At 42.8% G+C, this 144179-nt stretch overlaps 1 non-coding gene across 1 annotated transcript; it reads right to left on the bottom strand.

The window, feature by feature from the left end:
• Positions 1 to 142233: 142233 nt before the first annotated feature.
• Positions 142234 to 142371, bottom strand: LOC119948420. The gene has a single exon (XR_005456816.1). It is a non-coding gene; the product is annotated as a small nucleolar RNA SNORA7 (small nucleolar RNA).
• Positions 142372 to 144179: the final 1808 nt, after the last annotated feature.

Raw genomic sequence — 144179 nt, 5'->3', positions numbered from 1 at the left:
GAGGGAGTTCCAGGCAGAATGGAGGGAGTGAGCAAGAGTTTGGCAGAAAGAGAAATGAGATGAAGATACAGTGAGTAAGTTGGCTGGAGAGGGATAAAACGTGAGCTGAGCTGTGATGAGGGAGAAGTGAGGCTAAGTATGGGGGATTAGAGTTGACTGAGTGCCTTAAAGCCAAGGTTAGGAAGTTTTGGTTCGCTGTGGAGATGGATGGATGACTATTGGAGACTTCTGAGGAGTGGGGAGGCACGTGCAAATGGTGTTTTAGAAATATGATCTGGGCAGGAGAGTGAAGCATGGACTGGAAAGGGGAGAGGCTGGAGGCCCTAAGTGGCCCAGTTGGGGTATGACAAGTTCCTGGATCAACATGGTAGCTGTTTGGATGAAGAGGAAGGGGCAGAAACTGGAGACGTTGTGAAGAAAGAGCTGGCAGAATTTGGTGACAGGCCAATCCTTGTCCTAATCCTTTCACCAGAATGAGAACAGGAAGTAGAGACATGAGCCATGGTGAAATGGTAAAACTTCTCTGGTTTTTCTTTTCATGCCTGACATTCATTGTTCACATTCATCGTCGCGAACTCCCTGGGTTCCAATTTACATTTTACCACTGTCTTGGTTTGAGTTAGAGTTGGTAGTTAAGGAGCATAATTTAAAGTAGTCATAATTGGAGCATTCTGTCTCCATTTAATTATGTCTTTTTGTCTTGTACTTTTGATAATTAGTACTTTTGGTGATATGTTTATTGTTTACTTGGAGATTAAACTTTATTCATTAGATCTTTTCCTGCAATAGATGACACCGCCGAGTCAAAACTAAGATGGATATAGTAAGTGTAGAGGAAATAAAGGAATAAACCAACAGAAGCCCAGTACATTATCTGTGGCTCATCAGGGGACTTCACTAGTATGTATATTCGTTCCTGCACTCTGAAGTTTGTTGTTAATGTCAATTAAAATATCATCATCATCACTATCCTTTCAGCTTCCTCTCGCTTCTCAACTCCAGTCTTTGTATAGTCTCACCCCTCAACAATTCTGAAATTCCTCTATCTGACCACCACCTTCTCTTTTGCCTTCTCCCCCACACACCTACTCCCCACAGATCTGTACCGCTACTCCACAGAGACCCCTCCAATTTTCTAAAGTCATTGTACCCCATTTGCTCTCCAAACCCAAGCTACCTGCTCTTGACGCACAAATTGATGCCCTCAATACCACCCCCTCCTTTGAACTCAACTCCCTTTCTCCCCTGCCCCTCAACTGATCTCATGCCACAAACCCACAACCATGCATCACCTCCACCTCCACTTGAGCTGCGGAGTGCTGCCTGTGGAAATCCAGACACCTGGCTGACCTCATGAATCTCAAATTCATGTTCACTTGTTTTAACTCTCACTCAATCACGGGTACTTATTGAACACTTATTATGTGCATAGACTGTACTAAGCACTTGGGAGAGTACAGTGAGACAGAGTTGGTAAATGTATTCCCTACTCACAATGTGCTTACAGCCCAGAGGACTGCCCTCTCCTCTGCCCGACAACATGATTATTTAGGACAATCAGTGTGGGCTGATGGAAAGAGAATAGGCCTCGAAGTCAGAGGACCTGCATTCTGATCCCAGCTCTGCCACTCATCTGCTGTGTGATCTTGGGCAAGCCACTTAACTTTTCTGTGCCTTGGTTCCCTCATCTGCACAATGGGGATTCAGTACCTGTTCTCTCCTTACTTAGACTGTGAGCCCCATGTGGGACCTAATTATCTTGTATCTACCCCAACACAGTGCTGGACTCAAAGTAAGGACTTAACAAATATTTCAATTATGAATATTATTATTATTATTTTTATCCTTATTAGCTCCCATGCCCATTTCCTGCACCAGCTGTTGCAGACATTAAACTCCATCCACAAACCTCCTGCCTTTGTCCACATCTCTTTCCCATAATGACCTGGCCATGCACTTTGCTGTTAAAATTGAAACCAACAAGCATGATCTCCCTAAAATCTCCCCCCTTCATTAATTCAATCATATTTACTGAGTGCTTACTGTTCAAAGCATTGTACTAAGTGCTTGGTAGAGTGCAACATAACAACAGACAGACACATTCCCTGCCCACAAAGCCCTCACAGTCTAGCTCACACTCCTTTCTAGTATGTCCCTCCTCCTGCTCCCTCTTCAACTTGCCCATCTTTCCCACATTCTCTCAAAATCTATTCCTCCTCTTGGTACCTCTGACCCCATCCCTTCACACCTTAACAAAACTCTTGCCCCCTCCCTTCTTCCCTCCTTGACTGCTATCTTCAACCATTTGTTTTCCAGTGGCTCATTCCCTCTGCTTTCAAACATATTCATGCATCCCTTATTCTAAAAGAACCCTCCCTTTACAACATGGCTCCCTCCAATTATTGCCCCATCTCTATCCTTCCATTCCTCTCCAAACTTATTAAGCAAGTTGTATACACCTGCTGCCTCCACTTTCTCTCCTCCAATTCTGTCCTCAACCACCTCCAATATAGCTTCCACCCCCTTCACTCCACAGGTAATGACTTCCTTCTTTCCAAATCCAGTGACCTCTCTTCATTCTTCAAATGTCGTTGAGTCGTTTCCATGGACACCCCTCTTCAGACTATCCCATCTTCTGTCTTAAAGCCATTCTGGCATGTGTGCCAGACTGTGAGCCCACTGTTGGGTAGGGACTGTCTCTATATGTTACCAATTTGTACTTCCCAAGCGCTTAGTACAGTGCTCTGCACATAGTAAGCGCTCAATAAATACGATTGATGATGATGTGTATCCATAGAGTTTTCTTGGTAAAGATATGGAAGTGGTTTACCATTGCCTTCTTCCAGGCAGTAAAACACTTGAGTCTCTGCCATTGTCCTTGATCAACATTTTGATAACTTGATCATCTGCCTTTGACCCTTTCTCATGCTACTGCTGCCCAGCACAGGCAAATCAACATTGTCCGACACTTCAGCCTAGACCTTTCCATTCATTCATTCAATCGTAATTATTGAGCACTTACTGTGTGCAGAGCACTGTACTAAGCACTTGGGAAAGTACAGTACAGCAATAGAGACAAACTCTGCCCACAACAAGCTCAGAGTCTAGAGGGGGGAGAGAGACATCAATACAAGTAAACAGACATCAATATAAATTAATAAAATTGCATGTATATGCATAAGTGCTGTGGGGTGGGGAGAGGGGGGAAGAGCAAAGGGAGCAAGTCAGGGTGATGCGGAAGGGAGTGGGAGATGAGGAAAAATGGGGCTTAGTCTGGGAAGATGTCCTGGAGGAGAAGTGCCTTCAGCAGGGCTTTGAAGGAGGAGAGGGCGACTGCCTGGTGGATTTGAGTTGGGAGCGCGTTCCAGGCCAGAGGCAGGACATGGGCCAGTGGTTGGCGGCAAGAGAGATGAGATTGAGGCACAGTGAGAAGGTTAGCACCAGAGGAGCAAAATGTGCAGGCTGGGTTCTAGAAGGGGAGAAGGGAGGTGAGGTAGGAGGGGGCAAGGTGATGGACAGCTTTAAAGCCAATAGTGAGGAGTTTTAGTATGATACAGAGGTGGATAAGCAACCATTGGAGGGATTTGAGGAGTGGAATGACATGCCCCGAGCTTTTCTGTAGAAAGATAATCCCGAGTGAAGCAGAGTGAAGTATTGACTGGAGTGGGGAGAAGCAGGAGGTTGACGGCACTACCATCCTTCCCGTCTCACAAGCCCGCAACCTTGGTGTCATCCTCGACTCCGCTTTCTCATTCACCCCTCACATCCAAGCCATCACCAAAACCTGCCAGTCTCAGCTCCGCATCATTGCCAAGATCCGCCCTTTCCTCTCCATCCAAACCGCTACCCTGCTCGTTCAAGCTCTCATCCTATCCCGTCTGGACTACTGCATCAGCCTCCTCTCTGATCTCCCATCCTCGTGTCTCTCCCCACTTCAATCCATACTTCATGCCGCTGCCTGGATTGTCTGTCCAGAAACGCTCTGGGCATGTTACTCCCCTCCTCAAAATCTCCAGTGGCTACCAATCAATCTGCGCATCAGGCAGGAACTCCTCACCCTGGGCTTCAAGGCTCTCCATCACATCACCCCCTCCTACCTCACCTCCCTTCTCTCCTTCTACAGCCCAGCCTGCACCCTCCACTCCTCTGCCACTAATCTCCTCACCGTGCCTCGTTCTCGCCTGTCCCGCCGTCGAACACCAGCCCACATCATCCCCCTGGCCTGGAATGCCCTCCCTTCCCACATCTGCCAAGCTAGCTCTCTTCCTCCCTTCAAGGCCCTGCTGAGAGCTCACTTCCTCCAGGAGGCCTTCCCAGACTGATCCCCCTCCTTCCTCTCCCCCTCCTTCCCTCTCCATCGCCCCATCTTACCTCCTTCCCTTCTCCACAGCACCTGTATATATGTATATATGTTTGTACATATTTATTACTCTATTGATTTTACTTGTACATATCTATTCTATTTATTTTATTTTGTTAATATGTTTGGTTTTGTTCTCTGTCTCCCCCTTCTAGACTGTGAGCCCACTGTTGGGTAGGGACTGTCTCTATATGTTGCCAACTTGTACTTCCCAAGTGCTTAGTACAGTGCTCTGCACACAGTAAGTGCTCAATAAATACGATTGATTGATTGGGAGATCATAAAGGGCCATTATGCTTAGCTCTATATGGCCTATCTCTAAGCTTCATCAGTGTACGCAAACTCTCCTTCCATGATAAGGCATCAATTCAATGACCTCTACTTCATCCTAATCCTCCTTGATCTCTCAGGTTCTTTTGATGATAATAATAATAATTATAGTAATAATATTGATAATGGCATTTGTTAATAACAAAAATAATAATGATGGGGTATTTTTTAAGCATTTACTCTGTCAGACACTGTTCCAAGTGCTGGTGTAGATACAAGATAATAGGGTTGGACACAGTCCCTGTCCCACATGGGGCTCACAGTCCTAATTCCCATTTTACAGAAGAGGAAACTGTGGTACAGAGAAGTGAAGTGACTTGCTCAAGGTCACACAGCGGTGGAGCCGGGATTAGAACCCATGACTTTCTGACTCCCAGGATGATGCTCTATGCACTAAGCCATGCTGCTTCTCTATTCAATCTGTCACCAAATTATTTTGGTTCTATCTTCGCAACATTGATAAGATCTATCCGTTCCTCTCCACTCCAACCAAACTCATATTATGATGATCCAAGCTCTTATGCTATCCTGCCTTAACTGCTGCATCTACCTCCTCATTGACCTCCCTGCCTCCTGCCTCGTCCTACTCTGATCCATACTTCACTCTGCTGCCTGCATTATTTTTCTAAGAAAAGGGTCCACTTCTCCGCATTCATCAAGAACCTTCAGTGATTGCCCATCCACCATCACATCAAACAGAATCCCCTTACTGTTGGTTTAAATTATTCCTTCCACTAGCCCCCTCCTGCCTTACCTTGGTGATATACTACATCCCAGCCCACACACTTTGCTCCTCTAGCACCTGCTTGCTTATTATGTTATGCTTTCATCTATAATAATAATAATGATGGTATTTGTCAAGCACTTACTAGGTGCCAAGCATTGTTCTAAGTCCTAGATGCAAGGTAATCAGGTATGTATACAAGGGCTGTGGGACTGAGGGAGGAGTGGGATGAAAAGAGCAAATCGGGGTTACACAGAAGGGAATGGGGATAAAAGGAAATGAGGGCTGTCATGTAAGCCCTCTTGGATGAGATGTTCCTGCAATAAGCTTCAAAGGTGGAGAAAGTAATTGTCTGTTGGATATGAAGATGGAGGGTATTCCAGGTCAAGGTAGGATGTGGGCAAGAGATTGAGGTACATTGAATAGGTTGGCATTAGAGGAGTGAAGTATGTGGTCTGGGCTGTAATAAGAGAGCAGCGAGGTGAGGTATGAGGGAGTAAGTTCATGGAGTGCCTTAAAGCCGTTGATAAATAATTTCTGTTCAATACGGAGGTGGATGGCCAACTACTGGAGGTACTTGAGGAGAGGGGAAACATGGACTTAACATTTTTGTAGAAAAATGGTACAGGTAGCAGAGTGACGTATGGACTGGAGCGGGGAGAGACAGGAGGCAGGGAGGTTAGCAAGGAGGCTGACACAGTAATCAAGGAGAGATAGGATAACTGCTTGGATTAACATGGCAAAAGTTTGAATGCAGAGGAAAGGGCATATGTTATCAATGTTGTGAAGGTTGAATCAACAGGATTTAATGATAGATTGAATAGGTGGGTTGAGTGAGAAAGAGGAGTCAAGGATAATGCCAAGGTTACAGGCTTGAGAGGCAGGAAGGATGGTTGTGCTGTCTACAGTGACGGGAAAATCAGGGGGAGGACAGGGTTTGGGTGGGAACATAAGGTGTTCTGTTTTAGGCATGTTACGATTGAAGTATTGGTGGGACATCCAAGTAGAGATGTCTTGAAGGCAACAGGAAATGTGAGACTGCAGAGAGGGAAAGAGAGAAGGGCTGGAGATGGAGATTTGGGAATCACCTGCACAGAGGCAGTATTTGAAGCAATGGGAGTGAATGAGTTCTCCAAGGGAGTGGGTGTAGATAGAGAATAGAAGGGGACTCAGAAAAGCACTTATGTACATATCTGTAATTCTATTTATCCCTTTGATGTTTCCCCCTCACAGCTCCAAAGCACTTATGTACATAACTGTAATTTTATTTATTTGTACTGATATCTGTCTCCCCCACTCTAGATTGTGAATGCATTGTGGGCAGGGAATGTCACTGTTTATTGTTGCACTGCAGTTTCCCAAGTGCTTAGTACAGTGCTCTGCACACAGTAAGCACTCAATAAATATGATTGAATGAATGAATGAATGAACTGAGCCTTAAGGGAATCCCTCAGTTAGAGGATGGGAGGCAGAGGAGGAGCCTGTGAAAGAGACTGAGAATTCACCCTCTCTTCAGGCCCAAAGCACTTACGCTTGAATCTGTATTTTATTTATTTTTATTAATTATCTATCTCCCCCTTTGGACCGTAAGCTCGTTGTGGCCAGGGAACATGCCTACCAACTCTGTTGTACTCTCCCAACTGCTTAGTACGGTGCTCTGCACACTGTAAACACTCAACAAATATCATTGATTGGTTCCCTTCTCGACTACTGTATCAACCTCCTCTCTGACCTCCCTGTCTTTTCCACATTCCTGTCCATACGTCCATAATTCACTCTGCTGCACTGATCATTTTTCTAAAAAAAAGTTCAGTCCATGTCTTCCCACTCCTCAAGAACCTCCAGTGGCTGCCTGTCCACCTCCTCATCAAACAGCAACTCCCTATCAGTGGCGTTAAAGCATTCAATCAGCTCACCCCCTCCTACCTAACCGAACTGATTTCCTACTTCAACCTGCACACTTTGCTCCTCTAATGGCAACCTACTTTCTGTACCTCAGTCCCATCTGTACCACTCCTGACCCTGCCTCTTTTTGGGATTTGTTAAGCACTTTCTATATGCGAAGCCCTGTATTAAGAGGTGGGGTCAATACAAGCTAACCGGGTTGGACACAGTCAATTTCCCACATGGGGCTCACAGTCTTAACCCCCATTTAAAGATGAGGTAACTGAGGCCCAGAGAAGTTAAATGTCTTGCTCAAGGTCACATAGCGGACAAGTGGAGGATTCAAGATTAGAACCCAGGCCCTTCTGACTCCCCAGCCTGTGCTCTATCCACTAGGCGAAACTGCTTCTCAAGTCCACCCTCTGCCCTGGAATTTCCTCACCCTTCTTATATGACAGACCACCACACTCCCCACCTCTAAAGCCTTTTTTAAAAGTACATCGCCTCCAAGAGGCCTCTTCCGACTAAGCTGTCACCTCCCTTACTCCCTCTTTCTTCTGCTTCACTCTTGCTCTTGGAACAGTGCTCAGTGCTTGGCACATAGTAAGGGCTTAACAAATACCATCATCATTATCCGTATCATTTAAACACTTGATAGTCGTGCCACCCTCCCCCCACCCCCAGAATTTATGTGTATATTCATAACTGATTTTAATATCTGTCTCCCCCAGTAGACTGTAAGCGCTACGTGGTCAGGGAACATGCCTACCAACTCTATTGTATTGTAATAATATTAATAATAATGATATTTGTTAAGCATTTGCTATGTACCAGGCACTGTACTAAGCATTGGGGTGGATGCAAGCAAATTTATTCATTCAATCATATTTATTGAGCACTTACTGTGTGCAGAGCAATGTACTAAGCACTTGACATAGTCCCTGTCCCACATGAAGCTTGTACTCTCCTAGTGCTTAATGCAGTGTTCTGCACCCAGTAAGCACTCAGTAATGGCGTAGTTCATAGAGCACGTGCCTGGGAGTCAGAAGGTCATGGGTTCTAATTCCGGCTCTGCCACTTATCTGCTATGTGACCTTGGGTAAGTCGCTTCACTTCTCTGTGCCTCATTTTCCTCATCAGTAAAATGGGGATTGAGACTGTGAGCCCCGCATGGAACAGGGTCTGTGCCTAACTCAATTTGCTTGTACCCACCCCAGCAGTTAGTACAGTGCCTGGCACATAGTAGGTGCTTAACAAATACCATCATTATTATTATCATTACCACTGATTGATTGATTAATTGATCGATTATCATCATGTAATTATTTTTAAGAGGCCACAAATGTCTGACCCTAATCTAGTTGTGGTACAAGGAAACAGCGTATCCAGCCCCTGACTGGTTATGATCCTCAAAAGAGCATAAGTTACCCCATTATTGGGCCAGACCAATACTCTTTGCAGCTCAGCATTTGTCTCTTCCATTGGCAACATGAAGCTGCCCTCTTGAACATCCATCCTCTAGGTTAGGGATGACCCCTTTAATATCGGAACTTTTTCCTCTTCAGCCCTGTCTCTCTAGTAATCCATTATGGACCTCTCATCCATACATGTATTCCTACCCCTCTTGAGCCTGATGATTAGTTTCAGCCTGCACATCTGTCTGTGGGAATAAATTCCATATGTTTTTAACTTGCTGTGTGAAGATGTGTTGTATGTTTAGTAAACAGACAAACATGCAGAAGGACATGCAGTCAAACAAAATTGTACAGCAGTCTGACCCCTGCAATGAACCCAAAAACATATGTTGCTCTTACTAGGCAGTTTCTGTCATCTAGTACTTTAAATAGCTGTTCTGAAGCTAAATGAAGCAAAATCCTTTAAGTTCTTTAAGTGATTTGGAAGAAATATAAATTCAAGGACTCCACAAAGGGCTATGTATAGGCATTTGAGGAAGGCAAGCAGCTTACCTAAGTCCCCCATTTGGCTCTTGGAGTATCCCCTCAACGTTCCCTCTTGAGGATAAGTGAAGAGATGTTTTATCTCACAGTCACCCCTCAAATCAAATAACCACCATACCCTCAGAGACAAATCCAGGTTTGTCTTATCTCTGTGAGTTTGTAAGCTTATCGAGGACAGGGATTGTGACTCCCAAAGTTGAATGATTGGAAAGTTGGGCTGCTTTTGCAACCAATTCAAGGGATAAGACAGGCAAGTGACTGCCATTTGCCTGCCATTTAGCAAGCAAAGCTAAATGGAGGTCCTGATCCTTGGGTCCCAAGGGATTTCTGACTACTGCTAAATCATGGTAAACAGCAACTTCTCTCCAGAAGTTGTCACATGATGTGCAAGGGATTCATTCAATTCATTCAATTGTATTTATTGAGCACTTACTGTGTGCAGAGAACTGTACTAAGCATTTAGTAAGGATTGAGCATAGCCCACAAATCAATCTCAAAAAGGGAACCCTAAAGAGGAATGGAATGGATGCTTCATCTCATGAGGGGGTACTGTTTTGCATATTTTTAATATGTTGTAAAATGATCTGATTCTCTTTAGACACTATCAGCTTGATATTTATTCCCCAGAGCCTGGTTTGTTATGAATGTAAATCAGCAAACATGTAACATTCTAGTGATATCTGGAGGTGGAGTGAGACAAAGTGGAAAGGCACTTGATGTCAGGCATTCGGGGAGAATGATGGATCATGGAGAAGCTGGTCAGCAAAAGAATGATAATTGTTTTCTGAGGGATGAGGTTATGAGAATCAGTCAACTGATCAATCAATTGTATTTATTGAGTGCTTAATGTGTGCAGGGCACTGTACTAAGCTCTTGAGAGAGTACACTATAACAGAGTTGATAAACACATATTCTACCCACAAGGAGCTTACAGTCTAGAGAGGGAGAAGGCATTAATAGAAATAAATAAATAACAGCTATGTATGTAAGTGCTGTGGGGCTGAGAGAGGGGGATGATGCAAGGGCGATGCAGAAGGAAGTGGGAGAAGAGGAAATGAGGGCTTAGTCATGGAAAGCCTCTTGGAGGAGATGTGCTTTTACTAAGGCTTTGAAGGTGGTGAGAGGGATCATCTGTCAGATATGAAGAGGGAGGAAGTTTCAGGCCAGATGCAGGATGTGGGCGAGGGGTCATGGCAAGAGAGATGTGAATGAGGTACAGTGAGTAGGTTGGCATTAGAGGAGTGAAGTGTGTGGGATGGGTTGTAGTAGGAAATCAGTGGGGTAAGGTGGGAGGGGCAGTGTGATTGAGTGCTTTAAAGGCAATAAGAAATTTCTGTTTGACGTGGAGGTGGATAAGCAACCACTGAACGTTCTTGAGGAGTAATGAAACATGGACTGAAAAAATGATCTGGGCAGCAGAGTGAAGTAAACTGAAGTGGGTAGAGACAAGAAGCAGGAAATTCAGTGAGGAAATGATGCAGTAATCCAGGTGGGATAATAACAATAATAATAATAATAATAATAATAATAATGATGATGGTATTTGTTAAGCACTTACCAAGCACTATTCTAAGCACTGGGGTAGATTCAAGGTAATCAGGTTTTCCCACATGGGGCTAACAGACTTAATCCCCATTTTATAGATGAGGTAACTGTGGCACAGAGAAGTCACACAGCTGATAAGTGGCAGAGATGGGATTAGAACCCATGACCCCTGACTCCCAAACCCGTGCTCTTTCCACTAAGCCACGCACAAGTGCTTGGATTAATGTGGTAGCAGTTTGTCTGGAGAGGAAAGGGAGGATTTTAGCGATGTTGGGAGGGTTGAACAGATAGGATTTGGTGACAGATGGAATATGTGGAACGAATGACAGGGAGGTTGGAAGTGATGTCTACAGTGATGGAAAAGTCAGGGGGAGGACAGGGTTTGGATGGGAGGATGAGGAGTTCTATTTTGGACATTTTAAGTTTGAAGTGTCAATGGAACATCCAAGTAGAGATAACCTGAAGGCAGAAGGAAATATGACATTGCAGAGAATGAGATAGTTCAGGGCTGGCCATGTGAATTTGGGAATCATCTGCAAAGAAATGGTATTTTAAGCTATAGAAACAAAGGCATTCTCCAAGGGAGTGAGTGTTGATGAAGAACTCAGACACTGGGAAAAGATGGACTTAAAATGGAGATTTATCATGTCAGACAACAATTGGTAGTCAGGTTTGGGAGGAAAGAAAATGAGGAGAGAAATTAAAAATTGATAAGAATGTCTCATACATGCATAGCACCTATCTAGTAGATGCTTTAATCAATTATTTAATTAATTATTAATATGGTTAATAATTAACTTGATGTGTGCCTATAGCTTTTACATATTCATCAGAATATTTGTGACTGGGAAGACTCCAGTTCAGATAAAATGGCTTTGTTAGAGCCAGTTTAAGAAGTCATCAGCAGATGGTTCAAGCTGGCATGCAACAGTCACAAAGGGTGGGACATATTGGGGGCAAAGAAGCTGAGTGGACTGGGAGGCAAAAAGGTAGAACCACAGACAGAGGCAGTGCTTGACAACTGTCATTGTATAGCCAAAAAAATCCCCATATTACAAGCACGTGGGGAAAGAACTACTGTTAACACTTTGGTCTTTTCAGTTACAAATGTTCACATGAAGAGCGGCACTGTCAGATTTGTATACGATCAAAACTATCCAAGAAGGAACAACCTACTTGTAGCCCTGTGATATTACCTGGGATTCTCAGCACTAAATCTTAGTAAAAAATAACCCCGCAGTCACTTTAGGAGCTCCCCAGTCAGGCTCCACTGGGTCCCAAAGTCCACCAGTTCTGACATTCTTCTAACAAAGGTTTGGGGATGTTTTGCTCAGTGGTTCCCCAGGTCTGTGCACCCCTATCACTGCCACCTACCTTTTACTGAAGCTCAGCATCTTTCTGAAGGCAAAGGGGTCATTGGAAAGTAGCGCACCCCCCATCCTGGGCTGGATGCAGCAAGCTCGAGAGCAAAGAGCAGTCACATGCACCTGCAGTTCCCCTGGTCCAGGCTTCTCCCCGTCAACTGGAGCTTCTCCCACAACCCATACCACAGGGAGTCAATCATTCAATCCTATTCATTGAGTGCTTACTGTGTGCAGAGCACTGTACTAAGCACTTAGGATAGTACAGTTTAACAGAGTTGGTAGACATGTTCCCTGCCAGATACTTAGAGCTGAGAGTTCAACAATATTTAATAGGTTCTTAGGTAACAAATGAAAACAAACCCAAATCCAACTGCCTTTCCCTGGATCTACTACTCTCCCCGGCTCCGACAGGGACCCTCTGTCTGTCCCTTTAGTCATCCTGGAGCTCATGTTATTCTCCCACTCAGGGGCAGGAGCCTTGTTTTTCCAGGGTCCTGGCCCCTGGACTCTGAGCCTCCAGGGATCCTCTTCAATCCCTCCCTGTGCACTGTGTCCACAACATGAGCTCTCCCCATGTCCTGCTCTCCCAGTCAGACAATTTACTAACTTTTCACTTCCAAGATGTCCATGGGTGTGCTTCTTCTACTCCCTGCCCCCGACTTCCTTCCCAGTCCTTGTCTCTGATTGCTTCGGCTTAGATTTCAGGAAACAGGAACACAGAATAACTCTCCTGCTTTCCTCCTCCCTCTCCCAAGTATGCGATCAGTGGAACTAACTGATCATCATAAACCTATACTGAAAAAAAATAGCCTCCATATGGATATGAGATTGAGGCCTACCATAGAAGCTACATCTGACTTCTAAGGTATTTCCATCACCACAACCTCCTTAATCTTAAATAACAGGGTAGAATCACAAACACTGAGTTCCAGGAATACAACAATCCACCAGATGGATGCTTCACTCCCTTGTTAGGTGAGACATGTAAGGAAATGGATACCTGTTTAACTATTCTAAAGTGAGCTGAGATTAAGTAAAATAATTTACAGGGGTTGTGAATTTCTGAAATTCAGAGCACCAAAGACTTGAGAGTCCACTAGGAAAGGAATTTAGTTGTACCGATCTTGTTTTTTCTGTATTTCACTGGCAAGATGCGACTTCAGTTTTAGGGGCCCATATGTACAGGTTGGTGGGGAATAGCTTCTGCAGGCCATGTAGAGGGGCAATCCATGTGGGTACAGACCTGAGGTCTGGACTAAATGAGGAAAAGAAATACATTTCTGGTACCTTGAAGTCATCTAACCTTCTTCTTTTCCCCCATCCTCACTACTCTCATTCAGCAGAAGCTTCAGTTAAGTTTCCAAGAATTGAGCTGGTTTGCTTGAAAACCTCCACCACCCTTTACCCTCAAATTTGCCTTGGTTTCACTTGAAATGCAATGTCTTTTTCTTAAAACCACTAGCATAGGAATTCCACTACTGCTTGCGGTTCTCCATCATTTCCATCCCCCTCATCATGCCCAGAATACAGGCAGACAATGCTCTCTTCTTCTGCAGTAGTGTATAACGTTCCTAGCCAACAAGGCACTATAGAATAGGGTGTCTAAAAATGTCTAGGAGTGGAAGATAAATTGACCAATAGGGGAGATGAATTGAATTTGGATGGAAGGCACAATTTTGAAAAAGTTGCTCTGGTGCCTGTTTTGAAAGGTGTAGGATGGTGTCAAGATCATATTGAGAAAGGGTAATAGGATGAAAACTAGTGAGAGAGGAGACCCAGGGAAGAATGTTGTAAGAAAAAAAAAAGAGGCAATACTTTTGCAAGCAATAGGAAAGGTGACAGTGGGTGATGCTGCTGAGAGATAGGGGGCAAATTGCTTAGAGAAAACTGGGGGAGAGCTGAGTTTGAAACTAGAAACTTTTATTGCCTCAGTGAAATTCTCCAATATATTTTGAATAGTAAAAGAAATGAAATTAAAATTCCTACTGAATGAACAAATAATATGAAAAGTTTACTATTTTATACATTAAAAATTGTTGTGTGACTGCCTTCATACATCACTATTATATTTGTGTATTATATTAGTTTTTAGTTATTGTAAGCAATTTAGAGAAGCAGCGTGGCTTAGTGGACAGACCATGGGCTTGGGAGTCAGAGGTCATAGGTTCTAATCCCGCCTCCGCCACTTGTCTGTTGTGTGAACTTGGGCAAGTCACTTAACTTTTCTGTGCCTCAGTTAGCTCATCTGTAAAATGGGAATTGAGCCTATGATCCCCACGTGAGACAACCTCATTGCCTTGTATCTACCCCAGTGCTTAGAACAGTGCTTTGCACATAGTAAGTGCTTAACAAATGCTATTTTTTTAGAGAAGGAGCGTGGCTCAGTGGAAAGAGCTCAGGCTTGGGAGTCAGAGGTCATGGGTTCTAATTATGGCTCCACCACTTATCAGCTGTGTGACTTTGGGCAAGTCACTTAACTTCTCTGTGCCTCAGTTACCTCATCCGGAAAATGGGGATTGAGACTGTGAGCCCCATGTGGGACAACCTGATTGCCTTGTATCTCCCCCAGTGCTTAGAACAGTGCTTGGCACATAGTAAGCACTGAACAAATACCAAAATTATTATTATTATCTACTTTTCATAATTATTTATCCCACATTATTTTTACTCAGTATGAAATCAAATACAATTTCCCTAATTTTGGTGACCCTTTATAAAGTGATCAGGCTATGAAATAATAAAAAAAACAGGATTTAAAATAGACACCCATCTTTTGACAGAATTTGCATAAAAATTCTTAATACTCCTCCTTCTCCAGCGATCCTACCTAACCAGACATTAATAATAATGGCATTTATTAGGTGCTTACTATATGCAAAGCACTGTTCTAAGCGCTGGGGAGGTTACAAGGTGATCAGGTTGTCCCTTGTGGGGCTCACAGTCTTAATCCCCATTTTACAGATGAGGGAACTGAGGCACAGAGAAGTTAAGTGACTTGCCCAAAGTCACACAGCTGACAATTGGCAGAGCTGGGATTTGAACCCATGACCTCTGACTCCAAAGCCCGTGCTCTTTCCTACTGAGCCACACTGCTTCTCATGGATGCCCACAGGAGGAGACTAAAAGTACTTTATTAAAACTCAACTTTTTTTCTTACATTCAATCATTCTTAAAAGTTTCCAAGCTGTACTGTATTCATTATCTTAACCTGTTTTCTTCTCCCACTGCCCCATAGTGTGGGGGTTTTTTGGTATTTGTTAAGCACTTACTATGAGCCACGCACTGTACTAAGTGCTGAGGTAGATACGAGATAATTGGATTTTACACAGTTCTTGTCCAGCATAGGCCTAACAATCCTAATCCCCATTTTCCAGATGGGGTAACTAAGAAGTGAAGTGACCTGCCCAAGGTCACACTGCAGACAGGTGGTGGAACCTGGATTAGAACCCAGGTTTTTCTCATTCCCAGGTCTGTGCTCTATCTATTAGGCCATAATGCTTCCGTAGACCATCCTGCTTCTCTGTTTAACAGCATGGAGCTCAAAAGAGGGTGAGAGAGAGGTAAATGGGGCATCATGTATGTTTGGATGAAGCAGGTGTAGTCTTGAAAAATTCCCTTGGAAAAATCTGGTTTCAAGATGAATCCACATGAAGGAAAACACAACCTTGAAATCAATCAAATATTTACCAGAGACTGTTCAAAGCAGACAAAACTAATGTTTCTGCATTTGCGTGTATCACTAATCCTACCCATTTCACTCAAGTAACCTGTTAATCTGAATTATTCCTCATTTGCGCTCTCTCGCTCGCTCTCTCTCTCTCTCTCTTCCCCTCCTCCTTTGTCACAGCAGCCCCACAACTACCCAGAGCAAAGTGTGGCAAGAGGAGGAAAAAGAAAGGAGAGCAGAGGAGGTCCAAAAGAATGTGAAAATTTTGCCTTTGCATTAGTAGAAGGGCTGATTGAAAATGTGTGTATGCACTCATACACACACACACACACACACATACACACACACACGTGTATATATACTTCTCTAGCATCTTGATCAGATAGATCTCACTGGCTCTTTGCTCATTTGTGTCACAAAGTATTAATTTCCAATCTCAGTTCTTTGGGCAGGGAGGCGGTGTTTGAAAATGAGGTTGCAAATGGGTAACAATGGATTCTTTACTTATTTTTCATACGAATGACAATTTGAAGAAAAATTCCCAGATCCCGTGTTTCTGAAAAGTTCATTGCTTCCTTCCCAGTGCAGTGAAGAAGAGATCACCTATGGCAGGTTTCTGGAGGTTTATATAGATCTGCTGAAATTAATTGTCTGTAAAACACAAATGTGCTCCTTTAGGTGGTGAGAACAGCATCTTTGTATGTGGCTTCTGAATAATAATGATAATAATGATGACATTTGTTAAGCGCTTACTATGTGCAAAGCACTGTTCTAAGCACTGAATGGTGTGGTGTGGTGAAGTGAAGGGGTGGGTGATACAGAGTGGTGAACTAGTGTGCACATCCTACTTACTTGCTGGGAACAGAAGCAGCTTTCACATTAATTCCTGCCCTGAGACAATCTGTTTACTTCTGTTCTATCCTTTTGATTTGTAATGGCATTTGTTAAGTGTTTACTATGTGCCAGGTATTGTACTAAGCACTGGGGTCGCTACAAGTTAATCAGGTTGGACACAGTCCCTGTCCCACATAGAGCTCACAGTCTTAATCCCCATTTTATAAGATGAGCTAACTGAGGAAGAGAGAAGTTAAGTGACTTGTCCAAGGTCACATAGCAGACAAGTGGCAGAGCTGGGATTAGAACTCAGGTCCTCTGACTCTCAGGCCTGTGCTCTTTTCTTTAGGACTCGCTGCTTCTCAGCTTTCTCTTGGCTTAAACAGAAATGTCATTCATCTGTTCTTGCATTAAATCAACAGAAGGTAAGCATTCATTGAAGATTGTGTTTTTTCAGCTTCCCAGAGCACCAGCCTGCCTCGTAGGGAAACTAGACTTGGAGGAAGGTGTAAAAATCTGATATGCAGTCTGTCAGTCAACCGGATAGGTGCATTTACACCATGGGTCCCTGGATAGAGTCTGATGTGTCAGGACCAATGTTACTCGACTCCACAAACACCTCCTTTGTCTACATGAGGCAATCCCCACAGCTATTGTCAACCAATCAGGGGGTTTTTGTCTGGAAAACTCTCCTCATTAGGGGAGAAACAAATATTTTGAAACAAAAGTAGAAACAAAGGGTGAAACCCATTCCCATGGGTCACCCACAAGTGAATGCACCCATTTACTCCCTGCCAAAATGTTTGAGTGCTGTCATGGAGACCCAGCCAATCTGGAAATCCATTTCCCCTCATGGAGATCTTAACAATCAAGGTAGATTGACTATTTTCTTACATATAAAGGCCAGCCACAGACAAGAGTTTGCAGACACTGGACTTTGCTGTGTGTGACAGGGGTTTTTGAAAAGGATTTTTTCTTTTGGTTAAAAATGCATTTCTAGAAAATTTGCACAGGACAAGCCTAAATTTAGGCACCAATTTAAAGCCAGCTGGGATTTCCCTACTCAAAAAAATCCCCGGTACTTTCGGAGCCAGGCACCATTCCTTCTGCATCCTAGTCTGGTACTCTGCCATCAGTATTTTGGCTTAATTGACTGACTACATTTTGGACTTTTCCCACTGCCCAGCTTGAGTGCCATATGGAATAGACACTGTGTCTGGTCTAATCACAGAATTTTTGCCCCATTGCTTAGTCCAGTGCGTGACACCTAGGAAGCGCTTAACAGATACAACAGTTATTATTACTATCATCCACTCTGGCTGGCCTCTAAACAGTTTTCTCCATCCATCTAGATTGGCAGCAGAGGTGACGGGGATAGAAGCAAATGGTGAGCTCTTGTTAGCACCTGGTAACATGTAGCTGCAAAACCTCTGAGCATCACCTCTAGCTAAAAGACTGTTTAGTGAGGGAGGAAGCCATGCAGTGTAATCAGGAAGGCCTGAAACCAAACCAAACTACCTTTTGGTGGTTTGGGAGGGAGCACTCTGTGAATTATGCAGTCCTGATGACTTCTATTCTCTAGGATGCCTAGAGAAAGATCCTGCCTTTGAGCATGTACATGGGACACATTCCTGCCTCCAGAGCCTCATTCCACGACAATCCTATACCTTCCAGGAAAGTCCTGACCAAGGCACCAAAGCAGATTCAGTTGCCAGGGCATATAATTCAGGGTGGAATTCTATGTACTGAGATTGTTATCCTACATCCTCATCTATCTGAGGATAGATATGTGCTATGAATCTTCTTGAGCCCATTGTTGGGTAGGGACCATCTCTATATGTTGCCAGCTTGTACTTCCCAAGCGCTTAGTACAGTGCTCTTCACACAGTAAGCGCTCAATAAATACGATTGTATGAATGAATGAATGAATGAATTTTTCTAGTTAGAGGGTCTAGAATTGAAAAATCCAGGACTTGAAAGGCATTTCTTTTTGATGGGATTTGGGTTTACAGGTAGGGTATGGACTTAGAGTATGTAATGCACAAGGAGCAGACACTAAGTGTGGAGGCAGGAGAATCCATTAGCAGAACAAAACATCCAATGCAGTTTGCTGTATTCCACCAGAGAAGAAGGTTGGGTTTTTTTTAACCATAATGCATAGCTTTATGGCAGTGATGGAGGCATCATAAAAAGGTTTTGCCTTATACAAAAGTGTAATAAATCACCATTTGCAGCAGATATTTAAAGGTGAAAGTGATAGAGATCATTTTTCCACTTTTTATTACCATTTTAGAGCCCAGTCCTCTAATTTTAGTAAGTCAAATCCAATGATGACTTGTATTTTCTATATTTCACATGAAGAGTGCTTTCCAGGCATTACCTAATTGAGTCCCTCAAAGTAGAGAGGGATTTTAGAATGTTGTCATTTAAGGATGGGGTAGTAGAGGTGAAGAGATAATAAATAAGTTGACCACATGTCCCAGGTTAGGTTAGGATGGTTTGCTGCTCTGTGCAATTTTAGAACAATATAAACATGCCAGAAATTTTCTAAATAGGTCAGCCTTCCCTACCCCATCCCCAGATTCTCACCCAAATTTTAAATGCTTGGGCTTCCATGTCTAGACTAGAGCATATGCAGTAATAATAATAATACTGATTATACTAATGGCATTTGTTAAGTACTTACCATGTGTGAAGCACTCTTCTAATCACTGGGGGGATACAAGGTGATCAGATTGTCCCACGTGGGGCTCACAGTCTTCATCCTTGTTTTACAGATGAAGTAACTGAGGCTCAGAGAAGTTAAGTGACTTGCCTAAAGTCACACAGCTGACCTTCTAGACTGTGAACCCGTTTTTGGGTAGGGACCATCTCTATATGTTGCCAACTTGTACTTCCCAAGCGCTTAGTACAGTGCTCTGCACACAGTAAGTGCTCAATAAATATGATTGAATGAATGAATGAATGAAGTGGTGGAGCCGGGATTAGAGCCCATGACCTCTGACTCCCAAGCCTGGGCTCTTTCCACGGTGCCAAGCTGCTTCTCTACATGGCTAGCAGTACATGGCTAGTTCAGATTCCACTGAATTAATTAATTAATTGTGGTATTTCTTAAGCACTTATTATGTGCCAGGCACTGTCCGAAGTACTGGGGTGGATACAAGCAAATAGGGTTGGACACAGTCCCTGTTCCACGTGGAGATCACAGTCTCAATCCCCATTTTATAGACGAGGTAACCGAGGCACAGAGAAATGAAGTAACTTGCCCAAGGTCACACGGCAGATAAGTGGTGGAACTGAGATTAGAACATTTATTCAGGCATCACAGAATTCTAGGGAATTTAAATCCCATTCCCTCCCTCCATCTCTCTTGTTTCTCACCTTCCTGTACTCCTGGTTTGTAGCACTGTACTAAGTGCTGGGGTAAATATAAGCTAATTAGATTGGACACAGTCCCTGTCTTTATCCCCAGTTTACAGATGAGGTAACTGAGGCCCAGAGAAGTCAAGTGGCTTGCCCAAGGTCACCCAGCAGACAAGTAGTGGAGCCGGAATTAGAACCCAGAACCTCTTGACTCCCAGGCCAGTGTTCTAGTCTCTAGGCCACACTGTTTTTTTCATTGTATTCTTTCAAGCACTTAATACAGTGCTCTGCACCCAATAAATGATTGGGTGCAGATTGATTGATTCTGCACCTAATTGATTGATTGATTCTCCCGATGCCCCAAATTTAAACAAAAACAATAGCTCCCAGATTTCGTGAGCAACATCATAGAGTGTTAGAACAAAAACTAGAAGCTAGGACTCCTCATTCCTGGTTCAGTGTTCAGTCTATCTACTTGGATTTCCAGGTAATCTTTTCTGGGAAAATTCATTTCCTTTCAGCAAAGTTCTCCACCATTAATCCCATTTTAGAATCTTATATATCTGGTCTTTAAACCAGTGGCTCCTCAGTTTGCTCTCTTTGATCCACTCTAGCCAACTGACTAACCATCTAACTATGTAGATATGTTATATATTAGGTATGTATAAGGCATGTGTATGTTCATATGTATAATGGCTCTGCTTTTCCTTTTGAAAGATGATGCTACAGACTGTAGAAGTCTACTCATATGGTAAAATGAACCCAGAGGCATGAGTTTGGTAGGCTTGAATTTGGTGAGGCAGATAGAGTTTAGGACCCCATTTCTAGTCCCTTTTTCCATTCAAGTTGAGCAGCAGGGTTCTTAGGGTTAATTAGGGTTCTTTGAAACTGGGGGTGTTATTGAGTGCTGTTGTCATTAATTCGTTCATTCAATCGTATTTATTGAGCACCTACTGTGTGCAGAGCACTGTACTACATGCTTATAATCATTGTGATGTTTATTAAGTGCTTACTATGTGTCAAGCACCATTCTAAGCACTGGGGTAAACATAAGTTCATCAGGTCAGATGTTCTACATGGGGCTCACAGTATGTATTGGGGGGGGGAAAGGTATTGATTCCCCATTTGGCAGTTGAGGAAACTAAGGCCCAGAGAAGTTAAGTAACTTGTCAAGGTTACACAGCAGTCAGGTGGTGGAGCTGGGATTAGAACCCAGGTCCTCTGACTCCCAGGCTTGTGCTCTTTCCACTAGACCACACTGCTGGTCATCAGCAAACAATCAAATTCCTGAGTCACCTAGTTTCATAGTCCATACTTCACTCTGCTGCCCAGATCATTTTTCTACAAAGATGTTCAGGATGTCAGCTGACTCCTCAGAAAACTCCAGTGGTTGCCCATCCACCTCCACATCAAACAAAAACTCCTCACCACTGGCTTTAAAGCACTCCATCACCTTGCCCACTCCTACCTCACCTTGCTACTGTCCTACTACAACCCAGCCCACACACTTTACTCCTCTAATGCTAACCTTTTCACTGTGGCTCAATCCCACCTATCTCACCAATGACCCCTCACCCACATCCTACCTTTGGCCTGGAATGCCCTCCCTCCTCAAATCTGACTAACAGTTACTCCCTCCCCCCTTCAGAGCTTATTGAAGGCACATCTCCTCCAAGAAGCCTTCCCTGACTAAACGCCCCCTTTCCTTTTCTCCCACTCGTTTCTGCATCGCCCTGACTTGGTCCCTCTGTCTTCCCCCTTCCCAGCCCCACAACACTTATGTGCACACCTGTGATTTATTATTTTATATATTAATGTCTGTCTCCGTCCTTTTAGAGGGCAAGCTCATTGTGAACAGGGAATGTGTCTGTTTACTGTTGTATTGTACCCTCCCAAGCACTTAGTACAGTGCTCTGCACTCAGTAAGCACTCAATAAATATGATTGAATAAATGACTTTTGTTTAAAAGTCGGTGGTTTGGGTACCCTACCATCAGGAGGGTGTACGCTTATTTTATTTTCACAGTAGTGGTGATGGTTTCCCAAAACCATCTACACATTCTCACCCAGTTACCAGTGATTAGCAGCAGGCATTGTAAGTAGGCTGGTTAAGGTTAGGGGTGCAGTCTGTGGTCACATAACCGAATATCTCTGTGCACACTTTTTTAGGAGCAAACACTTCTGTGACATCATGTGTGATTCACGTCGAGTGTGGAAATTACATTTTGAGAGGTCCCTCAAGAAGGAAATTCCACTACCTCTCTTGATTCCCCTTCCAATATTAAACAACTTCCCTGTCTTATCTTTAGCCTAAATCTATCCTGCTGAATAACAGATTTATATAAAGACAGCTTTTGTGGATGAAGTCAAGATAAAGTGCTGCGTTCAATTTGAACTCCCTTATTTGTGTTCAGTGAAGCAATGGCAAGATTCTAGGTAAAATCTAGGCATGTCAATTGAGAAGCTCAGAGTTTGGCAGTGACAGAGCTAACTAGGCATGCCTAGTTAGAGCCATTCTCGATACTCTAAAGCCTGAAAATGTTGTTTAATACATCATAGGCTGGATTCCTACATTGTTCATTGAGAGACAATTAAAGTAGATGAATTGAGAAGTCTGCTAAAGGCCATTGCTTTGAAAGGGTTTGCTCATTTACTTTACACCTCCCCATATGCTCAGAGAGCAGTGATTTTCAGGGTGGATACTAGATTTCTTTAACAAAAATTCTAGATACTTGACTAGGTAACATCCTCTAACCACCACTACTAGATTCTCCAAGGTGATCCAGCTCTGACTCGGGTAAATCAACTAATCCTGGGCATCTTGATTTTGGATTATGATTTGAGAGGGCTAGCCCCAAATACAGAATTAAGAGAAAATATGTTTCTTCAAGCCCCACTAGACAGAATTCCATCCACCTCTGTCCAAGGAACTCAATGCTGAACTGATCCTACCCTGGGGCCCCCAACTGTACTTCCCTGGCAGGAATGGGATTGACATAGAAATCTGGACTATATGCATACTTGAAGGAAGGATCTCTCTCTTCCATATTCTAGGGAATGGGAACTATCATCTATAAGATTTTTGTTGATATTATTAACAATAATGAACAACTATGTATAGGAAAGAGTAAGCCTAGATGTGTGTTAGCTATAACATGTGGTTGGACTATACTTACTTCCCTGTTGGAGCCATGAAAATAATACATGGCATCTAGGTCAGAATCTGTGGTTCTTATCTCTGCTCCCCTCATTAACTCAAGAAACAGAATTGTACTAACCATTTGTTGTGAGAGCAAATGTTGTTCAACATGGTGGTTTCAACTCATTCAAGGAAATGAAAGCCTTCAATCAATCAATCATATTTATTAAGCAGTTACTGTGTGCAGAGCACTGTACTAAGCGCTTGGGAGAGCAGTTTAGGAAAACTATCCCAGAAAAGATCTGAGAAGCAGCATGGTGCGAAAAGCAACATGGCATAGTGGATAGAGCACGGGACTGGGAGTCAGAAAGTCCTCGGTTTGAGTCCCTGCTCTGCCACTTCTCTACTATGTGACCTTGGGCAAGTCACTTCACTTCTCTGTGCCTCAATTACCACATCTGCAACTGTGAGCCCCAAGTGAGACAGGGGTTGTATCCAATCTGATTAGCTTGTATCAACCCAAGCATTTAGCACAGTGCCGGGCACACAGTAAGTGCTTAACAAATACCATTATTATTATTGAAATCGGAAACATCTTTGACATGCATGGGGAGACTTACTTGCTCTCTTCATTTCCCCAATAGCATTGCCTCCGAAAACACTTCTGCTTCTCAGACAGAAGTTGGCAATGGGAGAGCTGCCACCCACCTCTCCCCCTTGTTTATTGGCAAGAGCCAAGTTTTGCTATGAAATATTCATCTTTGGAACATCAGGCTCCTCTATCCTGTCAAGTGGATGACTGTCAGCCCAGCAGGCAGCTGTATATGTAAATTAATCACCCTGGTTTGTCTGCCCAGGTGCTTCTCCCTCTTGTGGAACTAAAATAAATAAATAGCTAAATAAGTCAAATCTAAAGAACGAGATTTGAGTCACCCAGTGAGATTTGCTTATCTGATATTTCTTGATTGATGTCATTTCAGTGAGCAGGGCGGAACCCTAGAAAGAAAATGTAGAGTTGGGACTCCTCTAGCCCACTTTCTTGACTTGTACTTCCACTTCTTCAAAGATAAAGTGCAGATAAAAACATCGCTAGTCATTAAAAGAATGCTGGGAATATGAATTAAACCCTGCAAAGTGGAAAAGAGATGGTAAGTGTGTTATTTGTCAGTGGAGTTTAACCCTGCCAGCTACAAATACAGAAACCTCACTGTTTTCCCCATACAGGAAGATGAAAGCATTCAGTAAAAACATGGGAGATGGCATGCAAGCTGGCTTTATAAGAAAATACTTTCCAAGTCCATTAAATCATTTAGTTTGGAAGGCGAGTACAGCATGCCAATAAAATAGCATATTCTTGATTGATGTGTCAGAAAGTTTTAGGCTCACTTACTAGAATAAGTTAAGCAAAAATTACCCTTCGGAACCTTGATATCATCCGTCCTTATGCTTACTGTCAATCACAAAGTAAATTGCATGTTGTGATGATACACACGTATTATCATATACATAAGTGATACATTTTTGAAAATCCACAGAAGAAGCCATTTAGTCTTTTAATTAATCACAAATTAAAAAAAGAATCAGAGAACCGTAGGGCTGGAAGGAATCCTTAGGCATCATCTAATCCATGTCCCTGCCTTAGAACCAAGATGCACTCAAGCCACCCGACACTTATGAGACTATGTTGACTTTAAATCCTTATTTTGTGTTTTCTTAAATTATATGAGTTAAGCATGTATTATGTGTCAAGCACTGTTCTAAGCACTAGTGTAGGTATGAGTTAATCAGGCCAGGCACAGCCCCTGTCCCACATGGAGCTCACAGTCCAAGTCAGAGGGAGAACAGGGTTTTAATCCCCATTTTACAGATGGGGAAACTGAGGCACAGAGAAGTTACATGAATTGTCCAAGATCGCACAGCAAACAATTGGCAAAACTGGAATCGGAGCCCAGATCCTCTGACTTCCAGGCCCGTGCTCTTTCCACTAGAGGCCATGCTGCTTCTAAACCTTCTACATGAATTGGAAATTTGCCACCTCCCCTGTTTCTTATTCCAGTGGAGTTAGTAGTAGTAAGTACTAGGAGGAGGAAGAGGAAAAGAAGTAAGTAGTAGTAATGGTAATTATTAAGTAATTACTTTTTGCAGGACACTGTACTAAGTGCTGGGAAAAAAATACAGAGGTGAGATTGAGTATGGTCCCTGGCCCTAGGAGCACTCATCATCTAAAAATAAAAAGTGGAAGAGAGGACTGGCGATGAAATAATAAACACTAAAATAACAGAAAAGACAAGGACAGTGATATACACAAGAAGGATAAAGTTCTGTGGGTTGCTTCCCCTGTTTCCTCACCCTCCCAACTGTAGAAGGAGGGATTTGATGGGACTCTCAGTGGAGTACGGGAGAGGGGAGGGAACCTCTTTCAAGCAGCAGGCTCCCGCTGTCCAGTGTAAGGAGATGTCTGTGAGTCACTGTTGTTGCCTTCCTCACTCTCTTCACCCAATCTTCATCCTTTCTGATACTCTCTCAAGCTGCTCTTGGTCTGTCCTCAGAGAAGGTGGTCAGCTACTAGTTACCTTCCTCTGCAAAATAACCACCTCATGACAGGAAACTGAATCCCTTCAAGGCCCTCAGCCTTCCCTTTCCCAAGAGATGCTATCTCAGTTTATGTGGCCTTTTTCTTACATTATAAGTCCAGTCCTTTCATTATCACCTCTGAACCTTCATAAGTTTCTCAGTGTCTCAATGTTGTGGATCCTAGAGCTGAATAGAATAGTCAAGCCCACATGGGGCAAGTGTTGCTTTTTGAGAGAAAATATTATGCTTGAAATAGTGATTCTTCATTTGAGTCTGCATGGGGAAAATTTTAACCCAGATCATTGAACCTTTGTAGAGGAAGTGGTCTGCATACACTGGACTGCTCCTACTTTGTGTGTTTATGGCAACCTACTTCCTGATTTAGCCCTCTTTTTCCCAGCTCCCTCTCCATTCTGTGTCATCTATGCACTTAGATCTGTCACCTCAGGGTATTTGATATTCATAAATTATATATTATACATTATTAATTGATATTAATGTCTTTCTCACTGTTTGTTCATTATTATTAATAATAATTATGTTACTTGTAAAGCAGTTACTATGCACCAAGCACTGTTCTAAGTGCTGGAGTAGATACAAGTTAAGCAGGTTGGACACAGTCCCTGTCCCACGTGGGACTCACACTCTTAATACCCATTTTACAGATATGGTAACTGAGGCCCAGAAAAGTTAAGTGACTTGCCCAAGGTCACAAAACAGACATGTCGCCGGGATTAGAGCCCAGGTTCTTCTGACTTCCTGGCCCTTGCTCTATCCAGTAAGCCACACTGCTTCCTCATTCATTCATTCAATCATATTTATTGAGCACTTACTATGTGCAGAGCACTGTATTAAGCGCTTGGGAAATACAAGTCGGCAACATATAGAGATGGTCCCTACCCAACAACGGGCTCATGGACAGGAGCCATGTTTACCAGTTCTGATGTATTATACTTTCCCAAGTGCTTAGTACAGTGCTCTACACATATTAAACACTCAATAAATACTACTACTGTTGATGGTGATGATGATGATGACATTCTATGGGTCTTGCCCAGAGATCACCCCACAGATGTTACTGTATCCAAACGCTTCTAATTTACAGGTGCCTAATTTATAGATTGCATTGGAGGTACTTTCTTAATGGCCAGGGACCATCTCCAAGCTATTGCACCCATTCTCCCATGGTAGCACATCCTCAGTGGAAAGCGGACTCTGACACCTCTGAAGTCAGTAGGAAGGATGATCCCAGAGTTTGGCAGCTGCCGGAGAATTTGGTGGGACGCCCAGCCTCTGGAAGGCCTTTATGAGACAAGAAACATGTGGGAGATAAACTCTGTTAGTCCAGGCAGAAAGAACTGGCTATTAGAGGATTAGTTTACTTTAGCCTGATTCCTCTGTACCATTGAGAAAAGTGTAGTTTGGGGGCTGTCAGTGTTATTTTTGAATAAACATTGTTCTATCTTGTCCAGAGTTGGTCAGGAGACCCCCCCCCCCCTACTTTTTTGCCAAAAGAGAGCTACTTAAATAGATGAGGCACCTGCCCAGATGCATGATAAAATCCACCTGACATAAAGCAAAAATGAACAATAATCAAAATCGATTGTATTATACTCTATTATTTATTAATGCTATTAACTATTTTATTGTACTTTTTTTAAGCACTTAGTTCAGTGCTCTGGACAGAGTAAGCACTCAATTAATACCATTGATTGTTATAAATTTGCCATGACTAAAAGTTTCACTCTTTTCTTTACAACTTCAGAAGCCAAGGCAAAATTAGCTCATGTGGCAGCTTTCTTGCTTAGACAACTTATTTAAAATCAGATTTCTGAGCAGCAAGCTCTTTATATCACTCATCCAGTTTTTGCATTCATCAATCACCAACAAATGCATATTAAGAGCTTTGGCTTATCTAGCCATGACACTCAGCATTGGTCATCTTAAAGACAGCTATCCTTGTTTTACATCTCATACATAGGCCTTTATTTCTATCTTTTTTGGAAAACAAGTGGGAATTACTCCACTTAAAAATTTTTTTTTTCATCAAGAATGCAACATATTTCCTTTCATGGTTTTAAAAACTGCTAAAGAGTGATCATAGCTAAGGGGCCGGTGTTATTGGATAAGATCAGTTAAATGTGCATACTGTGTATTGTATTGTTTTATGCTGTCGACTCATTTCTGCACCATAGCGACTCCATGGACACATGTCTCCCAGCCAGAACACCCCACCTCCATCTGCAGTCGTTTTGGTAGTGTATCCATAGACTTTTCATGGTAAAAATATGGAAATGGTTTACCATTGCCTCCTTGCATGCAGTAAATTGAATCTCCTCTCTCGACTCTCTCCCATGCTGCTGCTGCCCACACGTGAGTTTTGACTTGTAGCAGATTGCCTTCCACTTGCTAGCCACTGCCCATGCTAGGATTGGAATGGATTTACCTCTGTTTGACTCTCCTTCTTGTAGTTGAGACTGGTAGAGTACTGGAAACTCTCCAGGTGAAACCCTGAGCGGGGGACACTGTGTATACCAAATCTTATGTATACCAGGTTTTATATTCAGGTCTTCAAGTTGAAGACCTAAAAAATCTGCAACATCAACAGACAACAGTCTACAGATGTGTTTGCAGTAATTTCCCCTCACTTTTGATTTTAAGAACAAAATTGACTATATAGTCCAGGTCTTTTTCTTCCAGTAAAATAAATACAAATGATATTTATAAATGTTTGTGTACTAAACCAAGTGTCACCAATAAATCAATCAATGGTATTTATTGGGCATTTCCTGTGGTCCAAGCACTGTAAAGTTCACTAATGGCGCAAGGGTAGTCCTTTGAAAAGCTCTGCTTTAAGGAAGTAGAAATGTATTACCTCTTCTGTTTATTCCTCAATGCAACATTCTTTCCTTAAGGAGTTCCCTAGAGTTTAAGTAAACAAGTCTTCTAGGACTTCACCTATTAAAACTATACTACGTTCCCCAAAGGTGAAGAACAGAATAAATAAGGAATTTATGAGTTCTAATGCTTTTCACTTCAAGGGACAAGCTTGGTGGAGACTAAATTATTCCATGCCGCAGTCTAAGGTACATTATTGCATGGTCCTTCATGTAATATTCTTGTTACTGAACTATATTCAAGGAAAGTCAGACTGGCCATCTGGAATGTTTTCTTGACTGACACTTTGGATATCCACAATACATGGGCAAAGTAACAGTTTCTGAATGAAAAACCACCTAGTGGATTCCGAAAGGTGGACAGTCCTGAAAGTAACTAATATAGACTATAAGCTCCTCGTGGGCAGGGACCATGTCTACCAACTCTGTTGAATTATGCTTTCCCAAGTGCTTAGTATAGTGCTCTACACATATTAAGTGCTCAGTAATTACCCACGATAGATTGATTGGAACAGGTCCCAAGGCAATTGCTTTCTGGGTCACTGCATTATATAACACAGCATCAGCCCTCTGCTGTGTTCAGCTGTGCAAAACACTAGCACTTCAATGAATTCCTTCATATACATTCACAGTCATGAGGTGTCAGAACAAAGGATCAGTTGTCATTCCCAAATGGAGACTCCATCAATTTAGAGAGAATTTAGAGAGAAGCAGCATGGCTCAGTGGAAAGAGCATGGCCTTGGGAGTCAGAGGATGTGGGTTCTAATCCTGATTCCGCCAGTTGTCTGCTGTGTGACTTTGGACAACCCACTTTACTTCTCTGTGCTTCAGTTACCTCATCTGTAAAATGGGGATTGAGACTGTGAGCCTCACATGGGACAACCTGATTACCTTGTTTCTACCCCAGTGCTTAGAACAGTGCTTGGCACATAGTAAGTGCTTAACAAATAGCATTATCATTATCATTATTATTATTATTATTATTATTATTATTAAAGACCTAGCACCAAAAGGAACATGGATTTGCTTGGTTACAGGGTCACAGAAGACCACTGAGATGCAGTGTACTACACTATTTTTACCTCTTGAGTCCCATCTCTCACCTTCTAATAGTAATCCTCCTTCTTTTGGCATTGTCTGGAAGATGTCTTGGATGTGGGAGAATAGCTTTAAGATTTAGAATATTAACACGAATGACACTAGGGATGGCTCTTCTCCCCTTCTGGTCCTGTCTCACCCCTAGCTTTCCAACTTTCCCCACTCTCCCAGAGATAATCCAAGATTTGGTTTGGACACAAGACAATCAATTTTGGCCCTGAAATTTGAAGGGAGAAAATATCACAGCAAGAAAAATAACCAATGACCCAGTAGCCTGCCAGCACAACCCATCCATATCTAACTGTCTCATCTTTCCACAACAATAATAATAATGGCATTTATTAAGCACTTACTTTGTGCAAAGCACTGTTTTAAGCACTGGGGAGGTAACAAGGTGATCAGGTTGTCCCATGGGGGGGCTCACGGTCTTCATCCCCATTTTACAGATGAGGTAACTGTGGCCCAGAGAAGTTAAGTGACTTGTCCGAAGTCACATAGCTGACAATTGGCGGAGCCAGGATTTGAACCCATGACCTCTGACACCAAAGCCCATGCTCTTTCCACTGAGCCACGCTGCTATACAAACTGGAGATCATATCTTTACTCTGTGCCTGACCTTGCGGCTCTGCTTGATATTGTTTGCAAGTTGTCATTCAACCTCCCTCCACCGGCCTACTAAATTTCAGGACTTAATGGAATTTTGACCTTATGGTATTTTGCTCCATTTGAAAATGCGAAGTGCATGTTAGTTTAACATTCCTTTCCAAAGCACTCATTTTTCCAGCCTTTAGTTAGGGGACATTAAAAAGTTGATCCCATGAGACTACAAAACTGTGAAACAGAGAAACGGCATGGCTCAGTGGAAAGAGCATGGGCTTTGGAGTCAGAGGTCATGGGTTCAAATCCCGGCTCTGCCAATTGTCAGCTGTGTGACTTTGGGCAAATCACTTAACTTTTCTGTGCTTCAGTTACCTCATCTGTAAAATGGGGATTAAGACTGTGAGCACCCCCGTGGGACAACCTGATCACCTTGTAACCTCCCCAGCACTTAGAACAGTGCTTTGCACATAGTAAGTGCTTAATAAATGCCATCATCATCATCATCACCATCATCATCTATTTCCTTACCTAATTTTGCATCCTATAATTGTCCACATTTTCATAACAGCACTTTCCTTCTGCAGTCTTTCATTTGAAATATTGTGTGAAATATGATACCTACTGGTCAGCCCTAAATTTACACCTTTCCTCTGCACCTTCACTTTTAGCAGTCTTCCTTCTAGATGGAAGAAAGATGTCGCTTGAAAGTAGCAACACAGAACCACAGCAAAGGACTGAAAAATAAGGCAAGACCTCCAAAATGGAAGAGTCATTGGCTCCCCTCCCTCCCCAAATGTCCCCCCATCTACCCACCCCCACCATCCACCCCCCACATCATGTGCTGCCAAGAATGGATGATGATGTTCAGGCCACTGCTTCTTTGGCGACGGATTGTCGCAGCCCGGCGAGGATTGTGTATAAGGAAAGAAAAGCCTGTCTGAGCAAACATTTACCAGCAGCTAGAAAACTTGATACAACTCTCTTCTTAAAACCCAGTGATTAATGAGCCATGTCACCAGATGAGAAAATGCTTTGATGTCAAAATAGGGGTCATTCCATGTAAATCTGAAGCCTGTCTAGAGATTCTGATCTCTTCAAAAAGCATCAGTGAAATGATTAACTTTGCATCATGAAATATTAGGATAGAGTGTTTACATCTGCTTTTATGCATTCTGCTTTTTCATTTCATTTAATACCTCCTCAGATAATTTATATAAGGGTGTTTAAGGTAAGCCTTGTGCATATTACCACAGTCTTAGTTTATAGCCGTAATAAGATTCTGCCTACTGCATTTACTGTTTTCCTAATGAGCTTTGGTTAGCCCATTCCCTGGCAAACTAGGACGAATTTCCGTAATTAGTATCATAAATATTTATAAAAGACTACAGTAGACACAATTTAGTTTTTGAATTTTGCATAAATGCTACCTTATTCACAGTGTCAAACATTTCCCTTGCAAATGATTTTTTTTCATAATAGTGCATTCAGAATCAATAAGTCTCAAGAGATTTCCTAACACCGATTAAACTAGAAATGACAAAATGCTGTCGAAATAAAATGCAAGCATATTCCTGGTGTCAAAATTTGTCTACATATTTTATAGGTTTCCAGAAAAAGAGAGCCCTATCACAGAAATGTCATAAATTACAGTGTTGCCGTCTACCACTGAACTTTTCTTTTTCTCCAATTCACTTATTCTATTACCTAAAAATACCTAAGGCTTAAAATCCATATTTTTGTTTTAAATTAATCATCTTAAAAATCCATAATCCCCCAAAGCATTTGTGCCATCTATGCCAGGATGGTGGTATTCATATTCTAGGTAAATCATACATTTATGTTTTCAGTTACTGCATTTTCAAGCACCTTTCTGGGTTAGAGCAGCCATAATACTTTGCATCTTTATTCCTTGGAGCTGGAAATAGTTCACCATGCTGAAGTCTCTTCTGTACTCTATTGCACTCTCCCAAATGCTTAGCATCATGCTCTGCACACAGTCAATTTGAAGCAGTATGTCCTAGTGGAAAGTGCATGGACCTGGGATTCAGGAAACCTGAGCTCTCAATACAACTCCACCAATTGTCTACTGTGTGACCTTGGACAAGTCATTTAACCTCTCTGGGACTCAGTTTCCTTATCAGCAAAATGGGGATTAAATACCTGTTCTGCCTGCCCCATATACTGTGAACCCCATATGGGACAACGACCAAGCCTTATCTGATTGAATTCTAACTACCACAGTGTTTAGCACAATTCTTGGTGCATAGAAAGTGCTTAATATTACAATTATTATTGTTATTATTATGATTATGTACTCCACAAATCTAATTGATCCTCACAGCATTTGGGTGCCCGTTTTGCACACGAATAGATTAGGACACTTGGATATTAGGTAATTCCTCTAATAATCTGCAGCAAATCCAAAATTAGAGCCTAAAGTGAGTCTCCCCTGGCCCAGGACTTGAGGTGAGAATATCCCTAGAGGAAATGGAGCATTTTCCCAGTGGCCTGTGAGGTAAGTAGCACTTTTAGCACTTATTCAGGAAGGCAAGACTTGAAGGGGAACAATGCCTCTAGTTGGTCTCTCACTCACAGGACACCATCCATTCTGGTATTCCAGGATTTTGGCTGGCCTGCTGAGTGGAGTTGTCCAACTGCCTGAATGCTCTGCCATTGTTATTAACAGTACTGTATTCATGATGAGTTGCTTAGGCTAAATGGGTGGGAGATGAATGTATGAGTACCTCCTACTTTAGCCACAAGCAAAATACCAGGTGAATTCCCTCATAAAGACTTTTGCCAAGTCAAATATTCCTTCTGCTCTTAGATGGTAAACTATTGGTAATCAGAGATCATGCCCTCTGCCTCGATTTTACTCTCCCAAATGTTCTGCATCACAAAAAGTGCTCAATAGATACTATTATTTATTATTAATTGATTGATTCTGTCTCTATTTCTGTCTCTATGTTCTGCATCTCACTAGGCTATGGTAGCCTAAAGTGTGGCCTTATGCAAATCACTTAACTTCTCTGTGCCTCAGTTTCTTCATCTGTACATTGGGGCTAAATACCTGTTCTCCCTTATACTAGACTGTGAACCCAATGTGGAACAGGGACTGATCTGATTATCTACTCCAGCGCTTAGCACAGTGCTTGGCACATAGGATGCACCTAACAGATAACACAGTTTTCATTATCTGCCCACAGCAATTGCACTTAGGCATTATCTTGGCAAGTGGTGAACAAAGTCCGAAGAAAGTAGAAAGAAGAGATAATGAATTATAATTTTTTCTTGGTCTTGCTGCCAGATTTTCATTGGGACTGCCCTGATCTCTTTCAAGCCTTGGGATCAGTGCCTATTGTCATTTATGATTTATGATAAACAAATGCAACAGTATAAATGAAAGATTATTTAACAGTAAAGGCCTCATGCTTCTAGCTAGGGAGGCTCAGTTTTCAGACTTTCCTCCTTTCAATGGACCTTTTCTTCTTCCTTATCTCTTGTTTGTCTTATTCTCTCTGTTAGATCCTGTGTTCTTCAAAGTCTCATGTGTCATGGTTTCACACCACAGGACATTGGCTACATTCCATGTGGCATTTGGTGAAAGGAGGCGGCCATTAAAAGATCCATAGTAGCCCCAGACATTTGCAAATGACACATGGTAGTCACAGACAGGAGAATTCCTATTTAAAATGGAGAGAGAAAACAAGAGAAGCTACATTCAATTTCCTACAATTCAAACTCCAGCAACAGGGGATCCCGATCTCAATGGGGCAATTAACAAGACTTTAAAGAAAGCCCACACAGCTAATGTAAAACTACCCAGCTAAATTGCTAGTTCCCAAATTGGTCTGAGCATTGCACTGAGCCTGCATACTTTTTCAAGTATCCAGGAATCTTAGGCTCCAGACCTGAAGGGGTTATTGGAATAGGCTTTCTACTCATTCAGCCCCCTTTGATCATAGTTCTGCATCCAAAATGGTCCTGAATATTTGCAACATTAAACCCTTTCAACGCTTCCCCTACTTTTTCTCTTAGCCAAGCCAATCTTTCAGGCCTCCATTGTTTCCAAAGATGAAAATCAGGATCCCAAAGAAGTCCCATCATCCAGGCACACTTCCAGTCCAAATATCTTGTGCTTATCCCATTTCCACCAGTGTCTGTAGAGTAAGAAGGTGATGTCTACCTCACCTGTCTGTTTTCAAAGATGAGGTCTTCCTAGCCCAATCCATCCCATCAAAACATTTAGTTTTGGTGGATAATTTTGCATCTCGATCATTTATGATCCATAGTCATTTGTTTCAAGGCTGTAGTCATTTTCTTAAGAAGCTTAGGTAAATCAAACAATAAGTCAGTTTACTATTTTATGGTGTTTGGTAAGCTCTTGCTATGTGCCAGGCACTGGTAGATACAAGATAATCAGTTTGGACACAAGTCCCTGTCCCCCATGGGTCTCACAGTCTTAATCTCCATTTTACAGATGAGGTAACTGAGGCACACACAAGTGAAGTGACTAGCCCAAGGTCACCTAGCAGACAGGTGGCAGAGCCGGGATTAAAATCCGGGTCCTTCTGCCTCCCAGGCCCAAGCTCCATCCACTAGGCCAAGCTGCTTCTCGGTCAACCTGCTTCTCAATCAGTTTATTCCAGTAACCTGGAAATGTACGGAGAATTGCAATCAATGCTCATGTCAGAATTGAGATACCTGCTATTTGTGGACTGTTTTTATTACCGAATCAAGTATTAGAGGGAATATCTTTTAAAAAAGCAGTCCTGGAAATATGGATCTATCTGACTGGCTTTGATCATAAATCAATCAATCAATCAATCGTATTTATTGAGTGCTTACTGTGTGCAGAGCACTGTACTAAGCGCTTGGGAAGTACAAGTTGGCAACATATAGAGCCGGTCCCTACCCAACAGTGGGCTCACAGATTTAGACATCAGAATACTTCCCTCTTCAATTGCTTCAGTAAGTGAATGACTCTTTTTACTGGTGATATATGTTTAAGGCAATAATAATAATAATACTGGTATTTGTTAAGCGCTTACTATGTGCCAAGCACTGTTCTAAACACTGGGGTCACAAGGTAATCAGGTTGTCCCACATGGGGCTCACAGTCTGAATCCCCATTTTACAAATGAGATAACTGAGGCGCAGAGAAGTTAAGTGACCTGCCCAAAGTCACACAGCGGACAAGTGGCGGAGCTGGGATTAGAACCCATGACCTAATATTGACTTGGAATGGAAGTCATCAAATATTCTGAAGCCTTAGATGTTTCTTAATGATGTGATGTTCAAGCTCAACTGGGTAGGTTTGGTTAGGTAATAATAATAACCACAATAATGATGGCATTTATTAAGTGCTTACTATGTGCAAAACACTGTTCTAAGTGCTGGGGAGGTTACAAGGTGATCAGGTTGTCCCTCGTGGGGCTCACAGTCTTAATCCCCATTTTACAGATGAGGTAACTAAGACCCAGAGAAGTGAAGTGAGTTGCCCAGAGTCATACAGCTGACAATTGGCAGAGCCGGGATTTGAACCCATGACCTCTGACTCCAGAGCCCGGGCTCTTTCCTACTGAGCCACACTGCTTCTCTAGGTAGCAATAGGGTTATTTCTGGCATTTGGGTGATGAGTAAAATGAACATGTTTTCTGGAGTTCAAAGTGGGACAGGAAGTTGAGTTTCTAGGAGGTGGAGTTTCAAGGGGGTAGGATCAATAGCCCAAGCAGGGTGGTGGGGTGGCCTGTAAATGGCATTCAAATATAACTGGACCCTCAGATGAATATGACATCATGTGAGTTATGCTGGTAACTCTGATGTCATAGAGATGACATTTTTGTGAAAGTCGGCCTGATTCTGTCCAAAGCTAGAGCATTTCTCCTGGAACCGCTGATAACCCGTTAATTGCTCCAGAGGCACTGCTATCCTTTCCCAAGTCCCTCTAAATACAGTTGCCCCTTCTAGGCCACGGAAGCACTATGAGGGTGGGAAGGGAAGGAGGGAGACAAGGAAGAGAAGGGAGAGAATGAAGAGTAAAGGGAGAGAGATGGAAAAAAGAGAAAGGAACATTGATCATTTTTGGCATATGTTTTTCACATAACCAGAGGATGTAACCCAGCTAGCAAACATTGACAACACTTTTAGGATGAACTTGCCTTTGTTTTGTTTTATTAAGAACTTGGACCAGATCCTTGTTCCCTCACAGAGATGTGAACATCATCCAAAAACACATGACCCTCTGTGCTCAAGAAAAAACAACAAGCTCAACTCCAAAGTAAGTTTTAACTTTCCTTCTTTACTGGCATCTTGGAGTCGTACAGCACCTCAGCATTGTCCTTGATAAACCCCAAAATGCAGAGATAATAGAGAATCATGTTGCATTGGATTAGCACTTATTTTTTTCCAAGAGTGCTCAAGTCAAATTCTCCAGGCAACCAAAGCTCTAGGAAACTGTACTGAACCAAAAATACAGGAAGGAATATTAATCAAATGTGAAAAGGTTTCGTTGGAAATTGAACAGCCTCAGAACATGTTTTTAAAGATCACTTACCATGCACACTGTTATTTCTTTGTTGTAGCTCATGCCAAGTTTTTAAATAAAACTAATGGGAAATTTCATTATTGAAGTATGCACAGTATATACAAAGTAATCCTCATTGCCCACTGTGGCAAGGCAGAAGGGGATACATATACGTTTTCAAAAACCTAATTGTTCCACTCTGAGCTGAGCCTTCTTTGTGACTATTTGTTTGTGTTATGAGGCCTACAAAGTTGTAATATTATAATTTAAGATGAAAATCATTTCCTGAAATGTCTAGATTTTTATGGATCTTTGAAAATATAGTTTGAAAATGACACATGGCTGACAACATTATTCTTTGCTTCCATTTTACCTTGTTGTTTTACCAGTACTGGAGAGATCTGATTTAACAGATATTTCTATCATGAGCTCCTCAGTAACTCCGTCTCCATTTTCTTGGCAGTAACCAGAGAGCACTCTTGGAACAGAATATTTCTGAAGAGAATCAGTAAGAAGGATCAAAGACACAGCTCTGTCGGTTTTTAGAGGGCCTGGGTTCTGGCAGAGGGGCATAATGTTGACAGTCTCAAAATGGATTTTTCTTTTTGCCCTATCCATGTATTACTAGCTGGCCTAGAAAATTCATGCATAAAGGTGAGAGGGACACAATATGTCCCTCCAACCGTAAAACTAGGACTACTTATATATACTCATTTGTGTCTCTAGATCTTTATGCAGGATGCTTCTAAATGGCATTTTGTGAAAAAAGTTAATATTTTTCAACCAGTGTTTTAATATCAAATACAAAAGAAGGAGATTTCTTTCCAAAGACTTTACTGCAATTTATGCAGTAAATTTATGAGGCTTCACCCCAAACTTTGTGCAAAATATCCTCTAGGACACTAACACGTAATAGTCTGTGAAAACGTTTTTCTTTCAGCTGTGTTTTTCAGGTAGTCCATGACTGCAGACATGGATTTCTCTCCAAAGTTATTCCAAGTCTGTTCCATGAAGTGCAGAGGTGTAATTAAATTATTGATGCCCTTACTGCCTAGTGTACTGTAAGTGTAGGACGCCAGCCTTAAATTAGTTTTTAATAACATCAACACTAGTGATGATTCATGGGAGTTAGAAACAGAAATGAGACCATCATTGCTTTTTATAGACTTAAATTGTGAACTCAAAGAAAGAAAATCCAGTGTGCTTGGAAAAATCTACATTAGCTCCTAGGGGCAGGAACCGTACCTGGGGCAAACATTGCATTGAAGAGCTTCAGTGGGGGAGAGGAATATAATAATAATGATGATGGTAATCATAATGTGAACAATTGTTAAGATAAATTGTTAAGTTTCAGTCTCAAAACAGATTTTTTTCCTGCCCTACCCATGGATCACTAGCTGGTCTAGAAAATCCATGCATAAAGGTGAGAGGGACACATTGTGTCCATCCAACTGTAAAACCAGCGCTGGAGTAGTTACAAGATAATCAGATCGGACGCAGTCTGGTCTGAGTCTGAAAGTCTCCTCAACTGGCCTTCCAGGAGAGCACTGAATACATTCTTCTGTTGTTTTCCATTTAATCCACCTTTCCAATGAGATATCAGACACATCTGAACCATCTCATCATATAACAGCCCAGGGGCTTTACATAAGAGCAAAAAGGTACATCCTGCAGTCCTCACTCATTATTTTCTTTGGACAAATACATTTTCCTTTCAAGTTCCCCTGAGGATGCGTTTTGTTGTGATAGTCTTTCCTGCCTTGAACCTCTGAATGGGTTATTGTTTCTGAGAGCTCTTAAGGAGTTGCTTTGTTTTGGTGCAGTAGCAACAGTAGTATAAGATGAATGGAGTGATTCTCATAATTAATTCCTTTCTTTTGTGTTTTAAAGTACTTTGGGAATTATCAGGATTGAAGGGTTCATCCCAAGTCGATTAACTTGAAAAATAGGGGTTCAAAAATGTCTTTTTGTACTTGGGGTAAATCTTTTTTGGGTCAGGCTATGTTAATTAGACAATTATGTTCAAGAACAACACCTGGAAATGACCTACCCTCTTTCTTTCCCAGTGTTCCACATGAATTGAATTTGTGCTTAACACTAAAACCAGGAAGTAGTGTGGCCTAGTGTAAGAAGCACAGGCCTGGGATTCAGGGGTCGGCCCATCTGTCATCTGTTTGACCTTGGGCAAGTCATTTAACTTCTCTGTGACTCAGCTACCTCATCTGCAAAATGGGGACGAAATACCTGTTCTCCCTCCTACTTAGACTGTGAGTGTGATGAAGCACAGGGACTGTGTACCACCCTATTATCTGTTATCATACACCAGTGCTTAGTACAGTGCTTAGTACATGGTATGTGCTTAATGAATAACTTATAAGAATATAATATAATAATAATAATAATAATATTGTTTTTGAAAGAGATACCATCAACTGTAAAATATGTATTCAAAATATCAGTAATCAATGAATCAATCAATCATATTTATTGAGCACTTACTGTGTGCAGAGCACTGTACTAAGCGCTTGGGAACTACAAGTTGGCAACATATAGAGACAGTCCCTACCCAACAGTGGACTCACAGGCTCACAGTAGTCAGGTTATCTCTGTTGCCCCTGAAATGCCTTCCCAAGACTGGACCAGAAATAGAAATATTTCCTCTCCACATACTGCTAGTGCCCACCTCTCAGCCAGTAGACCAATACCTGACTGGAAACAGAGACTGCCCTGCTCTCTGGTGTACTACTGAATCCGGACATCCACTGGGATCTCAGGCAGGTAGGTGTTGTCTTTACTTGGTGCTGGTTCACGGTGACCACACCTGAGTTAGTGGGGAAAATGAGATTTTATGCCTGCCTAGTAACAGGGACCATGTCTAATTTCCACCTGTGAATTCTCTCTCTTCCAGGTCTCTTGAAGCCCTGAGAAGATGAGTTTTGCTTAATAATAATGATAATAAGGATGGCATTTATTAAGCACTTACTATGTACAAAGCACTTTTCTAAGCTCTGGGGAGGTTAAAAGGTGATCGGGTTGTCCCACAGGGGGCTCACAGTTTTAACCCCCATTTTACAGATGAGGTAACTGAGGCCCAGAGAAGTTGTCACTTGCCCAAAGTCACACAGCTGGCAATTGGCAGAGGTGGAATTTGAACCCATGACCTCTGACTCCAAAGCCCATGCTCTTTCCACTGAGCCACGCTGCTTCCCTAGATAAGCTTAGATATGTAGACATTGTAGAGGATCCTGAGAAGGCTTGTGCGATTGTTTTCCAGCTTTCCGTTTGGGAAGATTCAAGCTTTGTTGTGTCTGGCAGGAGTCAATCCCTTCACAGGACCTGGAAAGACATTTACATGATAATTAATTGATAATAACTATGGTACTTGTTAAACTCATACTATGTGCCAGGCACTGTTCTAAGCACTGGGGTAGATACAAGTTAATAAGGTTGGATACAATCACATGACACATGATGACATGATGAAACTCATTGGATTGGATTTGGGAGCCAGAGTGCTGGTTCTCACCTCTACTCCCTGCTGGCAAAGCATGAGATCTCAGGGGATTGAGCCTCAATAATATCGGCCTTAATAATAATAATAATAATTTTGGTATTTGTTAAGCGTTTACCATGTGCAAAGCACTGTTCTAAGTGCCGGGGAGGATGCAAGGTGATCAGGTTGTCCTATGTGGGGCTCACAATCTTAATCCCCATTTTGCAGATGAGGTAACTGAGGCCCAGAGAAGTTAAATGACTTGCCCAAAGTCACACAGCTGACAAGTGGCAGAGCCGGGATTTGAACCCATGACCTCTGACTCACAAGCCCGTGCTCTTTCCACTGAGCCACGCTCCTTACTGTTGGCCAGCTCAAGCTATTTCAAGCTGTATTTATTCCCTAAATTTACATCTTTCTCTAGTAGGCCCCCAGGATTTACTCTTAGCTCAGCTTCAAAATTCAACTACCAGGAAAGGAGATGGCTGTTTCTTTCCAGAATGATGATTTTATAATTCTGAGAATGAAGAGTGGAAAGCGCACCACTAATTGAGGCAGCTTTAGAATGGTGCTGTGTTTGGAAGGAGAACTGAGGTAACTTGAGGTGGAGAAAGAGGGTGAATGAGAAAGGAAGGCAGTTGTCAAAAGAGGGAGGAAAAGCATAACAAAGCTGTCACATCCGAATGCTGGAAATAACTCAAAGGTGATTTTCCCATTGTTTGAACAGCAGGTCAGAGTGAGCCTAAGCTTTCCTAAAGTAGGCTTTCAAACTCCCTCTCCTCACTGGAGTGAAGTTACAGGTCAGTGTGGATGATTTATGCTGTCACTGCCAATCACAGTCCTGCCCTGGTTTCCCCCTCATCTGACCATGTGCACAATCTGCATCTTCGAAATCTGTTACTTGGTTCTCTTCCGTTTCACTTTACGCCCCACTTGCCATAGCCTGACAACAGATTGATTGACTGTTCGCAGGTGGCGGCTTCTTGCCATTCTCTCCTGTTAGCCACCATCCTCCCTGCTCCTCCAAATGGTCTTAATGAGTTTCCCATACACCAGCTGTATCTCCACCTGTCTCGCTGGCAGTAGGCAGGGCCATGCAAGCTCCTTGTCTTGCTTCTCTCCTCTCATATTTGGTTTGTGATTCCTTTGTTTGGTTTCACAGAAGCCACAGGTGCGGTGGATCCCTGGTGCCAGAGTTTTGATAGTGATGCCATGTGAGAGGGGCTTCCCACGGAGGAGCCGGGCAAACAGTCTCAACATTGGGTTCTGCTTGTGTCCGTCCATCCACCCGGGGTTCCCATTCAGTTCAACTTCCAGGAGGATACTATGCTGAGTTCAATAGACATGCAGAGAACCCAGCAGTCGGTCATATCTTGTATGTTCATTCAAAACAAGTCCTGACAGCCTGGCTAGTTAGAGGCACCAGGTATTTCAACAGTTGATTGTTAGCCTGAGCTTCACAGGCCCCAAACAGCCTTCCCCGGGCCTCTCACGGCTCTCTGCTCTTGATTCTGGCTCGGAGACGAATATTAAGGAAAGAATGAAATGGTTCTGTGTGAATGTAAATGCCCATCGACCAGATCATGCACACGGCTCTCCAAGCGAGCTCCTAAAGTGTTGCCAAGCCTCAGTGCACAAAGGTAGTCCCTATCCTTCCAAAGCTTTTGGCACATGGAATGGAAGTGGGACTCTCTGCTTCCCAAAGTGTATGTTTCTGGAATTCAACTGCAAACTGTCTATAAAACATACCTTATGCAAACTCCTGTATACTTGGCCAGAGTCAGGCCTAAAAGCCACATGGCATTGGCCTTTTTTCCACAGCGGTTCTGTGTGTCCTGCTACTGCCTGGAATGATTTCTGCCAAGAAGCCTTTGGACTCCTTCCAAATTATGGCAAGGACCACATATCCAGCCTCAGTGCCCCTTGGGGAACTAGAGATTTCAGTTGAGGGTTTACAGCTCCTGTTGTGGAGGAAAAAGGCTGTGGCACATACTGTGTTGGACCTTTCTGTCAGTTCAATAGAGCGTGCACAACTTTCATCAGGATTTCCCGAAAACAGGCCACTGTATTCCCTTCCATGACCAACAGCATCTCCTTTAGTAGGGCCAATTAGGAAAAGATGGACATGGTGGTTTTGGCAGTCATCTTCTCCTCCAGCGAGTGTAAGATCACCCACTGGGAGTTGGAGACTGTTGAAAATCTCTGGTTATCTGGGAAGGGGAAGAGCCTGCATTGCAAATGTTCACAAAGATCTATTCAAGTTGACAGGATCATAAAACTGCAAAAGACTCAGAGGAGTTGGTCATCCAGTCCATAACCCTGCGGCCAACCCTTTAACCATCCCTTGAAGTTCCTGGAAAGTCATCTAAACTTCAGAAAAGGGCAGAAACAGTTGCAGCCAGCCCCACAATACTGTGCATAGATGCTAGCAAAGGGAAAAATCCTTGTCATAAAAACATTTTCATTAAATAACTGAAGAAATGAAATGAAACACCTGCAGTTTATAAATCAAAGGAACCACAGGGCATGTAATATTTGCTAATAAATTCTTATAAGCACAGCATTGGAAGTGTACAACAGTGAAGCCTTTTTAGACTGTACTTTAGTGCAGTAATATTTGATATTGGTATACTTCAGCCCAGGTGGTTTTTTTTAAGCTTCCAATTAATAGATTATACAAATACTGTTTAAAATATGTAGGCTAACTCTGACTAGCTTTAAAATCATACATCCGAGCAAACTGCCAAAGCATAAATGGCTGAAGACTGAAAATCAACTAGTCTTTATTTGTTCTCTGTTCTAACTTGGGTTCAAGCTGCACATAATACCCTAACCCCGATCTGACCCTTGACCTTTGTGCCTTTCTGGGGGCAAATGATGCTTTAAAGAGCCACATAGGCCAAATGAACCAGTTCAGCCCTCCATGCCTCCATGAGTAGTGAAATAATGAAATCTGTATCATTTTCCATTTACCTATCATAAATCATTGCTTGTCCTGGGCTAGACTATCCCTGAGAGATGATTTTTGCCCTACATTATGGGTGAATTCTTTGTACTCTGGAGAGTGTTTTACTGCTTCAGCTTCCCTATATGATCCTGAGATGGCATTTTCATAGTCACCCCTTTGCCTCACCATTATTTTTTCCCAATTCAGTCATCCCATCTGAACTGCTGAACTCACCTACTGGCTTGCACACCTTCCCAAAGCAGCATCCAGACTTGATTTTTGCAAAGCCTTGGTTCCAGGAGAAAGCAAGACAACAGTTTTCAGTCCAAAAAGGAAACAGGGGAAAAAGGAGGTCCTTGGCTGGGAATGGGAAAGGCCAAAGTGGAAGGGAATCAAGGCAGTGGCAGCAGGAACACCACAGAAACAGAAGACCACCCTTTTCCAGTCAATATCAATCAATCAATCAATTATATTTATTATCAATTGTACTGAGTAACTGCACGATGTAGTGGATTGAGTACGAGCCTGGAAGTCAGAAAGTCATGGGTTTACTTTATTTGGTTTATATGTTTTGTTTTGTTGTCTGTCTCCCCCTTCTAGACTGTGAGCCTGCTGTTGGGTAGGGGCCGTCTCTAGATGTTGCAAACTTCTACTTCCCAAGCGCTTAGTACAGTGCTCTGCACACAGTAAGTGCTCAATAAATGCGAGTGAATGAATGAATCCCATCCAGTTTCCAGTAAAGTTCTCCCTCCCTCCTTTCTGGCCCAGTGATTTGGATAGCACTGAATGGGGGCTCCATGATTCACTGCTTTTCATAGGAAGCTTCACAGTAAATCTGACACAATTTCATTTTGGCAATGGGGCAGTTTCCACTGCTGCTTGAAGTCAACTGGTAACCAGCAATCTCATCTTTAAAAGATAGCATTTCAGGAAATAGGTGAGCTGAGAGTCAGGTTGGAGTAGGCACAACAAATGTTATATCTGGGAACATGTTACCAATAATTTTTCCCATGTATGTCATTCATTAAGTAGTATTTATTGACCAGCTACTGTGTTCAAGGCACTGTACTAACTACTGGGAGAGAATAGAATGGAGGAGAAGTAGACAGTTCCTGGCCTCCGAGGATTTCACTATCTAAGAATAGAGGGGTGCAGGAGGGTTGGTGAGGGGCACATAGGGAAAGATGAAGCAATAAAAATGGTAAAAACTAACACATGGACAGCAATAAACCCAAGAACAGCAGCGCATTACAGCTAAAGGAGAAGAATGCTAGGTTTCTCAGTGCTCAAGTAGGGCAATTTAGAATCCAACCGGCAACAATCTCAACAGTCACAGCGGCAGCCATATCGCCAACCTCCCAACACTCTGAAAATTTAGATGGTTCCCCAATGCTGCTTCAGTATTTACTCTGTCCGTATGGATCAGGTGCTGAAAAGCACCAGTAGGGAGCTGAGCAGCTTCTTTCCTAGGTAGCAGGACTCAACACTCCAGTGTTAAAGAAGTGGTAGTGGACCTCATGCTGTTGCCCTGGCTTCTAGAGACTGCTCAAGCAGTTCTCAGAGAACTTACATTTCTTTTGTAAGATCCTAGTAAATTACAGCCATTCACATTTTGAATGTGCACATTTTGCAGGACTGAGACTCAATCCTGAAGATGGAATACTGCCAATGAGGATCATATTCAAAATGCAGCCCTGTGGTTGATGCACTGAAAAGAGTACTGTTATGGGAATCAGGAGCCCTGGATTCTAGTCTCAATTCTGCCTACTGGGGCTATGTCATATGCAGTTAAGATTTCTGGCCATAGAACCACCTAAAGTATTTGGCGAACAACATTCCTGAAAAATAGCTGGTTAACCTGGCCAACAAATACTACAGTGACTACCACAGAGCCTTCTTATGGGTCATGATCCCTTGATACAACATTGGCACTATGCTACTGTCCTTTTGCCACGAATGGTTTCTGCATGTAAACACCTTTTTGCTCACTTCATAATTTGCGGCCCCCCGAGCACTCAGATGGGTAAGAGAGAGTGCCAGTGGCACTATGAAGGCCACTATCAGAGGTGTGGTCAAACTGTGGCTCATGATCACATGTGGCTCTTCTCCAGTTGCTGTAGGGCTTGCAGTGAAAGGATGGGTAAGATATGCTTTGTGGTTTGGTTTGTATAGCACAGGAGATTGCATTATGCTGTTGATCTAGTCTTTTCAGCAGTGGGCCTGGGCCAGCGAGGGGTTCAATGCCTGGCTTCTCTCCCAGACCCTGCTCTGGTTTTCAAAGAAGCTGGGAGGCGCATGGAAAGGTAGTGATCAGGAGCCGAGAGATCAGAGGACCGATTAAAAGAGTCCAGTGTGGGTAGGGGCAGCTGTATAAATGCCGGCCATCCCCACCACCCTCCCATCGGTTTCACTGAATCAGAGAAAGTGGGAACTGGGAAGTAGCATTCATTCATTCATTCAATCATATTTACTGAGCACTTACTGTCTGCAGAGCACTGTACTAAGCACTTGGAAAGTACAGTTTGGCAACAGATAGAGACAATCCCTACCCAACATGGGCTCACAGCCTAGAAGGGGGGAGACAGACAGCAAAACAGAACGAGTAGACAGGCAACAGTAGCATCAAAATAGATAAGTAGCAGTGGATGGCACTCCAGGTCCTCAGCAGAAGGAATCCTGGGGGTAGCATCTCCTCCACCACAGCCACCACTGCCGCTTTACCACTGTCTCCTCATTTAAAGCCCCATCTTTGCCCGCCCCTGGCCCCGCTCCGCATCAAACATCAGCGTGGCCTAGTAGCAAGAGCATGGGTTGGGAGTCAGTGGACATGGGTTCTAATCCCAGCTCCTCCACTTGTCTGCTGTGTGACTTTGGGTAAATCACTTAACTTCTCTGAGCCTCAGTAACCTCATCTGTAAAATGGGGATTAAGACTGTGAGCCTCATGTGGGACGACCTGATTACCTTGTATCTACCCCAGCGCTTAGAACAGTGTTTGGCACATAGTAAGAGCTTAAAAAATACCATAATTATTATTATTTAGCCCCAGCCCGAAGAAGACAACACCTCCCCCGTCCCCTCACCTCCAGTCTATAGGCCCCCTACAAAGCCCTGCTCAGCATCCTGAGTCCAAGAGGAGGTCCCAGAGGAGGTGCCAGAGGAGGCAGTGGCTAGACCACTGAGCTGGAGAGGAAGAAGAGGAGGAGAAGAAGAAGGGGGAGAAGAAGGAAGAGAAGGAGGAGGAGGAGAAAAGAACCATCCAGAGAGCAGTGTAAGTGTCTTTCCACCTCTCCCTTACTCTCCACCCCTGCCCCAGCCAAGCCTGTACTCAGAGTTTGTCATGCGTCTGGCCCCCTACCTCTCTTCCAGGAACTCTTTCTCTCCACCAGTTTTGATCTGCAGCTCCACTCCTTATCATGCTTTGTGTTTGCAGCTCTCTACCCCTCTACACTAGCAGGTAATGTTGCACAAACCACTAGCACTAGAATCGATTCTCCTCTGCAGATCATTGGTACTGAAGTCTTAGGACTGAGACTCTTATGACCTTCTTGATGGGTGTTTTCTATCATACAGATTTCATAAACAGCGGAGAGGCAAAAGCTCCTTAAACTTTAAACTGGCAGAACATACTCCCTCGAGTTCATTACTGGGTAACCAGTCTTAATGAAGAATGGGTTGATGGCTTTTTCCTGGCCATGATTGGCTTGCTTTGAAAAATCTTTCTTCTTTCCTTAAGTATCTAAACACCTGTTGGGCATATGTGTCTGATGGGAATGTGATGTACAGCTATTATTTTGGGCACCCTCACGACTTATCACTTAGGGACAGCGTTCATCACTGAACAGTGCCAGTCTGGCTTTTAACATGCTCTTTATGAAGAGGGGTGAGGGATCAGGGGCACCTGTGACTAGAAGTGAAAATAAAAGCCTCCCAAAGAAGAGACAATTCAGTAAGATGCAAAATGTATTTATAGGCTTTTGATGTTGGAAAGGGTGTCATTTCATTTGCAATGTAAGTAGCCGTTGGGTACCTGCAACTTCCTGGACACTCTCCGTCTGCTGAGAGCCCAGCAAGAAGCAATCCCTCAGTCCCGGAAGTGAGGACATTGGGAAACTAACAGAAATAGCATCTGTAGAAGCAGCCTGTTCTGGCTACTGCTGCTACTCTACTTCAGCTCTGTCTCTGATGAAAATTCCTCTGGGTTTGTGGATGTGAAAGGGGTAACTGTGAGGTGAGGCGGGTGTGAAGGAAAGGAGCTGGGGAATGTTTCAGGTGAACTTTTCAGAACATATGGCTAGCGTTTCTAAAAATAAGTTTATATTTCCTGAATTAGCATATCGCAGGGCACACCCAAGAACTCACCCCAGCCCCACAATAGTTATGTAAATATCCTATGCTCTATTTCTCCTATCCCAATCTATTTTAGTGTCTGTCTCCCCCTGTAAGCTCCTTATGGGAAGGAATCCTCTTTGCCAGCTGTTGTATTGTACTTTCCCAAGCACTTCATACACTGCTCTGCTCAGAGTAAGTGCTCAATAAAAATCATTGGTAGATTTATTGTTTGATAGCAGAGGACATAGAAACACTTTTTTTAGATCTCTCAGAACCTTAGTTGAAAGGTTCTAAGACACTCTCAGGATGACTAGGCTGGAGAAAAAGAGATTATAGGGAAGAGAAATGGGGGCTCTCTCCTGGAATTCCCTCTCCCTTCATATCCAACCGACCTTCAATCTTCCCACCTTCAAAGTCTTATTAAAATCACCTTTCCTCCAAGAGGCCTTCCCCAACTAAGCCCTAATTTCACCTACTCCCTCTCCCTTCTGCATCACCCTTGCACTTGGATTTATCCCCTTTATTCACCCCACCCTCAGCCCCACAGCTCTTATGTACATACCCATAATTTATTTTAATGTCTGTCTCCCCATCTAGACTGTAAGTTGGTTGTGGTCTGGGAATGTATCTACCATATCTGTTACATTGTACCTTCCCAAGCACTTAGTACAGAGCTCTGCATACAGCTAGGGCTCAATAAATATGATTGGTAGAATGATTGATTTTGAGGTTTGACGATGACACTACTGCTATCACTCTAAGGGAGTTGTAGCTTAGAAAACACCTGGACAGCAGCTCATTCCAGACCAAGTGCCTTATTTCCCCTCCTTCCCAGGAGGTCTCAACACATGTCTGTGGGTCCAGGAGTTGATCACATGTGCCTACAGATCTGGTCTTTCATTGCTTTGACTATTTACATATTCCTTCTCCCAGGAAGTCATACCATCATCAATCCTCCGTGGTCTTTCATTGGTTGTTGTGTCAGCAATCCACTCTCATAGCGAATCAGTGGTCACCGCCATCGGGACCGCCAACTTGGTTTTGTTGCCAACCTGTGTCTAGGGTCCGGGGCTTGAGCGCTGGGTGGAGGCAAGGAAGCGGGGTTGGACCTCCCCCCCCACCCCCATCACCAGGCTCCAGATTGAAGGGGTTAGGGTATGGCTCCCTGTCACTGTAGTACTGACACTGACTGCTGGGAGACGGAAGGAAAACGAGGCACCCAGCCAGGGTCGGGGCACACATTGCTCAATTCTAGAATGTGTAGGGTGGGGGTTCAGGGGGTGAAGAGGAGCTGGAACCAGGGCTCTGAGGTGGGGGAAAGGGAATGCCAGTCACGGGACAGTGGCAGCCCAAGCTTTCCATGTGGTGGATGTGCCCATTCTCGTCTGCACCCATGTCCTAGACCTGAGGAAGCTCTCCCCGTCCCCTGATCCAAATGCCATTCACCTGCATCCAGAACTTGGAAGAACCAAGCCTTCTCCCTTCCCCTTTCCACCACTGAGGCCACTCACCTTTATCCCCAGAAAGCTGGAACATCTCACCCCTTCCTCCCCTCACTCTCCCCTGTCCACCACGAACATGTGCCCGGCTCGGATCCTGGGCTCCATCTTGCAGTTTGGCCAGCGCAGCTCAGGAGAATAACCACAAAGGCTATCTACATCGGGCAGGGATCCTCCCAGGCAGAAATTATTTGTCTGGGTATCAACTACTTTTTGTGGGATTTCGTGAGTGTGTGTGTGTGTGTGTGTGTGTGTGTGTGTGTGTGTGTAGGTTTGTGAGAAGAGAGATGGACATATGGGAGGGTGGCTAGGGGAGCTGTGTGATTGACAGTTCCTCCCACATAATGTGCTCAGAAAGATTGTGCCTCATTGAGTTATAGCTCATGTTACCTACAGAGACTGATAATGGCTTTAATTTCTCCTTCTTGGTACCACAATCTCCTCTAAGCCCCTGTTCTAAGACTATTGCCCCTTTCTTTGTTGTTTTCATTTGGAGTCAACACCGGTCACACAGCTCCAAGCTACGCTGTTTGTTTTGTTTGCTTTGGTCTCCCTGCCTGAGTTCTTCCTGACTCATCTTTGCTCCCAAGCTCACAGGCAACTGCTGGAAAATATTCTCTAGGGTGGCTCACCACCTGAGGTTGTTGCTGTGTAAAAAGCTGGACAAATGGCTACCCTAACTACAGAACTGAAAACAAAATGGTTAATCGATCAATCAATCATATTTATTGAGTGCTTACTGTGTGCAGAACACTGTAATAAATGCTTGGGGGAGTATGGTACATTAGATTTGGCAGACATGTTTCCTGCTTATGTATTCTTTTACAATCCCGGCCCTCCATCCCTAGGAATGTTTCTAACAGCTTAACTAAGGCCAAATGGTAACTCTTCTAGGATTCTGTAGTGAACTACTACTGAATTGGATGGTTAATATTGTTTTATTTAAAGCCCTACCCATAAAGCATGGTGGAGAAAACTTATATTGTTTTAAACATGCTGGAATGCTTGGCTTTATGTCCTCCCAGATAGAGACACAAACATATAAACTTGTTGACTCTGGTTCTCAGAATTGTAAGATGCAGTTTGAACTTGCTCTTAGGCAATATTCCCTTCTATTCTTCCCCTTTTTTCCCTCTGGCAAAATTCTTAAGAAGTACCATAAGGGCAAAAATGTTCCTAGGCCTGTATCAGATGCTAATAAACTGAGCAGCACTATTGTATTTGTGCTGTACAATTTAGTATGTGGTATTGCTTATAAATGAGTAAAAGTAAATTTTCCCAAAGCAGCCATTGATCTTTCACAACAACACATTAAAAGAAAAATCTTTTCACTCCCAGGTGGGAGCTATTAGGATATTTTGTGGTTTTATTATTTTGACCCCGTTCAGTATATCTCTGGATGTTCTCATGTGGAGGAGGTGAAGTAGAAATTCAAGAATTTTTGGCATTCTTGCATTACTGAAAATTCACATTGGCTTTGCAGGAAATACACAGCTTTGTTGTATATCAAGGTCATGGTAATAGAAACAGCATTCTTTTACAACAGAACCCTTCACTTGAAACTTCTAAAAATACTCAGGATAGTTATTTTTCTGAACACTCTTTTACTGTGTGCACAAACACACCTGTTTTGATTTAAAAATATATGAAGCTTGGTATTTACCATTGCAAGCAACCTAAATTATACTTCACATGACAAAATGCTGAGTAAAGCCCACTCTAAACTCCAGTGGGGTATGCATGGCTCTAATATAATACATACTGATAGCATTGCTTAAGGATATAAGTAAATATAAAGTAATCAGGTTGGACATAGTCCCTGTCCCACGTGAGGCTCACAGTCTTAGTCCCCATTTTACAGAGGAGGTAACTGAGGCACAGAGAAGTTAAGCAACTTGTCCAAGGTCGCACAGCAGACACGTGGCAGAACCAGGATGAGAACCCACGTCCTCTGACTCCAAGGCCTGTGCTCTTTCCTCTAGGCCATGCTGCTTCTCTTTCCCTAAGAAGGCATTCAGTGGTTTTTATGCGTGTCCTGGAATTGTGTTGGAGAATTTAGCAAACAAGAGGAGGAATGTTAGGTGCTTACCCCGCTGGTTTCTAGACACAGCTGTCCCTGGGCAGAAGGGAAATCAAGCACAGTTGTCGTTGTGCCCTTTTGAGCCTAAAGAGCCATAATCTCCTCGGAATAGCAGAGCTACTTGGTTTGGGATTGAATCGAGCCAGAAACTAATGTCTTCAGGGGCTTGGCTTGGGAAGGGGTCAGTTTTAAAGGCAAAACTAGTGCCTTGGTTAGTGATTCTGTTCCTTCAATGGCTCTCCCTCCTTAAAACAACAACCTCTCACTAAGCACCGTGCCTGAAGCCCTACACTCTTCTGGGTACAGCCGTGGCTCCTGTCGACCATCTAGTGTCATTTTAGGCATCACGGAACTCGAGTCTGCCTGCCAATATGAGAGCTGTGTCCATAGAGACAGGCTTTAAGATGTTAAGTGTGTTAAAAATAAAATTAAGTTCATTTCATATTTTCCCCACCTCCCCAACAAAAGTAGCATTTTTATTTATTGCATTTTTATTTGAAGAGACAGTACTACAATTGCTTGAAAGGAGCCACTCAGTGCTTACATCAAGCTAAGAGGTCCACGGCAGTGACAAAGCAATAAGCATGAGGATAGCGGTAATTAATCTTGGGAGCTCTGGGCATTGTGCCCGCCTCACCTACCAGCATCCCTAGCTGGAGGAAATAGGGGTGTTGTGAACAGACTCACCCTTTCTTGTTTGAGGCCCTTCTGGAGCAAACATACCAAAAACCTCCAATGACTGCAATTGTCCTGACACAGCAAAAAAAAACCACTCCTGATCATTGGCTTCGAGGTTCTCCAGCAACTCTCCTCATCTTGCATCTCTGCTCTCTTCATCCACTAGTCTCCTGCTTGAATTCTTCTCTCCTCCACCTGTGCTCACCTCCAAACTATATCCTGTGCTCATCTTGTCCACTTTGAAACCCTTGCTCACACTGTTCCCTGAGCCTGAAACTCCCTCTCAACCCAAATCTCCAAGATTTCAGCCTCTCCACCTTCAAAACCCTCCTACAATCCTAGCTTCTCCAACAGGCTTTTTTTCCCTGACTAATTTCCAACACCTCAAGTTGCATCAGACCAACAACCACCTCTGGCACATGAAGATTTGTTTATATCCATCTTCAGTACCTTGGTATCTGCATATTTAATTGTGCAGTCAGTCATTCTGACTTCACTGGCTGTGATTGTTCTATGCCTTTATACCCCACTAAAGCAAAAGCTCCTTGTGAACAGGGAACATGTTTCATACTTCTGTCACGCTTTCCCAAAAGATTAGTTCAGTGAATTACACTCAGCGGGCACCCAGTAAATATTTCTGAGTTCATTCATTCATTCATTCACTCAATAGTATTTATTGAGCACTTGCTGTGTGCAGAGAACTGTACTAAGTGCTTGGGAAGTACAAGTCGGCAACATACAGAGACGGTAACACTCCAGCCAGCTAGAGACATCCTGGGGACTCATTAGATGACTGAAATGTCTTTGGAGTGTTTTGGATGCTACTGGATCCGTTTCTGGGATGCCTTCAGCATATCTGCCTGCTGGCTTCATGGTTCCACTCATGAAATTGAAACTGGTGATTTTTTTCTTCCAGAAAGAGCCCAATACCAAAGGATGTAGGGATGAGAAACATACTTTTCAAATACAATTGAATTCAGATTATGCTAATAATGGATTTTAGATTACACAGTTTACATTTTTATTGCATTATTTAACCATATCAAATGGATTTCCCAGAAAGCACCCAGTATAACGAAGATTCAAAAAGTATGAAACTATGTACCTGAGAGCTGATTCTTATTTTCATCTTTTATCTGAAAATATAGAAAGTAATCTTGTCACAAACAGTGTCATATCAAACCATCAGAATTCAGCTCTAAACTGACATACTCACTTGAATCCTTTATTTCTGTTCAGTTGTGTTGAATGTTTGACTATGTCAGGGACACTGGGGGTGCCATATGACTGTACAATACTTTACCATACTTTTCTTTCGAGGAAGCCAGATTATTTCAAAGTCATTATCTCATTAATCCTCACATCTTCCTTGCTGGCTGCTTCAACAGGGTCCCCCTCCACCCTCTGCATGGAGGTCAAAGAGCCTTACATTTTCCCTGGCTTTGAAGCTGACAATGCATTGTCAGGCAGAGGATGGCAAGAAGACCTCCTTTAATGCCCTGAAAAGAGGAATCGCTTATGTAGATGTGAGGGTGGAGTGGTTGGTAATGATCAATCTGGACTTTGGCATGATTTTGCTTATCTGTGGTTGCCCACTTTGGTTTTGGTATGGCTTTGCTTATCTGCATTTTAACTTGGAGAATTGACAAAGGAAGTAGAGTGAGGAGCTCAGTTTGAGGATACACCTTTCACAGTTGGAAAAATTGACAAAGATGATGGTTTTTGTCAAATTTTTGTGGTGACTGGAGGGAGCACAGGCACGTTTGGCAGAAAAGTTGCCAAACAAATGATAAACTGAGAAATAGTACAGGGTACAGCACTGGGACCACTATGTTGTTTTCAGCGACCTTAAAAAAGCATTTGATATCATCAGTAGATCTGGGTTCTGGAAATTAGCATATTTAGATGCTTTGCAATAACAATAAAGATGTTAATGAAAGAGTTCATTAAGCTTCCCAGACTACTCCATGACAACCCGTGTGGCCGGTTCAGAGCCGTGGGTGCCCTGCCTGATCCATTCACCATCATCAATGGTGTAAAGCAGGGCTACATGCTTGACCTGATTTTATTCAGTTTTTTCTATGCAACAATGTTAAAGTTGCAGAAGACCTGAATGCAGGTGTAAGAATATGCTGTATAACCTCATAGAAGTGTCACATCCAGCTCCTTTTGAAGTTTCCCCAGCATCATTTATAGGCCACATTCAATATCAAATAGCAAGACAGCATCATGAAGAGTGAAGTTCTACAATGTAGGCAGTCTTATCATTGAAGCGATATGAGGAGAGTAAGAATAATAGGAAAGTGGCATGGCCTAGTGGAAAGAGTATGGGCCTGGGAATCAGAGGACCTGGGTTTGAACCCCAGATCTGCCACTTGTCTGTTGTGTGACCTGGGACAAGTCACTTAACTTCTCCATGCCTCAGTTACCTCATCTGCAAAATGGGGATTCAGACCGTGAGCCCCATGTGGGACATGGACTGTGTCCAACTTGATTAGCTTGTATCAACCCCAGCTCTTAGTGTAGTGCCTGGCATGTAGTAAGTGCTTAACAAATGCCATATATAACAAAGGTTGAAGAGAGTGATCATCTGTCAGTTATGAAGGGGTAAGGAGTTCCAGGCCAGAGACAGTACGAAGCAAGGGTTCAGCTGCAAACTAGTCGAGCTGGAGACAGAGAGAGTAGGTTGGTGTTAGAGTGAAGTAAAACTGTGAGCCCATTGTGGGCAGGGATTTTCTCTGTTGCTGAATTGTACTTCCCAAGTGCTTAGTATGGTGCTCTTCACACAGTAAGCACTCAATAAATATGAACAAATGAATGAATAGGAGAGGTAGAGGTGATTGAATGCTTTAAAGCCAGTGGAAAGGAGTCTCTTGTTTGATGCAGAGGTGGATGGGTAACAACTGGAGGTTCTTGAGGAGTGGGGAAACATGAACTGAATGCTTTTTTAGAAAAATTATCAAGGCAGCAGAACCAAGTGTGGACTAGAGTGGGGAGAGACATGAAGCAGGGGCCAGCAAGGAGTCTGATGCAGTTATCATCAGAGAAGCAGCGTGGCTCAGTGGAAAGAGCACGGGCTTTGGAGTCAGATGTCATGGGCTCAAATCCCGGCTCCACCAATTGTCAGCTGTGTGACTTTGGGCAAGTCACTTAACTTCTCTGTGCCTCAGTTACCTCATCTGTAAAATGGGGATTAAGACTGTGAGCCCTCCGTGGGACAACCTGATCACCTTGTAACCTCCCCCATGCTTAGAACAGTGCTTTGCATGTAGTAAGTGTTTAATACATGCTATTATTATTATTATTATTATTATTATTATTATCATTATTATCAAGGAGGGATAAGAAAAGTGTTTGGATCAATGCGAGAGGATCCCACGGCTCCCTCCAGTTATCGCCCCATTTCTCTCCCACTATTTTTCTCCAGACTCCTTGAGCAAGTTGCCTACACCCACTGTCTCAAATTCCTCTCCTCCAATTCTCTCCTTGACCCCTCCACTCCCCTTCACTCCACAGAAGCCACCCTCTCAAAGCTCACCAATGGTCTCCTTCTTGCCAAATCCAATGGCCTCTACTCCATCCTAATCTTCCTTGACCTCTCAGCTACCTTCAACACTGTCATCCACTCCCTTCTCCTGGAAACCTTATCCAAACTTGGCTTCACTGACTGTCCTCTCCTGGTTCTTCTCATCTCTAGGGCTGTTCATTCTCAGTCTCCTTTGCAGACTCCTCCTCTGCCGCCCATCCGCAAGCTGTGGGTGTCCCTCAAGGTTCAGTTCTGGGTCCTCTTCTATTCTCCATCTACACCTACTCCCTTGGAGAACTCATTTGCTCTCACGGCTTCAACTACCACCTTATGCAGATGATACCCAAATCTACATCTCCAGAATTTATTCACTCCCATTGCTTCAACTACCATCACTATATGGATGTTGCCCAAATCTACATCTCCAGCCCTGATCTCTCTCCCTCTCTGCAGTCTCACATTTTCTCTTGCCTTCAAGATATTCTACTTGGATGTCCTCCCGTCAACTCAGGCTTAACATGTCCAAAAATGAACTTCTTATCTTCCAATCCAAACCCTGTCCTCCCTCTGACTTTCCCATCACTGTAGATGGCACCACCATCCTTCCTGTCTCACAAGACCGTAACATTGGCACTATCCTTGCCTCCTCTCTCTCATTCAACCCACATATTCAATCCATCACTAAATCCTGCTAGTCCCACCTTCACAACATTGCTCAAATCTGCCCTTTCCTCTCCATCCAAACTGCTACTTCATTAATACAATCACTTATCCTATCCCACCTGGATTACTGCATCAGCCTCCTTGCTGACCTCCCAGCCTCCTGCCTCTCCCCACTCCAGTAGGTACTTCACTCTGCTGCCCCGATCATTTTTCTACAAAAACATTTGGGGCATCTCACCCCGCTCCTCAAAAAACACCAATGGTTGCCCATTAACAAATACCACAATTATTATTATTATTGTTATTATCCACCTCCTCGCCAAATAAAAACTCCTCACCATTGGCTTTAAAGCACTTCTCCACCTTGCCCCCTCCTACCTCACTTTGCTACTCTCCTTCTACAATGCAGCTTTCTCCTTTCGCTCTTCTAATGCCGACCTTCTCACTGTGCCCGACTCTCACCTGTCTTGCTGCTGATTCATGGCCCACATCCCCCCTCTGGCCTGGAACACCTTCCCTCCTCAAATCTGACAGACAATTACTCTCCGCCACTTCAAAGCCTTTTTGAAGACACATCTCCTCCAAGAGGCCTTCTCAGACTAGGCCCCTTCCCTTTCCTTTTCTCCCACTCCCTTCTGTGGTGCCGACTTGCTTCCCTTGTTCTTCTCCCTCCCAGCCCCATAGCACTATCTGCATATCTGTAATTCATTTATTTACATTAATGTCTGTCTCCCCCTTCTAGACTGTAAGCTTGTTGTGGCAGGGAACGTATCTGTTTATTGTTGTACTTTCCCAAGTGCTTCGTACAGTGCTCTGCACACAGTAAGCACTCAATAAATAAGAAAAGGAAAGGATGGATTTTAGCAATGTTGTGAAGGTAGAACTGACAGAATTTGGCATCAGGTTGAATATGGGGGTTGAGTGAGAGAGAAGAGCCTAGGATAATGCCAGATTTCTGGGCCTGTGAGACAGGAAGAAAGGTGGTACTGTCTACAGTGATGCAAAAATCAGGGGGAGGGTCTGGTTGGGAAAATGAGGAAAAATCTTTGTTTTTACTATCATGGTTTTTAGTAGCCATGGGTAATTTCAATCAATCAATCAATCAACTAGTGGTATTTATTGAGCACTTATGATGTGCAGATTACTGTACTAAATGCTAGGGAGAGTACAATGTAATGGAATTGGTAGACATGATCTCTGCCCTCAAGGAGCTTACTCTCTACTGGGAGAGACAGGCAGTAAAACCAATCAAAGATGGGGCAAATGTCAGTGTAAGGATCTGTACATAAGTGCAGTGAGAATGGGGTTGGGTAAGCATCCAAGTGCTTGAATGGTACAGACCCCTATGTGCGTAGGCAACACTGAAGAACGAGTCTCTAGGATGGAGAAATTAGAGCTTAATCAGGGAAGGCCTCTGGGAGGAGATGTGATTTTAATAAGGGTTGGAAGATGGGGAGAGTAGAGGTCTGCTGGGGTGATCCAGGCTGAGGTGGACATGGGCCCAGGGCTCAACAGTGAGACAGATGAGATTGAGGTACAGTGAGTAGTTTGGTGCTAGAGAAGAGAAGTGGGTGGGCTGGGTTGTAGTGGGAGAATAGTACGTGTAGGTGCATAGAGAGCCAATAGTAAGAAGTTTCAGTTTAATGTGGAGATGGATGTAAAGAGAAAGCTGCAATGAAGTGGCATTATAAACCAAAAAGTAAACAAGAGTTTTGCTTATTTATATCAGATGATCCTGGAAGGGAAAAGCAGTGTCACTGAATGGCTCCCGCATGGGAAACTGAGTGTAAAAGAGAATATGAAAGTTGACAGCAACTTTGACTGTCTAAGAAGATGGTGTGGGGAGAGGAAACACATTAATGCCGAATTCCTGGAGGCCAAACTGCAAAAGATGTTTGAACTATGTGGGTAAACCAGCTGGGAAACCAGAAGGTGGGAATTTTAATTAATGAAGAAGGACTGGCTGATGTTTCTAACTGTAGGAGCCATGAGCTATATAGATGAGCTATTCGTTTTAATATTAATGTGAATGTAGAAAAACGAGGTTGTTGGGGCAGTAGGTGCAATCAATGGAAAGAGCAACAGGGAAATGGTAGAAAATCCATCTGGAATAAGGGGAAATGCTGTTGGGTTTTTTTAATATGAGAATGCAACATTATTTTTTGTGAACTGGTTTTATAGATTGGCTTATTCACTAACCAAATAAAGAAAAATAAATTTCTTCCTGCCTGGGCCAGACAGTTGATGTTCTCTCTTAACATAAGCCTTTCTGCTAATTCTAGCTTACCTATTGCCAGCCCTAACTGTCCCGGTCCATTTTCTGAGCACCATGACACATTCCTTTTGGACTGGCTACTTCATCTGTAGCCTGCGCAGACTTCTGTCCACTTAACCCCAGACTCTGATTCCTGGACTCTGTCTAGGTTGGCCCTGCTCTTTGCTCTGGTCCCTTGGCCCCTGATGACCAATACTGCTTGTTGATTTGGAAGAATATCTGACCAGTAATATCCTCCTCTACAGATAAGAGTCCTCCTTTGTGGTCTGGGTAGGAGACCCAGTCGAGCTTCCAACAGTAGAGTATGATGATGGTATTTTTCAGTTATCCAGCTTCTTTGATTTTCTGTTTCCTGACTCTACCTCTTCCACTCCATACCATGCTAAAATACATTAGGAGATGAAACAAGTCCATTTTGCTTCTAGGGAGGATTTTTCAAAGGTTTGGAGGGGGAGAAGGTTAAAACAAATTGGCCAAGTAAAGTTTGGGGGTTATATCCATGGATTCAAGTCTCCAAGCTGTCGGTCCTCAAGTACATAAATAATTTGGAGTTGACTAGTGCTGGCTGTATAGAAAGGGGTGGGATTTGCCCTGAAATGGATGCCAGAGTACTCTTTGATTGCTTCACATTTTGCCCAAGTAAAAATAAGGTGTTGCAATTTTTGAAAACAATCCCATTTTCTTCCCATCAAAAAGATTAATTTCAGAAAAATTGCTGAGAGTTTAGACACATTTTTAAATGCCTTCACCAGCCTCAGTAGTAGTGGTAGTAGTAGTAGTAGTAGTAGTAGTAGTAGTAGTAGTAGTAGTAGTAATAGTATTTATTAAGTGCTTACTGTGTGCAGAGCACTACTAAGGGCAGGATGAGAATACGCAAGTGGAAATTAGGCACTGTCCCTGTCCCGCTCAATCTAAGAGGTTAGAGGAATGAACACCTTCCCAAGAGATCCCCAAAGACTTGCTGCCTGCTGGCTTTCATAAAAATGAAGAACCAACTGTATCGGGTAGCGGGTCTGAGACTTTCAATTGTTTGTTTTATGTTCAGTGTTCTGATTTTAGAATTCATAACATCTTTGAGAAATTTCACAGCACAATGGTGTGTCACTGAATGGATGTGAGCCTTTCCTAATGGATTACTTTAAATAATGTGTAGTTTGAGAGTGTAATTTTAAAAAGTAATGGCTCCAAATGGGAAATCAAGGGGTGAGCTTATAATTAAAATAACCCGTGGTGTATAATCCATGCACTGTTCCATTCAGGAGAAGTGCATTGTGTAAACTAACCTAAGGGCTTATGAGATATTTTGCCTGGGTACTTCATTTGCCGAACATGCTTAAAACTTCAAATTCTTCTTTCTCTCTCCATGTTAATCATGTATGCATTGCAATATGTTTTCTAGGTAGTACCTTATGCTGTAGTCATGAAATGTGAAATCTCCAGGGCTTTCCACCCTCTGTCATGATTACTGACTATGAATATTTACATCTTCTTTCATGATTATTGACTATTTATTCATAACCAGTAATCAAGGCAGAGGCTGCAATGGCCTAGAGATTTACCATTTCATCATGACAGCAAAGTTCCCACCCATAGTATTGTTAGTATAATCATTTAGCAGTGCATGAATGATTCACATTCCCTATTTTTTCAGAGACTAAAAGAAAGCCTCAAAAAGAAGAAATGTTTGATTTATCCTTACCAAACACACTGCACTTTCAGGAGCTAGGAAAGAAGCTTTTAAAATTGGATGGTAATCTCAACAAAAAATTCTATCACTGAAATTGATATAAATTTCCATCCTTAATTTTAGACAGTGAAAGTTAAAAAAAAATCAGAACCAACTGGAAAAACTCTATATTGTCAGCCCCTAGGTCATTGGTGAATAACTGGGATAGCAATACTAAGGATGTTGACAACATTTCCTCAAATGACTGCTGCATCTGCTATCCCATTACAGAAGCTTATCAGCACCAAGTTCTGTTTTAAGACTAATACACACTCACAGAAGGATAAAACTCTAAAGATAATGTTCTTTTGATGGATCAATCTGTTATCATTTAACATCCAGAGAAAAAACCAACCTGCTGAATTTTAATGAATTAAGAAAATACTTTAAGATATCTATTAGTCACCCTATGGTGGACATTCGTAATCGACAATATCAGGGCTACCTTGGAAGAGAACACGTTTGAAGTTTAGATTCAAGAGACTAGCAAATGGAATTTTGCAGAAAAGAGTGTACTCATGGGTTTTACAGCTACATATATTCATTCATTCACTCATATTTATTGAGCAATTACTATATGCAGAGCATTGTACTGAGTGCATGGGAGAGTACAATACAACAATAAACAGACACATTCCCTGCCCACATAGAGCTTATGGTCTAGAGCTTACAGAGTTTACAATCTGTCATTGTGGCTAAAATGGTAGACCTCTTGCCCACGTTGTCTCCCTGGCCTGGAACTCCCTCCCCCTTCATATATGACAGATCACCACTTTCCCCAAACTCAAAGCATTCCTGAAAACCACATTTCCTCCAAGTGGCCTTCCCAGACTAAGCCCTCATTTCCCCTACTCTCTTCCCCTTCTGTGTCACCCATGCACTTCGATCTGTACACCTCCAGACTATAAGATCACTGTGGGAATGAAACGCGTCTACCAACTTTGTTGTATTGCACTCTCTCAAGTGCTTCGTAGAGTGCTCTGCATGCAGTGTGATATACTCAATATATACCACTGATGGACTGATTTAAACACTTTATCAACCTCGCCTTCAGCTCCATAGCACTTAAGTACATGTCTGTAATTTATTTTAATGTCTGTCTCCCCCTCTAGACTCTTGTAAGCCTGTGGGCAGGGAACATGTCTACCAACTCTGTTGTATTGTACTCTCTCAAGCGCTTAGTACAGTACTCTGCACATAGTAAGGACTTAATAAATACCATCGATGATGATAATGATAAAAGAGAAAGATTCAAATATTTTCAACCTTTAGTCCATGGGTAGTATGTTTTGAGGTTTATTCTGCTTATACCCTACTAAATAACATCTGTTTACTCTGATTATTCTTAAATCTCTCAGTGCACTCCTAAACTACTCTAATATTTCAATTTCCCCTCTCCCCTAACTCCCTTCCACCATGCATAAGAATAAATAGAAGGGCACCATCCTAATGGTACGTTTAACACAAAAGCAAATATGTCAAATATGAATAAGCTCTTATTAAGACATTTTTCAGATTTCCAACCCATTTTAAGACTCTGAATGATATCATTACTCCATCAAAGCAGCAACACAAGCATCTCCACATCCTGTCTCTGGTATGGCAACCGGATGCTTGGAAAGAAGTAGGAACTGTGTGTTGGTCACCTGCCTTTATATCCGTACTAATGCTTAGGGATGGACCTTAAATATTCCTAATTTTCCTCACTCCACCCCTAAATTCCCCTCTAACAAACCCATCTCTCTTAAACCTAAACTTATCTATGAGTCAGTCCAAGCCTCATGTCAACCTACTTATGTTTTCTCCTATGGTAACAAATGTAATTTTGCTTACCACTCTTTGGGTAAGTGATCAAAATTCCTTCAATTATTGTACTTGGAGATGCTTAGCAACCACAGAGTATGTACAAGGTCTGTAACTTTATTTCTATTCACACTACAGGAAAGGATGAGGCATACCAGAGGATATGTTAAGTTCTATATCTTCCCAAAGAGGGTAAGCCTCAAGGGGGGATACATTTCTTCATCACCAAGTCATCTTTTTTATCATCATCTTGATCATAATCATCTCCATCATCATCACAATGATGGATTCTGAGCATTAGGTTGTGTGAAGTAATATTAGTTTATTGAACACCTATTTTGTGTGGTGTGCCATATTAGGCCCATGGGAAGTAGAGAAAAACCAAGTGACACTTTCCCTCCCCATGAGGAGTTTACACTCTAACAGGTGAGGCAAACATAAATCTAGGTACTATTATTGCACTAAGTCCCCGGGAAAATGCAATGACAATTGGACCCATTTGGTACAAGTGTTTTCTTTTCGGGAACAGTGACTGTTTTTACTGTCAGGTATTGTTTGGGTGTTCTGTGATGCAATTGTCCTCTCCTTGGTGTCATTTCTAATATAACTTTTAGCACACCAAATCCAGGTTAGGTGAAGCAGGCAGTTTTTAGGAATCCCTTTTCTCATTCCTATTCCCATTCATTGCATAGAATAAAGAATAAAAGGGTTGTCTATGTAGACTTTTGCCCTCAAAGCAGGTCTGTTTATTCATTCCAGACCTCCAGAAGCAAACCAAATCTTCAGTTTCATTTATGTGTACTTAAGGCATACCCAGGTCTGACAGGTTTACATACATAATTGAACGACTTGCCCACCTCTGACTCAGTGCAAACATTCATCAGAGACTTTGAGTTCTGTCCTGAATTTCACTCACACATTTTATGAAAAATATATATTTTCAGGAAATCTATTTTCCCACATATTTGCTAACCATGTGATTAAATGTGCAGTTCAGCTGCAATATATTCTTTTAAATGCTATACAGTATCATAAAAATGTTATACACAGCACCATCTGTTGGCTGAGGTATCTTTAACAGATGAAAAATAGTTTATGCAAATTATGCAGAATATAATTAAAAAGTCTTCATGGGGAAAGGGGAAGAGCATAGCTTTAATTTAGAAGAAAATTAAATGGTGACTATAAAGTGCATTTAATCAGATAGCAATAGAGTGTGAAACTACACCGTTTTGATGTTATGAAAGGTTTCTCTTCAGAAACAGATGCAGTGTGAAAAGATCAACTATAGTGGCAAAAGGATATGGGAAATACATTCCTTCCCCAGTTCTTGTTTGGTTCAACTTTCTCCTTCTGTGAATATTAGTGATCTAAATATCTCTAAAAAGCAGGCAAAGAGCATGAATAAACAAATTTTATTAATGAATCTCAGGATTACTAAGAGGCAACATAGCTTGGAATGGTGACCCAATATCCTTGTGTTCACCAAAACTATAGTCTATAGTCATAGGACTTGTTTTGCCAACACCTACTGTATTACTGAGAATTGTTTACACACCCAGTCTCTAAAAGGATGGCTTCTTCTTACACTTGGGAGAACCAAAAAGTCATGCCTATTGGCCATATATTGACTCTGTTCAGTGTGTTCTCTGGCTGCGAAGAAGAGCAATTCTCCAATTCACGATTTTACAAAATGTCATATACCTCTACAAAGTGACTCTGGTAGGTAAGCTTATAAACTTAGTCAAAACAAAAAAATGTCCCCATATTAATGCTAAATGAATAGTGGAATTCATTCATTTTGGTAACAATGGTGAGCCTCAATGTGTTGTAGTTTTGGGTTTGGGGTGTTTTTTTTGACAATTCCGTCAAGTACCAGAAACAACCAATGAAGAAGAAAAATCAAATAAACCCCAACAACAATGGGGGGAATTAGGGATGACCTTTATTTCAGTCATTCATTCATTCAATTGTATTTATTGAGCGCTTACTGTGTGCAGAGCACTGTACTAAGCACTTGGAAAGTACAAGTTGGCAACATATAGAGATGGTCCCTACCCAACAATGGGCTCACATCTAGAAGGGGGAGACAGACAACTAAACAAAACATGTGGACAGGTGTCAAGTCATAAGAATAAATAGAAATAAAGCTCGATGCACATCATTAACAGAATAGATAGTATAGTATTTGACTAATCAAACAGAAAACCAAGCACCTCAGTCCAGAGCATCCTAAAATCCCTAGAGAAAACTGCAACCACAATCCTTACCATCAATTCTGCAAAATTCTTTAGCAGATTACATAGGCAGGTGGCTCCAAAAGGTAGATAATGTCATTATAACTTGGGAAGGCACCAGTTCTTTGTCCTGATCTTTTTTTCTGGTGTTTCAGATTTCTCAGATGATTCACGAGATGGCAGAATGCCAATCACCATGAATGATATTGGAAAATCAGAAGGCTCTGGAACGCTCAATTTCTCCCAGTGTCATAGAACATCTTACACAACATTGAACTAGCATTTTGGAGTACATGGAGCTAGATACAGAGTCAATTTTGCAGCACTAAGTGCAACTGTGCTGAATATACCTCCTTTTGAAGAGTCCGGCCCTTTTCAGAAAGGCAGCTATTAGTGATTAATTTCACAATTGCAATCAGAGACATCAGGCCTTCCAAATCTGTCTAGAGCCCTAAGTCCCCATCAGGTGATGCTATGCCTGCCCTGAAACAAAAGTGCTTTGAAATGATTATCGATGCATATTTCCTGGTTCTGCTCCATCTAGATGTGCAAAGAACTAGTAGAAGTGGCATTACTGAGTGCTTACCATGTGCTGAGTGAGCACTGTACTAAGCACTGGAGAGATTACAAAATACCAACTTCTGACCCTGACCCTGCCCCACAAGGGGCTCACAGTACAAACCCTTAGAAAACATCATTAAATTTTGGACAGCCGCAGACAATTATAGTACTTGAAATACAAGAAATGAGAGCTAAGGGAAGAGATAGGCAGAGAAATTGATGGCTGGAATCTACTGTCTGGAATGACCGATGAGTCACGGTGCTGAGACTTCATTCATTCAACCATATTTATTGAGCACTTGCTGTGTACCGAGCACTGTACTAAGAGCTTCAGACTTCAGGACTGAGGACCCACTCAAGGGGAAATGATTGTAGTGATAGTGATTTGCACAATGCCATTCCTACTCTCTCATCCTTACCAATCATACCACAAAGTGGCAAGAAGTGCAACAAGCCAGTAGGCAAGCAAGTGTGTAATGCATTACAAAATGCATGTGTGGTCTTTGTTTCACATTTCATTCATTCATTCAATCATATTTATGGAGCGCTTACTGTGTGCAGAGCACTGTACTAAGCGCTTGGGCAGTACAAGTCAGCAACACATAGAGACGGTCTCTACCCAACAACGGGCTCACAGTCTAGAAGGGGACGGGCTCGCAGTCTAGAAGGGGATAATAATGGCATTTATTAAGTGCTTACTATGTGCAAAGCACTGTTGTAAGCGCTAGGGTCAGGTTGTCCCATGGGGGGCTCACAGTCAATCCCCATTTTACAGATGAGGTAACTGAGGCACAGAGAAGTGAAGTGACTTGCCCAAAGTCACACAGTGGACAACTGGTGGTCGGGATTTGAATCCATGACCTCTGACTCCACAGCCCGTGCTCTTTCCACTGAGCCATATCCAGCTGAAGGCAGAATCAAGAACCCAGGGCTCTCCCCCCTGGACAAACAACAGTTAAACTAATATGCAACTTTTGGAAGGGGCATTCCTGGTGGTGGGTTGGGGGGGGGGGGGTGTTAATGGCATTTGTTAAGCACTTACTATGTGCCAGACACTGTTATAAGAGCTGGGTTAGATACAAGGGAATCAGATTGGACACAGTTCATTTTTGTCCATTCATTTGTAAAACAGTACAGTTTTAGAGAAGCAGCGTGGCTTAGTGGAAAGAGCACAGGCTTGGGAGTCAGAGGATGCAGGTTGTAAACACAAGTCCACCACTTGTCTGCTGTGTCACCTTGGGCAAGCCACTTAACTCCTCTGTACCTCAGTTATCGCATCTGTAAAATGGGGATTAAGACTGTGAGCCTCATGTGGGACAACCTGATTACCCTGTATCTACCCCAGCACTTAGAACAGTGTTTGGCACATAGGAAGCACTTCAGAAATACCATAATTATCATTATTATTAGTTCATGTCTCACATGGGGTTCACCGTCTTAATCCCCATTTTACAGATGAGACCACTGAGGCACAGAGTAGTGAAGTGACTTGCCCGAGGTCACATGGCAGACAAGTGGTGGAGCCAGGATTAGATCCCAGGACCTTCTGGCTCCCAGGCCCCTGCTCTATCCATTAGGCCATGCTGCTTCTCTGGTCTTCCCAACTCCAGGTATGATACTTGATTTCCAGCTGCCACAGCCTCTTCAGTGTTTCATGGATCCTAGCTACTCCAGGCTTCTGGTTTGGGTGCCCAGAGATCCAGTATAGTACTGACTGGCCCATTTTACGGCTGACCTTCTGTTCCCTTTCTAGGTTTCAATGAGTTACTAGATGTTTGTAAGTCCCTTCTTTAGTTTTGGACATAGAACCTCATTCACTCATTCAATTGTATTTATTGAGCGCTTACTATATGCAGAGCACTGTACTAAGCGCTTGGAAAGTACAATTCAGCAACAAGTAGAGACAATCCCCGCCCGCAACGGGCTCACAATCTAGAAGGGGGGAGACAGGCATCAAAACAAGTAAACAGGCATCAATACCATCAATAGAAATAAATAGAATTATATATATATATACGCATCATTAATAAAAATAAATAGAATTATAAATATGTACACATATACACAAGTGCTGGGGGGGTAGAGCAAAGGAAGCGAGTCGGGACGATGGTGAGGGGAGGAGGAGTAGAGTAAAGGGGGGGCTTGGTCTGTGAAGGCCTCCTGGAGGAGGTGAGCCTTCAGTAGGGCTTTGAAGGGGGAAAGTGTGATTTTTTTGGTGGATTTCCTTCCAATGGAGACCAGAAACTGCCCCAGACTTCATATGGACCATGAAGCGGTATGCAAAGTCTGTGGAGCAAGTAGGTGGGTTCAGGTTTTCTGCAGAAATGCTTTGAATTTGGACTGATATGGGCCCAATCAAATGGATTTTCAAATGGCGGCTCTGTGATATCAGCCCGTCCAGCTGCATGCCGGTATAGCTTGTGTGATGTCATGTGCGTTCTGGGGTTGTTGGTTTTGAACAACTGCTGCTGGCAACCTTACCTTGCTCCGACAGGAGGGGTGGGGTTTAGTCAGTTGTCTTTGCTTTTGCTTTGCCCCTGGTTTGGGAAAGAAAGCAGTAAAGAACCCTCAACCCTTAGGAAAGTCACCTTAGTTTCCATAATGGTTTGCATTGACTTACAAAATGGATGATGATCTTGCAGAGTCTACTGAAGATGAGGTCTCAAGGATAGTTCTTTGCTCTGTGCCTCCAGACTGGGCCTGCCAGCCATCTTGTAATGCACACCACTGGTGTAGTGGATAGAGCATGGGCCTGGGAGTCAGAAGGTCATGGGTTCGAATTCCGGTTCTGCCACTTGTCTGCTGTGTGACCTTGGGCAAGTCACTTTACTTCTCTGGGCCTCAGTTACCTCATCTGTAAAATGGGGATTAAGACTGTGAGCCCCACGTGGGACAACCTGACTACGTCGTATCTACCTCAGTGCTTAGAACAATGCCTGGCACATAGTAGGAGCTTAACAAATACCGTAAGTACTATTATTCCATGCGGAGGTACTGTGCAAGAGTATGTGGATGGTTATAGCAACCAAGCAAAAACAACTCAAGTGTATGCCCTTCTAACAGAAGGATATACCCATCCTCTGTTCTTCTTTTAACCCTTAAATGCAGCCTTAGGAAGTATAGAGAAGCAGCGTGGCTCAGTGGAGAGAGCACGGGCTTTGGAGTCAGAGGTCAATGGGTTCAAATCCTGGCTCCACCAATTGTCAGCTGTGTGACTTTGGACAAGTCACTTACCTTCTCTGTGCCTCAGTTACCTCATCTGTAAAATGGGGATTAAGATTGTGAGCCCCACGTGGGACAACCTGATCACCTTGTATCCCCCCAGCACTTAGAACAGTGCTTTGAACATAGTAAGCGCTTAACAAATATCATAGTCATTATTATTATAGACAACTTGTTCGACTGTTGCCGAGGGAAAATCACTAATACCATTCAACAACACCCTTGGTTCTGAGTATCCCTACTTAGGAAAGTGATGTTCATCTGGAATCAGAGAAGCAGTCAGATATTCAGTCAATCGTATTTATTGAATGCTTACTGTGTGCAGAGCACTGTACTAAGCACTTGGGAGAGTACAGTACAACAATAAACAGGCACATTCCTTACCCACAATGAGTTTACAGTCTAGAGGGGAAAGCAGCATGGCCTAATGAATAGAGCATGGCTCTGGGAATCTAAAGGATCTGGTTTCTAGTCCCAGCTCCATCACATCTGCTGTGTGACCATGGGCAAGTCACTGAACTTCTCTGTGCCTCAGTTGCCTCATCTGTAAAATGGGGATTAAGACCCCATTTGGGACAAGAGCTGTGGTCAGCCTGGTTAGCTTGTATCTACCCCAGTGGTTAGTACAGTGCCTGAAACGTAATAAGTGCTAAACAAAGAACATAAAAAAAATCCCAAAAAGACATCTTGCTAAATTTCAGTATTTTTCACAGTATTCAAGAGATTGTCTCCCAACAAAACTCTCACATGGACATACAATCTCAACATCATAACTGTCATCTTCAAATCAGTCCAGTTCTGCTATTACTACTACTACTGCTACTATGGCTACAAGTGCTACTACTGCTACGACTACTACGACTTGTCTTATGCTATCGAGTCATCTCCGACCCATAGTGACTCCATGGACACTTCTCTCCCAAAACACCCCACCTCCATCTGCAAACATTCTGGTAAGGTATCCATAGAGTTTTCTTTGTAAAAATACAGAAGGGGTTTACCATTGCCTCCGTCCATGCAGTAAACTTGAGTCTCTGCCCTCGACTCTCTCCCATGCCGCTGCTGCCCAGCACAGGTGAGTTTTGACTTGTAGCAGATTGTCTTCCACTCGTTAGCCACTGCCCAAGCAAGGATTGGAATGGGTGTACCTCTGCTTGACTCTCCCTCCCATAGCCAAGACTGGTAGGGTACTGAAAACTCTCTGGGCGCAACCCTGAGAGGAGATAACTACTACTATCACCTAAGAAGTGCCATAATAGTAGGAAACACCCATGATCCATCCAGGCTAGTATTCTGTCTCTGACACTAGCAGAATGGTGCTTTAGAGGAGCAGCATGATTGCCTTCTTTGACATTTGACTGTAACCTATAATAGACCCTCTTAACCATTAATTATCCAGAGCTCTATTTTACCCACTGATCTTTCACCTGTTTCTTTACAATCTTAACTTGATGTATAGTAACCCATAATTGGTCATATTCCCAACCACTTACAGTCCAATTGACTTTCAAGGACTGACACACATATGTAAATAGACTCTAAAGTGACATCTTCTTGGTAAGTACACATGCTCTCTTTATTTTCATGGTGAAAACGAGTGGCATACTAACAATAGTATAAATCAAGGGTGGATAAATTGTAGTGTCGCTGAGGAGAAAGAGGTACTGGCCATATGTGGACTAGGCAAGACCATATTCATTGCAGTCCATCACCACGACTGGAAAGACACCTCAAGTTCATGTCCTTCTGGAAGTGGGATATTCTTTCCCTACTCTAAGCAAATTTTTTAAGCAATTAAATAGGCCTGGTTATTTTTTAAGGTATTTGTTAAGCACTTACTCTGTGCCCAGCACTGTTCTAAGTCCTGGGGTGAATACAAGCAAATTGGGTTGGACACAGTCCCTGTTCCACCTGGGGCTCACAGCCTTAATCCCCATTTTACAGGTGAAGTAACTGAGGTGCAGAGAAGTGAAGTGACTTTCCCAAGGTCACACACAGCAGACAATTGGTGGAGCTGGGATTAGAACCCAGGTCCTTCTAGCTCCCAGGCCTGCGCTTTATCCATTAGACCAGGCTGCTTCATATTGTTACTTATAGTTCAACTGCTGATGAGGTGGTAGTAGGGTTCAGTGACATCCTGGGTGACTGAGTAACCCTATTCAGGAATACACTGCTAACCTCAAACTTTCACCTAAAATGCACCTCAAATCATCTGCCTCATTCACCCATAGTGTTTGATGAACTTTACTCTTGCAGTGCTCTGCTGTATCACTGAAATCAGTGCCATCAAAATCAGCATGGCTTAGAGGAAAGAGCATGGGCTTGGGAGTCAGAGGACATGGGCTCTAATCCCAGCCCTGTCATTTGTCTGCTGTGTGACTTTGGGCAAATCACTTAACTTCTCTGTGCCTCAGTTCCCTCATCTGTAAAATAGGGATTAAAGACTGTGAGCCCAACATGGGACAACCTGATTACCTTGTATCTACCCCAGTGCTGAGAACAGTGCTTGGCACATAGTAAGCACTTAAAAAATATAGTAAGCACTTAACAAATACCATTATTATTATTATAGCAAGCTAATAAATACAGCAACAACCAGAAGAGGGGTTGCTCTTGAGTTGAGACTCCATGACGATTATGGTGTCAAGAAGATCCAAAGAAGAGAGACAGATCCTACAAGAAATAAATATATCTGAGAGAAAGAAAGTAACTTTATGGGCATGTAACAAGGAATAAAATGTTCATAACACATTGGTCTTTTCAGCCACATATAGTTCCATGGCCATGATTCCACTATCGATCAATCATTCAGTCAGTAGTGTTTATTGAGCACTTACTGTATGCAGCACATTGTAGTAAACACTTAGGAGAATACAGTATGACAGAGTTAATAGACACTTTCCCTGCCAACAACAAGATTAGTCTAGAGGACTATAATTTTGTGCCAGTCATACAAGCACTGTGGCCTAGGGGAATAAGCCGAGATCTGGGATTCAGGAGATCTGGGGCTCCCATTCTGGCTCCAACACTCACCTGCTGTGTGTGATTGGCCAAATCACTTAATTTCTCTGTGCCTCAGTTTGCCTTTTCCATTTTCAAAGTCATCCTAAAATCATGTCTACTTCAAGAGCCTTCCCCAACTAAGCCCTCATTTACCCCTACTCCCTTTCCCTCCTGCGCCACTTCTGCACTTAGATCTGTACCCTTTAAGCACTTGATAGTCACCTCATGGCACTTAATAATAATAATGGAATTTATTAAGCACTTACAATGTGCAAAGCACTGTTCTAAGCGCTGGGGAAGTTACAAAGTGATCAGGTTGTCCCACGTGGGGCTCACAGTCAATCCCCATTTTACAGATGAGGTAACTGTGGCCCAGAGAAGTTAAGTGACTTGTCCAAAGTCACACAGCTGACAAGTGGCAGAGCTGGGATTTGAACCCATGACCTCTGACTCCAAAGCCCGTGCTCTTTCCACTGAGCAATGCTGCTTTATATACATATCCTTATACCCTGCTGTTTCCCCTATCTGTGATTTATTTTAACATCTGCCTCCCCCTCTATATAATGTGCTCCTTGTGGGCAGGGTCATGTCTACCTACTCCATTGTAATTTTCTCTCCCAAGTGGTTAACACAGTGCTGTGCTCACAGTAGAGTGCCTCATCCATACTATTGATTGATTTCCTCAGCTGATTAAATACTCATCCTACCTCCCCTTTAGACTATGAGCATCATGTGGGACAGGGACTGTGTCCAACCTGCTTATCATGTATATACCCCAGCACTTAGAATGGTGCTTGTCACATAAAAGATCTTAAAATATACTACAATTATCATTATCATTATTATTATTATCATCACCATCTTCATAAATGAAGGTTATATAGGGGTTTGAATGTATGCATGCACTTATCTCTTTTCCATGAGAATTCCTATTCCACCAAACATCTCAATCAATCAATCAATTAATCATATTTATTGAGCGCTTACTGTGTGCAGAGCACTGTACTAAGCACTTGGGAAGTACAAGCTGGTAACATATCTCGATACTTTCAGCCTATATTTTGTAAAAAAATTCCATAAATTTAATCTTCCACTGGGTGAAGTCTTTTTTTATGGCATTTATTAAGTGCTTACTATGTGCAAAACACTGTTCTAAGCACTGGAGCACTTTCTTTACTTCCCTCAAGCTTTATTCTGATGGAGTGGGATTTGTTGAACAATAATTCCACATCTGCCCTGTCCATTTTGCAAACTTCAATCATGTCCTCTTTTATTCTCCATTTTTTAGGCTTTTTTATGGCATTTATTAAACACTTACTGTGTGCAAAGCACTGTTCTAAGCGCTGGGGAGGTTACAAGGTGATCAGGTTATCCCACGGGGGGGCTCACAGTCTTAATCCCCATTTTACAGATGAGGTAACTGAGGCACAGAGAAGTTAAGTGACTTGCCCAAAGTCACACAGCTGACAATTGGCAGAGCCAGGATTTGAACCCATGAACTCGTACTCCAAAGCCCGGGCTCTTTCCACTGAGCCACGCTGACTTGAAGAATATCCTCTTGTTTAGAAGTTACTCTGTGCTCTATCTCCATGATCATGATGCTCTGGGTTCTCTGTGAAGAGTTTTCCCAACCCCCAAACCTCCAGGGCATGGTTTGTCAGCTTCAGAGAGGAAGGCCAACACTGCATTTTCCTCAACATATGGCTTTTTGGACAGGATTCTCTAACTTCCATACCTACAGCACGTGAACATTTTGAAGATGAAATCCATTCCTGAAAGCAGAGCACTAAGACCACAGAGCACATTCTTTAAAGTATGTCAATTTTTAAGCCAAATAACCTTGACAGAGTCCCCAGGAAGAATTATGATGGGTAATCATTGGTTCATTACCCCTTTCTTTTTTTCAACACTGACAATTCCCTTTTTAGCTTAGCAGCTTGTTCTGTCTCTTGGGACACTATTTGTACCTCTAAGAGGGCGGTGGGTGGATCGACAGATAATTACTGGTCTGGCTCACAGTCTTTGCACATGGTCATTTCAATTCCCCAAAGAAGCTTGTTGGTTCTGGTCTGAGCTGCTGCTTTTGGAAACAATATAAATGTTTTCAGGATCTTCCAGCCTTGGAGAGAGGCGGTAACATTTTCTAAACTCCAGGTTGTCAATTGGATTCATAAATGTGGACCTTTGGATCATTTGACTAACAATTGGGAACAGTTTCACTGAAACATTTCCCTGGGTTCTAGCCAGATTTCTGCAGAACCCAAGCCGATGATGTGAGGAGTAGGTAGCTACTATTGTGGGTCTTTTCCTTTCTTTGTATTTTAATTTACCTGTGCTCTCTAACTTCTCTAACATACTCAGCTAAATCTTATCTCCATACCCCTAAATACCAGAACCACTGATTTTTTTAACGGTGCTGGGAGAAAGGGAAATGAACCAAATTGGGCCCAAATTAGAGCGATTTATTTCATTGTGATATTTGTTAAGCACTTACTTTGTGCCAAGCGCTGTAGAGAAGCAGCGTGGCTCAGTGGAAAGAGCACAGGCTTGGGAGTCAGAGGTTATGGGTTCAAATCCCCGCTCCGCCACTTGTCAGCTGTGTGACTTTGGGCAAGTCACTTGACTACTCTGTGCCTCAGTTACCTCATCTGTAAAATGGGGATTAAGACTGTGAGCCCCATTTGGGACAACCTGATCACCTTGTATCCTCCCCAGCGCTTAGAACAGTGATTTGCACATAGTAAGTGCTTAACAAATACCAACATCATTATTATTATTATTATTACTGACCACTGGGGTAGAAACAGTGTAATCAGGTCCCTCATGGGGCTCACTGCCCAAGTAGAAGGGAGGACAGGTATTAAATCCCCATTTTGCCTATGAGGGAACAGAGGCACGGAGAAGTTCAGTGACTTGCCCAAGGTCACACAGCAGGTATGTGGTGAAACAGGGTTTAGAACCCAGGTCCTCTGACTCTCAGGCCCATACTGGCTCTCCTGATTAATTAAGGAAATGATCATTTCAAAAGGCCTTTGGTTTGAGCCAACAAGAATTAATCCAAACAAACAGACCAACAGAAAAAAATAGAGCAGTAGCAGGCTTCATTAGATACTAGAATCCCCCTCGCCTCACCCCCAGGTTCTCAAGTAGTTTTCAGCTATCAGGGCCAATGTGTAAGTCTTACATTCTACCTCAAAATTAAATACCCAGGAGCATTGATCCCATTCTATGAACAGGAAGAGTTTCACTCTTCCTAGAAAATTCCCAACCTTTCACTTTGCGGAGATTCAAACCTCTGACACATTTGCAAAAGTGGTCGTGTTGAATTCTAAAGGAGAGAAACAATTTCTGAAATAATAGACTGCAGCACCCCCCCACCCCCACCCCGGACTTTGATCTGCAGCCAACAGCTTCACCCAAGACCAAATGCCAAAAATTAGTGCCACATGCTCCTTAGACCAGTTTTTCAGAAGGTCTCAAAGTGTAGCCATTAAGAGATCTCATTATAGATATCCAATCATGTAGTATCCAAGGCCTAAAAATGGATCAGAAAGAAAGAATAGTGACTTCAGAACTAAACATATATGAAACCCAGGGAGACAGGTAGTTGTTAAAGGTATAATTTCTTCAGGCACATTTTTCTGAAGGCTGGCCAGAGAGTGGTAGAGGTGGTGGTTGTGGAGGAATTCCATTAAATTCGTAACATGAACACCACAAGGAACTGGAAAATATCTCAAGTCAGGCCTCGCCATACCTACTGAAAATGATGGTCTTGGGTAGCCATGCTTAATACAGAATGGTGTTGAGGGGAAAATTGCAGTTGAGGAGGGGGGTCGTCATATAATGTGTGGCAAAATTATATAGCCTGGAAAAAGAGCCACATTATTACTGCAAGTTGATTTAAGTGAGATTAATGTTGGTCATTTCGACAAGCCAAAACAGTGCTAGGACTAGGCAGTTCATCTTGCTTTGTAATTCATATAATCTTGGAAAGTGGTATATGACTCTGGAAGAAAGAGTTTTATTTTGTGATTTAAAATATGGAGTTTTGGCTCATTTGCAAATATTTGATTTCTTTTTGCAGTTTAAAGTGCCTTCTTATCACAAGATCAGGCATAAACATGTCTTTCCTTATATACCCATGGCCAACCCTTCTCCCCATTAGTCTTCGATTATAGGCCTCTTTGGTATCAGGGACTGTGAATGTATCTCATAACTGCACTTCTTTCGCAGTGCATAGTACAGTATTTTGCATGCAGTAGATCCTCAATAAATACTGCTACTAATGAAGAGAAAGCAAAACTCTTCAGAACACTCTCACCATCATCTTCATCACAACCATCACTAAGTGCAAAGTGGAAAACTATTTTCTAGGTACTGGGAAAAATAAAATGAAAATGTAGAGGCATTGCCCCAACCCTCAAAGAGTTTGCAATCCAAATGTGTGGGCAATAATAGAAAAAGTAAAAATCCAGCACTGCAAAATTGCTGAAGCTGTGCCTTAGATGTCAGAAACAAACAATGAGGAACTTGGAAACAATTCGAAAATCAAAATAACCTTTCTTGGCCATCCTGTTCAGTTGTCAATTAAGTACATCCAAGACCCCATCTTGGGAGATGGGGGCTGGCTAATTTTTCTTATCCATAGCCCCTCTTGCTAGGGAATGAGGGGGTCCTGAGCTGAGGGATCCGAAGATGTCAGAAATGGGACCCAGGAGTCTACTCACTTAACAGCAGCATCCGACTCAGTAGGTGGCTAGTTATTTGTAATAGCACTCCAAAACCCCAGAGGAAGGGAATCTCACACATCAGTTGTGGGGACAATAGCAGAGTGGAAAATTATGGCCACCAAGTTCCTGACCATTGCAGTCACTGAAACTCCAAAACTCACAGTGGAGTAAAATAGCAAGGAAGAACATTTAAATACATTTTTATGAGATTCAGTGATTACATATGACTGGGGTTGTAACTGGAATGCTGGAATACAGGGATATTTTCCTGTAGAAACACAAGGGAACACATTTTTTCTTCTGTGAAAGTGGGAGGTGATAATCGCACAGTGGTTGCTCACTAGACAGCCAATGTATCCAACAGGAGAACAAACTACTGGGATAGGAAAAGGTAAATTGAGGGAGGAAGATTCTTAAAGTGCCTCCACAAGAGGCTGCTGAGAGCTACTCTGATCATATGTCCCAGTTTTGCTGGAATAGCTCCAGATATTGTAGGCTACTCCAGGGCCCTAGTCAGTTGATGAAATCTTCTCTTCCAAATTTTCCAGAAATGGCTTCCCAGGGTAGGCAGCTCAGTCCCCCTTATGTCCCAAAGGCACAGCAATTCCAACATATAGAGTTCAGAGGCCCAAGGAAATGCTTTGCAATTCTTTCCTGCTTAAATTATTCCCAACAAGCTGTTCTGAGAGCCAAAGCAAAGGTGATCTGGGCAAATGGCATAGACTGCAACTGCAACCAGGCATGGCTTTGAACCACATAAAGGGAGTGGGCAGAGCTGGGGGAAAGGAAAATTATCCTCATGCTTGACTTCAGTGCAAGAGGCTGTGTCCTGCAGAACCTGGCAGGGGCTGGGAATCTCACTTTCTCCGACTTTGGGCTCCATGGTGAGGCTTAAGAACAGGAAGGGGTAGATGCGGAAGCTCTGTGACACCAATGGAGATCCTTTTGGTTTTTTAATGTTTTTTTTTTTAATTTTTTTTAAGTGCTTACTATGTGTGACACATTGTTCTAAGAACTGGGGAAGATGAAAGTTAATCAGGTCAGACACAGTCCCCATCCCACGTGGGGCTCAGAGTCTAAGTATTGAATCCCTATTTTACAGTTGAGACTGATTCACAGGGAATAATAATAATGATAATAATGGCATTTATTAAGCGCTTACTATGTGCAGAGCACTGTTCTAAGCACTGGGGAGGTTACAAGGTCTTCAGGTCATCCCATGTGGGGCTCACAATCTTAATCCACATTTTACAGATGAGGTAAGTGAGGCACAGAGAAGTTAAGTGACTTTCCCGAAGTCACATAGCTGACAAGCGGCAGTGCTGGGATTTGAACCCCTGACCTCTGAAGTGACTTGTCCAAGATCACATAGCAGACAAGTGGTAGAGCCAGGATTAGAACCGAGGGCCTCTGCTGCCTACGCCTGTGCTTGTTCTAATCTTGGCTCTGCCACTTGTCCTCTGTGTGACCTTGAGCAAGATAACTTCTCTGCGCCTCAGTCTCCTCAATGGGGATTCAATATCTGTTCCACTTGCAACTTAGACTGAGAGCCCCATGTGGGACAGGGAATGGGACCAACCTGATTATCTTATAGCTACCCCAGTGCTTAGCATGGTTTTGGGAACATAGTAAGTGCTTAACAAATTGTTATCATTATTACTATTATCAAATGCCGTTGAGTCATTTTGATTCATAGCGACTCTATGGATGTATTTTCTCCAGAATGTCCTGTATTCCACCATACTCCATAACCTGGCTAACGGTTCTTCCATTATTGTTGTTATGGTTTCTATCCATCTAGTTGCTGGTCTGCCTCTTCCATGTTGTCCCTGGACTTTAGCACTTAGGAACATGAATACACGTAATACATGGTCCTTGCCCTTGAACATCTTACAATCTAATGGTCTTCTTCAGACTTAAGGTTAATTTGCAGTTTTCAATACATGGTTCATAATCATCTACAAGTGGTTTTTTTTTTGTGTGTGTGTGTATGTGTGATTGGTTCCTGAGCACAGCCATTAGTGTTATAAGAGCAGATGCTCTCAGCCTGTTGCGTTATTAGGGGTTCCCAAAGGTAGGCTGTAATCTCATTGCGAGCAGAGAACATGTCTACCTACTCTATTACGTTGTAGTGTCCCAAGTGCTTAATACAGTCTCTGCACACAGTAAGCGCTCAATAAATACTATTGAATGATTGAACAGAATTGAACTCTGATCTCAGGATCCAGATTCCTTCTTGCTTTATTAGGCCTTGCTATGTAGAATTGGTAGAACACAATTGAACCTGTCTTCATTAGTTGCTAGAGCCAAATTCTCCCATAATTCCACTTTCTGAATGTTTGTTGGAAAAAATAATCAGGTGCCCAATAGTTAATAAGATATTATTTAAGCAGAATCTAACACGTATGTAAGACTCAGCCCCCTGTTCATTCATTCATTAATTCAATCGTATTTATTGAACGCTTACTGTGTGCAGAACACTGTACTAAGCACTCGGGAAGTACAAATCGGCAACATATAGAGACGGTCCCAACCCAACAACGGGCTCACAGTCTAGAAGGGGGAGACAGACAACAAAACAAAACATGTAGACAGTTGTCAAAATCATCAGAACAAATAGAATTATAGCTCTGTGCACAACATTAACAAAATAAATAGAATAGTAAATATGTACAAGTAAAATAAGTAGAGTAATAAATCTGTACAAATATATACAAGTGCTGTGGGGAGGGGAAGGAGATAGGGCAGGGGGATGGGGAGAAGGAGAGAAAAAATGTGGCTCAATCTGGGAAGGCCTCCTGGAGGAGGTGAGCTCTCAGTAGGACTTTGAAGGGAGAAAGAGAGCTAGCTTGGCAGATGTGTGGAGGGAAGGCATTCCAGGCCAGGGAAGAAGGACGTGGGCCGGGGGTCGAAGGCGGGACAGGCGAGAACGAGGCACATTGAGGAGGTTAGTGGAGGAGTGGAGGGTATGGGCTGGGTTGTAGAAGGAGAGAAGGGAGATGAGGTAGGAGGTGAGGTGATGGAGAGCCTTGAAGCTGAGACTGAGGAGTTTTTGCTTGATTCATAGGTTAGCCCTGATCAGAATTCTGATAGACAGTTTAATTATCCTTTTATTGTAAAGAAAAATACAGGTTATTATAAATACTGAAATAACTGCAAAGAAACATCCCTTTCTAAAAGGTTTCATGACCTGCATACAATCATGGATAGATAAACCCATGTTACATTAGGCACCCTCTCCAAGTGGATTTCCATTTAGGTTCATTAGAAATTTGCATTCTTCTTCTTCATTTTCTTCCCTAAACTGCCAGTTTCCTCCCGACAACTGACCCAAGTCAATGATGGGTGAAGTGTTATTTCTTATCTTTTGGAGTGAACATGCTTCAAAAGGGATCATTTCAGTTTCAAAGCAACAGAGGCAAGTAGCCCTTTATCTTCATTGATTCACATTCATTTTTAAAGTTATTTTAATTGCTGCTTTCTACTTTTCCCCATTTCGTTAGGATCATCCAAGGTGTCTGTGTGCATACGTGCATCCTCTCTCTCTCTCTCTCTCTCTCTCTCTCTCTTTCTCTCTCTCTCTCTCTTTCTTTTTCCCCCTCTCTCCTCAATCCAGAGAGGAAAGTGGCAGCATGATTTCCATTTGTTCCACTAGGAGCATCAGAGTAGGTATGATTTATACATCTTGCCTTAAGTCAAACAGCGTTAGTTTTCTTTGAACATCTGGCTGGCATCTGGGAAATCTACTCCCTGTACTATTAATCAGGATATCATTGTGATGTTTGGATAATGACCTGATGTGGAGAGAATATATTTATATATGGGGGAGCTTGTTACATTCACTGAATGTATTTGCTCATCTAAAACAATATTGTATATTCAAGTAATTTGCTGGACAATTACACAGTACAAGAAGGTGATCAAGATGAAGATGATGATGTCAAATATCCAAAATACCATCTAACTTTGGGGGCTATTTCCTCTTCCTAAACTCTGGAGCCCAGGGTCTGCAAGTGTCTCCATTTCACAGATGAGGAAACTGAGGCACAAAAATTTAAGTCATTTGCCCAAGTTCACACAGTAGGCAAGTGGCAGAGCTGGGATTAGCTCCTTCCCCTCCCCATCCCCCCCCACTTTACCTCCTTCAATCAATCAATCAATCAATCATATTTATTGAGCCCTTACTGTGTGCAGAGCACTGTACTAAGTGCTTGGGAAGTACAAGTTGGCAACATATAGAGACAGTCCCTACCCAACAGTGGGCTCACAGTCTAGAAGGGGGAGACAGAGAACAAAACCAAACATATTAACAAAATAAAATAACTAGAATAGATATGTACAAGTAAAATAAATAAATAGAGTAATAAATATGTACAAACATATATACATATATACAGGTGCTGTGGGGAAGGGAAGGAGGTAAGATGGGGGGGATGGAGCGGGGGTCAAGGGGGAGAGGAAGGAGGGGGCTCAGTCTGGGAAGGCCTCCTGGAGGAGGTGAGCTCTCAGTAGGGCCTTGAAGGGAGGAAGAGAGCTAGCTTGTCGGATGGGCAGAGGGAGGGCATTCCAGGCCAGGGGGATGACATGGGCCAGGGGTCGATGGCGGGACAGGCGAGAACGAGGCATGGTGAGGAGATTAGCGGCAGAGGAGCGGTGGGTGCGGGCTGGGCTGTAGAAGGAGAGAAGAGAGGTGAGGTAGGAGGGGGCGAGGTGATGGAGAGCCTTGAAGCCGAGGGTGAGGAGTTTCTGCCTGATGTGCAGATTGATTGGTAGCCACTGGAGATTTTTGAGGAGGGGAGTAACATGCCCAGAGCATTTCTGGACAAAGACAATCCAGGCAGCAGCATGAAGTATGGATTGAAGTGGGGAGAGACACGAGGATGGGAGATCAGAGAGAAGGCTGATGCAGTAGTCCAGATGGGATAGGATGAGAGCTTGAACGAGCAGGGTAGTGGTTTGGATGGAGAGGAAAGGGCGGATCTTGGCAATGTTGCGGAGCTGAGACCGGAAGGTTTTGGTGATGGCTTGGATGTGAGGAGCGAATGAGAGAGCGGAGTCGAGGATGACACCAAGGTTGTGGGCTTGTGAGACGGGAAGGATGGTAGTGCCATCAACAGTGATGGAGAAGTCAGGGAGAGGGCAGGGTTTGGGAGGGAAGACAAGGAGTTCAGTCTTGGACATGTTGAGTTTTAGGTGGCAGGCAGACATCCAGATGGAGATGTCCTGAAGGCAGGAGGAGATGCGAGCCTGGAAGGAGGGGGAGAGATCAGGGGCAGAGATGTAGATTTGGGTGTCATCAGCGTAGAGATGATAGTTGAAGCCGTGGGAGCGAATGAGGTCACCAAGGGAGTGAGTGTAGATCGAGAACAGAAGGGGACCAAGCACTGAACCTTGGGGAACCCCCACAGTAAGGGGATGGGAGGGGGAGGAGGAGCCTGCAAAAGAGACCGAGAATGAATGACCGGAGAGATAAGAGGAGAACCAGGAGAGGATGGAGTCTGTGAAGCCAAGGTCGGATAGGGTGTTGAGGAGAAGGGGGTGGTCCACAGTGTCGAAGGCAGCTGAGAGGTCAAGGAGGATTAGGATAGAGTATGAGCCGTTGGATTTGGCAAGCAGGAGGTCATTGGTGACCTTTGAGAGGGCAGTTTCCGTGGAATGTAGGGGACGGAAGCCAGACTGGAGGGGCTCAAGGAGAGAGTTGGTGCTGAGGAATTCGAGGCAGCGCGTGTAGACAACTCGTTCAAGGAGTTTGGAGAAGAATGGTAGGAGGGAGATGGGGTGATAACTAGAAGGTGAGGTGGGGTCAAGAGAGGGGTTTTTTTAGGATGGGAGAGACATGGGCATGTTTGAAGGCAGAGGGAAAGGAACCAGTGGAGAGTGAGCAGTTGAAGATGGAAGTTAAGGAGGGAGAAGGGCCGGAGCGAGAGATTTCATGAGATGAGAGGGAATGGGGTCAGAAGCACAGGTGGCCGGAGTAGCACTTGAGAGGAGTGAGGCGAGCTCCTCTGAGGATACTGCTGGGAAGGATGGGAGAGTAGCAGAGAGTGTTGAGAGCTGGGGGGTTGGAGAAGTGGGGGGGCGGGGGGGAGTGACTTTGGGGAGGTCGGACCTGATGGATTTAATTTTATTAATGAAGTAGGGGTCCAGATCGTTGAGGGTGAGGGAAGGAGGAGGGGGAGGAACCTTGCCCCTCATCACAGCACCTATATATATATGTATATATGTTTGCACGTATTTATTACTCTATTTGTACATATTTATTCTATTTTATTTTGTTAATATGTTTTGTTTTGTTCTCTGTCTCTCCCTTCTAGACTGTGAGCCCACTGTTGGGTAGGGACCGTCTCTATATGTTGCCAACTTGTACTTCCCAAGCACTTAGTACAGTGCTCTGCACACTAAGTGCTCAATAAATACTATTGAATGAATGAATGAAAGTGGTGAGACCCTTGGAGGGTACCAATGACATTCAAAATATAATAAATTACAGTAATGTGAGGTAGGCCTATAAGTGTCCCTCCTGGTTTGAGAAGTACCCTGTTTGCTATCCAGGAATGTTAGTAGTCTTTCACATTGAGAATCCAGGTAAACCATATAGAGCTGAGAAAGAACACTGCCTAGGTAGGCAGCATTGGGGGGTGGGGGAGGGTTCTGAAACTGCTATCAAGGCCTACCCCCATGGAAAATCCTTTCGCAGTGGGGTGGTGGAGAAAAGGTCGACTCAAATTGTGAGCTCCTTAAGTGCAGGGATCATGTCTATCGACTAATATTTATAGTGGTATTTGTTAAGAGCTTACTATGTGTCGGGCTCTACTGAGTGCTGTGATGGATACAGGAAAATTGGCTTGGACACAGTCCCTGTCCCACATGGGACTCACAGTCTTAATCCCCATTTTACCAATGAGAGAATCGAGACACAGAGAAGTGAAATGAGTTGCCCAAGGTCACACAGCACTCAAGCGGCAGAGCCGGGATTAGACCCTAGGTCCTTCTGACTCCTTGGCCCTTGCTCTATCCACTAGGCAATGCTGCTTCTTTTTGTATCATATTGTACTCTCATTCATTCATTCAATTGTATTTATTGAGCGCTTACTGTGTGCAGAGCACTGTACTAAGTACTTGGGAAGTACAAGTTGGCAACATATAGAGACAGTCCCTACCCAACAGCGGGCTCACAGTCTAGAAAGGGGAGACAGACAACAAAACAAAACATATTAACAAAATAAAATAAATAGAATAAGTATGTACAAGTAAAATAGAGTAATAAATATGTACAAACGTATATATATATATATATATATATATATACATATATATATATGTACAGGTGCTCTGGCGAGGTAAGGCAGGGGGATGGAGAGGGGAAGGAGGGGGAGAGGAAGGAGGGGGCTCAGTCTGGGAAGGCGTCCTGGAGGAGGTGAGATCTCAGTAGGGCTTTGAAGGGAGGAAGAGAGCTAGCTTGGCGGTTATGTGGAGGGAGGGCATTCCAGGCCAGAGGAGGACATGGGCTGGGGGTCGACGGTGAGACAGGAGAGAACGAGTACTCTCCCAAGTACTTAGTACAAAGATCAGCACACAGTATGTGCTTACTAAATACCCTCTGATTGATAGATTGGTTGATTGTCATATTCTGGTCACTACTGAGGCTCCTTTGACCTTAGACAAAGGCCTTAGATTTCAAAGACCACGTGGGTATGTATCAGATCAATCATTCAATGGGGCAATAGTACTTTCTGAGTGCCTACTGTGTGCAAAGCAATGTACTAAACATTTGGGAGAGAACAATAAAAGAAAAAGACACAGTTCCTGCCCTTCAATAGATTACTGCCCAATGAAGGAGACAGACACAAAATAATATCCAAATAGGATGAAGAAGAGAATGGAGAGATTGGTGTGTGGATGAGTACATGCTCAAGAAATTGAGTAAAATCGATACGAACAAATGAGCAGTGTGGCTTAGGGGAAAGAGCAAGGGCTTGGGAGTCAGAAGTCATGGGTTCTAATCCCATTTGTCAGCTGTGTGACTTTGGGCAAGTCATGTAACTTCTCTGTGACTCAGTTACCTCATCTGTAAAATGGGGTTTTAGACTGTGAGCCCCACATGGGACAACCCGATTACCTTGTATCTACCCCAGTGCTTAGAACAGTGATTGGCACATAGTAAGCACTTAACAAATACCATAACTATTATTCTTGATGTTATCAATACCCCAAATGGCTGAGCATGCAATATTGCAGAGTTAGTAGATGAGCGGATATAACCTGGGATGTAGATAAATTTATTGAACTGGCTCATATTCTGCCTCCCACCCTCTAGTTATGGGTGTCCCTCAGGGTTCAGTTCTGTGTCCCCTTCTATTCTCCATCTCCATTCACTCTCTTGAAGAACTCATTCACTCCCATGATTTCAATTACCATCTTTATGCCAATAATAATAGTAATGATTGCGGTATTTGGTGTTTCCTAAGTGCCAAGCCTGAGGTTTTTGAGGACTGGAGAGATGTGTATTGAACTTGCTTTAGAAAAATGATCTCGGCAACAGCGTGAAATATGAACTGGAGAGGGGAGAGGCGGGAGGAAGGGAGGTCAGCTGGGAGGCTGCACAATATTCAAGGTGGAATATGATAAGTGCTTGGACCAGTGTGTTAGTGGTTTGGATAGAAAGGAAGTGGCAGATTCTGAAGGGCTCTGAACACAGTAAGTGCTCAATAAATACCATTGACTGATTTATTGATTCATTCCTCTCAGGTGTTAGCATACTGGACTTTTTAACATGTCTGGTCTAGGGTGGATTTGCCATGTCCGATGGTTTGAGACTCTCTTGGGTTTGTCTGACCAGGTTTTTGCCCCCGTAAGCACTTGATATTTCCCCCACCCAAAGTCACAGATCACTTAGGTACATATCCTTATACTCTGCCATTTCTTCTATCTTTTATTTTAATGTCTGTCTCCCCATCTAGACTGGAAGCTCCTTGAAAGCAGGGATTGTGTCTACCAACTCTATTGTTCTGTACTCTCCAAGTTCTTAGTACAGTGCTATACATACAGTAAACCTTCAGTGAGTACCATTGATTGATTCCTGGAGGAGATAGAATTTCAGGAGGGCTGTGAAGATGGGGAGAACAGTGGTGTGCCAGATGGGAATGGGGATGGAGTTCCAGGAAGGACGAAGAATGTGAGCAACAGCAGGAGAGACAAGATTGAATCAGAGTAAGTAGATTAATGTGGCGGAATTAAGAGTGGAAGCTGTGGTGTAGTGGGAGAAGAGAGTTAGTAAGCAAGTGAAAGAGAATAAAAACTGTAGTTCTTGTGCAAGAACAGCTGTGGAAATCTTTCATAACATTTATGGAAGTTAGAAATTTGATTTGATTCTTGTCTTCCCTGCCCAATTCCTGGAATCCTTTGCTGTATGATCCCTATTTGCTCCTAAATTATAGTTCCTATCTCAGATATAGTTTCATCACCCTTTGTGCTCTTCTCCCTCTAGATCCACTCTCTTGGGGATCTCTTCATCTGCTCACATGGAGTCAGTTATACGAGGCCTTCCCTGACTAAGCCCTACTTTTCTCTTTTCCCACTCCCTTCTGTGTCACCCTGAATTGCTCCCTTTATTCATCCCCCTTCTCAGCCCCGCAGCACTATGTACATATCTGTAATTAATTGATTTATATTAATGTCTGTCTCCTCCTCTGGACTGTAAGTTCGTTCTGGACAGGGAATACAACCGTTTATTGTCATATTGTACTCACCCAAGTGCTTAGTACAGTGCTCTGCCCAGAGTAAGTACTTAATAAATACGATTGACTGACTTTCTATGTGGATGACTCACCAATTAACCCATTTAATTCTGATCTTTCCCTCACAATCCAATCCCACATTTCTTCTTGCCTCCAGGATATCTCCACTTTGATGGCCCACAGGCACATCAAAGCAACATGTCTGAAATGAACTCATCTTCCCTCCTAAATGCTTCCCTCCTCCCAAATTCCTTGGTTCCACTGACAACAATCCCATCTACCCTGTGACTCAAAGCAACAAGTTTGGTATCATTCTCAACTGTTCACTGTCACTCTGCTCTCACATCAAATTATTGTTCAAACCTTCCAATTTTTCCACAAAGGGTTTCACAAATCCACCCCTTCCATCTGCATATGCAATCTCTATCCTGGTTCCAGTGCTCTTTGTATGGAGATTGGACCACTGTATCCACTGTTTTGCTGTTTTCCCTACCTCCAGTTTATCCTTCGTTCAGTTAATACTTCACATCGCTACCCAGATCCTCATCCAGAAACATTACTCAACAAAGCCCATCAGTGATAGCCCATCTCCCTCTCCAACCATTGGCTTTAAGTTTCCCCATTAGCTCTCTCCACCTTAGCACTTAGTACACTGCCTGGCACACAGTAAGTGCTTAACAAATACCAGAATTATTATTATTATCATTATTATTAGTTATAGGCCTTATTTACCCTCTATTCCCCTGATTCCACTCTTCAGTCCTCCCTAGGCCACTCGCTGAGCACCCTCCATAAAATATACTGCACCAATATCAACTTTTGAGGTGGTTTGTACATGCTATTTGGAGTGGTAATTGAATAATTTCAATAGTATGAACATGAACAGTCGCCTAGATGGTTTTTCTTCTGTGTGTCCATTCTCATATGCCTCCTTTGACTTGAAACTGCCTTTAACACTTCTAGTTTCCGTATCCTGTTCCCCGACACCATGGGCCCCTCTAAGTCAGACTCCCTTCTAAGTCACGTCACTGCAGCTAGTAATGTCTTCCAAACTTTGGCTGAGGGGCGAAAGTCTTACCATTGCCAACCCCCGGGTTCTATTCAGAATTAGAAAACCGCTCAACTTCTAACAGTCAAATAAGCCATGGGGAAAAAGTGAGTAGGTGCCGCCGATGCCATAATGGCTTTTAGAAACAAATGAAGACTTTCCAGCTGCTAAAAGTCATTCATTTTAACAGCCTTTAAAATGTGCTTGCTTGAGAATGTACCAGCATAAGAGGTGTCAGTTAGGAAGTTGGCTGAGACCTAGAATGCAGCTCCTGGCTGTCAGTCTCTCATCCCCTCTTGCCCCCACGAACTGGCAGACACACTTTCATGTCCAACAGAGAGCTACATAACTCTGTCCAAAAAACCTTAGATGAGCTAAATAAACACCCAAGCCCATCTAGCCTATCTAGAGAAGCAGTGTGTGTTAGTGGAAAGGGCACGGGCTTGGGAGTCAGAGGACATGGGTTCTAATCCTGGCTTCACCACTTGTCTGTTGTGTGACCTTGGGTAAGCCACTTAATTTCTCTGTGCCTCACTTACCTCATCTGTAAAATGGGGATTAAGACTATAAGCCCCACATGGGACAACCTGATTACCTTGTATCTACCCCAGTGCTTAGAACAGTGCTTGGCACATAGTAAGCACTTAACAAATACCATCATTATTATTATTATCTACAAAGAAATAGATTGAGATTTTAAGTGTTTATGTCAGTTCCGAAGCAGGAAGATGTTACTTGCTAAAACCAATTTTCAGGGGTTAGCAATTTTCAGAACCAGAGTGGTCTAATCCAGGATGCAGTGCCATTTTCCCCATTAGCAGATTAATTACCTTCATTAGATGGGTGGCTATACGAATCCCAGAATTCATAGAGGGGTGGAAATCTTTTCACCTGTTTTATAACCTAATGTAGAAAGAAATCCTCTCTTCCCTCAATCATAAATCACAGTTTTGCCCAGGCAGAATCATGAGAGACCTCACCCACATCCCATCCCGATCTTGTAGCCTTCACTGCTATCTGATACCATTTCAGAAGCTCCCCCGACTTCAAGCCCTTCCAGAGGGGAATTCTCTGATTCTGTGAGCCTACCTATAGCTGACAGGGGCCAGTAAATAAGAGCACCTGGTTTTTGACTGTTTTTGCTGGATTAATTATACTAATCTCTTCTCGTGTGTCTATCATCCATGCCATTCTCTCCCTACTTTTAGATTGTGAGAGGTCTGAGAGTTGGTTTGAGAGTTGTGTCTGAGGTATTGTCCTTATGCCTTTTCCCAGTGTTTAGTACTGTGTATAGACCTGAAATGAAAGTCAGAAGAGAGTGTCATAAATTCTAGAACAGAGGTAGTCAGAAAAAGAGGCACAGAGACTGACAGATCTAGTTGAGAGAGACAGTTGTAGTAATAATGATAATCAATAATAATTATGGCACTTGTTAAGTGCTTACTATGTGCCAAGCAGTGTTCTAAGCTCTGGGGTAGATACAAGTTAATCAGGCTGGACACAGTCTCTCTCCCACTTGGGGCTCACAGTCTAAGTAAGAGAGAGTAAGATTTAATTCCTATTTTACGGATGGTGCAGATGATGATGATGGTATTTGTTGAGTGTTTACTATGTGCCAAGCACTGTTCTAAGCGCTGGGGTAGATACAAGGTAATCAGGTCGTCCCTTGTGGGGCTCTCAGTCTTAATCCCCATTTTACAGATGAGGTAACTGAGGCACAGAGTCAAACAGCTGACAAGTAGCAGAGCCAGGATTAGAACACACAACCTCTGACTCCCTTGCCCATGCTCTTTCCACTAAGCCTCGCTGCTTCTCAGAGAAGTTAAGTGACCTGCCCGAGGTCACACAGCAGACACGCAAGCTCTAACTAGAACCCAGGTCTTCTGACTCCCAAGCCCACGCTCTTTCCTTTAGGCCAACCTAGTAGTAGTAAGAGAAGGAGGAGGAGGACGAGGATGAAGAGGGGGAGTGGGGGTAATAATAGTAATCAATCAATCATATTTATTGAGTACTTACTATGTAAAGAACACTGCGCTAAGTACTTGGGAGAGTACAACAGAATTAGCAGACACGTTCCCTGCCCATAATGAGTTTAGTAGAATTTACTGAACACCTACTTGGTGCAATGCACCGTACTAGGCTCTTGGAAAGTACAGCATATAGAGGGGATATGTTCCCTGCCACGAGGATCTTATATACTCGTGGGGGAAAACTGACAGGAAAATATTTTCTCCTCACCCCCAGCTTTAGTCAATTAGTCAGCTCTCTCCCTCTGACTCATCTGCTCTCTTTTCCTACTACATCTCAGTTTGCACAATTCACTCCTCCCAAGGCAACCTATTCTCTGATTTTATCTTTCTCACCGCCAATTTCTGGCACATCACTCTCCCTCCTGCTATGAAATCTCTCCCCCTTCCCATCTAGCAGACCACTAATTTCCCCATTTTCAAATTCCTCCTGAAATCACATCTCCTCCTTGAAGCTTTCCCAGATTAACCTGTCATCACCCCCACCATATGTAATAATAATAATATTGGTATTTGTTAAGCGCTTACTGTGTGCCAAGCACTGTCCTAAGGGCTGGGGTAGATACAAGGTAATCAGGTTGTCCCATGTGGGGCTCACAGTCTTCATCCCCATTTTACAGATGAGGGAACTGAGGCCCAGAGAAGTTAAGTGACTTGCCCAAGATCACCCAGCTGGCAAGTGGCAGAGCCAGGACTACCCACGACCTCTGGCTCCCCAGCCCATGCTCTTTCCATTGAGCCACGCTGCTTCTCTATATCCTCCTCTTATGATCACCTCAGCAATTCCACACCACCTAAGCCCTTGAGTACTCAAGCCCCACAGCTGCAGCACTTATGTGCTTATCTTCATGATCTATCACATCCTCCTATGTGTAATTTATTTTAGTGCCTGTCCATCTCTGCTACTACATTTTAAACTCCTTGAGGGTAGGTATCATGTCTACTAGTTACTAACTACTCCCAAGTGCTTAGTATGGTGCTCTCCACATAGTAGGTGCTCAATAAATACCATTGATTGAGTGATTCACCAATACATGCATATGCATATACTCATACACACAATTTACATATGCATATACTCATACACACAAGCTCATACAGATGCTTGTGCACAGACATCAACAGTCATGCAGAAATACCTACACACACACACACACACACACACACACACATATATATATATATATATAGATATAGATATATAGATATATTTCCCCAGATAATTTTCCCCAGGGAAAGTAATGATAGCAGCAACAGGAGAAAGCTGGCTGGAGAACATTCCCTCTCCCACATTGCCAAGCCTTCCAATTCTGGAATACAGGGAAGGATGCTGCTGTCACTTCTGCCACCACCACTGTTTCTTCTGCTGTGATTTCTCTACATGCAGAGAGGCCTTTTGAGTCCTGACAGTCCCAGAGAGCAGCAGCATCAGCTCCGTCAGCCTGGAGTAAGAGCGTGGAGCCAGCAGCTGAGCTGCCAAAGGCCAGAAATTGTTCCATCAGATTTCTTCCTCTTTCCATTTTCCTGCTGTGGCCTGCTGTCCTGCAATGCCTCCAGAATCTCATGGGGGCCAGTGGGCTCTTAGTGCCTACCTAGGGTCACCAAGGCAAGGAGTAATTAAAGTTGGGGATGAATAGAGCCCAGGGAGAAGATGTTGTTGAGATTACTCTGAGCCCAATCATTCCCATGAGCCACTCCTTGGCCAACCTTCACTCCAACACAGCAAACCCAGGACATAGACCAGTGGCAGAATTAGGACCAGGTAGTAAAGCACAGGGAGGGGTCAAGGATCAGAAGTAGGTAGCCGGTAATAATAATAATAATGATAATGGCATTTATTAAGCACTTACTATGTGCAAAGCACTGTTCTAAGTGCTGGGGAGATTACAAGGTGATCAGTTTGTCCCACAGGGGGCTCACAGTCTTAATCCCTATTTTACAGATGAAGTAACTGAGGCACAGAAAAGTTAAGTGACTTGCCCAAAGTCACAAAGCTGACAATTGGTGGAGCTGGGATTTGAACCCATGACCTCTGACTCCAAAGCCCGGGCTCTTTCCATTGAGCCACATGGTCAGCATTCATGGCACCATATACTATTTTTCTATCAACAAAAAAGAAAAACATTTGCTTGGGGCATTTTTTTAATCGTATGTGTTAAGCGCTTATTATGTGTCAGTCAGTGTACTAAGTGCTGGGGTAGATACAAGCTAGTCAGGTTGGACACAGTCCCTCTCTCATAAAAGGGCTAACAATCTCAATCCCCATTTTGCAGATGAGGTGGCTGAAGTGCAGAGAAGTTATGTGGCTTGCCCAAAGTCACCCAGCAGACAAGAGGCATAGCTGGGATTAGAATCCAGGTCTTTCTGACTTCCAGGCCTGTTCTCTATCCATTTCCCTCCAAAATGCAATGGGTAGATTCAAAAATTATTTTCTGTGAAATGGCAAGTTACAATGTTCACTCAGTTAATGGCCATCATGATTTGAAAAACATTAAAATCTCCTTACCAATTCAGTGCTACGCACTGGGAGTCAAATTACGGTTCACTGATGTATAGAAATATTTACACATCCTCTTTCCTCTTCTACGGGTTGACGTTTTGATTTAAATCAATCAATCAATCGTATTTATTGAGCGCTTACTGTGTGCAGAGCACTGTACTAAGCGCTTGGGAAGTACACGTTGGCTGTCCAGGAATTCCTCTCCATTAGATACTCCTAATAAAGAAAAATGTTTAGATGTGTAAAGATTTCGAAAGCTGTTTGGATGTGTAAGTCTCATTTGGAAGCATCTGACACAGTTGCAAATCTCTAGAACTTCTACTCTGTATTTGTATTGTAAATATACTCTTCATCCATTCCATTTATCAAACACAGAGCATAGTACCTATTTATCCATCAAAAAGACTGGAGTTTTTCAGCCATGCTTCCATTTCAAAGCTTCTTTGTAAGGCAATCATGTAGCCCAACCATCTCAGAAATCAGGAACTTGGAAATTTTTATTTTGGTTCTGTTTTAGACTCTCTTGGTCATTCTCAGTCAGCCCGTTGACTGCTCTGTCATCTGAAACTTAAGGAGACCTATAGTGAAAATGATTAAAATACTCAAAAGAGGAGAGGAGCCTCTGCAGGCAAGGTAAGTGAATGGGGTTTATTGCCCCTGATTGTAAGGAGATCTAAGTGATTGTCTTAGAGGCTGAAGAGAGTGACCAGCTGTTCTCTAATTTTACTCAGGATAGAACAAAAAATAAGGACTGCAGCAGGAGAGATCTGGGGCCACATATAAGGAAAAACCTTCCTGGCCACAGAGATTGTTAACCCCTGGAACTGGAGGATGGGTCATGTCATATCCTTCCCTGGAGATCTCTAAAAAAAAAATCAGTATCCATCTTTGTAATCAATCAATCAGTCATATTTATTGAGCACTTACTGTATGCACAGCTTTCAATTTAGCACTCGGGGTGGGGGGGAGGGAGAGGGGTACGATATAACAGAATTGGTAACCATGTACCCTGCCCACAATGAGCTTAGAGTCTAGAATGGACAGTGGCCGAGGGGACATCTGATTGAAGGCAGAGGGCAAGATATAGATGACCTCTGCAGATTATACCTCCTGCTATGTTTTTGTGAGGCTGTGATAGTCTACATGCATAATACATGGTAGAACATCAGGCAGTGCAGCTCAAAAGCAAACCAAGGATTTCTTCACACCCTTGAAGAGTGATTGCACCACCAAAGCACCACTGAAGAGCAGAGAAGCCTCCTCTTTCATCACAAAAAAAGAAGGAATCCTATAAAAATGTCAAAAGCAAGGCAATTGCAACTTCCACCATTAAGCTTGTCTTTCTATGAAGAATAGTTTGTTAGTTAACATGCAAAAACATGATTTTCACTACAACTTGTTATGAGTCATCATTGTAGTAGGACCCATGAAGACAGACAAAGTTCACTTATCAACTCTATTCTGTGGTGAGATCTAAACATGGGAAGGCTACGTACTGCTTAAGAATCATTGTGGTATTTTTTAAGCACATGCTATGGGAAGCTGTGATTGTCTAAGTTTCAGGTAGAGTCTGCAGATAAGTACCTAGCACTTAATTCAATTAACAGTCCCTCAGGAGAGAGTCATTTGGGTGAGATTTTACCTCCTAGCAACTTCTGAGGTTTCCCTTTTTCTCTTCCACTGTTTGGGACTAGCTTAGCATGGCCATCACAGACAGACCCATGAGAAATGCTAGGATTAACATCAAGACAACTACATGATGTTAACAGACCAAAAAAGAAAAACTCTTAACACAATCTCTGGCAACTACTGAAAAAGTCTGGCTGCTCTGAGAAGTTTATCAAGATTATATGATAACTCCATGATGATATGGCTGGTTGCAGCAGAATTTGTGGCACACTGCCAGAAACATTCCCCATCCCCGGGGCTGTGTACTAAAATCTAATCTTGTTCAATCTCTTTTACACAGCAATGTCCAAGGACACAATGAGGAATTTGGAAGCTGGTGTCAGAATGATTCTGATCCTCTTGGAAACTCTTTCAACTCTACAGGCTGAGAACATCATTAATAGTCCTTGAATCACTCATAAAAAAGCTCTTTTAGCACATTCACGAGAAGACACGCAAATGATTATGAATGCTTCTCATAATTAACAAAACATTAAGGTGCGGTAATTTGCTTGAAGCCCAAGGTTATGTACCAGCCACCCACACCTGGCAATCTCTATACATACCCAAGAAACTCCAACAGTGACAGAGAATCACCCTCTTTGCTCCTCCCAAGATTCACTCTGTTCCCCCTGGTCTGGATTCCCTCCCTCTCTGAATCCTTCACATTACAACAATTCACCTCTTCAAAGCACTCCTAAAATCCTACCTTCTTTCCTATTAATTCACAACACCATCATCACATCAGCCTATCCACCACCCTTAGCACTTCCATGTCAAATTCCTAACTTCCAGACTTGTCTATGTTTGTCTATTTGTGTCTGTTGTGTATTAAATTATGGATTCAACTATTTCATTTGGATATAACTAAACTACTTCCTCTTATATTCTTGTTCTTTCCCCTGCTCAAAATTTTTTAAAACTATTTTTGTCTGCCTATCTCCTCCATTAGGCTGTAAGCTTCTTGAGGGCACAGAACAGATGTCTTCCTCCTGTTGTATTCTTCCAAGCATTTAGTATAGTAATGTATACTCAACAAGTGCTCAGTAAATGCCCTGATTGAATTGAATACTGACCCTGAAAATTGTTACCCGTGTAGCAGGTTGTTGAATGCTACCAGTACAGACTGGATCAAGAAGGATACTGCATCTTTTGGGAAACTAGAGGACTGGGACATATATAATGTATATAGCAGTTTTATCAATGCCACTCATAGGCTATATTTGACATGCCATGACTTGACATTGTAACACATGACAGAGTATGAGGATATGTACATTAGTGCAGGAGGGGCTGAGGGCGGGGTGAATAGTAAGGGGTACAGATCAAGTTGATAGATGACTCAGAGGGGAGGTCAGGTAGGGGAAATGAGGGATCTTGGAGGAGATGTGATTCTAGGAAAGCTTTGAAGGCGGAGAGAGTTCATATCTGTTGGATATGTAGGGGGAGGAAGTTCTAGGCCAGAGGATGGACATGAGCAAGGGGTCGGTAGAGAGATGGATGACTTTGAGGTACAGTGAGAAGGTTGGCATTAGAGGGGTGAAGTGTGAGGGCTGGATTGCAGTAGGAGATCAGAGAGGTAAGGTAGAAAGGGGAGAGCTGATTGAATACCTTAAAGATGATTGTAAGGAGTTTCTGTTTGGTAAGGAGCTGTATGGGTAATCATTGGTTATTTTTTTAGGAGTGGGGAAATATGAGCTGAACATTTTTTTAGGAGAGTGATCTGGGCAACAGAATGGTTTATGGACTGGTGTGGAGAGAGACAGGAGGCAGAAAGGTCAGCAAGGAAGTTAATCACAATAATAATTATTATTATAATAGTATAATAGTATTTATTAAGCACTGACTATATGCCAGGCACCGTACTAAGGACTGGGTTGGATACAAGCTAATTTTGTCGGACATACTACCTGCCTTCCATGGGGCTCACAATCTTAACCCCCATTTTACAGCGGAGATAACTGAAGCACAGAGAAGTGAAGTGACTTGCCCAAGGTTACACAGCAGACAAGTGGTAGAATTGGGATTAGAACCCAGGTCCTTTTGACTCCCAGGCCACTGCTTTATTGAATTACTAGTCAAGGCAAAATACTTCACTTTGCTCCTTGGATCATTTTTTTTAATTTTTCTGCGCACATCTCCCCACTCCTCAAAAACCTTCAGTCAATCAATCAATATATCAGTGGTATTTATTGAGCATTTTCTGTGTGCAGAGTACTTGGGAGAGTACAATATAATCGAGTTTGGTAGACAGAATCCCAGCCCTATCACATCAGGCAGAAATTCTTCACCAATGGTTTTAAGGCATTCAATGAACTTTCAACCCACTTTTTTATCCATTTTCCTCTCTCACTACACTCCAGCTCACACTCTTCAATCCCATCAAGCTAACACATTAATTGTATTTTATTTTTATCACTCCCGCTGCTGGCCTCTTGCTCATCCCCCTCCCTCTACTTTGATCTCCCTCCCACTTCAAATGCAATAAACCACAGTATTCCCCATTTTTAAAGCCCTTCTGAAGTCACCTCTCATCCAGTAGACTCTTTAATCTCAGGTTATATCCCCCCTGAAAATCTACCATTCAATACTTCTGCACCAACTCCCACTTATATTTTCACACCCACCCATAGCAGTTAGGTATATATCGAGAAGCAGCCCGGTGTAGTGGACAGAGCACAGGACCTGGTAATCAGAAGGTGATGGGTTCTAATCCTGGCTTCTACACTTGCCTGCTTTTTGACTTTGGATAAGTCACTTCACTTCTCTGTGCCTCAGTTACCTCAGGTGTAAAATGGGGATCGAGACTGGGAGCCCTATGTGGGACAAGGACTGTGTCCAACCCACTTTGTATTCACCCCAGTGCTTAGTACAGTGCCTGGAACATAGTAAATGCTAAACAAATACCATTATTATTGTCATTATTTTATCAACCAATTGCATTTTGGAGCACTACCTGTGTGCAGAGCACTTTAATAATAGTAATAATAATAATGATGGCATTTGTTAAGTGCTTACTACGTGCTAAGCACTGTTCTAAGCACTGGGGTAGATACAAGATAATCAGGTTGCCCCACGTGGGTCTCATAGTCTTAATCCCCATTTTACAGATGAAGTCACTGAGGCGCAGAGAAGTTAAGTGACTTACCCAAAGTCACACAGCTGACAAGTGATGGAGTCGGAATTAGAACCCATGACCTCTGACTCCCAAGCCCATGCTCTTTCCACTAAACCATGCTGCCTCTAGAATACAGCATAACAGTGTTGGTAGAGACATTCTTCATACTCTATTACTTAAGCATATATATACGGATATCTCATCCTTGAAGGCAAAAATCCTAATAACTCAGATGCACTCTACTAAGTGCTTAGTATAGTACTCCACAAAAAGTAGGTACTTAATAAAACCTATTGATAATGATGATGATGATGATGATGACAGCTATATAAACTTTTACTCATACTCATTTGCTTGGACAAATGAGTAAAGGTTCCCTAAATAATACTTGCAAATAGATACAGCCTTAGAAATTCCAAGCATTATTATTTTTTTTGAAAGTATACTCTTCTAACCATAGCAGAAACATAATCATGATGTATGTATAGAGAAGCCAAGGAGTGAATAACATAGATAAACTAACAGGGAAACCCTGTGGAAAAAAAATCATCTAACAGGACTTGAACAAGCAAATATTTTTACATACTTTCAAAGGAAGGTAATAAACCATCTTCCTCCTACCTTTCCTTTCCAAATTCCTAAAGTGAGTTGTTTACACACACTCCTTCCACTTCCTCTCCCCCAGTTCTCTCCTTGACCCCCTGTAAACAGGCTTCTGCTCTTTGTACTCCATGGAAACTGCCTTCTCTAAGGTCACCAATAACCTCCTTCTTGACAAATCTCATGGCCTCTTGTCAAATGACTTAGAATCGTTTCCAAACCATGGTGACTCCATGGACACATCTGCTCCAGAACATCCCATCTTCATCTGTACTCGCTCTGGTATGCAGTCCTTAGCATTTTCTTGGTAAAAAATACAGAATTGGTTTATCATTGACTTCTTCTGCACAGTAAAACATTGAGTCTCTGCCATTGTCTTTGGTCATCCGCCACTGACTCTTTTACTGCTGCCCAGCACATCATCATCAATCATCATCAATCGTATTTATTGAGCACTTACTGTGTGCAGAGCACTGTACTAAGCGCTTGGGAAGTACAAATTGGCAACATATAGAGACAGTCCCTACCCAACAGTGGGCTCACAGTCTAAAAGGGGGAGACAGAGAACAAAACCAAACATACTAACAAAATAAAATAAATAGAATAGATATGTACAAGTTAAATAAATAAATAGAGTAATAAATATGTACAAACATATATACATATATACAGGTGCTGTGGGGAAGGGAAGGAGGTAATATGGGGGGGATGGAGTGGGGGACGAGGGGGAGAGGAAGGAAGGGGCTCAGTCTGGGAAGGCCTCCTGGAGGAGGTGAGCTCTCAGTAGGGCCTTGAAGGGAGGAAGAGAGCTAGCTTGGCAGATGGGCAGAGGGAGGGCATTCCAGGCCCGGGGGATGACGTGGGCCGGGGGTCGATGGCGGGACAGGTGAGAACGAGGTACGGTGAGGAGATTAGCGGCGGAGGAGCAGAGGGTGCGGGCTGGGCTGTAGAAGGAGAGAAGGGAGGTGAGGTAGGAGGGGGCAAGGTGATGGAGAGCCTTGAAGCCCAGGGTGAGGAGTTTCTGCCTGATGCGCAGATTGATTGGTAGCCACTGGAGATTTTTGAGGAGGGGAGTAATATGCCCAGAGCGTTTCTGGACAAAGATAATCTGGGCAGCAGCATGAAGTATGGATTGAAGTGGAGAGAGACACGAGGATGGGAGATCAGAGAGAAGGCTGATGCAGTAGTCCAGATGGGATAGGATGAGAGCTTGAATGAGCAGGGTAGCGGTATGGATGGAGAGGAAAGGGCGGATCTGGGCAATGTTGCGGAGCTGAGACCAGCAGGTTTTGGTGACAGCTTGGATGTGAGGGGTGAATGAGAGAGCGGAGTCGAGGATGACACCAAGGTTGCGGGCTTGTGAGACGGGAAGGATGGTAGTGCCGTCAACAGAGATGGGAAAGTCAGGGAGAGGGCAAGGTTTGGGAGGGAAACAACACAGGTTGTTTCCCAGGTGAAAGCACAGGTGAAACAACATTCATGCTTTGGCCTAGACCTTTTCATTATGGGTAAATCTGACGAGAGAATACCTCTCAGTGGCATAGCTCTAAGTTTCATCAGCAGACACAAACTCTCCTGCTGTATAAGGTGTTGATTAATAGGTGCAAATGGGCTCTACTCTAATCCTCTCTGACCTCTCAGCTGCTTTCAAACCTGTGAACTATTTCCTTCTGGAACTGCTATTTAACCTTGGCTTCACTGACACAGTCCTCTCCTGGTTTCCTTTCCCTATCACTGGCTGCTCCTTTTCAGACTCCTCTGTCTTCCATCCCCTAATTGTGAGGGTCCCTCAGGGTTCAGTTCTGGTTTGTTTCTATTCTCCATTGGCAACTACCCCCTTGGAGAATGCCTTCGCTTCCTCATCTTCAACACCTTTAGTTGACCTTTCCATCTCTGACCTCATTCCTTCTCTGCACTCTCACACTTCCTCCTGCTTTCAGGACATCTCTACTTAGGTGTCCTGCCAAAACCTCAAACTAAACGCTTCCAAAGTAGAACTCCTCATCTTCCCACCTAAATCCTATCCTACCCCTGTATTTCCCATCACTGTAGATTGTCCCACTACCCTCCCTGTCTCACAAGCCTGTAGCCTTGATATCATCCTCAGGCCCATATCTCTTATGTACATTAGCAGCAGTGTGGTTTAGTGGAAAGAGCATGCACTTGGGAGTCAGAGGTCATGAGTTCTGTTCTGTCTGTTCAGAATTTGTTCTGTTCTGTCACTTATCAGCTGTGTGACTTTGGGAAAGTCACTCAACTTCTCTGTGCCTGTTACCTCATCTGTAAAATGGGAATTAAGACTGTGAGCCCCATGTGGGACAACCTGATAACCTTGTATCTACTCCAGCACTTAAAACAGGGCTTGGCACATAGTAAGTGCTTAACAAATACCATGATTTTCTTAATATCCATAATTTATTTTGATTTCTGTCTCCCCATCTCTAGACCGTGAGCTCCTTGTGGGCACAGAATGTGTCTACCGACCTTGTTATATTGTCCTCTTCCAAACCCTTAGTACAGTGCTCTGTACACCAGAAGCACTCACTAAATACTACTGATTGATTGATCAATCCAAGCAGGAAAGGCCAGCCCAGTCCTGAAACCCTGGACCCACCCTAACTGAGGCTCTATCCCACGTGGTTGTAGGGAGAGAGCTGCTCTGGGTGTAGGGGTTAACCTCTTGACCCCTGAAAAACTGGGGATGATGGATTGGGATGATCAATCTCCACTCCCCAGCCCCAGGTGCCTCTTATGATTGCCCCCACTAGCACCACTCCCATTTTCATTCCCCTCCTCCCTGGGATAATGTATCCCAGCCTGCAACATGACTACGTGACTCTGTGGGCCTGGGCATAATTTATGTGACATCATCAGAACTGAGGTAAGAACTTTGTGTTTCTTTTCACCCCATTGATACTGATTTTGCAAAGTCACTGAAGAATATACTGGATACAATTATTTTTGGTTCCACTACTCCCTTCATATGATTTGGATTTACCTGTTGAAGACTGGAAAACTATATATAGGAAACTCGGCACAAACACAATTATTAATTTGTAGGTGAGTCATTACTTATATGCTTTGTGGTGTAGACTGGGGATACTTTTGAAAAAAGCCTCAAATCTCTATTTTTCTGAGGTACCTGAAAAATGTATTGAAATCAGACCCTTTTTCAGACTACGATCTCATTGTATCCTAAATAGAAGATGTTTTATATAACATTTGTTGTGAAGCCGCACCCACATGTCTTATGGCTCAGATTTAGTAGCTATTCCTGAAAGAAAGGTCTATCTACTTATAGTTCATCTGGTTTGATCCCCTAAAGAATTGACAAAAAAACCCAACTTTTTCACAGGCCCCTATTTATAAGTATTACTACATATAGCTTTACAGCAGGAAAGAGGTCTGAGTATCTCCACTTACTGATTTATTGTAACATCGTTATCTTGATAGTTTAGTATGTGTGACAACCAGTTCCTCTGGCCCTTACAATTAGGAGAGGGAGGAGGAAGCCAGCAGGGTCACTCTTTAGTGTCTTTACCTGAAGTCTAAGCTGAACCAATCAGAGAGAAGGACCGGGGAGGAAGGAGAACCTTGGTCAACTTGAGGTGGGGGCAAAAAGTTTGTGCCAGAGAGAGCAGGACATAGGGAGATCTCATTTTGTGAACCCTGGATGGACATAGGAAACAGGGAGGGATTGGCGAGGATCACACTTAGAACCGTGCTTGGCACATAGTAAGCGCTTAACAAATACCATTATTATTGTTATTATTATTACTATGTTAATCCAATCACTTATCCTATCCTGCCTTTATTACTCTATCAGACTCTTTGCTGACCTCCCTGCTTCCTGTCTCTCCCCACTCCAGTCCATACTTCACTCTGCTGCCTGGATCATTTTTGTAAAAAAAAAAAAAAGCATTCAGTCCATGTTTCCCCACTCCTCGAGAAACTCCAGTGTTTGCCCATTCACCTTTACATCAGAAAGAAACTCCTTACTCTCAGTTTTAAAGCTCTCAATCACTTTGCCCCCACCTACCTCACCTGACTACTCTCCTACTACAACCCAGACAATACTCCTCACTCCTCTAATATCAGGCTACTCACTGTACCTTGATCTGGCCACCAACCTCTATCCCACATCCTGCCTTTGGCTCAGATAGCCCTCTATCTTCATATCCAGACAGACTATTGATCTCCCTATCTTCAAAGCCTTATTGAAGGCACATCTCTTCCAAGAGGCCTTCCCTGACTAAGCGCTCATTTCCCCTACTTTTTCTCCCTTCTGTGTCATCTAAGCACTTGGATATATACCCCTTAAGCATTGCTATTCATTCCATCCTCAGCACCCAGCACTTATGTCCATATCTGTTTTTATTTTAACATGTCTCCCTCTATAGACCCTAAGGTCCTTGTGGGCTGGCAATGTGTATTGTAGTCACCCAAGTGTTTAGTGCAGTTTCCTGCACTCATTAAGTGCTCGATAAATACCATTCATGTATTGATTGATTTTTGGGGGACTTCCTGCAGCCAACCCCTGGAGGAGGAGTGATAGACTATTCTGTATGATGATCTCTAGGCCTCTGTAGAGGCATCTGGGCTTCGGCTACAGGTAGGTGACATCCATGGGGATGCAGGAACTTGGGGCAGGAAGACGGATGTCACAAAACTGTGGTAGAATAACAAGAAACCTGGAGAGCTTTAGGGCCCAGAGGAGACAGAGCAGGGTCCAGGCACTCCTAAAGTGACTCCAGGGGCCCTTTCAGCTGGGATTTATGGATGAAAACCCATGGAAACATTGAAGTGCATAAATCATTATTCTCAAATTCACCACCATTCTTCTAAGGATCTGTTCACCCCCACTTAGACTGTGAGCTCCCGTGGGAGAGACTTTACTAGGTCTTATTATCTCATATCAACCCCAGTCAATGGCACAGAGTGTAAGTTTCCCCCATACTAAAAAGGCTTCCTTTTGGTCCCAAGCCCCACTCCGGGTATCACACCATTCCCCTACTCCCATTTCTATCCAAACTCCGTGAATGGATCCTATATACCTGCGAGGCTCAGTGGCAAGAGCAAGTAAGTTAATCAATCAATGGCATTTATTGAGCGCTTACTGTGCACAGAGCACTGAACTAAGTGCTAATACAGTTGGTAGACACATCCTAAATTTACATCACCAAATCCCGTCAGGGTACTTCACTAACCTATTTTCTTGGTGAATAGGGAAAAAAATGCATATTTGGGACCATTCTGAATCTGAAACTGTCCTCCTTCAGCAAATTAACATGCAGAGCATGGCGAAGCACTTGGAGATAAACCTTCTCCTCATCGTTGTTTAACTCAGAGGAGTTTGAGAATCTCTGGCAGTACAGCCCAGGTTGCTCGATGAGGTGGTGTTACACTTCTCCTTTATCTCTGTGTCAGTTGCAGGCTCCAGCTGCCAAATTGTAGCAGATGTTGTTCCAGAAACTGCATCTGGTTTCCTGGAGATTTACACTGACAATTGTATGAGAGTTGGAAGCCTGGGATGAAATGGAGATGGATACTGATTTCAATAAACTAGGCTGTTATTTGGAAAAAATCATTTGTGCAAGCCAAGAGACCATTCCCTAATAAATCATGTCTTTCCTAGCCTTTCGGACACATATCCAGCCGCTGCAATTTTTGCTCTCCAATTTCCCAGTACGAAACTATCGTAAAATGTGTCTCCTTTCTGCCTCTAAATGATTCAAAGTTAGCAGACCCTTTGATTAGAAACTATATTGTATTTCAAACGATAAAAATGATTGGCTCAATTGTCCAGGAAGGACTCTCGGGGTGTAGCGCTGGGCTGGAGGTGCCCAGACACATAGTGCCCCTTCAGGATTCTTCAAGAGGGGCCAACTTATACCTGGCTGTCTTGAGAGGGTTGAAGGGGACAGCAGCCCAGGGAGGTTCAGAGAGCCCACACCTTCCCAGATGGTGCCTTCAGGGGGGCTCCAGGACAGGCTGGCCTTCGCCCTATTTATCTCTATTAGTTTTCCCTGTTGCCCCAGCTTAACTTCCAGCAGCTCCACAGAGGCAAGGCTGCAGGGACTCCAGGCTCCCCCCCAGCTCTGGCCCTGTAGGCCTACACAATTTCTATGCATGCATTAAGCTACACTAATTCAGCATGACTTTAGCTGAATTCTTTAACCATGACTCTGACGTGTAGTAGAAAGAGTGTTGCAAGCATTGGAAAGGCTTGTTGAGACGTACAGCATGTCATGCACATTTGCCGGCTTTCTTGTACTGTCTAGGCCCAAAGAAAGTAAATATAATGAAAGCACATTATAATAAAATAGACAGACATTTTATCATAGGTTATTTGTGCCACATTCTGAAACTTCTGATTGGTCTTGCACCATGTGACTTAAATGCCCTGATGCATTTTGCAGGCCCAGATTAATTTTCTTCTTCCCATGTCATGTTTTCCCAATTACCACCTCAGCAATTTTGTACTCAAAACCATCCAGAGCACTTATGTAGATACAGTCTTATGAACTCTACTATGTAAGCATTTATTTATTCACTCATCCATCTTTCCACTATTTTCTCTCTTACCTATGAATTATTTTGTGTCTGTCTCCCTTTTTACATTTGCTTTTTGGAAGTAAAAGACACAATCCTTTTATCTCTATAGGGCTTTCCCAAGTGTGTGGTCCAATGTCCTGCACACAGTAGGTACTCAAATGATTGATCAATTGATTGGTACTCGATTGATTGATAAATGCCTCTGGATTGTCACCATACTTCCCTCCCTCAAATGACTGAAGGAGCTGTCATGGACAAATTGCAGGTGATGCAACATCCTGGGAGCAACAGATGGGCATCATAACCCTTCCATGAACAGACAGGCCTAGGTGTAGCCTCCTGCATTTGAAGTTTTATAACCGACTCTATTTCGGAAGCTGAGGCTGGGTGAACTAGAAGAAAGCAGAGTAACTGTATAAGAGTGGGAACTGGAAAGGAGGCAAAGAGCTGAAGGGAGAAGCTGAGTCTGCAGGGCCAAAGACCTTTCACATTTCAAACACAAACACTCATCCACATTTCTTCAGGGCAAGGCTGTCCAGCTTCCTTTCACCCAATCCGAAAGAGGATTTTTGCCCTCATAATTGTATTCTTCAACTCCAGCTTGGCCCAGAGTCTGTCTGGTTGACAGCTGCTACCCAAAGTATTGGCACTGTCAGCTCTCTCAGCCTGTCTGGACTCTGGGCTTTGCCACGGGATCTCCCAGGGTGGAGATAGGGCAGAGGAGTGAGGTTTGGGGCTGGAAAACCCTGAAATGTGTCCTCTCTACTAGAAGAATGAGCTGACATCTGGGCTCCTGGTAATGTCCAGACTATTCAAAGGTGACTCTAAGTGGTTTCTGGAGACTCTGGGTCATGCCTGTGTAGTTTGGGGTGCCAATAATTAGATTTGATATATTAGGGCTTGAGCCACAAGAGTAATGTTTTGCTAGAACATCCTTTTCCCTGAGCACTCTCCAGTAACAGAAATCAAAATCACAATTCAAATCCATGTGGAAGGAGGAAGCTATAAATTGAAGTCAAATTCATGTTTGACTACAAAAGCAAAAAAGAGCTGAAGAAGAACCTTGTGTGACAAAATGATCATTATGATCATCATCAGCAGAACCAGCAACATTTATTGTGCACTGACTAGATCCTTGGGAGGATAAGAGTAATGAAGGAAGATGAATTTGTGGGGCAGTACTCTGAATGGATTTGCAGAAGTGAACCAAGTAGAAGCAGGAACGGTTGCAGAAGTTGTTGCACTTATTTACCCAGAGTTTTCCCCTGAATAATGAATGTGCTTTGGGGGAGAAGGCCCCTCTTTAGGTCTTTATTTTGGGGTAATAATAAAAATCATTGTGGTATTTGTTGAGTGCTTACTATGTGCTAGGCACTGTACTAAATGTTCAGGTGGGTGTGAAGTACTTGGGTTGGACATAGTCCCTGTCCCACACTGGGTGCACAGTCTTAATCCCCATTTTATAAATGAGGTAACTGAGGCTCAGAGCCATGAAATGACTTGCCCAAGGTCACAAACAAGTGGAAGACAAGTGGCAGAGCTGGGACTAGAACACAGGTCTTTCTGGCTCCCAGTCCCGTGCTTTATCCACGAGGCCACTCTGCTTCCCTCCAAACTCTCAAAATAATTTGTTTTAAAGATGAAAATGTAATATATGACCCTGAGCTTGAGGACAGGAAGTTGAGGATAATCCTGATAAGCATCCTTGAGAGTTAGTGGGGAAATGGGGGCAATGCCAGTGGCAGAGGAGTGAGGACAGTTAGGAGGTTTAAAAGGACGCAGCGTGGCTCAGTGGAAAGAGCACAGGCTTTGGAGTAGGAGATCATGGGTTCAAACCCCGGCTCCGCCACTTGTCAGCTATGTGACTTTGGGCAAGTCACTTAACTTCTCTGTGCCTCAGTTACCTCATCTGTGAAATGGGGATTAAGACTGTGAGCCCCTGTGGGACAACCTGATAACCTTGTAACCTCCCCAGCACTTAGAACAGTGCTTTGTACATAGTAAGTGCTTAGTAAATGCCATTATTATAATAATTATTATTATTATTATGAGGAACTCCTACTTTGTTAGGTTGAATTGGAATTGGGGAGGAAAATAGGGACCTGAACAGAAACACTGGGGGAAAATACCAGAGAGTTGTAAGAAAGAGGTGGGGTAATGGTGAAGGGAGAGTTAAGAAGCAAGAGTTAAGCTAAGGGAAAGGTAAGAGATGAGGATGTGGATTCTGATGCTTACTCTGTCGCATGCTTGCTGTGTTACCTCGGACAAGTCATTTCACTTCTCAGGCCTCAGTTCCCTCATCTGTCAAATAGGGATTAAGACCATGAACCCTATGTAGAACGTGGACTGCGTCCAACCCGATTAGCTTGTATCTATTCCAGCACTTAGTACAGTGGACAGAGTAAGTGCTTACAAATACCATTTTTTTAAAAAAGGAAAAAATAAGAAAAACAACATAACTCCCTTGATAAGTACTACAGGTCATTTTTGTGATTCAAAGAGGAGAGGATGGTACGGGGTCGGGGAGGAACATGGAGAATCTCTTTCAGTACAGCGTGAAAAGGGCGGTTTGGGGATGGTCAACATATGGAACTAATAACATGTGGAAACGATGCAGGTGGAAAGTATCAGTTTATTCATGAGGTAGTTGGAGAAATTCATCGATGAAAAGTCCAAATTTAGTTACCAGATTGAAAGTTAAGGAGAGGTTAGGGGTGTGACTTGTCCCAATCCAAACTGTGAGGATTGATGTTCAGGAGGGCAATGATCACACAGTTTCTCCAAGCATCCCAATGCCACTGTCTGAGCCACTGTCCTGGAGGGAACCACAGTCTGTCTGAGTAATGGCAGGGCTAATGGTCTCATAAGAGGGTGGGAGTGAGTCCTGTAGACAGACCATCTTAAATAGGGTCTTCTTCATGTCATGAGATGAGAGCAGGGAAAGGGGAAGAGATGGGGGTGTCGAAAGATAGGTGGACAATTAAAAAGTAGATGAGGAAGGAGGAAATCAGCAGGGACCTGCTAAAGAGGATTCGGAGAGGAGTAGGAGGAATCCAAGAAAGGTGATGAAGAGAATGGGTAGATGATTGTTCTATTTGGGGAATCACAGCAGGGGACTGCTCTTGGAATAACCTTTAAGAGTTTCCATAGAGGAAGATCATTCCAGAGGGAACTGTAATCGTTAGGTTGAAAATTAGAATGTGACTCCTGTCATGGTCGACAAAAGGGTGAATTCTTGTGATTTGCTATAACTATAATTCATAGAAGTGCAAGGTGTGGGCCTCAAATCTATGTTTGAGGTCAAGAATGAGAAACAATCTTACCTTGGAAATAAAGTAAAAGTTTGAGCTAAGTAAAGCGATATCTCAGAGCCTTTAGACAAAGAGGAGGGATTTTTTTATTTTAAATTTTTTCGAACAGGGAAGGAAGACATCATTCTTAAAAGCTTTCAGTAGCAGGAAGTTAGTTTAGCCAGGAGTTGACAGGCAGGCAGATAGATAGGGAGAAAGGATAGGATGCAAAATGGATGGGACCCAGTTTCAGAAAGAGAGTGCACTAGTTTTAAATTCAGTCTGGTCCACTCCATTCCACTATTCACATAAGTAAATTCCTTAAAATCTAGTCAGTCTTTTCCTTTTCACCTTCTGGGACCCTCTCTCATTCATTGGGATGCAATGCCAGGGCTCTGTCGTTTACACATTTCATTATACAGGGTTGGAACTCTCCAAGGTCATCAATGCCCTCCCCCTTGCCAAACCTAATGGGCTCTACACTGTCTTCTTTGGATTACCATTTTGGCTTCTTGGCTGCCTTGGACATTACTGACCACTCCCTTCTCTCGGAAACATTACCTAGCCTTGATCTTACTGATAAAGTCAATACCTGCTTCTCTTTCTACATCTCCGGCAACTCCTTATCATCCACTGATTCCTCTTTCACCCCTCAGCCCTCTGTGGGTATCCCTCAAGACCTTGTTCTGGAGCCCCAACTATTCTCACTTCTGCAGTCTCTCGTTCAGTATTAAGTGAGCTCATCTGATCCAATATCTTCAGCTACTACTTCTCAGAGGATGCCTCCCAAATCTATCTCATGAACCCTCTGTAGTCTCACATTTTCTCTTACTTCCAGGACAGAGTCATGTGGATGTCTGGACAGCGTCTCAAGCCCATAGTTGGACTCCCCATCATTCCCCACAAACCCCCCATCCAACTTTCCCATTACAGTCAGATGATGATGATGACGATAGCATCATCCCTGTTAACCTGGTTAAAGTTCTCAGTCTTTCCTTAAATCCTGTTGGTTTTTCCTTTTTTCTTAAATAGTACTTTCCTCCACAGCATTTACTAATCTGCCATTTCTTTGTCATCCCAGGCTCTTGTCATAGCCCAGTTGGATTTATTTATCTACTTCATTGACTTCCCTGACTCCAGCCTCTTCCCCTACCATAGCACACTTCACTTTTCTATCACATCATTTTTCAAACATCGTTCTGCGTATATCTTACTCCTCGAAAGACCCCAAATGTTAACAATTCCTCTCCTCTTCCAAACAGAGATTCCTGTTCATTCCCTTCAATTCTCTCCCTCTTAGTTATCAGCTCTCGTCTTTCACTATACCCAAGCTTGATTTCTTCAATCCCCCCAAGCTAACCTTCTCATTGTGTCTCATTCTCAACTTCTCTGCCTCTGACCACTTGTTCATGCCCTTCTTCCAGCCTGGAACTCATTCCATCTGCAAATCCACTAGCTTCAAAGTGCTACTGGAAATCTACTTCCTCCAGAAGTCATTCCCAATTAACCTACCCCCTCCCAAGATCATGTCCATCCATTAGATGAAAAGGAGTAGTTCTGCTTATACACCTTTGCAGTTATTCTCAATTTAAATTAATTTACCCCTATTTATTTATATATCCTTCCATACTTTTGCTTTCAACAGTCTGTGTGTGCCACCCCATTAGATTGTAAACTCCTTGAGGGCAGGGCCAATGTCTCTCACTCAGTTGTACTCTCCCAAGTGCCTAATACAGTGCTCTGCATACTATGGGTACTAAATGGATATTACTGATTTAAAGATTGATGCCAGTCAGAAGGTAAATTTGAAAAAAACCAAATGTGATAAGCAGAGAGGGAGAGGTTTGTGGGCTCGATAAAAGCACAGACCTGGGGTCAGAAGGTCATGAATTCTAATCCCGACTCTGCCATTTGTCTGCTGTGTGATCTTGAGCAAGTCACTTCACTTCTCTGGGCCTCAGTTCCCTCATCTATAAAATGGGGATTGAGACTGTGAGCCCCACGTGGGACAGGGTCTGTATCCAACCTGATTTGCTTGTATCCACCCCAGCACTTAGTATGTGCCTGGCACATAGTAAGCACTTAACAAATGTCATTATTTTTATTATCATCATCATTATTATTATTAATAATAAAAATGGAGAAATAAGGAGCACCAATAAAGTTGGAGTTCATGAAGTGGTGGTACAGGATGGGAATTATGTGAAGCTGCACCAAATGATCACCTAGTGGCCTGAAAGAATTGATGTTTCATATAATAATAATATAATAATGATGGCATTTGTTAAGCGCTTACTATGTGTAAAGCACTGTTCTAAGCGCTGGGGGGGAGTATACAAGGTGGTCAGGTTGTCCCACATGGGGATCACAGTCTTAATCCCCATTTTACAGATGAGGTAACTGAGGCCCAGTGAAGTTAAGTGACTTGTCCAAAGTCACACAGCTGACATGTGGTGGAGTCAGGATTAGAACCCATGACCTCTGACTCCCAAGCCCATGGTCTTTCCACTGAGCCACACAGCATCTCTAAGGAGAAGCTCATGCAATGGGAAAATCTGCTTCATGATAACCTGAAACTAAATCTTATCCTCTAAATGTTCTGCTAACTGGATACAGCTGTTTATTTAGGGTCCTGCCTAGTCATTTAAAAATAGCTTGAGAAATGACAACCCATTTGGTACTTAATTTTGCTATTATTTACTTATTTATTCCCATTATGCACATGTTACATGGATCTTGTTAAAGAAGATAATGCTTCAGTCAGTACAAACTCAGAAATGAAGAGCTACAACTGTATCTGTCAGTGCTTTACCGGACATTCTCCTTGAGCCCAGATATAGGGCAGTCCCAAGAGGTGGTGGAGCCAGGATACATGGAGGGAAATAGAATGGAAAAGCATCCTCTTGGAACTCTTGGCAGTGGGAACTTGACCCACAACGAGGTGGTTAGCCTTGGTGAAACAATGCACCAGATCACAAAGAACTAAAGGAAACGATATGGATCAATATTGCTTGACTTCCTTGGTTTCTAAGCATGGTGGGCAGAAAGTGAGTCATATCTTACTTTTTGAAGCAGACAAAAACCCAGTAGATACTCAGGAATAATAGTGAATACCACTCTGATTTCTGGAGTTTCCAAAAGTGCTGCAGTGTGCCAGCATGAATTTCTGAGGACAAGGTCATCTCCATCCATGCTTGCAGTTGCTCTGCTTCTGCTTCTTTCCAACGTATTTCTTTAAGCTATTGTGAAGAGTCACAAGGGGGGCAATAATAGGACAGATGATTGAGTCTTCTGTTGGAAGTTATGGATGAGCCTAGATGGATGGCTTAGCAGTCAGAGGTCATGGGTTCTAATCCCAACTCCACCACTTGTCAGCTGTGTGACTTTGGGCAAGTCACTTCACTTCTCTGGGCCTCAGTTACCTCATCTGCAAAATGGGGATTAAGACTGTGAACCCCACATGGGACAACCTGATTACCTTGTATCCCCCCCCAGCGCTTAGAACAGTTCTTGGCACATAGTAAGGGCTTAACAAATACCATTATTATTATTATTATTATTATTATGAGCCTTGTCCCAGTCACAAAGATTTTGTGATTGAAAACCTGCTCAAAGGAATTGATTGTCAATTAATCAGTGATATTTACTGAACACTTACTGTATGCAGAGCACTATGTAAGCACTTCGGAAGCTTGTCGCGGCCATGGAATGTGTCTGTTATATTGTTGTATTGTAGTCTCCCAAGCCCTTAGTATAGTGCACTGCACATAGTAAGCATTCAATAAATATGATTCGGGAGCCTTCAAAACATTAGAGCTTTTTTTAATGGCCTTTATTAAGTGCTTACTAAGTGCAAAGCACTGTTCTAAGGGCTGATAGACATGATCCCTGTCTTTAAGGAACTTAGTCTAGCGGGGGAGACAAACATCAAAATAAACTACAGCTAAGGGAAATGGCAAAATAAAAGGATATAAACTGTTGTCTAATGAATAGACTACAGGCCTGGGAGTCAGAAAGACCTGGGTCCTAATCCTGGCTCCACCACTTTTCTGCTGTGTGACCTCTGGCAAGTCACTTCACTTCTCTGTGCCTCAGTTACATCATCTGGAAAATGGGGATGTGAGCCCCACATGGGACAGGGACTGTGTGGGAGACTATTAGACTGGAAGTCTTTTGAGAGCAGAGATTGTATCTCCTACTTAATTATCCCTCATAACCCTCGGTGCCATGAACATTCGATACCACCTAGCCATCCCCTGACCCTCTGGTTGGCTGGTGTCATCACACTGATTGTTCACGTGGACCACTTGTACCCGTATGTACAGTTATTTACTTATTTATTTCAAATGCCTGTCTTGATAGCAGCATAAGGTGGAAAAAAGAGATAAACTTGTGCCAGCTAGCCTCAACATAGTTGTAATTTACAAAATTACAAAATCTGTAACTTAATGTTATTTACACTAATGTCTGTTTTCCCATCTAGACTATAAGCTCCTCGTAGGCAGGGACTGTGTCTGTTAATTGTTTTACTAAGCTCTTAGTGTAGTTCTCTTCACACAGTAAATGCTCAATAAATATGATTGAGTGAATGAATGAATGAACTTAGTCTAGTGCGGGAGACAAACATCAAAATAAACAATGGCTAGGGGAAATGGCAAAATATAAGGATATGTAGTGTTGCCTAATGGATAGACCATAGGCCTGGGAGTCAAAAGACCTGGATCCTAATCCCAACTCCACCCCTTCTCTACTGTGTGACCTTGGGCAAGTCACTTAACTTCTCTGTGCCAGTTACCTCATCTGTAAAATGGAGGTTAGTACTGTGAGCCCCATGTGAGCCCCATGTGGGACGTGGACTGTGTCCAACCTGATTTGCTTATATCTACTCCAGCACTTACAACAGTGCCTGGCACATAATAAGAGCTTAATAATTATCATAAAAAAGTGCTAAGGTTTTGGGGGTGAGATAAGTATCAAAGTGCTTAGGGAATAGAGACCCAAGTTAATAGGCAGCACAGAAGGTAGGGCAAATAGGGTAGGGACATGAAGGTTTAGTCCAGGAAGTCCTCTTGGAGAAGATGGGATTTAAGTAGGACTTTGAGAATGGAAGAGTGGTGGTCAGTTGGATATGAACAGGGAGGATGTTCCAAGTAGAAGGAGCATGTGAGCAAAGACTCAACAAAGAGAGAGTCCCTCTAGACTATAAACTCACCGTGGGCAGGGAATGTGTTATATTGTACTCTTCCAAGAGCTTCGTACAGTGCTCTGCACAGAATAAGTGCACAATAAATGTGATTGATTGAAGAGAGATCGGATCAAGGTACAGAAAGTAGGTTGGTATTAGAGGAGATAAGTGTGTGGGCTGGGTTGTGGTGGGAGATGAGTAAGGTAGGTAAAAGGGGTAAAGCTGATTGAGTGCCTTAAAGCCATTGGTGAGGAAAGTCAGTTTGATGCAGAGGTGGATGGCTAAAACCACTGGCAGTTTTGGAAGAAGGGAAAGATGTGTGCAAAACCGTGCTTTAGAAAAATGATCCAGGCAGCAGAATGAAGTCTGGACTGGAAGAGGTAGGGAATGGAGACAGGAAGGTCATCGAGGAAGCTGATGCAGTAGTCGAGGCAGGATATCATAAGGGCTTGGACCAGTGTGGTAGCATTTGGGATGTGGTGGAAGGGGCGGATGTTAGAAATGCTGTGAAAGTAAAGCCAACAGAATTTGCTGATAGACCGTGGGTTAAATGAATAAGATGAGTTGAGGATATTACCAGGGTTACGGGCATGTGAGACAGGCAGAATGGTGGTGTTGTCTTCAGTGATGGGAACGTCAAGGGGAGTAGCGGGTTTAGGAGGGAAGATGAGGAGTTCTGTTTTGAACATGATAAGTTTGAAGGGAAATATGAGACTACAGAGAAGTAGAGATGTTGGGGCTGGAGAAGTAGATTTGAGCGTCATCCATGGAAAGATGGTAATTGAAGCCATGGGAGCAAACGAGTTATCCAAAGCAGTGCAGGTAGATGGAGAATGGAGAGGGACCCAGAACTGAGCCTCAAGAGACCCCCATATTTTGGGGTGGGAGGCAGAGGAGGAGCCCACCAGAGAGATAGGAGAAGAACCAGAAAGCAGTGTCAGCGAAGCCGAGATTAGTAAGTGTTTCCAAGAGAAGGGAGTGGTCAACAGTGTCAGCAGCTGAGAAGTCAAGGACAATTAGGAGATGGTAGAGGCCACTGGATTTGGCAAGGAGGTTATTAGTGGCCATGGAGAAGGCTGTTTCCATGGAGTGAAGAGTCTGGAAGCCAGACTGGAAGCGCTCAATGACAGACTTAGAAGAGGGGAGGTGGAGACAATGGGTGTGAACAATTCATTAGAGAAGTTTGGGGAAAAAAAATGGTAGGAGAGAGTTGGGATGATAAATGGAGGGTGCATTGGGTTCAAGGAGGCTTTTTCTTTTTAGCATAAGGGATACATGGGCATGTTTGAAAGGAGTGGGAAAAGAATTATTGGAGAGAGAGGAGTTGAAGATGGTGTCTGTGGTGCATCAGTTCTTCCATAAGAAATTCTTCCATGAGAAACAACATGACGTAGTGGCTAGAGCACGGGCCTGGGAGGCAGAACGTCATGGGTTCTGGTCCCGGCTCCACCACCTGTGTGCTGTGTGACCTTGGGGAAGTCACTTTACTTCTCTGTGCCTCAGTTACGTCATCTGTAAAATGGGGATTCATTCATTGATTCATTCTATCGTATTTATTGAGCGCTTACTGTGTGTAGAGCACTGTACTAAGCGTTTGGGAAGTACAAGTCGGCAACATATAGAGACGGTCTGTACCCAACGACGGGCTCACAGTCTAGAACAGGGAGACAAACAACAAAACAAAACACGTAGACAGGTGTCAAAGTTGTCAGAACAAATAGAATTGTAGCTATATGCACATCATTAACAGAATGAATAAATAGTAAATATGTAAAAGTAAAATAAATAGAGCAATAAATCTGTACAAATACATACAAGTGCTGTGGGGAGGGGAAGGAGGTAGGGTGGGGGGATGGGGAGGAGGAGAGGAAAAAGGGGGCTCAGTCTGGGAAGGCCTCCTGAAGGAGGTGAGCTCTCAGTAGGGCTTTGAAGGGAGGAAGAGAGCCAGCTTGGTGGATGTATGGAGGGAGGGCATTCCAGGCTAGGGGAAGAACGTGGGCCGGGGGCCGACGGCGGGACAGGTGAGAACGAGGCACAGTGAGGAGGTTAGTGGCAAAGAAGCGGAGGGTGCGGGCCGGGCTGTAGAAGGAGAGAAGGGAAGTGAGGTAGGAGGGGGAGAGGTGATGCAGAGCCTTGAAGCCGGGAATGAGGAGTTTTTGCTTGATTCATAGGTTGACAGGCAGCCATTGGAGATTTTTGAAGAGGGGAGTAACATGCCCAGAGCGTTTCTGTGCAAAGATAATCCGGGCAGCACAGTGAAGTATAGACTGAAGTGGGGAGAAACAGGAGGATGGGAGATGAGAGGAGGCTGATGCAGTAATCCAGTCGGGATTGAGACTGTGAGCCCCACGTGGGACAGGGACTGCATCCAACCTGATTTCCTTGTATCCGCACCAGCACTTGGTACAGTGCCTGACGCATAGTAAGCACTTAGCAAATACCATAATTATTATTTATTATTATTCTATACTATCTAAGCACTTAAGTTACCACAACCCTCTTAGAACTTAGGTACATATTTTATAAATTCCATTTGTATTGTAATTTGGTGTCTGTTTCTCCCACTCGACTGTAAACTCCTTGAGGACAGGGATTATGTTTTCTCATTCTTTTGCACACGGCTCTGCATACAGAAACAGCTCAATAAATGATATATATTTAGAGAAGAAGTAGATTTAACAGTCATTTAGGATGTAAAAGCTAAAACCATGTGAATTAATAAACTCCTTGACGAAGTGGATATATAGAGAGAGGGGTAGGCCCTTTATGGAGTTTATATGGGGCAAGAGGGGAACTGATGAGGTGCCCATAGAAGTCAACAGGGCAGCAGTACATTGTGGAAACCCAGCACAGCACCCTCCTAGAACACAGAACAGCATACAGCCTGCAAAGCTGTGAACCCTATACAGTCTGCTGGAGCTACAACTCTGAATGCTGCAACTCTCACCTACCCCACAATGAAGAGCTGTCTTCCTGCCTTGAGAATTAATAGGGAACTCCAGGTGTGTGCACGTGGAGCCCTCCATATATTCATCAGCTGGAAACTGACCAATTTGAGTGTAGATCAAGGTCAGTTCTTTAGCTCGGGTCAGACATCAACTCTGCAGCTATGGCAGCTCCTTCACACAGTCACGGCAGCCCTGACCAGCCCATGCATGACACTTGGGGGCCCAAATCTCTGTTTCTCCTCCTCCTTGGCAACCCCAGATCCTGAGGCCGGGACTGGCTCATCTTCCTTTCTCGTGAACAGAGAAAGCCTTCTATTTTTCAAGGGACTCTAAGGTAAAATACCAGGTTTCCGAGTTTTACGGCACAGACAGTAAAACACAACGAGTTGTGCCATCTATGGATTAACAGAACTTTGTTGATTACTACAGCAGTTAATTCTTTCACTTTGTACAAGGTCAAGTTAATAATTAAACACAGAAACTATATATTAAGGTTGAGAGTAGAATATAAGCCAGAAGAGGAGCAAGGAATGCAGAGTAAGGGTTTTGAATCTTTCCTTGACTCAGAATATTACGCCCATGAATTTCCACGCACGAAAATCAATTCATATTCTGCTCTCAGGCCATAGGGTGGCAGGAGGAAGATAATTGATCCCCCACTATGAATTTCCTTATCATTTTTAGTGTGCTTTTAATCAAGACATCTGAGAGAAATAAAATGTCAGCATTTAGATGAGAAAAAGAATGAGGGAAAGAGACAGAGAAGAGGTTAAGAATACTTTGTGCCAGTGTTTAGTGGTTTTGCATGGGAAATTACTCTGGGATTATCAGTCTGGATTCATCCCCTCAGCATAGCTGTGCACGTCCCTCTTGGATCCAAGGGCCTGGGGGGATTAAAGCATGCAACAGTGTTGAGAGAATAGCATTTGCGTAGAAATGATAGCAATTGCATATTTTCATCATTTTTTTGCATAGAAAGTAATTAGGGAAGAAAGGAACATAAGGGTGCCATCTTATAGAAAATACAGCTTCTGAGTATGAGTGTGTACTCATCTGTGTGTATACGTGGTGTCTGAACAGGCCAACACTTCAGTTCAAATTTTCCTTGATGCAAGGTTTCACAAGAATGTAGCCCTAGCACAATAGGAGGACTGGGTGGGTAAGAATGCTCTTGAGTATTTTTCTACCCCAACAGATTCCAATCGAACTGTAATTATGTTTCCTTTAGGTTTACCTCATGGATTAGTATGATATTTGTAGTTGTTTTGGTCAACTGGGACAATCACCCAGAGATTAAATTTCCTGGTAGAGTATTTATTGACACAGTCGTTCAGAGAGGGCCTTGGAAACTGATTTTCAATCAGTCAGTGGTATATATTAAGCGCTCACTTTGTGCATCAATCTCCCTGGCAGAGTAAGGTACCTTGCTTGAAAGGGATTGAAAGATGTCAGCTCTCTTTTACTGAAGTGGAATATGGATGGGAAATGAAAGTCCATTACTCCCTGGAACTCATTTTCCAGAGGCAAACACTTGAAAAACTCTGGCGGAATTATGGTAGAGCAGTTTTGGAGGCATCTGCCCAAGGCTTTATTCCAAAAAAAATTGTGTGCAGCAAATGGGCACACCAAAAACAAATCCATTGAAAAAAGTCAATAATCCAAGCAGAGTTCTGAGTTATATTTAGGACACTTTGGTGGTTTGAAAAATGTTCATGCTTTAAGAGAACCAGAGCAGGTTTTCAAATGGGCCTGCAGCAAGGGGCTCTTGCCACAATTCCTTCAAGTCTCTTCACACATCAAACAGCTCTAATTTTACATTCAATCAATAATAATAATAATAATAACAATAATAATGATAATAATAATGGTATTAAGACCTTACTACATGCCAAGCGCCATACTAAGTGCTGGGCCAGATACCCAATAATCAGGTCCCAAGTGGACCTTACAGTCTAAGTAGGAGGAAGAACGATATTTAATCCTCATTCTGTAGATGAGGGAACTGAGGCAGGGAGAAGTTGTGACTTGCCCAAGGTCACACATTAGGTAAGTGGCAGAGCTTGGATTAGAATCCAGGTCCTCTGTCTCCCATGCCCGTGCTCTTTCCACTAGGCCATGCTGCTTCCCTGGCCTGAGAGTAAGTGATCCATATAGGTAAGTGATTAAACACGTCGAATTACCTTCATTTTGAGGAAAAAAAACCACCATAGGGGTCTGTGGCTATACGTCTAGTGAGGTGTTTCTGATATTCCATACATTGATTTTTGCTTCAGGAATTTGGAGCACAGAAAACTCTGTCAGGGATGCATCAGCCTTATTAAAGCGTGAAAAATTAGCCATCACCACAGGTTTTGTATTTCAATTCATGTGCCATTTGGTTCAAAAATAACAGATGGAAATTGTTAGGTGATCTTCATTCTGATAGGCAGATCTCCTCCTTCCTTCATCTTTGCCTCCCATGCCTTTGACCAAGATTTTAGTCCTGCTAATCCCTGGAAAGTGAGATAATTGTGGGGCTCCATTTGAGGGGACACTATTTCCCACCTCCCTAAGCATAGAGGGAATTATGAAAGTTCCGATCTCTCCTCTCCCAGCCTCAGTTCTGATCAGGCATAAAAGGAGAATGTTGGCCTTCACTCCAGCTGTATGACTGCTGGGAGAGAGATATTTAAGGCTTGACCTTGAAATGCGAGAAGTTATTCGGGCTTCTCCGACCCTACCCAAGAGTCACAAAGCTGGTTCTGACTGGTCCCTTTTTCCCTTCACGTGTTCTCTGGACACCATACTCCCTTCTCAAGGAACACATAGGTATACAGTTGCCTGGATCTGCGGTCCAAGAAACAGCCCCAGATAAACAGTGTGGCCTAGTGGAAAGATCACAGGAATGGGAGTCAGGAGACCTGGGTTCTAATCCTGGCTCTGCCACTTGCCTGCCATGTGACATTGGGCAAGTCATTTTTCTTCTCTCTGCTTCAGATTCCTCAACTGCAAAATGGAGATTCAATGCATATTCTCCCTCCACTTTAGCCTGTGAGCCGCATGGGGGGACAGGGACTGTGTCCAATCTGATTATCTTGTATCTATGCTCGTGCCTGCCATACAGTAAGAGCTTAAAAAATACCACAGTTATTATTATTATTTTTATTATTATTAGTGTAATGAGTGATGACCAGATAATTCAGTTGCCCTGAGACAGGGAAAAAATTGTCACTCCCTCTCATTCTGTATGCAGACTGTGTGATATAATGAGGCCATACACAGCATTTTGAAAAGGTCCAGTGCTGCAGTGCCACTGTCCCCAATCCTGCAGCCTCAGGTTGCCCCTGTATTTGCAATCCTGACTGAGTGACCCATGTAGCTCAGCTCTGAGAATGTCATCTTCCCACTAACAAATCACTTGTGAGTGGCAGCACTGCTACCATCTTAAAAATGTATGATTTCTAGACCGTAAGCTCCTCCTCTTGACTGTAAAGCCTTGTGTTCCCTGCCTAGGTCTACCAAATCTATTGTATTACACTCTCCCAAGGACTTAGTACAGTGCTGTAAGGGCTCAATAAACATGACTGATTGATTGATAGATTGATTGACTTGAAAGGTTAGTGCCAATGTTTCTGTTGCATAATAATAATAATGATGATGGATGGTTTTTAAGTGCTTACTATGTGCCTCGGCACCGTTCTAAGTGCTGGGGTAGATACAAGGTCAACAGGTTGTCCCACATGGGGCTCACAGTCTTAATCCCCATTTTACAGATGAAGGAACTGAGGCACAGAGAAGTGAAGTGACTTGCCCAAAGTCACACAGCTAAGTGGCGGAGCCAGGATTCAAACCCATGACCTCTGACTCCCAAGCCCAGGCTCTTTCCACTAAGCCACGCTGCTTCTCATGGGCAGTTGCTTACCTCCGGTACTCTCTCAAGCTGGCTCTGAGTGTATCCTGAGAAGCGATTCTTCCTGTTCCCACAAATGAAGGAGCCACAGCTGTAGTCATGTAGCGTGCGGGAAGAGATTTTTCACTTATTTAAGTAATTGGGATGTGCTTACGGTGGCTTGCTTTTCCATACCTACCTGGGAAACTCAGACAGGGAATTCTGGTTGAGGAGCCATGAAATAAGACTTGCTGAGTCAAACCCCTCCTGAGTTCTAAACTACTCCCCAGAAATACGAATTTAGATGAATTTTTTTAGGACACTAGGGTTACATTTTGTAAATTGTGCACAAAATCATTGCTAACTGCTTCTTCATTGTCTTCGGCAGCGGCAAACTGCTTTCCAAACTCACCCATCACCCCATTCTGAGAAGCCTACAGGGATAACTTTGTGAGAAGTTCATTCACTTCCTGCTGGCTTGAGTTAACAGAAGGAAGGCACTCGAAAAAGGGATTTTTTGTTCTTAGTTTATAGGGCAGTAGTCCACACAGCCTGGGTCAGGGCTTGGGAGTGGGTGGAAAACCCCCACATGCAGTAGAATGACTCCAAGCAGATGTGTTGACATTAGAGTTTCCTGGGTGGGATTTTAGACTTTGACAAGCGGGATATGACTCCATGAATATTCCCTTTGTTTGCATGCACAGCTTTTGGTGGTGCACAGTCCAAGGAAGATGTTGTGATTCTCTTCCTCCCTCTGTCCAAACCTCCATAAAAATACCCTGGGTAAAGCTTCATCTGTAAAACCAGGTCCAGAATAGCCTACCACTGCCTCTTGTGTCCGCTACACCATTTTAATGACTGTGGAAATGGAAAGCAAGAATTTTATTGACTTGACTGCATTACTAGCTAGCCTAGAGAAATTGCCACTGCAATTTTTGTTTTTGTTACAGTGAAGCCCAATTAGCCATACTAATTAGTACCAAGGCTAATTCAAACCATTTACCATTCAGATAACTGGACAGAATAGGGGTTGGGTAATTTGATCAGACACAAGTCCAATTCTGTTCAATTATCCAAACTTTTGTTTGGTCATCTGCACGGCTCAATCGGGATAAATGATCAGTTTAGATAACCACCCCATCACATTCACGTAAAGGGGGTCAGGCAAAATGCAACAGAGATGTTGCCTGCCAGCTTGGGTGGCAACAGAAAACTTGCCATTAAACCCCAGAGTGAAAAACACTAGCAACTCCCCTCAGCTCTTGTATCACAAGCCTATTGATGCAAGGCAATAAAAGATTGAAATACAATTTTATAGACCCTCTCCGTTTACACTGTAGGTTGGTACTGCAGTCACTGCCTTAGCCAGTATGAGAATGATTAGCTAGCAGGAAATGGAAGCTATAGAATGAATGTTTTCAAATTCACTTCACAAAGAATAAAGTTTAATGCATAAGTTTTTCATGAAAGGAAGGTGCTTGAAGGGACATATTAATTTTTCATCTAGCAGAAGGGCAATAAGAACCCCCCGCCAAAGAAACCTTTGATACTAGGGGCAGCTACACATTGTATGGAAACACCTCAAATTTAAACATCCCTAGATGATAAAATGAAACTAACCCCACTATGCATTCATATGGACACCGTTTCAGTAATGATCTTGAGGACTACAAATCATTTTTGATTAAGCTGGAGACGGACCCTTTGCAAAGATTCACTTTTGTATTGCATTTCAAATCAAGTTGAATAGACTGAGAGTCCATTTAAAGAGTGTAACTAAACCCACCCAATACATTGTTGGATCCCAGTGAGTAGTGAATTGTACAGATTACTTCCAAAGCCAGGCTTCCAAAGCCTAACCTTTTTAAATTCCAGAGACTCCCATAAAACATAATGACCACCATAAAAGTCTGACTATATCATGTCTTCCATATTCATCGTCCATCCTATCCTTTCCAGCTATCTCTAAGGATATGGCTCTCCCTCTGCTGAAAGTCACCACTTCTGTATCTGCCACTCAATAATCAATCAAGCAATCAGTGATTTTTTTTTCTTAGAGCTTACTTTGTGCAGAGCACCATACTAAGCACTTGGGAGAGTACAGTACGATGTAGTTGGCAGACACAATTTCTACCCATAAGGAGTTTACATTCTAGAGGGGGAGACAGACATTAAAATAAATTATAGATAGGGGAATTTGGAGAGTATAAGCATATGTACATAAGTCCTGTGGGGCTGGTTGTGGGGTGAATATCAAGTGCTTAAATGATAAAGGCAAATAGGAGAAGTGAGGACTTAGGGAAGGCCTCTTAGAGGAGATGTGAGTTTAGTAGGTTTGGAAGGTGGGGAGAGTGATGGTCTATCAGATATGAAGGGAGAGGGAGTTCCAAGCTAGAGGGAGGATGTGGGCAAGGGGTTGGTGACAGGGTAGATGAGATTGAGGTATAGGGAGCAGTTAGGCATTAGAGGAGGAAGTGTGCACTTTGGGTTGAGGTAGAAGATTCATTCATTCATTCATTCAATCATATTTATTGAGCACTTACTGTGTGCAGAGCACTGTACTAAGCACTTGGGAAGTACAAGTCAGCAACATATAGAGACGATCCCTACCCAACAACAGGCTCACAGTCTAGAAGGGGGAGACAGACAACAAAACAAAACATGTAGACAGGTGTCAAAATCATCAGAACAAATAGAATTAAAGCTATATGCACATAATTAACAAAATAAATAGTAAATATGTACAAGTAAAATAGAGTAATAAATCTGTACAAATATATATACAGGTGCTGAGGGGAGGGGAAGGAGGTAGGGCGGGGGGATGGGGAGGAGGAGAGGAAAAAGGAGGCTCAGTCTGGGAAGGCCTCCTGAAGGAGGTGAGCTCTCAGTAGGGCTTTGAAGGGAGGAAGAGAGTTAGCTTGGTGGTTGTGTGGAGGGAGGGCATTCCAGGCCAGGGGAAGGACATGGGCTGGGGGTTCATGGCGGGACAGGTGGGAACGAGGTACATTGAGGAGGTTTGTGGCAGAGGAGCATAGGGTGCGGGCTGGGCTGTATAAGATCAGTAGGAGATCAGGAGGTAAGGTATGGGAGACCTGTTTGAATGTTTTAAAGCTGAAAGTAAGGAGTTTCTATTTGATATGGAGAATCAAATGCCTGGGTTAGGGCATAGCTGTTTGTTGCTATAGCCAAATCTTTGATTTCCTGTTGATTGCATGCTGTATATTAAAGTATCTAGTTTCTGACTAGTTGAGGTGATCATTCCCTCAGGGGCCCCAAGACATGAATCCTCTGATATTACCTTGGGAAACAAGTAGGCAACTTGAGACTTGAAACTACCCCAGTGCTTAAAACAGTACTTGACACATAATTAGCACTTAACAAATACCATAAAACAAGACATTTAAAAAAAGAGGTGGGAGAGGCAGGTGGACCGGGGATTGAGGATGATTAAACATCTGAAACAACCGGCAAGGGCCATGGGCATGGGAGTCAATAAGGATGGAGAAATAATGTTGCCAGGCAGAGGAGAGGGAAGAGTTAAAGCAGGCAAGGATGAAATTGAGGTGGGAGAGGTCAGTCTGATATTTGGATTTCGGTCAGCAGCGCTCTGTGGCTCCTGCACAGGAGTGAAGGAAGTGGACTGTGGAGGTGATCCAGGGCTGTGGATCAGTGGTATGGGATCAGTGAAGGGACAGAGGAGCGAGTGAGTTGCGTTCAGTAGAGAAGGTGGTGTGGAGGGCATCAGTTTGGATATAGAGGCTAAATGGGGCATGATGATGAGAAAGTTGGATGGGATCAAAAGACTGCAGGTCTCTGTGGGCAGAACAGGACAGAATTTTGGGGAGGGATTGTGTGGGAGAGAAGGCAGGCAAGGAAGTTGTCAGATAGAGGGATTTCAGGGTTGGTGAAGGTAGAGATTGTACAGTGGCTAGAAATGGTTAGATCCAGGGTGTGTCCAAGTTGGTGTGGGTGAGGTGGGTGGAGCAGGAGGTCAGTGGAATTGAAGAGTGATAGAAAATGGGCAGTGAAAAGGTCACCGGTAACTTTCACATGGATATCGAAGTCCCCAAGGATCAATGTAGCGATGGAGAAAGAAAGAAGGAAAGTGAGAAAGGGATTGAAATGGTTAAGAAAGTTGGTGGTGGGGCCTGGGGGGCAGTAGATGAACATGTCCAGGAACTGGATTGGGTGGTAGAAGCTGATGATATACACCTCAAAGAAAGGGTACAGGAAGGGGGAGGTGGAATGGTGCAAAAACGGCATTGGGGAGCGAGCAGGAAGCCCAGTCCTTCCCCTTCAATTCAATCTTCACAACATCGCTAACATTGTTTTCCACTGTATCCAAACTGTTACCACAATAATCCAAGTACTTATGATATTCCACCTTGATTACTGCATCAGCCTCCTTTGCTGATCTCCCTGCCTCCTGTCTCCATTGCACTCCAGTCCATATTTCACTCAGTTGCCTGGATCATTTTTCTACAGAAATATTCAGTTCATGTTTCCCCACTCCTCAAGAACATTCAGTGGTTGCCCATCCACCTCCACATCAAACAGAAACTCCACACTGTCAGATTTAAAGCACTCAATTACCTTATCCTCTCCTACCTTATCTGCCATGATTTCCTACTGCAACCTACCACTGTGCCTCTGTCTCACCGCCAACCCTTTGCCCACTTCCTGCCTCTGACCTGGAACACCTTCCCTCTTCATATCTGATCATGACAGATGATCACCTTCGAAGGCTTATTAAAAGTATATCTCTTCCAAGAAGCCTTCCCCAACTAAGCTCTCATTTCATCTTCTCCCACTCTTTTCTGTAACGCCTTTGCATTTGGACTTGCACCTTTTATTCACCTTCCCTCAGCCCCACAGCACTGATGTACATATCTGTAATTTATTTATTTATGTAACTGTCTTTATTCCCCTCTAGATTGTAAGGTTGTCGTGGGCAGAGAACACATCTACCAACTCTTCTGTATTGTACTCTCGGGCTTTGGAGTCAGAGGTCTTGAGTTCAAATCCTGGCTCCACCAATTGTCTGCTGTGTGACTTTGGGCAAGTCACTTCACTTCTCTGTGCCTCAGCTAACTCATCTATAAAATGGGGATTAAGACTGTGAGCCCCCTGTGGGACAGTCTGATCACTTTGTTACCTCCCCAGAGCTTATTACAGTGCTTTGCACATAGTAAGTGCTTAATAAATGCCATCATTATCATTATTATTATTATTAAATAGGATTTATTGATTAACTGATTGATTGACTTTCTGACCTCTTAGATCTTTAAAGCCTTTCTGCCATTGCCATCCCTGGCCCGTTTTCACTCTCCCATGTCAAAATGAAAAGATAGCATACATTTCCCCACTACCAGCACCTCAATTTCCTTTCCTCTCTCTCATCCCTTTCCTTCTTAATTACTACCTCAAATCAGTCCCTCACCGTATCCTACTCATTTTTCTTGAGTTGTTTACTGAATCACTCTTCCTTCTTCCAGTTCCCTTTTTGAAGATTCTCCTGGAAGACACACTAACACATAGGTACAATTGTGAAATGCATGCCATCAGCAGAGATTAGCAAAAACAGATGGGACAATTCCCTCACTCTGTCACCTCACTATTTCCATGCCTGCATTTCCAGTGGGATGCTCTATGGAAGTAACTAACAAATCTTTGCAATATTGAAAGAGTCATTTGCCTGTTTTCTTCATCAGTCAATGTCTTAAGGTTACACATGTAATCAACAAGGCAGAGAAGATGAACATCCAATGTGGTTTGAGAGTAAGAAAAGTAATAGATGCCTCGGATGAGTGTATTTAACCAAAAGATCAAGCAGGACTCCATGAAATTAAGGTGAGCGACAGTCACAGAACATTAATACATCTGGCAACTTTAAACAATGCAGCTGGCAATTTATGGGCAATAACTCCACCACCTTTGACAGAGGGCAGAAATATTTCCAATCAAGATGGAACAAGGCACCTACATGCCCGGCTCCAGTGTTTATAAATCTAGCTGCCATAACAGTTGGGCCTCCCCAAGTCAACATAAAGCTTGCTAACCTTTAAAAAATCAGAAACCTCTATTAGTAAACTCAAAAGAAAGGAGAGCCTGTATAGTCAGATTTGTGGAAATATGTCAGATGCCCAGGTCCTGGGGAGTTTAAAATATGAGGAGATTTCTCCCTCCCCGCTTCCTGGAGAATAAAAAGAGGAACATGGGAAGTAACTATATTTCAGTTTTAAAATGATTGAAGAATTGATGGTGAACCAAGCTGTTAATTTAATTGACTACAGAACTGTCTTTATGGAACTACTCATAAGGCTGAGTACTTTGGCTAGTGTTGAAGAGATATGGCTCTCTAAAGAAAAACATGATACAGTCTAGCTTTCTGTGGGACAGGAAAATGCATGACTTTAACATCTTGGATACCTTCAGTTTAAACTTTGAACTTGAGTGTATGAGATGGATGTAATCTTAAAGCTGAATTCCTATTTTGGATAGCTTGGTTCGGGTCTACCTAGAAGTGATTTAGCTGTCATATTAGACAGTGAAATCCTAGCATTTCCTGAAGTGCCTGGATGCAACAATTTTTCCTAGACCAGACCCAGAACGTTTACAGATGTCTGCAAAGTCCAGGCAGATGAATCTATTTTACCTGTTATAAATCTCCAGAAATGAGCCATCAGATCTTGCAGTTTCACCAAGATGAGGAATAATATTTATATCTCCTAAATATTTACCCTTGGAAATGAAAATGAGCTGCATGAAGAAAGTGAATACTGGCCTTCTATGATGTTTCAGGAAACAAATAGTCAGCGGAATAGATCCAGATTTTCTGCAACACAAAAATGGTTGAAAATTCTTTCTCAGAGTTATTTGGATCATCCCAGTCAAATGGGCCATGAAAAAGAGGAACCTTTATTTTCTTTATCTGGGCTTCCTGGCCTTTCTGCTTTAATCTGATTCTTTCATCTTCCAGAAAGTGATTCAATGATAATAGTCAATGATAAATTTCCCATAAATCCTTAAGTGGTGAAAATCAAGTTAAAAACCCAGCAACTTAGACCAACATCATGATCCCACTTAGTGATGGGTCTTTTCACTGGTTTCATTGGGCTACTTGGGCATATTGATGGGTGTAAACCTACAGAAACAAATGGTCCATTTTGGACTTCCTTCCTTTTCTTATCTGTTCTTCTGCATGCATCAGGTATAAGGTACGTTTGACTTATTCCACTTGATTAATAGCAAGAATTTAGACAGATCCACGTCACCATTTCTATTATTTTTTTTTTTCCAAAATTAGAGGTCAGAAATGGCAGATCTCTTCCATTTTCCATTTGGAGGATATAAAAGTTGGGGAAGAGTGATTCAGCTGCAGACAAGGAGAAACAGCCACCACTGAAGGCATAAACATCCCAATAAAGCTACACGTTAGACAGAGTTGTTAAACGAAATCGCTGCCTAAAGCACCACAACCCTCCTCCTCTGAAGAGAGATTTTTGAACAGGAAACAATCTCACAAGAAAGGTGAAAGTGCCTTGCCCAGAAAAACACCCCAACAGAAATGATAGACACTGCACCCGTGAATAATTGAAATTGTACCCCACAGAGTTAGGTCATTAGTATGCAACTGTGCAACAAGATAATGAATTCTGAATGAGAAAATATCTTGCTCCGAATATTTAAATAGTAATAGTTAGCATTTATATAGCCCTTTAGATTTTCAAAGCCCTTTATCATGATTAATTAGTGGAGGTGCAGGGTCGTACTGGGTGACAGGTTACGTTCATTATCCCCGTTTTACAGACGAAGAAACGAAGACCTCCAGAACAGGGCAAGAATAACCCTGGTGCCCCGGAGTAGCTGCATATGCCCAGTGTCTGCAAAGTCAGGCACCTCCAGAAATTCCTTTCTTTCCCTCTCACCACTCTTACTGGCTTTGAGCGAGGGAGTTACTCTTCTTCTTCTGGCTCCAATCTACTCCTCAGCTCAGAGCCAAACTAAAGCCGGAGATGCTCGTCAATCTCTCCCCATCCCACTTCCACTCTCAAGTTTGATCCCTGAGGGGCTCCCAAGCTGGCCTTACACTAAGCCCTTGATATTCTTACTCTAGCCCTGTCTCAGAAGTGCAATGATTTACTCCATAAACTCCAGTGGACAAGATCTGGTCTCCACTTGAATTGAGGAAGGTCAGTAGACCCCAGCCCCAGCTGCTCAGTCTCTAGAGAAGCAGGTGCTTCTGATATCAAGCAACCTTCTGGCATTTTTACAAAGGGTGTGTTTTGGGAGTAGAAGATGATTCTGTAGAGGAGTAGGCAGGAGACTGGCCATGAGTAGGATATCCGGTGAATTGCCTTGGGTCTCATTTCAACCAGACTGGAAATGGGGGCATTATCCACTCTACAGGTAAATCTCAGATTAAAGTCATGCAGGGGAAGCAGCGTGGCCTATTGGAAAGAGCACGGGCCTGGGAGTCAGATGATCTGGGTTCTAATCCTGACTCTGGCACTTGACTGTTGTTTGACCTTAGTCAAGTCACTTAACTTCTCCTTGCCTCAGTTTCTTCAACTGTAAAATGGGGATTAAATACCTGTCCTCCCTCCTACTTAGACTGTAAGCCCCTTGTGGGACATGGACTGTGTCTGACCTAATTAACCTGTGCCTGACCCAGCATTTAGATCCAAATATTCTGACTGTGCACTACAATAGTAATAGTAGTAGTAGTGGTAGTAGACATAGTAGTTATAGTGGCAGTACTCTGAGTACTGTGAGCCCATGTGGGACATGGACATTGTCCAACCTGATTATCTTGTATCTACCCCAGCACTTAGTACAGTGCTTGGTACATTGTAAGTGCTTAAAAATATACTACTACTAATAATGTCATAGTAGTAGTAGTAGTTGTACTAGTAGTTGTATTTATTACAGATTTACTGTGTGCAGGGCACAGTACTAAGCATTAAGAAGAAATATATAGGTGGGAGTTCCTGGTAGCTGCTCTTGGCAGTCTGGTGGAGAGAAACTAGTAAATGGTGGAAAGATATGTACTTACTAGACTGTAAGTCCTCTAGAATGTACGCTTCTGGTGGGCAGAGATCATATCTACCACCTCTGTTGTATTGTACTCTCCCAAGTATTTAGTATAGTGCTCTGTAATCGATCAATTAATCAATCATTCACATTTATTGAGTGCTTAACGTGTGTATAGCACTGTATTAAGTGCTTGAGAGAGCATAATATACAGAGTTGATAGACATGTTCACTGTCCACAAGGAGTTTACAATCCAAAGGGGAAGACAAACAATAAAATAAATTATGGATATGTATGTAACTGCTGTGGAGGTGAGGGTAGGATGAATAAAAGGTGCACATATAAGTGCAAGGGTGACACAGAAAGGGGAGGGAGTAAGGAAAATGAGGGCTTAATTGGAGAAGGTCTCTTGAAGGAGAAGTTATATTAATAAAGCTTTGAAGATGCCGTCAATGGCGGTCTGTCATACATGAAGGGAGAAGCAGTGCCAGACCATTCATTCATTCAATTGTATTTAGCGCTTACTGTGCGCAGAGCACTGTCCTAAGCACTTGGGAAGTACAAGTTGGCGACATATAGACCAGGATGTAGCAAGGGGTTAGGGGCAAGATAGATGAGACTGAGGTACAGTGAGTAGTTTGGTGTTAGAGGAGTAAAGTGAATGTGCTGGATTGTAGTAGGAAATGAGCAAAGTGAGATAGGAAGAGGCAAGGTGATTTAGTGCTTTAAAGCCAGTGGTAAGGAGTTTCTGTTGATGTGGAGGTGGATGACCAAACATCTTTCTGGGTGCTTTCTGAAAACAGAAAGCACTAAATAAATACCTTTGATTAATTACCACTGGGGAGCATCATGTCCTATTGGAAAGAACATGGGCTTGGGAGTCAGAGGACCTGGGTTCTAATTCTGGCTCAGTCATTTGCCTGCTGTGTGACTTTGGGAAGGTCACTAAACTTCCCTGTGCCTCAATTTCCTCATCTGTAAATTGAGGATTAAATACCTATTCTCCCTCCTACTTCGACTGAGCCCAATATGGGACAGAGACTGTGTCCAAACTGATTATCTTATATCCACCCTAGTGCTTTAGTACAGTGTTTGGCACATAATAAAGCTTAATGAGTATTATTTATTATCATCATCATCTTCCTTACCACATAGAATGAAAATAGCAATCATTAATGAATATATCATGGAGGAAGCTATGCCCATAGATTATCAGATTTTTGGTGCACTGAAGATCAACCCTGAGCAGATAACTGAAAAATATACTGAACTGAGGAGAACGCTTGATGTCGAAATGGGAGGTGCAAATGTCGATGAGTCGATTGCATCACATCAGAGATCAAACATTTTCAAAAAGACATTTTCTTTGTACAGATTTACTCAATTTGGGTGTTTTAGGAAATGCATAATGGGTCATACAAGAAGCACTGTTTTTTTCACAGAATTATTTTGGCAGTGTGTATTCTTTTCTTTCAAACACTCCAACTGTAAAATAACAATTCTCTGAGTCAAAAACAAATGGAGTCAAAGACTTCCTTTTTCCATCCACCTCACCCACTCCCTTGTTAGATTACTTGAAAACAAATTCACAGGCTTTAGTTTTGCTTTGCAACACTTTCTGGAATAGGGGTCAATATTGTATTTTAAAGAAAGTGTCATAGTTGTCACTAGGCTTGAAGCTAATAGCCACTGGCATTTAGCCTATGGCCTTTGCTACATCATCCACACCTTTGGCATGGCCATGGTTGCTCGGCATGTAAATATTCCATTCTCTTGGTTACTTAGCAACTGGAATTGGAAGTCACCCATGGCTCATATAATCAGGCTTGGGAAGAATATTAGGAAACTTCTCCCGATTTATAAAAACTAACCAAGGGAACAGGGATATTTCCCATAGAGTTTCATTTTATTACTTCTAATGAAGAACCAGTAACTTTGGCACTCATTCATTGTTCTGTATTGGAGCTATTTCAGTTATTAAAAAAAAACCACTTGTGTGAAAAGTAGTCCAGTATATTATGAACATGTTAATGCAATCCAGATCAAAGCAGCACTAGTGAGAAGTGTATATAGATAGATCATTTTAGATATTTCCTTTCTTCTTTTAATAAAAATCTATATTATGCTGTAAAGATCATGTATTGCTCTGTGAAAATCATCATCATATTAGGTTAGCAGAGCACTGTAGCTAAGTGATCACCTCAGTACGGAAGATGAAATAGCTGAGAGGAACAGGATAATCCAAGTGTAGAATAAAAAAGCGATTGTTTGATTTTATGATTTTAATAACCCTTCAGCATAAGCAGAATCAGAAATATTATATTTTAGGGTGGAAAGAAATCTTCTACAGAAGATCCTACCAGGGCCAGAAATGGGACTGAGGTGGGTAAGAATTTGGTGTTCCCTCCTGTTCTATGTGATGCCACAATGCTGATATTTGTTAAGCACTTACTGTATGCCAGGGACTCTACTAAGCACCGGGGTAGATCCAACTGGACATAGTCCATGTCCCACATGGGGTTGACAGTCATAATCCCCATTTTACAGTTGAGGGAACTGAGGCACAGCCTTGCTCCCAGGTCATTGCCTTCCCATCTCAGGTCCCAATTAACACAGGTGCCACTTATGTTAAACAAATGGAGGCTGACGGGTGTCTTATTTTTGAATGCCACTGTCCCTGTAGCCACCATCCCTGCAAGCATCTTGCCGGGGCCCTCTCTGACGGTGCAACTTAAGGTGGTTGTGCCACTCACTTGCTGGTCAAAGCTGGCTTTGCCTAGAGCCAGGTGATATAAGGATACAAAGTTAATCTCTTGTCATTAATAGTGTCATCTAGGAACCTGAGGGTGGCATCTGTCTTTATTTTTCAATCTCTGTCTCCCTCTCTCTCTCCCTCTCTCTCTCTCTGTCGATCTCCTTCTCTCTATTTCTGCACATTTTCTTTACATTTACTAATCACACACATTGGGAATATGCACTAATGGATCAATTGTTGACCCTATTTTTCATTTGTGAAATGAAGAAGATTGAGCCAGTCCAATATGATAAACATTTTACATAAACATTCATATCCCCCTCCACATGTTTGTACACTTCAGAATTGATTTATGTGCTGACAAGAACTGTTCATCCCAGTATATTTAATTTATAAGGTGGAATCTAATGATACAAATAATGCCTTATTTTTTGTCTAACACTTTCATTTTGCCAAAGTACTTTCCTATCAGTTATCTCGTTTTATCCACACCACACTCCTGTGAGGTAAGCTGTGTAAGATCCTATTATCCCCATTTTGCAAATGAGGAAACTAAGAAACAGAGAAGTTAAGTGACTTACCCAAGGTCACACAGCAGACCAGTGATAGGTTTGGATAGGTTCAGAAAAAATGATTGCTGAGCACACTTTCCTAGAAAAAGGCTGGAAGACTGTGTGTCATTGAAGGAATAGAAAAGTGGACTGACTGCATTTCAGATGAAATTGAGATAAAAAATTTAAAATGGATCTCAGACTCATTTTTGAGGCTTAAACAAACATTGGCACGTCTTTGACCCACTCACCACTTGACCATTATTAGGAACAATTATGGATTTTGCTCCATAGATGGTTACTTGCAAATTTTTTTGAATGTTTGGCTACAAATGGTCAGTACTGGGTTGATCAATTTTACCAGCTCCTTTTAAAATTAAAACATCCTCCAAATAAGTCACTACTAAGTGCCTTTTACTCCTTGACTGTAAAGAAAATATAGCTTTTCTAACTTTTCTGATAAGGTAAATATGGGGGAGTAGATATCCTGCCACTCAAGATCTTTAGTGAGCAGCATTCATTATGACATTCGTGGCATGAAAAAGGAAAGAGGACCTTCAGTGTGAGCAAGGTCAAAGTAATATAACCCAATCTCCAACTACATGGTGATTGGTTCTGAGCTGTCAGTCACAGCTCAGGAGAGAGAATTGAGGTCAGCAACAAATGTTGATGAAGCAGTGTGCTGTAGTCAAAAGCACTTGGATCTGGGAATCAATAGACCTAAATGCTGCTAGTCCCAGCTCTGCTATAATAATAATAATTATGGTATTTGTTAAGCGCTCACTATATGCCAAGCACTGTTCAAAGTGCTGTGGGAGATACAAGGTAATCAGGTTGTCCCACGTGGGGCTCCCAGTCTTGATCCCCATTTTACAGTTGAGGCAACTGAGGCACAGAGAAGTTAAGTGACTTGCCCAATCTCAGATAAGTTCTTTATACTTTGGGGCCCTCAGTTGCCTCATCTGTAAAATGAGGATAATACCAATCTCAAAGGAATGCTATGAGGATAAAATGAGATGAGTAAAAGAAGCCATATAGAAATGCAAAGCAATATTCCTTTAAAATCAACAATCCAATATGTGGCAGGAACTGAAAAGGCTAAATAAATGCTGGCTATTTTCAGAAAGAGCATACAAAACAAAATGCATAGTTTTGCCACTATATAAAACCAAAGTACACCCACAGCTTAAAGCTTGCATACAGTTTAGGAAAAACATAATAGAGCTGGAGAAAGTACAGAGAAGAGCAACCTAGATACTAAGGGCTTTCCAGGAGCATTGGTATGAGAAGAATCTGGAAAGATTGAGATGTTTCATGATTGAAGTGACAAAATCATGAAAGGTAAGGACAGATGAACCCAGAATTGTGCTTTACTCCACCCCACAGTACCAGAACTAGGAGGCACCTGTTGAAGCTCAAAACAACAGAAGTGGCAACCACCTGTAATTCATTACCACTGGAGGTGGGGGAGGCCAAAATGACAACAACAACAATAATAATAATGATATGTGGTAAGCACTTAATTTGTGCTATACACTCTGCTAGACTGTAAGCTCCTTGAGAACAGGGGTTGGGTGTAATGGACAGAGCACGGGCCTGGGAGTCAGAAGGTCATGAGTTCTAACCTCAGCTCCACCACGTGTCTGCTATGTGACCTTGGGCAAATCATTTCACTTCTTTGTGCCTCATCTGTAAATTGGGGATTGAGAATTTGAGCCCCAAATGGGACAGGGACTGTGTCCAGTGTGATCTACTCATATCTACCCCAGGGCTTAGTACAGTGCTTGACACCTAGTAAGCTCTTAAAACAAATATCACACATTATCATTCTACCAACTCTGTGATAGTTTACTCTCTCAGGCACTTAGTACAGTGCTCTGCATACAGTAAGTGCTCAATAAATATCATTGGTTGATTGACTGATTTATTAATTAGTAAAACCAGATTGGACACAGTCCCTGTCCCACACAGTGCTCACAATCTAAGGATTAAATTCCATATGTTCAAGAAATATTTTGAATAATTCATGGATGAGAGCTGAACTATCAATCACCCAGTGGTATCAGTTGAGTGCTTACTATATTCAGACCACTTTACTTGGGAAAGTACAATACAACAGAGTTGGAAGACATGATCTTGAGCCACAAGAAGGTTAGAGTCTCTAAGGGGAATTGGGCACTAAAATAGATTAAGGATAGAAGGAATAGCAGAGTATAAGAATATTCACATAAGTACTGTGTGGCTGGGGTGAGTATCAAAGTGCTTCTGGGGTACAAGGCCAAGTTTGTAGTGAATGCAGGGGGGAGGGAGGATAGGGGAAATACAGGGCTTGGTCTGGGAAAGCCTCTTGGAGAAGATGTGATTTTAGGAGGGTTTTGAAGGGGGGGATAGTAGTGGTGGACTGTCAGGTAATAATAATAATTATGATATTTGTTAAGTGCTTACTATGTGCCCTGGAGAATGGGGTTCCAGGTCTAGGGGAGAATGTTGGCAAGTGGTAGGTGACAGGATAAATGAGCTCAAGGTACAGAGTATGTTGGTGTTAGAAAGGTGGAGAGTGCAGGTAGGATTGCCATAGGAAATCAACAAGGTAAGTTAGGAGGGACAGAGTTTATTGAGTGCCTTAAAACTGATGGTAAGGTGTTTCTCTTTGATGAGATGGATGGGCAACCATTGGAGGTTTCTGAGGGTTAGAAAGATATGGACAAAAGGGTTTTACAGAAAAATGATCTGGGCAGCAGGGTGAAGTATGGAGTGGAGGAGAAAGAGAAGAGAGGAGAGATAGGATGCAGGGAGGTCAGTGAAGAACTGATGTGGTATTCACAGTGAAAAACGAGTGCTTGAATCACTGTGGTAGCAGTTTGGCTGATGAGTAAAGGACAACTTTTAGAGACATCATGAAAGTAGAACAGACAGGATTTGGTGACATTTTGAATATGTGAGTGGAGCGAGAGAGATTAATTGATGATAATGCCAAGGTTACAGGCTTATAATAATAGTAATGGCATTTGTTAAGCACTTACTATGTGCAAAGCACTGTTCAAAGCATTGAGGTGATCAGGCTGTCCCACATGGGGCTCATAGTCTGAATCCCCATTTTACGGATGAGGCAACGGAGGCTCAGAGAAGTTAAGTGACTTGCCCAAGGTCACACAGCAGACATGTGGCTGAGCTGGGATTAGAACCCATGATCTTTGACTCCCAAGCCCATGCTCTTTCCACTGAGCCACGCTGCTTCTCCCTATCTTATGAGATAAGGAACGTAGTGGTGCTGTCTACAATTATAGGAAAGTCGGAAGGAGGGCAGGGTTTAGGTGGGAAGAGGAAGAGTTCTTTTTTGGAAATGTTAACTTTGAGGTGTTGGCAGAACATTTAAATAGAGATGTCCTGAAGGCAGGAAAAAATGTGAGACTCCAGAGAAGCAGAGAGATCAAGGCCAGAGAGGTAGATTTGGGAATCATCCACCTACAGATGGTAGTTGAAGGTAGTGGTAGCAACTATGAGAGGTAAATAATGGGTTGCCAGTGGTAAACATAGATCCATCCCTTAACATTAGGATAGATGTCAAGGAGGGCAATCATCACTTGGGCTGTAGAGACCACAGATTTGATCCAGTTTGGCACTCTTCTATATATTTTTCAAGCAAAATTCCTTGGCACTCTTTTTCATTGTAGTTGACAGGCCAGAGGCCTTTAATACAGTATTCTCCTAATGATTCTTTCCCATCTGTTTCCTTGCCATTTTATTAGTTTGTTTTTCCATTTATCTGATACTTTGCAGTTTTTTACTACAGAATTTACTAATATGTTTATATCCCCAGTGAACTCTATCCGCTCCCTATTAGAAGGTACTTAAATGATTCCAGTCATTCTGAATCAGATTACATTTTACATTGTTTCTTGTAACTTAATGAATCTTTCAACTGAAACTCAGCCATATCCAACCAACCTGCAAACCTCGCATGTGGCGTTATCTGCTGATGTTTTGTCTCTTTATTCTGTTCCTCCTGTAATGCAGACTGTATAAAGTAAATACTTTCTCAGGTTGAAGCCCTCTATTGCTGACTTGAACATTTTCCTGTGTAACTTGGAAAAGGTTAACGAGGAGCAGTTTTCCTTTTTAATTCTCCTGCCATGTTTTTCATAATGTCAAGCTCCTTAGGGGCAGTATTGCCCCAACCTGTAGATCCATAATCTGATTTTGGGTACAATTAGCATGAAATGGATGTGAAGTATTAAGAGGAGAGGATGAGAGAGACGGTCAGAGAGAAAAACATAAGTACTCGTGTTTTAAACTATAGTTATTACAAATCCATCATTTTTTCAAAGTAGCATTGATTGGTGAAATTGAAGAATCATTTGGTTAGCCTGGCTTTGTTTAAAACTTCATACTGTTGTTATTTAGTTTGAATTCATTTGTCTCTAAAGATTGGGAAGCAGCATGGCATTGTGGATCGAGCATGGGTCTGGGAGCCAGAAGGTTGTGGGTTCTAAACCCGGCTCTGCCACTCATCTGCTGTGTGACCTTGGGCAAGTCACTTCATTTCTCTGTGCCTCAGTTACTGCCTCTAAAGTGGGGATTAAGATTGTGGGCCAGTCCAATTTGCTTTTACCCACTCCAGCGCTTAGTACGGTGCCTGGCACACAATAAGCACTTAACAAATGCCAGAATTATTATTATTATTCAAGTGACATACTTTCACTCAAGTATTACTGCTGGTTGTGCCAATACATAAAACAGCAGTTTCAGTACCCAATTGTTTCCAAATTATTTAATTACCCTAGTGGTAAGGTAGAGGTTTTGTCTTGCCAAAACCACCACAAGCCATCACTGCCTCCCAGCATCTAGCTCCTTGGTGGCTTCTTGGAGCTCTAACTATTGTGGTAGGTGGTGATGATGTTTTAGAGAACACTTGTTCTAAAGTAATACTTCCTGATCCAGGTGTTGGGAGAGATTCCTTTTTGGGACCTGGGAAGAGAAATACTACTGAAAAAAAGAGAACTCCCTGCTCATATTTTCTGATCTCCCTGGAGATTGCCCCCAGCTTTTGAGTGCTGCTGGGGTTAGGACATTGGTTGTGCTATTTCTACGTTTTGGGGAGCCCGCTCATGGCTGCTCAACTAAATGACATAATCACCAAAGCAACCTGGCCACTGCTGTTGCTCCAAATCAGTCCTGGCCACATCGCCTATGGAACACAGAAAGTGCTGTCTATTTATACTGTGGGAGGAGGGGTTCCTGGGAAACAGAAAAAATTGAATTCAGGTTCTTGCCTCTCATACAAAATAGTTGGGAACCACTTAGCTGCAGCCAGAACACAGTGGAACACAAATCTAAAATGGAGTTTGAGGCACTGCAGACTGTAAACTTGTGTGTTCCCGGGGTAATACTATGTCTCCAAGACTAGACATCTGATTGGTTTTAGAAACCATTTCAGAGACTAACCATAGATTTCAGGTGCTTTCAATCCAAAACATTTGTGAACTACAGATCTACATCCAGAATATATTGGAGCAGCAATATAAAATGGAATGTGGCTAACTCAAAAAAATTAGTTTTAGCAATAAAGTAACAAAAGGAAAACCAAATGTTATGAACGACAATGTATAAAACTCATAAACTCAAAACACCATGGAGATTTGGGAGGATTTGGGGAGGAGTTTTGGGCTGCTTTCTATTAAGAATTTTAATAATAATAACGATACTATCTATGGCCACCACCAACCCAAAATTACCATAGCCAAAATAATAAATAATGGATTTTGATTTCCAACTGGTAATTTGGGAATTTAGGCACTCCTTGAATATAGAAAGAAAACATAAAAGGGTGTACTGATACTAAATATATTTACTGCTTTTCAAAGAACCGTCATTGAATAAATGTTATAGAAATTTTAATGGTGGGTTAAAAGTTTAAGATGAACAAACTGCAAGATTAAATTTTAGCAATGCCAGGCACCCAAAGGGAATTCAATAAATATTCACTGCTGATGCTGAATTTCAGTGGAATTTTGTCTGAAGCAAACTGGATGATTTCTCATAGTTTTTATCACAGGGAAGCATTTGGGGGGCAGCCTTAAGAGGGATAAAGAAGAACAACAGGCTCCCGGGCTTCCAGTTCCACAAGCCCATTTGGAGTGGCTGTTGGTTCCTAGTAGGCTCCCTGGTGTCTATTTGGGTCTGTCTCTTGGATTGGAACCTTCCCCACCAACGCTGAGAACCATAGAATCATTACTTTGCCCAAACTGCAGTTATACCTTCATTCCAAACTGAAGTTTTAATCATGTTCTCAAAATATTTCATCTGCCTTTTCATCCCCCTGGGTTTCAAACACTAGCATCATGAAGAACGGAGCCCTTCTGGCAGTTTTCCTTCCCCCAGTAGGGTGATTTCTTGTGCCCCATCCTTCCCATCTGGGCTTAGCCAACTGTGTCACCTTGGAGGGGATAAAAATATAAACATCTAGTCTGTGAGGTCTGGCAGACATCTGCAGGTTAAAAAGCTGCCCAGAGTACTAATCTGGTCAGCTCTTCCATCTTTAATTTACTTCCCTTTTTCAGTTCCCGTCTCCTCCCCTATCCTACCATCTCTTTCCTTTCCCCTCTCCTGACTCCAGATTGAGAATAACTGTTTGGACAATCACTCTCTATCCCCCTAGATAGATGAAACCAGGATCTCTGACATCCCTATGGTTCCAAGTTGCTGCTGCACTGATCCTGGAAAGATGCAGCCTCCTCAGAAACCAGGATCAACACCAATTTATAATACACACCTTGGTTTAGACCCAGAGACAGGTAGATAGTGGGTGTTTGTCAGTTCCCTAGCTGCACTTAAACATATCTATAAGAACAGAATCTGTAATTGTACCGTTGACCATCCACCCTCATTAGAATGCTCTCATATCAGTGGTCTTTATCAACACAGTATTCTTCTTTTTCTCTCCTCTCTGGGCACTCATTTGCAGTTTTTTTTTTTGCAAGCTAATCTTCCCTCACACCTTTTCACTGTGGGAGATCCCCAAGGCTCTAATCCGGGCACACATTCACTTAGATAGCTCATCCACTCACATCATTTCAGCTAACCACATCTATGCAGATGATTCCCAAATCAACATCTCTAGCCTTACCATTTCACCTACTTTATAGTCTTGAATCTTCTTCCCCCGGGACATAGACAGCAGGATAATCTACAAGCACCATAAATTTAGCATATCAAAAACTGAACTTCTCTTCTAACTTTTCTTGTTCCCTCACCATCACTATTGAAAACATCACATCTTCCCTGTCCCACAGGTTCTGAAACTGGTGTCATCTTTAACTGAGGTGACAGATTCCTTGGGGCCCAATATGGTATGAGGGCCCAGTCTCTAGAGGGAGTAATGCTTTCTAGAAAGAATGGAGATAGAGAGAGTCAAAGAAACAAAGAAGGAGGAAAGATAGAGAGCTAGGGAGTAAAATGAGAAAGGAAAAGAAGGAAATGGGGAGACGGAAGAAGGAAAATAGAAAAGGTTAGGGTGATAGGGAAAATGTTGGGGTGGAGAATATACAGTGGAAGAAGAGAGAGACCACCAGTAATTCTGCAACCTAAACCAGGAGGTAGTAATGGTGATCAGAAGCAGCACTTCCACAGCATTCTAGGCTCTTGAATATCCATCCACCATTGTCACCCTCTTCCCCAGTAGCACTGCAGTACATATCTTTAAACTCTGTTACTTCTTTTGTAATTCATGTTAGCATCTATCTCCTCCACAAGAGTGTAAACTCCTTGGGAGCAGGAATCACATTTACCAACTCTATTGTACTCTCTTGAGTCCTCAGAGCAAATATTCAGCAAATACTACTGATTGAATTGAACCTAATGGTTGCCACCTTAAAATGTTTATAAGATGGAACAGAACCCCTGAAGAGAGTGAACTTTCCATCCAATGCCAGACTTCTGGCCACCTCATTTCCCAGCTCACCATCTCTCTCTTTCTCCACCCTTTTGACTATCAACTAGGAAGGCCCTCACAGATCTTTAGGCTGAAATATTGGCCTCTTTGCCTCTAGTCTTTCGTCTCCTAATAATAATAATAAATAATAATTGTGGTATTTGTTAAGAGCTTACTGTGTGCCAGGCACTGCACTAAACTCTGGGGTGGATACAAGCAAATCGGGTTGGACACATTTTCTTTCCCACGTGGGGCTCACAGTCTCAATCCTCATTTTACAGATGAGGGAACTGAGGCCCTGAGAAGGGAAGTGACTTGCTCAAGGTCACACAGTAGACAAGTGGCGGAGCCGGTATTAGAACCCATGGCCTTCTGACTCCCAGGCCTGTGCTCTATCCACTATGCCCTGCTGCTTCCCCTAGTAAAACGTTAATATTCCTGTATACATCAATTTACAAACCCCGTGTATTTATTCACTTATTTAATAATTTATGCATTTACTTGTGCTAACAAGTTATATTTTATAAAATAGTTATATTTTCCATATCACACCCACTGTAAGTATGCAACATACATTCATTCAGTCAGTCATATTTATTGAACACTTACTGTGTGCAGAGAACTGCAAGCCCTTGTCTACTTGCATTCCCTGCTCGTTATGGGCAGGGAATGTTTCTACTAATTTTGTTGTATAGCACTCTCCAAACCACTTAGTACAATGCTCTACACATAGTAAGCACTCAATAAATACCACTGATTGAATAATTAATTCCCCATTAGACTATGTACTCTTTGAGAGCAGGATCTGTGTCTTTATGTATTATTGTACTCTCCCAAGCATCTAGTACAGTATTCTGCACACAATAGGTGCTCAGTATACTCGAATGAATAAATGAGTGACCACATCATTTCTAGAAAACATTAATTAGAGCACATCACTACACCTCTTTAAAAAATCTCCATTGACTCCCATCACTTAGACATAAAATAAAGAGACCTGACCATAGGCTTCTAGGCATTCCTGATTCAGCCTATCACTGTCCAAGGCATGCCATAACCTCAGGCACTTCAAGCCTCATAGCTATCTTGGGATGAGGAAAGAAAAGGGGAAAGGAGAAAGAAAAAAAAGAGCAGGAAGAAGAGAATCAGAGATTATCTTTATTTCTTATAATGATGTTCCATCCATTTAGAAGTAAAAAAAGACAGGAAATTTGGAAGAGGCAGATGGTTTGGCTGATAGCAGAGCACACACTGATTCAGGTAGCATTCAACATCTCACACGCTGGGTGATGGATGATATATGTGCTATTGGTTGGTCATTTGGCAAAGCAATATGAAAAGCCAAGTTTATTTTTCCAAACAGTCTTATTGATAAACACCAATACCTCCCAATAATTAATTCTATAGATCTCTTCAGGAACTGTCTTCTCATTTCAGACCACTTTAATATACCTGGCTGAGCTAGCTTGTACTGATTGAAAAATCTTTTCTTCATTAGGAACAGAAAGTTAACCAAGCATGAACTTGTTCTGTCTGAATCTCCTTATTGGGTGAAAGAGGATAATTTTTTTCCTGACCTTTCTGCTCCAATGGCACAGTCATCTATTGCAATTACTAAATAGAAAATCTATTAAGCAAAGTCTATTCGTATATCTGTCTGTCTCATACAGATGACTTATCTGACTAGAAAAGGTATTTGGCTAGTCTCACACTCCTTCCTTCTCCAATCTGGTGTTAGGATTATTGCTTCCAAGTCACTCCCCTTTGCAAGTTGGATAGTACACCTCATTTATGGAAGTGGATTCTTTGGACACGGATTTTATGTGATATGTGGGACTCAGTCCACTTACATAGACATATATGTGTGATATTAATGTGTAATCTATATCCCTTCAAAACCCTACTGAGAGCTCACCTCCTCCAGGAGGTCTTCCCGGACTGAGCCCCCACTTCCTCTTCCCCTCCTCCCCATCCCCATCCCCCCACCTTACCTCCTTCCCCTCCCCACAGCACCTGTATATATGTATATATGTTTGTATGTATTTATTACTCTATTTTATTTGTACATATTTATTCTATTTATTTTATTGTGTTAATATGTTTTGTTTTGTTGTCTGTCTCCCCCTTCTAGACTGTGAGCCTGCTGTTGGGTAGGGACCGTCTCTATATGTTGCCAACTTGTACTTCCCAAGCACTTAGTACAGTGCTCTGCACACAGTAAGTGCTCAATAAATATGATTGATTGATTGATCTTACAGGAAAAATATGGAGAAGTACAATGAGATTTGTACTAATTCAAACTTGGTCTATGCAGTCAAATAAAGATCTAGGAGAAAAGAATGATTCCCTATGTGATCTAGATAGAGTTGATTATGATCTTATGTTCTGTTAGCCCAGCTGTAAAATTTTATTTAAAAATAACCCCAAAAGTTCCCTGCTGAAGAACAGTTACTTTATCCGAGTTTAACTTTCCTGAAGAAGTAAATTACAATACAAAATTAACGATAATCTTGAGCATCAACAAGAGAATATATGTTCCAAAATCTTATGGCCATGGGTATTGCATAATGATATATATTGATGGGAGATTTTCTAGGGAGTCTTCTGTCTTTTTTATTTCAGTGAGCTGACATGTTTATCCAATATCATACTTTGGAGCTGTTATTGTTTCCTTAAGAATGTGGCTGCACCAAAAGTGTTTTTCTCCAGCTGTGCATGTTTAAACTGTATAGCTAAGGTTGTGTACTCAATATATACATAGTCAAATTGCCCAGTGTTGTGTATCTCCAGTCAGGTTTAATTAAATGAGTGCCCCATCCATTTGGAGAATTTAACTATTTACAAGGGAAACTGTCATAAGCTCTGTTTTGCTGCTGATGTCTCTATCTTCTACAATGTACTTTTACCCATCCCTCTATAATTTTCTTTTCCTTAATGTCCCCACCCCTACTCCACCAGGACTCCCATCAGCCCCTGTTCCAGCCCAGGAAGGGCTCAGGCATTGGCAGCACAAAGTCCTCTCAACTATTAGAATGTTGGGAAGGCCATGGCCATGGCTGTGACTCTTCTGAACGCTGGACTAAGCTGTGAGGAGCCAGAGTCCCCACTTCAGTAAACACACACACAATGTCTTTGTGCTCTTGCCATATTTATCGCTAACCTTTTCTCTTATATTTTGGTTTTCATCTTTCAATCAATTAACCAGTCATGTTTATGGAGTGCTTATTGTGTGCAGAGCACTTTATTAAGTGCTTGGAAGAGAACACTATGAGTTGCAGACATGATTAATGCCCTCAAGGAAGTTACAATCTAGTTGGGGAGATAGACTTTAAGCTACAGATAAGGGAAGTGGCAGAGTATAAGTATATGTCAAACATCCTGTAGGGCTGGGGCTGGAATGAGTATCACAGAATGTAAGGGAAACAAACCCAAGTGCATCAGCAATGCAGAAGGGAGGGCTTAAACAGGGAAGTGAGGGCTTAGGGAGGGACTTGACTGTGTACCCTTAAGCATATTCACACCTGACCCACAACCCTTTTTTCTTATGCCGTCGAGACATCTCCAACCCATAGCAACAATATGGACACATCTCTCCCAGAATGCCCTGCTCTCCATCTGCAATCATTCCCGTAGTGGATCCATAGAGTTTTCCTGGCAAGAATACAGAAGTGGTTTACGAATACAGAAGTGGTTTACCATTGCCTCCTTCTGTGCAGTAAACTCGAGTCTCCACCCTCAACTCTCTCCTGTGCCACTGCTGCCCAGCACAGGGGAGTTTTGACTTTTGCAGCAGATTGCCTTTCACTCACTAGTCACTGCCCAAGCTAGGAATGGAATGGGTATGCCTCTGCTTGACTCTCCCTCCCATAGTTGAGACTGGAAGAGCACTGAAAACTCTCCAGGTGCGACCCTGAGAGGATAGCCCCACAATACTTATGTGAATATTCTTATGCACTACTATTTCCTCTATTCCCTAATCTATTGTAATGTCTATCTCCCCTCGTAGACCGTAAACTCCTTGTGGGTAGAGATCCTATCTACCATCTCTGTTGTACTCTACTTTCCCAAATGCTTAGTGAGTGCACAGAGTAAATACAGATTAAGTATCATTGATTGATTGATTGACTGACTGAAAAATACCTTGGGGTAAATATGATTTTAATAGGGCTTTGAAAATGGGGAGAGTTGTGGTCAGTAGGGTATGAGAAGATAGAGAGTTTCAGGCCAGAGGGAGGACAATCAATCAATCAATCAATCAATCAATCGTATTTATTGAGCGCTTACTATGTGCAGAGCACTGTACTAAGCGCTTGGGAAGTACAAATTGGCATCACATAGAGACAGTCCCTACCCGATAGTGGGCTCACAGTCTAAAAGGGGGAGACAGAGAACAGAACCAAACATACCAACAAAATAAAATAAGTAGGATAGAAATGTACAAGTACATGTACAAGGACAGAAGCAATGGGTCAGAGAGGGAGTCAGATAAGATCGAGGTACAGTGAATAAGTTGGTTTTAGAGGAGCAAAGTGAGGGCTGGATTATAGTAAGAGATTTGCATTCATTCATTAATTCAGTCAATCATATTTATTGAGCGCTTACTGAGTGCAGAGCACTGTACTAAGTGCTTGGGAAGTACAATTCAGCAACAAATAGAGACAATCCCTGCCCACAATGCGCTCACAGTCTAGAAGCGGGATTTTGCAGGGTTAGGTAGGTGGGGGAGGGCTGATAGAGTGCCTTAAAGCCAAAGTTAAGGAGTTTATGTTTGATTCAGAAATGGATGAGCAATCATTGGAGGTTTTGAAGGAGTGTAGCGATAGTTTTTTTAGAAAAGTGATCCAGACAGCAGAGTGAAGTATGGACTGGAAGGGGGAAAGACTGGGGGCAGGGAGGTGAGTGAGAATGTTGATGCAGGAGTCAAGGTGGCATAGGACCCTGTGTGACATTGGGCAAGTCACTTCACTTCTCGTTACCTCAGTTCCCTCATCTGGAAAATGAGGATTGAAATTGTGAACTCCATATAGGACAGAGACTGTATCCAACTCAATTGAATATTAATAAAATTGATGGTATCTGTTAAGCGCAAACTATTTGGCAAGCACTGTTCTAAGCGCTGGGGTAGATACAAGGTAATCAGTTGTCCCACATGGGGCTCACAGTCTTAATCCCAATTTTACAGATGAGGTAACTTTGGCCCAGGGAAGTGAAGTGACTTGCCCAAAGTCACACAGCTGACAAACCCACAGCCTCTGACTCCTAAACCCATGCTCTTTCCACTAAACCATGCTGCTTCTCACTTGGATTGGTGGATTTGCTTGTATCCACCCCAGCGCCTGGCACATAATAAGTGCTTAATAAGTACCATCATTATTATTATCATTAACTTCTTGGATCAGTGTGATAGTACTTTGGATGGGGAGGAAGGGGTGTATTCAGGAGATTTTGTGATAGAAACAACAGGATTCGAGGACAGACTGAATATGCAGGTTGAATGAGAGAACTGAATCTAGGATAATGCCTGATGAATGGCTTATGAGATATGGACAGTAGTGATGTTGTCCACAGTAAGGAGACAGTGAATGGTGTTAGGGCTGGGTTATAGTAGGAAATCAGGAAGGTAAGGTAGGAGGGGACAAGGTGACAAGGGACATGGGACAAGCCATGGGAGTGAATGAGCACTTTTTTATTGTTTTTTTCATGGTAATTGATACGGGCTTACTGTGTG

The sequence above is a fragment of the Tachyglossus aculeatus genome, chromosome X4 (assembly GCF_015852505.1).
Source record: "Tachyglossus aculeatus isolate mTacAcu1 chromosome X4, mTacAcu1.pri, whole genome shotgun sequence".
In the NCBI taxonomy this organism is placed as follows: domain Eukaryota; kingdom Metazoa; phylum Chordata; class Mammalia; order Monotremata; family Tachyglossidae; genus Tachyglossus; species Tachyglossus aculeatus.
This window is presented reverse-complemented; position numbering and strand designations above follow the sequence as displayed.